This window comes from Oryctolagus cuniculus, chromosome 13 (genome assembly GCF_964237555.1).
Source record: "Oryctolagus cuniculus chromosome 13, mOryCun1.1, whole genome shotgun sequence".
NCBI lineage: Eukaryota > Metazoa > Chordata > Mammalia > Lagomorpha > Leporidae > Oryctolagus > Oryctolagus cuniculus.
In genome coordinates, this window is record NC_091444.1 from 20035609 (window position 1) to 20176146 (window position 140538).

General features: G+C 57.5%; 1 protein-coding gene across 1 annotated transcript; it reads right to left on the reverse strand.

The window, feature by feature from the left end:
- Nucleotides 1-11860: 11860 nt before the first annotated feature.
- On the reverse strand, nucleotides 11861-68622 carry LRRN2 (leucine rich repeat neuronal 2). The gene is made up of 2 exons (XM_051821199.2): nucleotides 68262-68622; nucleotides 11861-14832 (listed from the first exon to the last, which is right to left on the reverse strand). Exon 2 carries the CDS (start codon nucleotides 14674-14676, stop codon nucleotides 12457-12459), a length of 2220 nt encoding a protein of 739 aa, XP_051677159.2. The 5' UTR covers nucleotides 14677-14832; nucleotides 68262-68622; the 3' UTR covers nucleotides 11861-12456.
- Nucleotides 68623-140538: the final 71916 nt, after the last annotated feature.

The window sequence follows — 140538 nt, forward strand, 5'->3', positions numbered from 1 at the left end:
AGCTGCCAGGGAGGGTGGTGGGTGGGGCTGGCGAGTGGGCCGAGTCCCAGAGCCCAAACTCCCGAGCACAGGGCTGAGGGTTGCGCGTACCCGCCTCCCCAGGCCCTTGGGTTGGTGATGAATGAGTGACGGCGGCTCTGAGTGAGGGGCGAAGCTACTGAGCCAGATAACCCGCTCTCATCTTCCATGTGGGGCTCAGCACCCACTCCGGCAAGCAAAGCCACGGTTAGGCTTTGCCAGGTCCTTCCCGAGTGGGAGCCGGGCCCCTGGGGGCAGCCGGGGAGGGGCAGCTAAGTGGCCCGGAGGGTGTTCAGGTTTACCGGGTTCCTCTTAACCTTGGCTGCGCAGCTAAGACATCCCCGGGCTTTTAAAAAGCAGCCCCGTGCGCGCCCCGCCTCCAGGGACTTGGATCTCATTGGCCCGTGGGGCTGGGCACGGGGAGCTTGCCGGAGCTCCCCAGGTGATCCCAGTGCACAGCTGCTCCCTCCGGTGTGCCGGGCGCTTCGCTCCCATTTTTCTCATTTAGGCCCCACAACAAGCTCACATGCCTGGTCCCCAGCCTCGGCCCAGCAGCGCCGCGGGAACTTGCGGTAGAGACGGCGACTTCCAAGCCACGCTCCAGACGCAGAGCCATGGGGTTCAGGCCCAGCGACCTGCATCTTAAGCCCTGCCCAGGGGACTCTGATGCTGGCATCAGTGGGTGCACCACCGGGTCAGGTGCTGTTAGCCCCACGGGCTGGTGGTGGAGGAGGAGGAGCGGGCAGCCCAGGTAGGCAAGGGGTCGAGCAGGGACCTGAACCCAGGCCGCGCGGCCTCGCTCTGAGCTCTGCTTCCCCGCGGTGAAAGCTGAGGCCCCGGCACTGCTTGCGGGGTGCTCCTGGGGTCCCTTGCTAGACCTCAGAGGACCGTGTCACCTTCTCTTTGCCCGGCGGCTACATTTAGCTCCATCTGGTGTCCCTGTCTCCTGCCCTGGAGAGGCAAAGGGCAGAACACACCAGGATTTGTTCTAAAACTGCCTTATTAGGTGCCGAAAACAGCCCCCGGCAGATGGTGAGTGGAACGAGGACAGGAGCTGCATCACTCCTTCCCTGAGGGGTAGGGGGGTGGTGTGTGTGTGTATTGGGGAGTTGGGGAGGGGCTTAAAGACAAGGAACAGGTGGGCGATTCTAATCTATCCGCGATAAGAGAGGCTTGAATTAGCTTTCCGTGGCACTGGGCTGCTGGTTGTCAGGCAGGTGGTGATCAGCTGTGTGAGCTCTAATGGGGGTCCCAGCAGTTGGGGAGCCAAGGAGCAGATGTGGGGGAGGGCAGTGGAGTTCCAGGAAGCATTATTTTAAAAAAAAAAAACAATTATTTGAAAGGCAGAGTGATAGCTGGAGGGAGAGAAAGAGTGAGCTAGGGAGCCCCTCCATCCGCTGGTTCACTCTAGAAATGGCTGCACCCGTTGTGGCTGGGCCAGCCCAAAGCCAGGAGCCCAGAACTCCATCTGACTCTCCCCTGTGGGTGGCAGGCACCCAAGCACAGGGGTCGTCCTCTGCTGCCTTCCCAGGTACATTACTATGGAGCTGGACCGGAGGCAGAGCGGCTGGGACCCAAACCAGTGCTCTGATAGGTGATGCCGGTGTTGCAGGTGGCAGCTTAGCCCACTGCTGTGCCACAAGACTGGCCACGCGGGTGGGTCTTGATGGCTGGAAGCCTGCAGCTGTGAGTCAAGGTTAGGACCCTTGCTTTGCAAATGAAAACCCTGGGGAATAACTTGCCTCCCTCACTTTTTTTTTTTTTTTTTTTAAGATTTATTTGTTTATTTGAAAGGCAGATTTTAGGAGAGACAGTGATCTTCCATCCACTGGTTCACTCTCCACATGTCCTCGAGGGTCCGGGGCTGGGCCTGGGAAGAACTTCTGCCCACCGTCCAGTGCCTCTCGGTCTGCCCTGCCCTGAGTTGGGGGAGCCGGGTCCTACATGCCCCTCCACTGCTCACCATTAAGATGGATGCAGGGGATGGTACCTGGGCTGCTGGCGCGCAGGGGCCTGAACCGGAGGGCTCCTGGGCTGGACTCCACTGTGACAGTGGGGTTTTGCCTTTGAGCTCTGAAACAGGTGAGGGTGAAGTCCACGCTCCTCTGCCTTGTGGCTCCTGTGCCTCTGCTCCACGTCACACGTCCCGTCCTGGGGATTAGCCCACCTCCTCGCATCCTATGTGGGATGCCCCGTGGTTAGTACCTAATTGTTTCTGTCTAGGGGGACTCCACCCACTTCTGAGGTCCACGTGTAGAAGGTTGTACATGAAAGAGCTTGGGAATGCGGAGTTAGAACACCTGGCTCCCAGCTGCAGCTCCAGGAGATCGATGGTTGTGTGACCTTCGGTCAGGTGGTTACAGTTTCCAAGTGTAAGTGGGAAATGATAGTGACCCCTGTTCTGCGTAACTCCCTGAGACAAAGGGGGCAGCCGACGTGTGTAGACCATGCGGCATCCTTACCCCCTGGGCCGAGCCTGGGCTCAGCTCCCCTCCTCTGGGGCTGAGCCTGGTCCTCTGATGGCCAAGGGCAACGGGAAGGAGACCAGGGAGCGCTCCTCGGCACCGCCCCACCTCCCGGTGCTCTGTAGCCAAGGAAGCTGCTATTTTCAAACAGTGACTCTGCGAGAGCTCCAAGACGTGGGAGCCAGGACTCGTGGGGCCTCCTGGTGGGCGGCACTGCTGCAGGCGGGGATGAGGGACCAGGGCCATTGAAATTTCTGCAAACGAGCAGAGGATACATTGGGTTCTTTGGCCGTGGATGGTGGAAAATGGAACCCACGGGAGTCGAGGAGTCGAGATGTGGAGTAGGAGGCGTTGGTCCACGCTCTCGGGGTGATGGAAGGTCAGCAAGAGCAGGGCGGGTGGGGTGGGGGCTCAAGAACGCTCAGGAGGGCACCATGTTTTCTACCTGCTGCTGTCAGAGAGGCCTGGGCAGCGGACACAGGAGACGTCCATCACCTGTGGATACCTCTTGGTGCGTGGCCTGGCCCAACGTGGAGCCTTTGCCGGGCTTCCGACCGGCCCAGCTGCCATCTGAGCTCAGAAGCTAAGGAACCCTGGGCCAGCTTGACCAACACGGCGGAGCTGGCTGGTGGGAGAGCGACCAGAACTCCAGAGAAGGATGCCACCGCGTTCTAGAGCTGCTCGGACGGCCCAAAGGCGCAAAGTCAGGCTTCTGAGAGGCGAGCTTCCAAACGCCAGGGAAAAGGCACATGGGTTGAGGCTCTCAAGATAACACAGTTTGTTTTTTGTTTTTTTGACAGGCAGAGTGGATAGTGAGAGAGACAGAGAGAAAGGTCTTCCTTTGCCGTTGGTTCACCCTCCAATGGCCGCCACGGCTGGCGCGCTGCAGCCTGCACACTGCACTGATCCGAAGGCAGGAGCCAGGTGTTTCTCCTGGTCTCCCATGGGGTGCAGGGCCCAAGCACTTGGGCCATCCTCCACTGCACTCCCTGGCCACAGCAGAGAGCTGGCCTGGAAGAGGGGCAACTGGGACAGAATCCGGCGCCCCGACCGGGACTAGAACCCGGTGTGCCGACGCCGTTAGGTAGAGGATTAGCCTAGTGAGCCACAGCGCCAGCCCAGTTTTGGTTTTTTAAAAATAATTTTCTTCTTATCCTTTTATTTTTCTAGTTTTAAAAATTATTTATTTATTTGAAAGGCAGAGTTAGAGAGGCAGAGAGAGAGAGAGAGAGAGAGAGAGAGGGAGGGAGGGAGGGAGGGAGGGAGGGAGAGGGAGAGGGAGGTGTGCCTTCCATCTGCTGGTTCACTCCCCGAATGGCTACAACAGCCAGAACTGCTCTGATCCGAAGTCAGGAGCCAAGAGCTTCATCCGGGTCTCCCACATGGGTGCAGGGGCCCAAGCACTTGGGCCATCTTCTACTGCTTTCCCAGGCCACAACAGAGAGCTGGATTGGAAGTGGAGCAGCTGCGACTTGAACCAGCATCCAGTTGGGATGCTGGCACTGTAGGTGCTGACTTTACCCACTACACCACAGCACCGGCCCCTGTAGCATAAGTTTAAAAGTGAAGTCTTGGCTGGTGCCGCGGCTCAATAGGCTAATCCTCTGCCTGTGGCGCCAGCACACCGGGTTCTAGTCCCGGTCAGGGTGCCGGATTCTGTCCCGGTTGCCCCTCTTCCAGTCCAGCTCTCTGCTGTGGCCCGGGAGTGCAATGGAGGATGGCCCAAGTGCTTGGGCCCTGTACCCCATGGGAGACCAGGAGAAGCACCTGGCTCCTGGCTTCGGATCAGCGCAGAGCACCAGCTGCAGCAGCTATTGGGGGGTGAACCAACAGCAAAGGAAGACCTTTCTCTCTGTCTCTCTCTCTCACTGTCCACTCTGCCTGTCAAAAAAAAAAAAAAAAAAAAAGTGAAGTCTTGACAATAAAGTAACAAATTATCCTGTTTTAAAATAGAAGAAGAAAAAAGGAGGGCGGCATCTAAAAGTAACAGTGACCGCGAGGGAGCTCTGCAGTGCACGCGGACTGGAAGTTCTCGCGATCTCACAGAGCTCCTGACAGACCTTCAAAGCCGGGGAGTTTGAATACAGAGGTGGGGGTACTGGCTAGGAGGGAGCATCCGAGTCCAGACACACCTGCTAGTGTAGGAGCTGGAGTCTTCTGTACTCTGGCTGCTTGCTCTCCTGCTATGCTCCCCTGGAGTTTATGACCTCCTGCCCCCCACCAGCTCCCCTGGGATTTATGGCCCGATGCTTCCCGCCAGTTCTTCCCGGTGCCATCTCCTTTGTGTGGCCTTCCCGCCACATAACGTATATCGTCTTTACGTTTGAATGAACCAGAGAACATACCTTGCCATATAGAGAGTAAGAAGGTAACCTACGTAGGAGATGACCTGCACCCTTGCAAGCGTGAGGCTATAAAAAACTCTTATGCAAACGAGAGGGCCTTTTGCCTGTGCACTGCTAAAGGGCTGTGTGCGGGTAGGGGGTCCCAGCCTGCTGGGTAACAAACCTCTGCTTTTGTATCCGCGACTGTGCCTTGTGCATTGATTGGGAAATTCGGACACAACATATGCGGGCCGTCCTGGGATTGCCCCAGTCGATGCACAATTCATAGAGCGGGAGGTTTACCTGACTTTCTACGGAGCTCCATCAGAGGTCAGAGGCGCCAGGTAGGCTGGCAGAGAACAAGGGAGTAGGGGTGAGGTAACAGGCAGACGTGCTGGAGAGCCCATCCCGATCCAGGGGGAGACGTCTCCGTCGAGCTGGTCCTCGCTGTAGATGGAAAGGTGACCGAGGAAAATCTGTACTGGAAAGGAATTTTGTGTTCTCTAGGGTGAATCTTTTGGTACCAGTTTACGGGGGTCGCTCCCCCAAATCCGCGGCTTTTGCGTGGCAGGCGAGTCGCTCCTCCTAGACCCGGTGCAGACCATCCGGGCATTTGTTATTTTTGCGGCTGCAATGTTTGTGTCTGTGTCTTCCGTGTTGTGTGTTAATACTAACCTTTCTTAAAATGGGACAACAAGCACCCCCTCTCCCTTGTTACTGACCGTTTTTCTGAATTCCGATCTAGGGGGAATGACCTGTCTGTAGTGGTGAAGAAAGGTGAGTTAATAACTTCCTGTGGTGCGGAGTGGCCCGCCCTTGGAGTCGGATGGTCAGTTGAAGGCAGTTTTGATTTGATCTTGGTGACCAAAGTAAAGAAAAGCTGCTGTCGGATGAGGGGAGGGGGAGCACGGACCAGCCTACCTATGTTCTGGTGTGGCAAGATCTAGCGCAGAAAACCACCAGTGTGGTTGAAGCACTTTGGGCTGTCCGGAGGAGAAACAAAAGTTTTGGTGGCACAGGAAGAGAGAAAATCACAAGGGAATAAGAAACCTGAACGGGAAACAAGGGAAGCAGAGGTCTTACTAAACTCAAACTTGTATCCAAGTCTGATAGACTTGGACCTTGATGAAGGGCGGAATCCACCCTCCTGGTAAGGTACCTGTCTGGTGTCTGTAATGGAAGAGAGTACGTATGTGGTGTGAATGTCTCTGTGGCTCCACGGCCCCCTGCGGCTATGGAGCTTGACTTGAGCCCTAACCTGCAGCTCCGTGTTCTCCGCCAGGAGAGCGGCCAGGCGGGCGAAGCGGTCGGTCGCAGTCCGGATCAGTGCCTGTTCCGGAGGTCTTTGTCTCATGTTTTGCGTGACTGAGGGGGACCGATTATGGAAAAATTCCATTCAGAACCAACTGTTCTAAACTGTGTGAGAAAAGCTTTAAAAGGGTTGCAAGCATAAAACTATGTTCTAAGTAAAAGAGGGACATTTTAGACTTTTAATTTTCTTTGGTTTGTGGTATGCTAACTCCACCCCTTTGCTGGGGGGTGGGGGTGGGGTGAAAGGTGACACTTGAAAGTCTCCTAAATCAAGTTAACAGTCTCCAGTGAGCTTTTAACCCTTGACACCCCAGGCCCCTGGCCCACCAGTTTGCTGCTGTCTGAACAACTTTCAGAGAAGGTACCAAGTACCTGACTGCTGACTGGGTACAGCTTGGGACACTTGGTTGGTGAAATTCTAGGCTTGAATTCAACTTATAGTCTAGGGAGACATATTTGATAAATAACAATCTCATATATAAAATTGCTATAGTTATGGCTGTTATGAGAATTTGGTAAAATGTAACTAAATATCAAATGGTAAATGTAAAATGGTAAAATGTAACTAAATATTTAAATTTAAAGAAAGTTAAATTCAAAACCAAGAGGGAGGGCCACTATTTAAAAAATTGTTTTTGCTGTGTAATCTGCCAGGCTTGTTTTGTTACTGGGTTTAGCAGGTCCAACAAGGTAACAATCGGTAATCAGAGCTTTATTATGGCCTCTCAGGTGGACAGTACAAAGTTAAACAGGAAAAATTTTTGGTTTAATTTAAAAGGAGTCCATAAAGTAAAGGGCCAACTTTTAATGTAAAATAACTGTCAGAGGCCACTCCGCATCTAAGATAAGGGCAGAGTCCTCATTGTCATCGTCACTGCTGCCGGCTGTGGCTCTTCAGGGAAACCTGTACAAGGCTCAGAGAGAGTGGCCATGGGCCACTGGGCCCAGCCAATCACATGGCCTGGGGGCCCAATGCGCTCAGTGCCAGGCATTGTGGAGGGCGGCAGGGTGCCTGTGATGTTCACTGCCCCTCCCACTCACCGGGGAGCCTGAGCCACCTGCTGGCCCAGCAGAGGGGAAATGCTCAGGTCCTGAAGGTTGCAGCTCTGCTGGGCGGAGGGTGCTGGAGCCCAGCACAGCAGCTCCCTGTCGCTCCCCCTCTTCGTGGAGGAACGACACTAAGCCCTGCCTAGGCTTCATATCCGAGTCACGGCACCACTATGTCGCTCCCCCTCTTCGTGGAGGAACGACACAGGACCCTGCGCTGTTCTTTCGTCTGCTCGGCCCTCCCCGGGTTTGCTGCTGGTTCTTCCCGGGTTGGCTACCGACACTTCCACCTCCGTGGAAGGGCGGTTCCCCCTGCCACATTCCCCACTTCCGCAGGGGAGCGGCACACCACCGGCCGGCTCTCTCGGGGGCTGCACAGGTGTTCCTTCAGATAGATGTTCCCCTTAGATGTTCCTGGTGCATGCTGTCTCTCTCCTCCTTTATAGTCCTCTTCCACCAATCCCAACTCTGCTACCCACACGCCGAGTACGCTGCTCTCCTCCAATCAGGAGCAGGTCCTACAGTTTATTGGTTGAACTGGAGGCAGCTGTGTAGAAGCTGTTACTCCCTTCTCAGCGCCATATTGTGGGAGAGCAGATGCATAGAATAAGTCTTAATTCCAGTAACTTAGTCTAGTCCGAGTTGCTCCCAGTTGCTCCCCACACTCCCGAGGTCACTGAAGGTGTTCCTGGTGATAACCAGATAGGCAGAGCACCCAGATGAGTTCCTATATAAATTCTTGGTCACAGATTGCGTTAACTCAGCCTCCTTGGATATGGTCCTGCGCTAACAGAGCAAAATTCTTGTGACTGGGACTCTGCCCTGAGTCTAAAGATCAAGGGCCCACCAGGACTTCCGCAGCCTCTCCACCCCTTCTCCAGGGAGAGCCAGAAGAGGCCCCACGACTTTTTTTTTTTAAAGGGCCCCTGTGACTATCCTGTTTAAGCACCCATTCCTTATCCGCGTTCCTGACTTTTTTTCTCCATAGTACTCATTGCCACCCAACATGCTATGCGAGGGGCCTTCAAACATTTTACGGAGAGTGGAATTAAAAGATCAGCTGATTCTGGTACAAACATTTTGAAATCCATGTGCACACCTGCTCTTCGATGAGTTCATGGGAAGTGCCCATCGTGAAAGAACGATGCCTGGACTTCAAGTCCCCTGCACCCAATCAGTGCACCTTTTGGAAGCACCTGGAATAGCTCCCTTTATTCTCCTGCTCATGCGCTTCCTCCCTGCCCTACCTGCAAGGTGCTTGGCCTCAGGGACTGTTTTCCTGTTTCCCTTGAGCAGCGCCCTCCACACAGTCCTGTTGGTTAAAGACTTGTTGAAGGGGAGGGAGGGAGGGCGGAAGATGGCTTGGACTGACTCAGAGTTCAGCAGGCTGGAGTTCTCCCGGGACGGAGAGAGTTCTTGAACAGGGACCTTCAGGGCTAACACCAGGAAAGGCCCCGTTGGTCCTCCTGGGCTGGACCAGCCAGTGTCACCTGCCTCTGAGACCCAGGAGCCGCTCACACCTGGTGTCCTCGCTTCAGCGCAGCCGCCGCCAGCGTCCACTGTGACAGCGGCTCGCAGCCAGCTGAGCGGCCGCACCAGGCGTGATGGACGGGCTGGCGCCAGGCTGGTGGGCAGGCTGCAGTGGCGAGCCACGGCGCTGTCTCCTGGCCCAGATCTGCCCCACAAGCTGTCGGAGCTGTTGATGGGGACGCAGCAGGCAGGAGGAGTCCGCCAGTGGCAGGCTCTAGGGAGGGAAAATTAATACGCTCAACAATTGGGCTGGGTTTTGCAATCCTCCCCATAGACGGAAATGATAGGCCCCCAAGTAACAGCTGAAAACGGAAACAAGAATAGACAGCGCTTTCTATTTAGAATTCAGAAAGAACAATCTTTGGGGTGGGCACTTGGCCCAGCGGTTACGATGCTGGCTGAGATGCCCGCGTTCTGTATCGGAGTCCATGGCTCCGGCGCCTCAGCGCAGATTCCCGCTGGTGCAGACGCTGGGACACCGCAGTGCTGGCTCACCCGGCTGGGCCCCTGACACCCGAGTGGGCCACTCGGATGGAGTTCCTGGCTCCGGGCTTTGGCCTGGGCTAGCCTGAGCCTTTGTGGGCATGAACCAGTGGATGGAAACTCTCGGTCTACAACTCAAAATAAGCAAAAAAAGCCCCACTGATATTAAATGTACAGAAGACGGCAGCACTGATGGCTGTCTGTTTCCAGCCCAGCGTGCTTAGATCCTGGGCTCACGTGACAGCTAAGACCACAGCAGCCCCTCAGCAGGTGTTCGCGGACCCTTGACAGCAGGGCGGGCCCCACTGTCCTCGCTCCTGGTGGAGACACACCTGTGGCCTGTGGCCAGCACTTCAGTTGGGAGCGCGCGCGCGTGTGTGTGTGTGGGGGGGGGGGGGCTGTCTTTCTCATCGGTCCAGCTTCTGGCTGGCCCAGGACACAGCCCCCCACCGAGTGCCTTTTCCTCCCTGTCCCCGGCTGTGTTCCTGCAGCGTCACCTGTTTTCCAGGAGAAAGGCCACTCCCCCCTCGCCCCCTCGCCTTACTTCCCTGGGGTAGCCCAGCGTGCAGGGCCTGAGGGCTCAGTAGCAGACAGAGTAAGTCACAGGGTCTCATGCCAAGAAGGGATGCTCTTTTAAGGACGTGAGCAGTCGTGCACGTGGGCCTGGGGACGGATGGGAGATGTCTCCCTACCCCCAGGGGAGACTCACAGCCTCCCATCCCCCTCTGTTTCCTGCCTGTGGCTGAGGAGTCTGAGGGAAGTGGAGGGTGGAGGTAGGAAGCATCAGATGGCGAGCACACGCCCCCTCCCCCTTCCAGCTGCAGGGTCTACAGCCCTGGCTTGACATCTGCCGCGGCCACTTTGCTGGTCGCTGCTGAGCAAGCTCAGGGCCGCAGGGGCAGTGTGGGGACGCTGTGGGTGGCAATGGGAGCCGCTAACTGGCTCGGGTGCTTCCTGAAAGGGACCAGCGCCTGCCTTCTCCACGTCCCGGGGCAGCCAGGAAAGGAGGGCACTGCTTGCTCACTCGGCGCTCCCTGACCAGCCCGGGCTCTGCGCCGCCTCCTAGGGGATCACAGGGAATCCAGCTCCAACCGACTGCGGCCCCCACCCCTGAGCCGGTGGGAAGGGGGCAGGCCTGCCTGCTGTGGGTGCAGGTGTAGGAAGCTCCTCTGCTTCTCCTGGAAGGCGCTCACCGACCTCAGGCTGGGACCATCCTGAAGCAGGGGTGAGTGGGGAGGAGCAGGGGCCACCCTCCAGCCCCGGCCCCAGCTCTCTTCCAGAGCCTTAACCTGCGTGGTCTGTGAAAGTGTGGCTGCCCGGGGCTTCTTCAGGTGTTTCCGTAGCCCCCAGCATTGGTGGGGGCACCTGGACTTTGTGATGAGACTCTCAGGCCCTGCCTGGCTTCGACAGATCAGAAACTCTGGGGGTGGGCCCATCTCACAAGCCCTCCGGTGGTTCTGATGGGAATCAAGTGGGTGAACTACCAGGGGGCTGGGCAGGTGCTCGGCTGCCTTTTGGCTGCTGGCCTGCGGAGAGCACTGCCCTCCGTGCCTGCCGAGATGGACACCAGCCCAGGGCTCTGTCACCAGCGTGGCAGCTGTGTGTGCACTGGCAGCCTCGATGGACCCTCTCCCAACAAGCCTGCCGAATGTGTTCCGTGACACAGGCCCCTCTGGCTCATGTGTGGCCTTTCAAAAACCCATTTGATTTCAGAGGCAGAGAAAGGTCTTTCATCCCCTAGTTCACTCCTCAAATGCCTGCAATGGCCAGGGCTGGGCCAGGTCAAAGCCAGGAGCTGGGATGCACTCCGGGCCTCCCACGTGCACAGCAGGGACCTCAGTACTTGAGCCATCGCCGGCCACCTCCTGAGTGCACATCAGCGGGAAGCTGAAATTGCGAGCGGAGCTTGGACTTGAACCCAAGCACTCTGATGGGGAGGCAGGCATCCCACCGACAGCCGAACCACGTGGGCTGTGGCTCCGTGTCAGGCCCAGGGGTCGCACTCCCTCTTGCCAGCCCCAGACACGGCCCCTGTGCGGTGGCCTCTGCTGGCCCAGCACTGCCCACTCTCCCGACGTCCTCGACTGCTGAGTTTCCGACAGAGGCTCCTTTTCGCGCCTGGCTGTCAGAAGGCAGTCGGTCTTGTGATTTTTTAAGGCCACAGAAACAACCGCAAAAGCGGACCTGGCTCGTTGCAGATCACCCTGCAATGGAAAGAAACAGGCGGCTTCCCGCCCCTCCTCGGCCCTCCCTCACCCCAGGCCCCTGCTGCCCTAGCCCAGAGTTCTTGCTGTCTTCCTGATTTGCAATTCTCTGCGTGCGCCTGCCCCTTGGGTTTGTTTAATGAGAAACAGGCCGGGACTTCTCCCATGCACCAGCATGTTAATTGCTTATCAGAGAAGAAGCAGGGGTGGCACTGTCTGGGGATGGAAATTTCCGCTCTCTCCATCTCCAGCTCTGTCTCCTGCTTCCTCTCCCACCCTCTCCTTGCTGTCTCTGGCCACCGCCCGCCTCTCCTGCTCACAGGAGACCCCTAGGGCCACTTCCAGAGGCACCTGGAAGGCCAGAATTCCAGCCGCAGAGGGAACCCGCCACCCGCCACCTCCTCGCTCCCTTTTTCCTCCTGCAGAGCCCGGAGCGGAGAGCTCTGAGCCACACGCGCCATCCAAAGGGTTCTTCGCCTTTCCTTTCCCGGATTATTGTTGTTATTGTTTATTTTTATTTTTTACAAAATAGAAGAGAGCGAATGGGGTTGGGGTTGGGGACACATTTCTCCACAAAGGTACAAAATTGCCGAGAGAAAGTCCGCTCCAGGGAGCCCGGGCTGTCCCCAGGGGTCCTTCGGGTCTGTCTGGGGGTCGTGCTTGCTTTGAGGGTGGGCCCCGAGGTGGGAAGGAGAGGCCCCCTTCAGCCCTTGCCCAGGAGGGGGAAGAGCAAGCAACCAAGACTGCACGATAGCGAGAAAGGAAGGGAGGCCGCCTGTGGGCCAGCGGCCCCGGGGACAGGCAGGGGACGGCCAAGCGAGGGGCCAGGAACCCTGAGCCCCCAGAGAAATGGGCAGGTGGGAGGCCCTGGCCAGGGTCCTTCCTGTCCTGGGCGAGGTTCCTGGGGCTGGCAGCAGGCCCTGGGGATGCCCCCCTGGGGCCACAGAGCTCCATCTGTCTCCGTCCAGCTGCCAGGCCCCAAGCCCACAGGTCCGAGTCGCTTTCCTCGGGGTGCGTCCCTTTTCGGTACAGAGCGGTCCTAGTTCCTCCCCTGCTGCCGAGAACAGCCAGGCTTCAGGAGTTCTGAGACAACGGTGGCGAAAGCGTGCCCCGCTCTGAGCATCCAGCCGGCTTCCTCCCGGGATTCCAGGGCAGGACAAGGGGCGCGGACACCACCCGGATGGACGGGGCACCCCGGCCCCAGAAAGCCCAGGCTGGGAGGAGAGGCCGCGCGGCCACCCCCGGCCTGGGCTGGCCTGCACTGACGACACGGGCGGCGAGCCCTGCTGCCAGCAGGAGGATGGCCAGGGCCAGGACAGCGATGAGCCCCGGCCGGTCCCCCAGGGCCCCGTGGCAAGGAGCGGCCTCTGTAGTCCTGGCCCACACACAAGCCGACTGGGTGTGGGCATCGGCGAAGGCCACGTGCAGGCAGGCCCAGTACTCGCTGGCCTGCAGGAGGCGGGTGATATTGTAACTGTGGGTGCCCCGGGGCAGGCGGGCCAGGGCGCGGGGCCCCCGGCCTCGGAAGGAGGCGGCGCTGGACCAGGTGAGGTTGGTGGAGACTGTGTTGGGCAGGGGGACCCAGGAGAGCAGGACGCGGTAGGGGTGTGTCTCCTGCACCCGGAGCTCCAGGCCCCGGCTGCCGCTGCCCCTGTCCGGCTGGAAGGGCGCACGGCCAACCACCACGCGGACTGTCTTGGTGTCGGCCCCCACCAGGTTCTGGGCCACGCAGGTGTACAGCCCGGCCTCGTCCGCCGTCACCCTCCGCAGCTCCAGGGTTCCCTCCGGGTACACCCGGTACCTCCTGCCCGCATGGGCAGGCGTCAGTCGCACCCCGGCTGGAGTGACCCAGTAGATCTCGGGTTCTGGTTCCGCCATCGCCCGGCAGTGCAGCACCTTGCTCTCGCCGCTGGCCACCTGGAGGCTCGGGGGGAAGCTGTGGGGCGAGATGAGGGGCAGGCAGCGGTCCGTCATCTCCCGGAAGGGCACCTCGCGGACCGGGCGGCGCTGCAGGTCGGGCGGCTCCGCACACAGGGTGGACTGCGGCTCGATGAAGCGCACGCGGGTGCCCGTGGCGTTGGCCCAGCGGATCACGCAGTCGCAGCGGAGGGGGTTGCCGTGGAGCCCCACCTCCTGCAGGCTGGGCAGGGACTCCACCGTCTGCTGGTGCAAGGCACTGAGGGCGTTGTTGTTCAGCATGAGTGTCTCCATGCGGGGCAGGTGGTGGAAGGCGCGGGGGTGGATGAAGGACAGGCGCGGGTTGTTGGTGATGTCCAGCTTGGTCAGCTCGGGGAGGTTGACCAGGGCGAACTTGTCGATGGAGACCAGCTCCTCCATGTTGTTCAGCCCCAGCTCCTTGAGGTGCAGCATGTTGGCGAAGTCCCCCGGCCCCACGCGCTGCAGCGGGTTCTTGTTCAGGTCCAGGAACTTGAGCCCCGGCACCTGCTGCAACGCCCGCCTGGGCACGCGGGCCAGCAGGTTGTCGTAGAAGGAGAGGCTCTCCAGGCTCTGCAGCCCCTCCAGGGCGTAGTCGGAGATCTCCCGCAGGTTCATGCCCGCCAGCACCAGGCTGCGCAGGTTGGCCAGCGGCCGGAAGTTCATGTCCAGGATGGCGTCCACCGCGTTGCCGCCGATCATGAGGATCTCCAAGCTGGGCAGCATCTCGAACCAGCGGCTGTCAACGGCCCTGAGCAGGTTGGAGTTGAGGTGCAGCCGCAGCAGGCTGCCGAGGCCCGCGAAGGCCCGGGGGGCGATGCGGTACAGCTGGTTGTGGTTGAGATAGAGCTCCTGCAGGCCGGCCAGCCCCGCGAAGCTGTGGTCCTCCAGCCGCGCCAGCTGGTTCTCCTCCAGGTGCAGGCTCAGCAGCTGGGGCAGGGCCCGGAAGTCGCAGTCCCGGGCGTCCGAGAAGCTGTTCTGGGACAGGTCCAGCTCCGTGAGGTTGGCCAGGTAGGCGAGCTCGCTCTGGTCCACACGCACGATGCTGTTACTCTGCAGCAGCAGGGTCTGCGTCCCCGCAGGCAGCGCCGGGGGCACCGCCGTCAGGAACAGGTCGTTGCAGTCCACCGTGGCGGCCTCGCGGTAGGACGAGCGCGGCGTGTACCAGGGCCGGATCTGGCAGGCACACTGCGGGGGACAGGGCACACGCCAGGGCACCACGGGCACGGCGGCAGTGGCACCGGCCACCCAGGCTAGCAGGAGGGGTGCCACCAGGAGCCCCATGGTGGAGCTGCAGGGCAGGGGACCATCCACGGGACGAGCGCAGAGTCCTGCTCTTTGCCGTGCGCAGGTGAGCATCAGCAGCCCGGCCAGGGCCCGGGGAAGCACCTGCCCAGGGCAGCCATTCTCTGAGGGGACGGGGGCATCACTGCTGGCCCGCCTGGGTGCGGATCCTCATCCTTGTCCACCGGCGCTGGGCCTTCCCGCTCATCGCCACGCCACGTCGGGGCGGCCCTGGAAGGAGAGGACCGGAGTTAAGGAGCTACCAGCGAAGCCTAAGAAGCGGCAGGGAGCAGGCCAAGGCCAGGGCCGGGTCCTGCCCTGCAGTCCCTAAGGCTGCTGTGTCCTTTCCCATGACCTCAGGAGGGAGCCACTGGCAGTCGTCGGGGAAAGACCTGGGAGAACTCGGAGGAAGGTGTGTGTGTGCGGGAAGGAGAGCCAAGGGTCTGGGGCCCTTGTCACCTGCAGTTCTCCAGAGCCCGGAGAGATGAGGGTAGGCGCCCCCTAACCTTTCTGACCCCAGCCCTCCCCCCACCTTGGCTTGCTGGGTAAGATGATGGCTGAGACCTCCCCTGGCAGGGTAGGTGGGGGTGGGCAGCAGCTGGTGGGAGCAAGGGCAGCTTCCAGCACCTGAGATGGGCCCCAGAACTCCGGAGTTGACATCCAAGGAGGCTGGGGAGGCGGCAGGTCCTGCCTGCCACCTGTTAGGAAAATGGCGCAGTCTTATCTATGGCGCGATCTATACACCCTGACACCATCCTAGGCTCCAGCCCCCGCCGCCATGGCTGGAAGCCAGGTGGCCACATGGCCCAACCACCGGTGTCAAGCTCCACCCTCATCCTAACAGGATTCGCTGCTCCTACTTCCCTGCCCACCCCCAGCAAAGTTTTAAAAGGACCTGCTCCTAAACACGTGGCTCCCTCTCCTCTCTCTTGGCTCCTCTCTCCTCTTGCTCTCTCTCTTCTCTCCTCGCTATCTCTTCTCTCCTCTCTCTCAGTCACTCACTTTTTCCTTCTCGCCCCTTCCCTCCAGCCTGCTGGGTTTTCCCCAATAAACCCTTTCCCTTACTCTGGTGTTTGGTGTGTTTTTGTGGCGACCTTACACCACCCACTTAGACTTTCCCAAGTCGGGGGTCCTGCAGGCAGAGCGCTCTCTCTCCCAGCAGCCTGGCAGAGCTGCCTGGAGCCTGTGGGGTCCAGACACCCACATCTGCACTCCTCAGCCCTGTGGCTAAGACCCGTGTGACAAGGCCTGGCCACTCCTGGCTTGTCTTGTGCACAGGCCGCTGGGGCTGATGTCACCCTGACTCCTCCCTGGACAGTTCCAACGTGTCCTTCAAGACTCAAGTTCAGCCACCTCCTGGGACAGCGTCTCCAAATATCCGGCCTGTCTGGCCCACGCTTCCTGCTGTCACGGCCCTGGCCAGGCCACACGGGGAGACCGCTTCAACCACAGACCTGTCTCACTGCTGCACCAGAGCCCAGGACACGTGCCAAGTGTATTGTAGGAACCAACCTCTGTGGTCCCAGGGACCTTTCCCCCTGGAGACTAGACCCCCCAACACACTAGATCCCCCCCAACACCCCCCCCCCAATCTGGAATCAAGCCACTGCTCTTTCCTCCCTCCCCGGTGGGCGTCACCTATCCAGGCACACTGACACGCCGGGGTCCCACGGGCGCAGGTTCTCTCAGGTCCCAGGGCCAGGCTTGCTGCCCTGGAGGATGGTCCCATGTCGGCCTTGACCCCAAGAGGGAAGGAAAGGAGCCAGAGTCTATGTTCCCCGCTGGGGCCTGTCCTGCGTCCCGAGTAGAGGCCCGAGGCCGCGCAGTTCTCAGGGAAGCAGACGCCTGCTGAGGGCCCACCCCCACCCAGGACCTCCGGAGACTGAACGTCTGACGTCATCTTAGCTGTTGCCTAGGGGATAAGCGTTCGTGTGCCCAGTTTGCAGATGCGGAAGCTGAGGTCCAGAAGACCTTGAACAGCTCGGCTCACAGAGCTGGAAAGCAGCCAAGAGGCAGGAGTGGCCCCCAGCCTGCCGGTTGTCGCTTTCCACCCCTCCCTGCTGAGGCCTGGGGCGCACTGGCTCCTGCGGTCCCCAGGGGAGGACCCCTTTCCAGGGGCTGCAGAGTGGGAGCCGTGTCTCGCAGCGCCACGCAGGCGGGTGCCTCTCGGCCAGCCCAGGGGCTCCGCGCCCAGCTCATCCCACGTCCAGGACACTGGCGTGCGGGGCGGGGGCAGCTGGGGGCAGGGCGCCCTCCCCTGAGCAGGAGAGTGCCCGTTTGCATCTGACTACTCCCCACTTTCCTCTGCAGCTATTTCTGAAGGTGGGAAAAACAACCGTGGCTTAAAAGGCCGAGGTTTTGCGTAGGTGCATGCATGCGTGTGTGTGTGTGTGCACTGACACGCACAACTCAGGGCAAACAAACACGTGCACACAGGCATGCAGGCCTGCACACGTGGCCCAGGGCAGGCTCAGGGAATGTGGCCATCCAACCCAGGGATGGGGGCGAGGGGAGGGACTGTGGTACGGCCTGCGGGTGGGAGGAAGCAATGGATGAGTTCAGGCCCCGAGGGGTCCCCGTCAGGGAACTGGATCCAAGGCTGGGGGTCCCACCACACTTACACCCCAGAGGCCACTGATTCCCGCCCACCCCTGGCTCGAGCCAGCAGGGCCGCCTGCAACAGGCCTGGGCCCACCTCTTGGCTCTGCCTCTCCCTGCCAGAGCCCCCTGCAGACAGTCACTTGCCTCTTCTGAGCGTCTGTTACCCTGTGTAAAATGAGGAGTGTGTCACACACACACACAGCTCCACCAGCAGTGGCTGCCTTCCAGCTCTGGGCAGCTCCCGGGGAGGGGGTCGGCAGGTGGGTGGCGGCTCACCAGCTCCGGGGCTTGTTGGGGGACAGTAGGACTTGGGCCTGGGGCTCCACAGAGCTCTCCCCCTGCCTTCAGAAACAAGGGACATGGCCATGCCTTCAGAGCACCACCGTGGGGCTGGGTGTTTGGCACACGCCTGCCTCGGGGGTTTGATCTCCTGGCTTCAAGTCCTGGCTCTGCTCCTGACCCCAGCTCCCCGCTAATGCCCACCCTGGGAGGCAGCAGGGGGTGACTCAAATAGCTAGGCCCCTGCCACGCACACGTGTGGGAGACCCGGGTGCGGTTCTCGGCTCCTGGCTTTGGCCTGGCCTAGCTCTGGGTGTTGTGGGCTTGGGGGAGTGAACCAGGAAGTAAGAGATCTCTGTCTGTCTCTCTTAATAATAGTAAGTACGTAGCCGGCGCCGCGGCTCACTAGGCTAATCCTCCGCCTTGTGGCACCGGCACACCGGGTTCTAGTCCCGGTCGGGCGCCGGATTCTGTCCCGGATGCCCCTCTTCCAGGCCAGCTCTCTGCTGTGGCCCGGGAGTGCAGTGGAGGATGGCTCAAGTGCTTGGGCCCTGCACCCCATGGGAGACCAGGAGAAGCACCTGGCTCCTGCCATCGGATCAGCGCGGTGCGCCGGCCGCAGCGGCCATTGGAGAGTGAACCAACGGCAAAGGAAGACCTTTCTCTCTGTCTCTCTCTCTCTCACTGTCCACTCTGCCTGTCAAAAAACAAACAAACAAAAATAATAGTAAGTGCGTTCTGGCTGGGGAGGTAGGACCAAAAATGCAAAACCGATTTGGAGAGCCCAGGCAGTGAGCACAGTGCGGGGGGTGAGGGTGCACTGGGCTCTCCAGCCGGCCCCTCCCCGAGCCCCTGCATCCCCCTCTTCCCCTACAATTTGTTCTAAGGGCTGGATCAGTGCTCCACAGCACAGAATGGATCAAGAAACCTTTTAAAAACGAATTGAGGGCTGGCGCTGTGGCTCAATAGGCTAATCCTCCGCCTGCGGCGCCGGCACACCAGGTTCTAGTCCCGGTCGGGGCACCAGATTCTGTCCCGGTTGCCCCTCTTCCAGTCCAGCTCTCTGCTGTGGCCCGGGAAGGCAGTGGAGGATGGCTCAAGTGCTTGGGCCCCTGCACCTGCACGGCAGACCGGGAGGAAGTACCCGGATCCTGGCTTCGGATCAGCGCAGTGCGCTGGCTGTAGCAGCCATTAGGGGAGTGAACCAATGGAAGGAAGACCACTTTCTCTCTGTCTCTCTCTCACTGTCTATAACTCTCTCTCTGTACCTCTCTCTCACTGTCTAACTCTGCCTGGCAAAACAAACAAACAAAAAACCCGAATTGAGGGGCTGGCGTCGTGGCGTAGTGGGTAAAGCCACTGCCTGTGACACCAGCATCCCATATAGGCACCGGTTCAAGTCCTGGCTGCTCCACTTCTGATCCAGCTCCTTGCTAATGCACCTGGGGAAGCAGCAGGGGATGGCCCAAGTGCTTGGCCCCCTGCACCCAGGTGCAAGACCTGGAAGAAGCTCCTGGCTCTGGTCTGGCCCAGCCCTGGCCGTTGTGGCTATCTAGGGAGTGAATCAGCAGGTGGAAGAGTTCACTGTCTCTCCCTCTCTCCCTCTCTGTACTCTGCCTCTCAAATAAATCTTAAAAAAAAAGAAAAGAAAAGAAAAACTGAATTGAGAGGCTGACGTTGTGGTGCAGCAGGTTAAGATGCCTTGCAATGCTGGCATCCCAAACAGGCACCAGTTTGAGTCCAGGCTGCTCCACTTCCGGTCCTGCTTCCTGCTAATGCACCTGGGAACCAGGAGGATGGTGGGAGGCCTGGATGAAGCTCCTGGCTCCTGGCTTTGGCCTGGCCCAGTCCCAGCCATTGCAGCCATCTGGGGAGTAAACCAGCAGATGGAAGATTGGTCTCCCTCTCTCTCTGAAAGCCCTCCAGGGGCTCGCCTTCCCCGCCAGCTCCAGCCAGCCCCAGCCAGCTCCAGCCAGCCCCAGCCAGCTCCGTCCCCTTCACCTACCTGGGCTGGGCAGGGGGAGTGAGGCAGAGCCCAGCATTAGGCTTCGGGCTCCAGAGGGAGGGCACAGCTGATGGCACGAGTTCACCTCTGACCCCGAGGCCCAGGCGAGTCCTCCTCACTCTGCTCACACACAGCCCCTTGCCGGGGGGAGCCTGGAGCCGCCCACTCACCTGGCACGCGACGCCCTCATGCAGGCTGGTGGACAGTTGCTAGCAGGCGGTGGGGAGCTGTCTGTCTCTCATCTGCAGCCTGCCACGGGCACGTTTCCCCCGCGGCGTCTCTGGCTCTCTGTGACAGGGACCATGTCTAACAGGCTTCCTGAGTCCCCAGAGCTCTGGGGTGGCACTGAGCACGGAGAGGGTCCCTGGGAGTGAGTGCTCCCCACGGAATCCTCCCGTCCACCCCGCCTGCAGGCATCAGGGCTTGCTGGCTCTCAGCAGGGTGAAGGCACCCACTCACCAGGCTGCACGGCTTCTACGGGGCAGGGCCGGGATGCAAATCCGGGGTCTCTGGCTCAGCCCAGCCGCTGCCGCTCAACACCTGCCACCCAGGAGCTGGCTCCCAGTACCCTGCAGCGATGGACGAGGGTCCACCCGCTAGGCCCTTCAGACCCTGTTCCTCTCTGGGTGTGGCTGGGCACACCTGACCGTCTTCTGACCGGGGGCCGGGGACAGGAGACAGAAAGCCCTGGAACCACAGTTTGGGAGAATAGGTTTGGATGTCCCCTCCAAGAACAAGGTTGTTTTTTGTAAGGGCTGGCTCCGTGAAACCCACCGGACCTGCCTCCTCCAGACAGTCTCTCTGGATTTGGCAGAAAGCCTGGGATTTATCCCCTAGAACCCCTGTTAAGCTGTGGGCTTTGGCAAGGCTCCCGGGAAGTGTTTGCGGGCTCCATGGTTAGTAGCTGGAGCTGCTGCCCTCCGCAGCCGGGTACTGAGACGGCGCGGATGCTGCTATGCTGCTGGAGGACCCAGCACTGCCCCCCTCCCCCACAGCTGGCCCTGGCGATTCAGTGCCCGGTCACCCCGGAGCTGCGAAGACGACTCCGCCTACGCCCCACAGCCCGGTGCGCAAGGGGAGGGGCCCGACGCATGGTGCACGACACACGAGGCGGCCGGCAGCCCTCCTCTCCCTCAGCCACACACCAGGCTCCACCTTCCAGAGTCTGATCGGAAACCCCTCGGCCCAGGGGGAGTGGCGGGAAGGCCCTGGGCTGGCCCTGCTGAGCGCTGGGCTCCTCCGCGGCTGCTGTGCCGAAGTGTGGCCGCTCCTCCCGCTGACTCCCTATCTGTCCATGGCGGCGCACACAGGGTGCACTCCCCCAACCCCGCAGCCGCAGCCGGGGGGCACAGGCACTCCAGGCCCCCTGCCGGGCAGCGTCCAGCCGCACGCCCCTCCCCCACTGAGCTGACCACATGTGGCGTGGGAACCCGAAATCCTCCTCTTGCAGCCTCTGACTTCAGAGTGGCCTCTCGGGACCACGCGTAACCCGGGACCCCCAGGCCGAGACGCGGAGCGTGGGCGGTGGCACTGACCCGGGCAGGAGGACGGCTAGGTGACCGGCTTAGTCCCATAGGCCCGCACAGGGGGGCCTTCTCATCACACAGTCTGGGCCAGAGGATGCAGGGGGGGCCCGCACCGCTGACCCCCTCACTCGCCAGCTCAAGGACTCCCTTGAGAGCGCAGCTTGTCCCCGCGCCACCTCTTCCTGCTCCCAAGTCTGCTGGTCAGCCCCGCCCTCCAGCGCCCAGCACACAGTGGTGATCTGCCCCTCACACACACACACACACACACACACACACACACACACACACAGCGGGGTCCCTCCCGGGCCCTGCACCCTAGGGGGCCCTCTCACTGCCCCTGTACTACCTTTTTCTATCACACACCCACACTCCACTAAGCCAGGCTTCCTGTTTCCCCACACACCCTCCCTCACTGCAGCCATGCAACTCTTCTTCAGCCACAAAACCCCATCCCAAATGCCCTCCCTTCCCTGAGAAGCCTGGTTATAGCCCCGCTGGTCTCTGAATCGCCACATAGCACCTTCCTCCCCGATGGGCTCCGAGACTCCCTGCCCGGCCAGCGTGTGCCCCTCTGCTGACCTGGGGCCTCCTTCCACATGGGCAAGGCGCCCTGACCTGAACTGGGAACATGGGCCACGACTAGGTCACGGCCTGCGCGGCTTCAAAGACAGAAGGCACCGGGAGGTACCAGCATGCACTGGGGGTGGCCGGGCTAAGCGCTGTTTAGGGAAGGCTGGCCCCTGTTTCACACACGCACAACAGCACACAGACATCTGCCCTCGTGTAAGCGGACATGATGCAGGAATGCACTTCAGTGTGTGTTTGTTTGCCTTGGACTGCAGCTAAAAAAGCCCCAGGAGCAGCATTTAACGGAGTTCATCTCATTCGGAAGCTGAGTCCCTGCCTGCCAGCTGACCCCCGAGACGATGACGTGTGGCAGCGGCAGTGTCCCAGGGGACAGGCTGAGCAGACAGAGGCCCCCCGACAGACCTGAGCAGCCCCAAACACCCCCGCCTGGGGGGTCTCTCCTCTCCTTGAGAGGCAGAGCGAGAGCGAGAGTGCGAGCGTCTATCAACTAGTTCACTCCCCAAATGCCCACACAGTCAGGGCTGGGCCAGGCAGAAGCCCAGGAGCCAGGACCTCCATCCGGGCCTCCCGGGTGAGTGGCAGGGACCAGAGCACCTGCTGTCTTCCCAGGCACATTAGCAGGGAGCTGGATGGGAAGTGGAGCAGCCGGGACTCCACGCAGACACTCCAACATGGGAGACGGGATAAGAGGCAGCTTAACCTGTGTGCCACAACGCCCGCCCCACGGTGTGTGCTCTGTAGACAGAGACCTGGGCTTAGGGAAGCTAAGGGTCCAGGGCCGGGGCCCCCGCCAGCCGGGGCAGGACTCCAGCTGCGAACATGGTGGGCATCCCGTGCCAGCCCGGCTCAGTCCGTGACGGTGCAGAGCGCCTGTGGTCAGGTGGCCGGGTGGGCATGGGCTGGCGGGCACATCTTGGGCAGAGTGAGGGGTCCTTTGTCTACCCTTGCTCTCCCTCCCCTCTGGAACCAGGGGCAGGGTTCCAGTGAGCGCCACTGCCTGGGCCTGGGCGGGCAGGGCTGGCCTGTGAGCAGTGCTCTGTTCTCCAGCCGGCCCCACGGAGGGTGGGAGAGGCGGGGGGGGGGGGGCCTAGGAGAGAGCCTGCCTGGGCCTCTCTTCGTAAGAGGGGAGGGCGCCAGTGGGGAGTGGCCCGGAGAGGGGCCCAGGCCCGGCAGCTGTTTACTCTCTGCCCGTGCCTCTGCCGGCCCTCAGGGATGCGCCTCTGGCCGCCGCAGCCCCTGCCCCGGGCTCCTCAGAGACTGGCTCACCTGTCTCCCTGGGGACCCCCTTGCTGGCCGAGTGAGCTGCAGTGCCCTCCCTCCAACGCGTCTTCCACGGGAGGGGGGACCTGCTGCGCGGGGAACGTGTGCTGTGCCCAGGCTCGGGAGCACCTCTTTCCCGTTCTGTCTCCCTCAAGTTGTCGGAGCCACATTCCCCGCCGGGCCACTCCTCGGCTTCCAGCACCCAGACGGCCCCATCGGGGCACAAGGACTCCGGGTAGGGCACCTCCTCCCAGTGTGGGCGGGGCTCCAGTGCCCACCACGAGCACTCGGCGAGGGTCCTCTTCCAGCCTCGGGACAGTGTCAGGACTGAGGTCATTTGTGCGTCCCCAGCACCGGACACAACTGTGACCCAGAAGGAGCCAGCTCCAGCATCTCCTGGCTCGGGGGCAGCGGCTTCGCCCCTTTCCCAGACACTGTCTGGAAGGGGTGGGAGAGCCCCTCCCAGAAGGGTCCTCCCTCTGCAGCCCGGCGGGCAGCCCAGCGTGGGTGCTGAGCAGGCTCTGAGACACAGGGGCCCCTGGGAGCTGGGGCCGGGGTGCAGGGGGAAGAGGGGACCCCAGAGAGACCCAGGCACCACTCTTCCTGCCCCCAGGCCTTTGCACATCCCGGGTCCCAGCGCGCAAGTCCCTTTCCCCACGTGCACGTCTGGCGATTCCTCTCCGTCCCAAGTCTCAGTTTATGCCCTTTCTCTGCGGTGTCTTTCCTGACCACCAGCACCCCTACACCTCCCAAATCATGAACCTTCCTCCTCCCTGGAAGAATCTGTGCACGTACCCTCTCAGCCCGGGCGCTGCTCCAGGCAGGGCGGAGAGGGGCAGCGGGAAGGGAATTCAGGACTGCCTGCGTGGGGACGGGGACTTGGAGCCCGGGGCTGAGGCTCCCCCCCACCCCCTCCAGTGAGCATGGGGCCGTGGTGGGAAGGGAGGCGGAGCCACAAGGGAGCAGAGCCCTTAAACCTGGGGGAGAAGGCTGAGCCCCTGCGGATGGAAAGGAAGATGAGATCAGAATGAGAGCTGATGAGGCGGAGAGGGAAGGTTCGCCGGATGAGGCTCGGACAGAAATCACGCGATGGTGCTGGCGGTGGAGCTGGGGCCTGGGCGCAGTACCTCGGGGCAGGCCCAGACACCTGGCTGTCCCTTTGCTTTCTTCCCCTAACTGCAGTGAGGATGCCCTGACCATCCCGGCCACCTCCTCCAGGCTGTCCAGCAGAATGGCCTGACCGTCCGGCCACCTCCTCCAGGCTGTCCGGCTCTTCTCCTGCATCCTCCCCACCCCACAGGGCTCTCTCCAGGCCCAGGGCGTGGAAGGCTTGGGTCTGGGGTGTGGTCCTGGCTCAGGGAAGACCTGGCTGGGGCCGCTTGAACCCCTTGGGTTCCTCGTCTGCGAGTGGGGGCAGGTCGGCCCAGGACAGCGGCTCCCACACTGTGGTGCCCGGAACAGCAGCGCAAGCGCAGTCTGGGAACCTGTCAGAAATGCAGGTTCCCAGGCACCCCCCCACCCCCACCTCCCGAATCAGACACTGAGGGAGAGGCCTCGCACGCTGCATCTGAACACACGCCTCAGACAGAGCTCAAACCTGAGATCACCCCGGAGCCCAGGTTAGAATCCTACAGACCCGGAGCAGCGGCACCTAGAGCGCTCGGCGAGCTGCCGACCGTGACCCTGGCAGACTGGACTCAAGTACTCCAGACCCCACCACCTCCTCTGTCCCGGCCACAGGGAAGCTGCACCGGTGAGCATTAATAGAGCCCGCCTGTATGCGCTGAGTGAGGACCTAGGGGAGCGCAGGCAACCCTCGCGAGAGGAGGGCGAGGGCGGCCGCCCAGCCTCGGGGAGACAGCACCCCTGGGAAGCTGGGGCTGGGTCCCGGCCAGCAGCGGCTGCCATGAGGCTCACAAGAGCGCAGGCTGTGGAGGCAGCAGCCCCCTTCCGTGGATGGGAGAGGTGAGGAGCCCACCCAGGAACGCAGAGCCAGACCAGCTGGGAGGCAGTGAGCTGATGCCTTAAAGCCCCTTCTCTGTGCCCCAGCCCAGCCCCACCCGCCGCGCTCAATGTCTGGCTCCTGCTCTTCCCTCCAGCCCAACAAGGGGCATCTCCCCATGGGAGTCCAGTCGACTCCTCCTTAATCACGCTCCCCCGTGCCTGGGCCAACCCAGGAGGAAGAAACTGGCGGTGGGCTGGCTCAGCAGCCCTGGAGGCAGGCCCTCTGCCGCCCAGCTCCTCCCCCACGCCTGCTGCGGCCCGGGTGGGGGTGGGGGGTGGGGGGACCGTGGCTCCCAGGGCCCTGAGCTCAGTGGAAGGAAAAGCTTCATCTGTGATCAATAAGAGGCATAATTCAGTGACTGCAGCAAGTACAAAGGAGGGTAGGTTAAATCAATATTTAGAGGCTGCAAAATTAAACTAATTAAGTGCTGGCTTTAATGATTTTTACTGTCTGGGAATAAAAAAGATAAAAAGCCCACCCATATTTCATGCTTCTGCTTTAGTAGCCTGTAATACTTTGGGAAGAGCAGAGCGTGCAAAGTGCTCCCAGCCTTGCTCCCAGCCGGCCCCACGCTCTGAAGGGCAGGAGACGCGGGGTGGGGGATGGGCGGCTCCTTGCTAACAGAGACGGGAGGAGAAAGCAGGTGCGATGCCGCACAGGACACGTCCCTGAAGGCCGTCAGCCTGGGAGTCAGGACTGTGATGGCTGAACCGTGTCCCCTCCCACAGCTACATCCGACTCCTAACCCCGGGACCTGTGAACTTGACCTTACTTGGAAGTAGGGTCCTTGCACAGGTCATCAAGTGACAACAGGGAGGCAGCATGGCTGGCTGGTGTCCCTGTACGAGGGAAATGCCCCATGAAGACAGGGACACAGGGGGAGAGGGCGTGGGAGCTGTGAGCCCAGAACTCAGAAGCCAGGAGAGGCAGGGGAGGGCGCCCTCTGCAGGTCTCAGAGGGAGGATGGCTCTGTAGATGCGGGGCTGTGCACCTGGCCTGCTAACCCCAGACAGGAAGCACCTGTTGTTTGAGTCACCCAGGGTGGGGGACTTCCGGCTGGCAGCCCTGGGAAGCAGCCACAGGGACCCTGGGTTCTGGGCTCCCTCTGCCATTCACTCTGCCCTCTGAGCCCCAAGGTGGGGATAAGACCGGCGCCTTCTACGCTCCTTGCCGAGACGCTCGGGTCAAGCCAGCGCTGAGTGAGACAGCACGGCGCACTGCTGCGCTGTGGAGGTGTGCCGGGGCCAGCAGGTCCCGGGGAGGCTCACTTGGCCGGGGGTTGTCAGCTGCCAGGAAGCTGTGATGTCGTCCTCCGCAGGGGTTCATCTGCAGCCCGCGCCACCCCAGTTCTCTCCTCCGTGAGATGAAAGCGTTGGGCGACGTTACTGTGAAGGCATCTTTTACATACAGGTATTTTAAAAAATGTAGCGTCTCAGCAGCTCCAACCTCGTCCTCATCCTTAAACCCCTCCCACAGAGGGAGTGGCCCTGGGGCCAGGGGCTTTGCTCCCCTCTGCCCCCGGCTGCCCGGCTTGTAGCAGTGTCCCTGCCAAGCACGAAGGGGACAGGCAGCTGTGCAGGCTGCGAACAGTCTCCTCCTCCTCCTTTTCTTTTCTTTATCTTTTTAAAGATTTACTTATTCATTTGAAAGGCAGAGTTACAGAGAGGTCTTCCATCCATTGGTTCACTCCCCAGATGCTGCAACAGCCGGAGCGGAGCTGATCTGAAGCCAGGAGCCAGGAGCTTCTTCCGGGTCTCCCACATGGGTGCAGGGGCCCAAGCACTCGGGCCATCTTCCACTGCTTTCCCAGGCCACAGTAGAGAGCTGAATCAGAAGTGGCGCAGCCAGGACTCAAACCAGTGCCCATATGGGATGGTGGCACTGCACGCTACAGTCTTACCCACTATGCCACAGTGCTGGCCCCAGCGAACAGTCTCTTTTGATCCCAGGAGGGCTGGCATCCCTTGCCCAGCTGGCTCCCAGAATGTTCATCTTCAATAATTGTTCTGATTCTAACATTCATATCGAGCACTGGGGCCCAGCCTTAAAGGGCTGTGGGACAGAGCACGGGGCTGCCGGGCTCTGCCCCCTCCAGGGCTCCAGGGCTCCAGGGCTCCAGGGCTCCGGGGCAGTTCTTAGGTGGTCTCACACAATTTCCACCAGAGCTGCACCTTGCAGCAGTGGGTGGTGCTGGGGGGCATCTTCCGGGACAGGTATCACTGTGGCCAGTGAGCTACTGAGGGCACACCACCCACACCACCAGGACAGCCACCGTCATCCACCCACCTACAGCTCCACGGCCGCCACGTGTGTCGTCCTCGGCCCTTGGTGCTCCTACCAGGAGCTTCACCACCTCCCCCATCCACCACCTCCATCCGGGTGGCCAGAAGTTCCCCAGACACCGGGAGAAAGAACAGGCATGGCTGTGGCATGTGCGGGGTCAGCATGGCTGTGTCTTGTGCGGGGTCGGGATGGCCGTGTCTTGTGCGGGGTCGGGATGGCTGTGGCACGTGTGGGGTCGGCATGCCTGTGGCATGTGCGGGGTCGGGATGGCTGTGGCATGTGTGGGGTCGGCATGGCTGTGGCAGGTGCGGGGTCTGCAACAGACAGGGATCTGCCACTGGGAAATATGCACTGGACCACGAGAGACCCAGTGGCGCTACGGAGAGAACAAGTGGAAAGGAAGGGGCCTGGGGATGGGAGGGGCAGGCTTGGACGTGGCCAGGACAGCTCTGCATTCTGCCCGGAGCCCAGGAAACTGATACTCATTTGCCTCCTCTTATCTCAGTGTTTTTCAACCTTGGCTGTACCACAGACTCATCTGGGAATTTTTTTTTTTTTTGACAGATAGAGTTAGACAGTAAGAGAGAGAGAGACAGAGAGAAAGGTCTTCCTTCTGTTGGCTCACCCCCCAAATGGTTGCCACAGCCGGAGCTATGCTGATCCGAAGCCAGGGGCCAGGTGCTTCTCCTGGTCTCCCATGGGGTGCAGGGCCCAAGCACCTGGGCCATCCTCCACTGCACTCCCTGGCCACAGCAGAGAGCTGGCCTGGAAGAGGGGCAACCAGGACAGAATCCAGCACCCCAACCGGGACTAGAACCCAGTGCCCATATGGGATGCTGGCGCCGCAGGCGGAGGATTAACCAAGTAAGCCATGGCCCCCGGGAATCTTTTAAAATATACTGAAGCCCACCGTCTGCTGCAGGGCCATCACACTGTCTCTGAGGCTGGAACCGAGGCACGGTACAATAAAGGGCCCAGGGCTTCCTCTGTCATGAATTTTATAGCAAAAGACAAAAAAGCTGCAAAACATTGAACCCAGAGTTGTCGATACTCAAGTATTTAGCAAGAAGTCTACTGATATTTGTCTGCAATTGACTCTGAACCGAAGTAATGATCACGTGGATGATGGCAGACGGAGGAAGACGCGACCTCGCCTGCCTGGCGGAGGTTCGGGGGGTCCAGGTGGGGCGCGGCTGCTTGCTCACCGTCAGATTCCACCCACTGTGCTGGGTGCTTGAAATGCATAAAATCATCATGAAATAGTACGAGGAAAATCCCCAGCTGGTTTTGATGCGAAGCCAGGGCTAAGAGGCAGGGCCCCTGCAGGAAACACCCACCAGCAGTGAGTTTGCCTCCCTTGCACCCTGAAGCTGAGAAGGTACTCGCCACCCCCACCCACCCCACGTGACTGGCCCGCGGCTTCCCCAACCTGCTCAAGCCACAGCACACGCAGACAAGGGCGCCAGGGGACATAGAAGGAGCAGCCGACGGGGATGCCTGGACCCCACAGGGCTGCCCTGGAACCTGCTGCAGTCAGACCCTCAGCCAGCCCTGCTGTGCGCCAACACCTCCAAGTCTCTTATGCCTAAGGCCGCGGCTCAGCATTTGTAGCAAGGATTAGATGCTGGCACCAGAGCCCAGTGACTGCAGGATGCGAGCCTGCGTGTGTCCGTGTGTGTGTGTGCATGTGTGTGCTGTGTGTGTACAGCCCAGTGATTGCAGGATGTGAGCCTGCATGCATGTCCATGTGTGTGTGCATGTGTGTGCTGTGTGTGTAGAGCCCAGTGATTGCAGGATGCGAGCCTGCATGTGTGTCTGTGTGTACATGTGTGTGTGCTGTGTGCATGTGCTGTGTGTGCATGTGTGTGTGTAGAGCCCAGTGATTGCAGGATGCGAGCCTGCATGCGTGTCCATGTGTGTGTGCTGTGTGTGCATGTGTGTGCTGTGTGTGTAGAGCCCAGTGATTGCAGGATGCGAGCCTGCATGTGTGTCCATGCGTGTGTGCTGTGTGTGCATGTGTGTGCTGTGTGTGTGTGTAGAGCCCAGTGATTGCAGGATGCGAGCCTGCGTGCGTGTGTGCGTGTGCATGTGTGTGCACGCGTGTGTGCTGGTGCAGGGAGGGCGGGCTGGCCCTGGTGGTCTCATCGGTATGCTCCTCCACGCCCGCGCGCCCTGCCGGGGAAGTGCCATGGCAACAGTGTGCTCTTTAAGCGCCCGAGCTTGTGCTGCCACCGCAAAGCAGCATCAGGCAATTTAATTAAGGAGCTGGCAGCAGACAAACTTTGTGAGTTAAAGGCATTTTATTAAATCCCATTGTATTATGCAGCTCAGCTCCCCCAGGAGCCGCGGGGCTGGCAGAGCACAGGGGAGAACTTGCAGGGGGTTTCTTTGCCTTTCCTTGTGTTTTCCGCTCTCCCTCCTGCTTCGTGAAGGCCACGGAGCACAGGGGCCCCTGGCGCTGACTTCTGGCTCCCCGTGGCCTGAGGCTCCCGGCACAGGACCCAGTCACACGCAGGCTCAGGGCCAGCATCGGCCTGGCCTCAGCGTTTGCAACAGCGCCTTTCCTGTGGCCACACCGCGCCCGCGCTTCCCTGCTTTGTCTCATCACGCGCCGCCACACCCCGGGAGTGGGCACTGCTGACATCCCCATTTCACAGATGAGGAGGCTGAGGCACACAGAGGTTCAGTAACATGCCCAGGTCTCGCACATGGCAGAGAAGCCAGGCCCAACTTGCTAGGAGGCCACGGGAGCATTTCAGGCCCACGTGACACCGAATCTTGTCGAGGGTAGCAGCGTCTGGAAGTCCTTGCTGTGTGTGCATGCAAGGGGTACCGCCCCGCTCCCGGGGCAGTTCTGGGGAGGCCCTCCCGGGCCTCAGGGTCCTGCTGAGATGCCCTTCATCCTACAAACGCCCCCCAGCCCTCTGCACGGCTCGCAGAGAGGAGTCCCACCAGGCGCCTGCCTCCAGCCCAGTACCTGCAGCGGCGACCTGCACGGAGTCTCCTCCACTCTAACTCGGGGTCGTGATGCAGGCCTACGCTATGGCTGCCAGGCACACAGGAGAAGGGGCCAGTGTCACTCAGGACCTGTGTCACGCAGTCCATGATCTTTCCAACCCTCTGACAACTCTATTATATCATCTCCACGGCACAGACGAGGAAACGGGAGTTAGGAAACACTGAGCCGCTCGCCCAAGCTCACACAGCCAGTAAGAGGCAAAGCCGGTGCTCTTCACAGCCCCATAAATATGACACGTACACATACACACGGTGTCCCCATGCACACACACACACACACACACGCACATGCAGGCACTTCAAGAAGTTCAAAGAAATGAGTATTATAAAAATTATTCATGGGTTTCAAACTTTTTAAAAAAGATTTATTTATTTATTTTAAAGTCAGAGTTACACAGAGAGAAGGAGAGGGGGAGAGACAGAGAGAGGTCTTCCATCCACTGGTTCACTCTCCAATTCGCTGCAATGGCCAGAGCTGCACCAATCCGAAACCAAGAGCCAGGAGTTTCTTCCGGTCTCCCACCCAGGAGCAGGGGCCCAAGGATGTGGGCCATCTTTCACTGCTTTCCCAGGCCACAGCAGAGAGCTGGATCGGAAGTGGAGCAGCCAGGACTCGAACCTGGGCCCCTATGGAATGCTGGGACAGCAGGTGGTGGCTTTACCTGCTGAGCCACAGCACTGGACCCTCAATTTTTCTACCAAAATAATCTTCTTTTAATTCCGTTTTCCCATAGGCTTTTGGGATTACACACCCACATGTGTGTGTGTAGGTATACACGTGTAGATGCACATATACATGTATGTATATATGACTAGGTAATTACATAGTAATGACAACTTTGAGATGCAATTCACATACCATAAATTCATGATCACATTATACTTTAAAAGTGAGCCTTGGGGCCGGCGCCACGGCTCACTAGGCTAATCCTCTGCCTTGCGGCGCCAGCATACCGGGTTCTAGTCCCAGTCGGGGCGCCGGATTCTGTCCCGGTTGTCCCTCTTCCAGGCCAGCTCTCTGCTGTGGCCCCGGAGTGCAGTGGAGGATGGCCCAAGTGCTTGGGCCCTGCACCCCATGGGAGACCAGGAGAAGCACCTGGCTCCTGCCATCGGATCAGCGCGGTATGCTGGCCGTAGCGCACCGGCCGCGGTGGCCATTGGAGGGTGAACCAACGGCAAAAGGAAGACCTTTCTCTCTCTCTCTCTCTCTCTCTCACTGTCCACTCTGCCTGTCAAAAAAAAAAAAAAAAAAAAAAAAAAAGAAAAGAAAAAAAAGTGAGCCTTGGGGCCAGTGCTGTGGCGTAGTGGGTAAAGCCACCGCCTGCAGCGCCGGCATCCCATATGGGCATCGGTTTGAGTCCCGGCTGCTCCACTTCCAATCCAGCTCTCTGCTATGACTTGGGAAGGCAGTGGAAGATGGCCCAAGTGCCTGGGCCCCTGAACCCATGTGGGAGACTCAGAAGAAGCTCCTGGCTCCTGGCTTCAGATTGGTGCAACTCCAGCCATTGCAGCCATTTGGGGAATGAACCAGTGGGTGAGAGATTCTCTCTCCCTCCCTCCCTCCCTCCCTCCCTCTCTGCCTCTGCCTCTCTGTAACTCTGCCTTTCAAGTAAATGAATAAATCTTAAAAAAAAAAAAAACAAAAACAAAAAAAAAACAAAGTGAGCCTCAGAGTGCATTTGCCGCCGTCTCCACAACCCTAACCTTGACCCTGCACAAGCCCCTGCCTCCCAACACCCTCGCCTGGAGATCAGGTTCGGGTAATTAATTCTGGTGGGGGAGGGGCACAAACACTCAGGCCACAGCAGCCACCAGACTGCCGGCTGCGCCACCTTCACCTGACAGGAAGGGGCAGAACCGGCCAGGCTGTGTCTGGGGAGGTGGCCGTGAGGCCTGGGTCCCCGCCCCTCCCTAGCTCTGTTCCAGACGCTCCTGGATCTTCCCTGCCTCTCCCCTCTCCCTGCTCTGCACCCACGGGAAGTCCTGAGGCTTCCAGCCGGGGCCGGGGGCTCCTCCACCCCCCTCACTTCCTCACCCTGAGACTGAGCCATAGGGAAGACCCAGATGGGCGGTCACATGTGCAGGGCAGGCCGGGTCCCCCAGGGAACGGCAGCTGGTCTGGGGCCAGCGCTGTGGCGCAGCAGGTTAAGCCACAGTCTGTGATGCTGGCATTCCCTAGCACAGCCCTGGTTTGAGTCCTGGCTGCTCCACTTCCTATCCAGTACACTTTTTTTTTTTTTTAAAGATTGATTTATTTATTTGAAAGGCAGAAACACACAGAGAGAAGGAAACACACACACAGAGAGAGAGAGAGAGAGAGAGAGAGGTCTTCCATAAGCTGGTTCACTCCCCAAATGGCTGCAATGGCCAGGGGTGGGCCAGGCTGAAGCCAGAAGCCAGGATCTTCTTCTGGGTCTCCCATGTGGGTGCAGGGGCCCAAGGACTTGAACGATCTTTTCTACTGCTGTTCAGGCGCATTAGCAGGGAGCTGGATCGCAAGTGGAGGCGCCGGGACTCGAACCGCCAGCTCACTTCTAATGCACCTGGGAAAGCAGTGGAGGATGAGTATGTGGCCTCTGCCACCATGTGGGAGACCTGGATGGGGTTCCAGGCTCCCGGCCCAGCCCTGGCTGTTGCGGGCATTTGGGGAGTGAACCAGAGGATGGAAGATCTGTCTCTGTCTCTCTCTGTCGCTCTTCCTTTCAAGCAAATAAAACAAATAAGCTTAAAAACAGAGAAAATCTACCTTGACCTTTAATGGGTACTATCTATTGAAGGCTGACTCCTGAGGGCCTTTCATGAAATTTAGGAAAAAAGAAGACAACTGGAGTCTGCACAGCCGCCCTTTCACTGGAGGGGACCTGGGGGCTCAGAGAAGTTAAGCAACTTCCCCAGGTCCACACAGCTTCCACGAGGGAGCCGCGCTCCAAGCCCAGCACCATGCAATGCCGAAACCCTCGCTTTTCGCCACCCCAACGACGCCTGGCTGTGAAGAAGCCAGGAATGAGATGCATGCAAGTGCTTCCAAACAGAAGGTTCCAGAACCACTAAAGCGGGGTCTCCCCGCCCCCACCCCTCCCTGGACTCTGCCACAGCTCCGCCAGGTTTTTTTTTTCCCAGTGAGACAGGAATGACAGGCATGCTCCCTCCTCCTTGTGGGTGAACGCACAGGTGTGTGGTTGTGCACACGCGTGCACACGTATGTGGAGGGGCACCAGCTCCAGGGGCGGGGCTGCAGACCACACCCGCGCTGCTGGCTCTCCCGGCCTGGATGCTGCCTGCTTGTTTTCAGGGTCTGAACAACGGGACCATTCTCCTCTGGAATAATGATTCGAAGGATGATAACTAACACAGCTACGGCTTATACTTCCCCAGACCTCAAAACTCTGGGCCGACAGCAAACCTGCCGGCTTTAGAGCTGCTCACGAGGGCTGGGAGTCCTTGGGTGCTGCTGCTTCGTCTCCTCCAGCTGGCAGACAGGGGCAGGTGCACGAGGGGCCGGCCCGTCCACCTGCTGCCCTTTGGATACCACTCGCATAGCTGGGGATGGACTGCAGGCGCTTCCGGCTCCGCACCACATTCCAGGAGCAGCAGGGCAGGTGAGGGAGGCGGGGGTCGGCTCTCCTTGCCCAGCTTACAAAGAGCCTGCCTCCCCACCTCCCACTCCCACCGCACACGGCCAGCCCTGCCCCTGCTCCTGCGCCACTGGGCCCCATCTGGGGAGGACTGGGCGCCCGCAAGGGACAGCTGCTGGCTTCCTGTGGTCCCGGCCAGGAGTCATTACCCACCAAATGTCGACTTTAAACAAGTGATTAGGCAGCTCTATTAGGAGCACACGTGCTCCTGCCAGGGAGGGCTGGGGACACCCAGAGGCTGCTGAGGGGGAGGGGAGAAGCACGCAGCGCCTGCAGCGGCCAGTTCTCCTACACGGGTCCCAAGGGACTCGGAAGCGGACAGACTCGCAGACACAGAGCCAGCTCCCACTGTCAGGGCAGCCCGTCCAGACCATGCCGGATGGGAAGCACCTGGGACTGTCTAAGCCCACAGTGTGGCTTCAACCTCCCAGCTGGGTGCTGCCCACGCGCCCTGTAAACAGCAACCCGCTCTGAGCACCGCTGTTCCCTTGCTTTTCCTAGCACTGCTGGCAAGGAAGGGCCCGGAGCAGAGACCACAGGAGCCACGCGTATTCTAACTGCTTCCCGGCAACTTGGGAGGTTGGGAAAACCAATCTCTGGAGGCCTCACTTGAATTACCCAACATTGTATGTGAACACATGTGTGCACGCATGCCTCTGTGTGTGTGTGTGTGTGTGTGTGTGTGTGTGTGCAGGCGCATCTTCCTGGAGAGAGGGCCACGGCTTCGAGCGGATCCTCCATGGGGCCGCCCAGCCTTGCCTGGTTCTAAAGACGACTGCTGGCCCTTTTCTGGAAAGACGTTCCACCGCCAGAGCTGAAGCACCACAGGGAGTCTCGCTCCAAGCAGGGCGGTGGGGCCTCCTCACCACCTCATTCCTCTCCCATGACGGTTCTGTATCTACTGCTCACTGTCACTCAGGGACAGCCCGTGAGTGACGAAGGCAGCATCCATGTCGTAACTTCTCCCAGAGCCCCGGGAACTAGGAGGTGAGGGCCAGGGAGCTGAGAACCCAGGGCTCTGCACGGCACAGGGGAGATAGCAAACCTGCAGACCATGGGACCCGAGTTCAAATCCTGCCTCGGCCCCTTCCCTCCTGGGTGACCGTGAACAAGTTATTTAACACTCTTGACTGTCGGCTTCTATAAGGGTTCTCCTGGGGACTCAGCGTGGTAACGTGGATGGAGAATCTGGCATCGAGTCTGGCATACAGCGGGTGCTCAATAAACAGCCCCCTTTCCCGGCAGGCGTGCGTGGGGACGTGCACCCCCTGCACATCTGCTGCACACTGGGGGCACGGCTGCGTGGCGAGACGCAGGCAGCAGTCAGAGGCTGCTCCACTGCGATCCGACTGCGCGAGGCTCCGCACACTGAAGCTGCCGCCTGGGTGCCCGGTCTCTTTCCTGCTCTCAGGTCACTGAACCCATGGCTCTGCAATGTCCTTCCATTCCCTGGGTGGGGAGCCCGTGATGCTCCTCCAACTGCCGGCTGGACAGTCACCTCCTCTGCGACCCCTGCCCGCCCTCCTCCTGCTCCCGGGCACCCACCTTGGGTTAGCAGGAGCCAGGCCTCTCCAGAGCGGGGGCGGAGGCCTGTGCACAGTGCCCAGGGAACGTGGGTGAGGCAGGAGAACACTGGGGGTGCTCCCTACTGCTGCCGGGGTCCTGTGATGGCGGCAGTCCCTCCTCAAGGCGCCCAGCCGTGCGTGCAGACGAGGTGTGCAGGGGCTGACGCGCTCATCCCGCCGGGCTTCCGCGCTCGTCTACCCGAGCCTTGGGGCAGGCGCCTTCCTCCGGTCAGAGGAGGAGAGGAGGAGGGCGGAGGGCGGAGGGCGGAGGGCGGAGGGCGGAGGGCGGAGGGCGGAGGGCGGAGGGGGATCAGGAACGGTGTTCGCGAGTGTGAGCACACGCGCTGTCAAACTCCGAGACCTGGACCCTGAAACCACGCTGCAGACTGGGAAACCAGGCGACGGACTTGCCAGCGCCACAGGAGAAGACGCACCGAGCCGACACTGGAGCCGGCTGGGCCCGGCCCGAGAGCCAGGTCCTTGTCTTCATAAGCTGCTGCCATCTGCAGGGGCACCCAGGGCACCCAGGCTGAGGAACTGGGTGTGTGGGGACGTGTGTCACACTTATCCTTCACAGACACACACAGTGGGCGCAGGATGGGTGCCACACTGGCACCAGGCACCTTCTTCCTAACGTGTGTGGGTGGGCCACTCTGCGGGTTAGGTGTGCAAGGTACTGCCCCCGAGTGCACACCTGTGTACCCACCGTGGCATCCTCCTGCTGGAGCAACTGCCGTAGCGACTGCCAGCCCAGCACAAGGATCCTTTAAAAAAAAATCTATGGGGGCCGCCGCCTGCAGTGCTGGCATCCCATATGGGCACCGGTTCAAGTTCTGGCTGCTCCACTTCTGATCCAGCCCTCTGCTATGGCCTGGGAAAGCAGTGGAAGATGGCCCAAGTCCTTGGGCCCCTGCACCTGCCAGGGAGACCTGGAAGAAGCTCCTGGCTCCCGGCTTTGGATCAGCACAGTTCCAACTATTTCAGTCATCTGAGGAGTGAACCAGTGGATGAAGACTCTCTCTCTCCACCTCTGCCTCTAACTCTGCCTTTCAAGTAATAAATAAATAAAATTTTAAAAAAATCTATGGGGGCTGGTGCAGTGGTACAGCAGGTTAAGCTGCCGTCTGCAGTGTCAGCATCTCATATGGGTGCCAGTTTGAGTCCCAGCTGCTCTACTTCCCATCCAGCTCCCTGCTAATGCACCTGGGAAAGCAGCAGAGGATGGCTCAAGTATTTGGAAACCTGTCACCCCTGTGGGAGACCCAGATGAAGCTCCTGGCTCCTGGCTTTGGGTCGGCTCAGTTCCAGCCGTTGCAGCCTTCTGGGGAGTGAACCAGCGGATGGAAGACCTCTTTCTCTCTCTGTGTGTGTAACTCTCTGACTTTCAAATACATAAATAAACCTTAAAAAAGATTCTCATTATTTGGAAGACACAGTGGGCAGGAGAGAGAGACAAAGGTCTCCCATCTACCGGTCTACTCTCCAAATGCCTACAAAGGCTGGGACCAGACTGGGTGGAAGCTGGCAACTGGGCACCCAATCCAGATCTCTCGGTGGGTGGCAACACCGCTGACTCCCAGGTTGCCTTAGCAGGAAGGTGGAGTCGGGAGCTGGGCTTCCAGCCCAGGCACCCCGATGTGGGGTACTAAACACTTGCACAGTGAATTCTTCCTCTGACTCAGTAGCAATCCAAGGCTTTCAGAGGTCTGCTGTATACCCAGCCAAAGTCCCAACCCCAAGAGAGCCGCGGAGGAGGCGCAGAGGGAGAGGTGAGGGCACGGGGTCCTGCCTGGAGGGCTTCCGGGAGGCAGAGCTCCAGCCTGCAGTGAGGTGGGGGTGTGGCCTGGGCTGCTCAGCCGGCACCAGCCCATCTCATCACGGACTTAACCGGCCTTTTTCCAAAGATTGGAAATGGGTGACCTGAAAAAACCTGGCACCAGTTTCTATGCTTCCTGGTGAGTTTTTTTTTTTCCTTTTTTTTTTCTGACAGGCAGAGTGGACAGTGAGAGAGAGAGAGACAGAGAGAAAGGTCTTCCTTTCTGCCATTGGTTCACCCTACAATGGCAGCCGTGGCCGGCGCGCTGCAGCCGGTGCACCACGCTGATCCGATGGCAGGAGCCAGGTGCTTCTCCTGGTCTCCCATGGGGTGCGGGGTCCAAGCACTTGGGCCATCCTCCACTGCACTCCTGGGCCACAGCAGACAGCTGGCCTGGAAGAGGGGCAACTGGGACAGAATCCAGCACCCCGACCAGGACTAGAACCAGGTGTGCCTGCACTGCAAGGCGGAGAATTAGCCTATTGAGCCGCGGCGCCGGCCCCTGGTGAGTTTTTAAACTATGTTCTTATTTTTCTTTTGTTTTTAAGGAACATTTCTTTAAAAGAAAGTGATTCTTGTCTCAGCTGAAATGGAGAGGAAACAGGGGCCCCAGGCACCTGGGTCAGCCCAGTGTGGGCGCAGGGGGAGCTGGGAGGAGCTGGGGGAGCAGGTGCATCTGGGGACGACGGCCTTGTAGAAGGCTGGCTTTCCTCCCGGCGTGGGTGGGCCGCCGAAGGACCAGGAGCCAGGCCCGGGCCCGGGCTGCCGACCTCCAGCGCCCTGACTCAGAGGCAGGGTCACCAGGTGCACACTTGCTGGGGTGGCCGGCTCGCCTGCGGCTACAGCGGAAGAGGAGGCGCCAGAGCTGCCCGACGTGCCTGCGGCTCTGACTCCAGGGAGGGAAGAGGAGGGAGACCAAGGGAAAAAAAAGAAAAAGGCTAGAAAGTGAAGGGAGGCGAAGGCACTAAGAGCTTGGTCTGGCAGGGTTAATAGCTTCTTTCCTTCAAGAGAGATTTCGTGCCACGCTGAACAAACAGAAGACTAGGCAACCGCAAAGGTGCCTCCACAGTGTATTAGATCCCCGCACCGCCGCGGTCTGCCAGCCCGCATCACTGTGACTGACGACGCACCAGAAGCCACCCTGACATTTCCAAATGAGATGTTTGGATGGAGGTGCCATTCAGCAGGGGCCGGCGCCGCATGTAAATCAGCAACATCTGTCACCTTTGTCTCACTCACTTAAAGGTTCCTTGTCCAACAAGGCCTTCTCCCAGCCTGGCTAAGGAGGGCCTGGGTAGGTGTAGCACTAACCCTCCCCAGGGCCCAGAGGGGAAGGACTGGTTCCTGAGAGCTGCAGGAAGTCAGAGGCAGGCAGAGTCCACTGAGAGCAGGCTCTGGTTTTTATGCTGAGTCACTCTATGACTCAGCTGAAAGGACCAGCAACCGGCTGAGCGCTGAGCGGCCCCGTGTGGAAGCCCCTGTGTGGCCACTGAGCGCTGAAATGGGCCTGAGATGGCACATGGATTTTAAGACTTTGTATGAAAAAAAGTAAAATATCTCATTAATAAATTTGGTACCAGTTACATTTGGAAATATTTTTGATATATTAGGTTAATGTTAATTTCACAAGTTTTTCCCCTTTTTTAAGGCTTGCTTATTCTGATTAACTCGAAAGGCAGAGTGATAGAGCTAGAGAGAGGCAGAGAGAGATCTTCCATCTGCTGGTTCACTCACCAAATGCCTGCAACAGCTGGGGCCGGGCCAGGCCAAAGCCAGGGGCCAGGAACTCCATCCAGGTCTCCCACGTGGGTGGCAGGGCCCCGGTACTTATGCCACATCCACTGCCTCCCAGGCGCATTAGCAGGAAGCTGGACCGGCAGCAGAGCTGGGAGTCTAGGCAGGCACTACGATCCCAGGGGAGGCTTCATCCGCCGTGCCACAGCGTGTCCCTCTTCCTACTTTTTAATGCGGCTGCTCCAGTATTAAAATCACACACGCGGCTTGCACTGTATTTCTAATTGGGCAGTGCTAGCACAGACCGTAGGTTAGAAAGACTCAGGTTCAAATCCCACCTGCACCACTTACACAGGGGCTCTTAGCCAGGCCAGCCCAGCTACAGCCACCGAAGGCAAGGCGAGCCGTAGGGCGGTACGCGGCAGAGTGGGGGGCTGGCAGTGAGTGTGGGGCAGACAGCGGGGAGAAGAGAAGGCTGGGGAGGAGCAGGCTCCCGTGCCCTTCCTCAGGCCACAGCGAGGAGGGGCTGGGCCAGGACCCAGACCAAGCTGTGGCCTCCCGCGAGGCTGCCCTCGCCACTGGGAAATCTCAATGCCGAATCTTGGCACGGAGTCAGAGCTGGGAGAAGCCCGAGAGAGGGCTCCAGGAAACCAGGCCCCGAGCAGGGCAGTATCTTCCTCTCCTGTTTGCTAGCGCAGGGGCTCCCAGCCCTAGAGCCACCAGCGCGACCCCTGAAGGGTCCAAGATGGCAGAGCCAGCCCCTGGGGGCAAGGCCCTCTGTGCAGCACCGCGGATCCTGTCCAGGGAGCCCTGACCTGCAGGGACTTGGCCACCACGCCGCTGTCACTGCCTTCCCCACTGCCGACGAGGAACCCGACGCTGGCCCTGAGCAGCCCGCCGGCCTCCCTCGAGCAGGGGCCTGCTCCTGCCAGCACCATGGTCCAGGCTCCAGGAAGGTTGAAACCCAGTGCAGGGCTGGGGCGGGGCGGGGCGGGGGGCACAGAGCACGGCGAGGTCAAAGCCAGGCCCCAGATGCCAGAGTCCTCATTCCAAACTGACTCCTCTGATGGCGGCGACTCCAGGGGTGCGTTTAGGAGCCCCTGCTGCACCGAACGGCTCTCCATCTGGAAGCCACATCCCGTGAGGCTCTTGGGGGCAGGGAGGGTCTTATTTAAAGCCTACCCCCAGCCCCCGGTGTGCTCAGCACAGAGCTACAGTGCATGAATGAATGAACGAACCAAACCACCCTTACCGGAAATGAGGCGGAGGGTGGGTGGGTGTTACAACAAGGAGGGGGCTCCTCCCTTCTTTCCTGCCAGGCATTGTGCTGGGACTCAGCGTGCAGGGGAGAGGGTGGACGACTCACTACCAAAGAAACAGGAAGGCAGGTGCCCCTGCGTGCTCCACCCAGTCCCCTCCCTCTCAGGGCCTCACTTGGGTGCAAGGCGGTTCCCCACACTGACCCCTGGCGGCTGGCGGACACGGCCCCCTGAACCTGCTCCCTGCACAGCCTCCCACCAGAAGGCAGTGGGCGGGGGGAGGCGCAGACACTCCAGGAAGCTGGGTCCCCGGGGCCTGTGCAGCCAGAGGTAACTGGCTGTGACAAGAAGTGAGCCAGTAGTCAATTCCATTCAATAAAACTCTGATTGCCTAGGAGTCTGGTAAACAGGCAGCTCCCCTGGGGGCTGGAGGTGCTAGCTTCCTCCCTCCCTCCTCCTGCAGGAGTCTGCCCTCCAGCGCCCCTGCCCTGGGACCGCGCCAGCCGGAAAGCCAGTCCCAGGCCTCTGCTGCAAGGTGGGTAGCCAAGGGTTAACTGCCCAGTGGCAGGTGAGGGCCCAGGGCCTGGGGCCCTGGGAGGAGGTGGGAGCCAGGCATCACTTAGCCCTCATTAGTTCAAATTAAAGTCAGGAGTGAGATGACAATTACAATTTGCAGTGGGCTAATTGTTTCCCCTCCGAAGCTGATCGTTTTGCAGATTGGGGAAATTAATTGTTTGAAGTCCCAGGTGGATTGGCTTTGAACCCAGAAAGGCAAGGCAGGCCCGGCCCCCCACCTCTTCCCCACCCTCGGGGCAGCCACCAGCAATGGGGGGGGGGTTCGGTGGCCTCAGCCTGAGTGGGAGGAGGGGACAACACTGGCAGAGGCTGGGCTGGAGGAGGCCCGCCAGCATCCAAGAGGGGGCCCTGGCCTGGCCAGCGCCCCCAGCCCAGATGAAGGTGGGCTCTGGGAAACCGCTGGGTTTGTGAGCTCCCATTGTCAGGAGAGCATTCAACACCATTCACTCACTCATTCAACAAACGCCGGCAGCCTCCTGTGTGCCGAGGGCTGCATAAGGCAGGCTGGGACACTGCGGTGGAGCGTACATGGGGCCTCCTCTGGTGGGGCTGCTGCGGAGCAGGTGCACCACAAGCATCGAGTGCTCAAGAGTGACAAGGCCCTGAAAGAGCTGCACTAGCCAGGAAGGCCCTCCAGGGACCTGCACACCCCAGCCCCTGGAGCCTGCCAGGGTCTGTCACCGCCCGTGGCAGGAAGGTTGTGGACCTGGTGGGACGAGTCCACTGGGAGTCCCTACCTGCCCCGAACGCCCTTCAGGGATCCCAGGCACATAAGCAGTCAACGCCCCTTTGCTGGTTCTCAGCCAGAGCCCACGGTGCACCGGGACGAGAGAAAGGCCTTTAGGGTCTGAGGACAGCCCGCTCGGGAGCAGGCAGGGATCTCCGTCCTACAGCCACAAGGAGAGGACTGGATCCCACCCCCGACCTGGACGAGCGCACAAGCACATCCGCCCCCACCCCCACCCCGTGCCAAGCCCGGCCAACAGTCTGATTCTGCCCTTGTGGTGCCTGGAGCCGAGGAACCAGCCGGGCACAGCCAGCTGGGGTCCCGACCAACAGGGCCACCACGCAGGAACAAGTGCCAGTCACACAGAGCCGCTCTGTGTGGTCATGGGAGCAACAGGAAACGAATTCGGGACCAGATGGGGACTTGGTGCTGTGTGCACCTGGTGGCCTGCCTGGGAACTGACACTTGGCTGATGGGGAAGTGGAGTGAGGAGACCAACCCTCGACCGTCTCCCAGACGTGGGGCTCAAGTCCTGCACCCCAGGCAGCAAAGGCTCTCCAGGGGGGCTCCCGGGTGAGTTACCCAGAAAAGCATCTGAGGGCTCACCCACCGGGCAGTGGCACAAAGATATGGGGAGGAGGGGCTTAACAGCTCTCGCTCAGGACAGGTGAGAACCCCATCGCCCCCGGGAGGGCTTAGAATCCCACAGCCTGGCCCTGCATCCCTCATCTGCCTCCCTCCCCGGCTGGCCCCTGCCCGCGCCCAGGTGTCTCCCTGTAGCAAGATAACAGGTGCCCGCCGCTGCTGCTCCCCAGCGGGATGCCTGCGTGCAGTGCAGCAGGGGGCATTTCTCAAGATGTCTTTAATTAGTGAGACAATAGGAGGCTGGGAGAAGAGAGGTTGTGGATGGCTCACACTCCGTCAAAGCAGCGCTGAGCCCAGCAGAGAGGGAGAAACACAGGAGAGGGGAGGGACCCTGGAGGGACCCTCCCACGCCCAGGCTGCGGCCGGCCGCCTTCACATCACCCACCCTTCCCAGGCCAGCCGGTCTCCTCCCAGAGCCGTGTGGAGCCAGGTAAGTGGCAGCTGCTTAGGTCTAGCTAAAGAGGCAGGGCTGCGTGGCGGGAAGAGCCGAGAGGTGGGATTTTGGCTCCTGGTCTTGTTATCCGAGTGAAGTTAATTGCTCTGAGTCTCAGCTTCTCTTCTGTACAATTACAGTCATAATACCTACTTTGCAGGGCGGTTGTTGTAAAGATTAGAGATGTCAAAAAAACTGCCCCTGCGGAGCCCGTGCTGGATACGTGGTGGCGATTTCTATTATGAGGGCGCGCCGCCCACCCTGGATCCCAGCCCCCAGTGCAAATCACCTGGAGCACTTGGTAAGGTGCAAGTACCCATCCCACTCCTCGCTCCTGACCCCTCCCTGTGGGGGCGGAGCCCAGGAAGTGGCAGAAGAGACCAGCTCTCCAAGGCCAGTGTCTGCACCCCCCCACCCCAGGGGAGAAGGGGCTGGCCCAAAGCAAGCCTGCACCTGCGTGCCTCTCAGGAGGCGCCCCCACAGATGGGGAGAGCTAGCGAGACTTCCCTCTGCTGGGGGCTGTGTCTCAGGCAACCTCTACACCTGAGCCAGGTGAGGTGGCTCTCACTAGGCACAGCCTCCGAGGAAGGGGCCGGAGCCTCCATCTCATTTTGCTTCCCTTGTCAAATGCAGACAGGCTGACCCCTACTGAACACCTAATATATACACCAGGAACTGTTCCACTCACTTCACATGTAGGAGGGTTATTTCAAAACAGTCCTTGGAAAATGGAAGGAAAGATAAATTTATTTTGTTGCAAAACATTATTGAAAATCATGCATACAAGGGATCTTTAAAAAATTCATGGAGGGGGCTGGCATTGTGGTGTGGCAGGTAAAGCCACTAGATTAAACTCCGGCATCCCCTGTGGAAGCTGGTTCAAATCCTGACTGCTCTACTTCAGATCCAGCTCCCGCTAATGGCCTGGGAAAGGCAGTGGAAGATGGCCCAAGTGTTGGGTCACTGCCACCCTCATGGGAGACCCGGATGAAGCTCCTGGCTTTGGCCTGGCCAGGCCTGGCTATTGCAGCCATCTGGGGAGTGAACCAGTGGATCAAAGATCTCTCCCCTCCACCAACTCTAACTTCCTAATAAATAAATAAATCTTTAGAAAATTAGTTCATGGAAACTTGAGTCTTCATAGAAAATGCATATTATGTAGAAAGTATGTAAGGATTTAAACATTTTAACTTTAGTTGAGAGGGAGAGAAAGAAAGCAAGCTCCCATTTGCTGATTCACTCCACAGATGCCTGAAGTGCCTGGGGCTGGGCTGATGGGGAGCCAGGACGTCTCCCATGTGGACTGCAGGGCCCCACCACTGGAGCCAGCACTGCTGCCTCCCAGGGTCTGCAGCAGCAGGAAGCTGGGGCCAGGAACTGGAGTGGGATCTGAATGGCAGCAGCCGGCCCCAGCGCCCTGTGCTTAACCCCGAGTGGCCCCGATGCCTCACTCATAGCCCAACGAGTGTCAGCAGGGACCTGTGGAGAAGGAGCGAGACGAACAACCCGGGGAGCAGCATGAGGAGGCTTTGGGGTGCTAGAATGTACTTTGGGGGCTGGTGTCATGGCACAACAGGTTAAGCCCCGGCTTGCGACACCAGCATCCCATATTGGGGCACCAGTTCAAGTCCTGGCTGTCCTGCTTCTGACCCAGCTCCCTGCTAATGCACTTGGGGAGGCAGGTGAAGAGGGGTCAAGCACTTGGGAGGCCCAGATGGAGTTCCTGGCTGCAGCCTGGCCCACACTCGGCTGCTGCAGCCATCTGGGGAGTGAACTAGCAGATGGAAGATCGATCTCTCTTTTCTTTCAAATAAATAAATCTTAAACAAACGAGAGCCTGCTTCCTCAGTTGATAATCAATGAGCAGGATCCACCCAGCTGCCTGCGTTCCTTCTGCAGCCCCACATCTAAAACCCCCCACAGATCACAAACGCACCGCCTCTGGTTGCACTGGCCACGCTGATGGTACCGGATGCTGCCTGCAGCTGGGAGCTCTTTGATTACCCGCAACCATCCAGCTGACCCAACCTGTGCTCCTGGGGGGTGGCCCTGGGCAGTCACACCCATCACTGCTGTTCACCCCAGCACAGGCTGACTGCACTCGCTGCTGTCCAAGTCCACACTCAACAACACATTATACAGTAGCTTGACATTGGCCGTGTTGACTGTGCTCAAACCATGGAAATCAGCCCCCTGCCCCAAGCTCCCCACTGCTGTTACCCAAGGCCGGGCTCTCTGGCCAGCCCTGGAGATTCACCCAGGAGCTGGGGAGCCGAGGCCTGGGCGCCACAATCTCCGTTCTCTCACCCCCACGGCCAGTCCCAGCTCCCCCAGCCCTTGGCTAAAGAAGCGGCCAGGTAGAGGTGTGACACCGGTTTTGTGGCTGGCCTGCTGGAGCCAGCTCCCACGTTCAGCTGTAAGACCTACATCACGCCCCTACTCCGGGTCTCCTTCAGTTCATGGTCTACACTGGTGTGGGTGGGTGGGTTCAGTTCATGGTCTACACTGGTGTGGGTGGGTGGGTGGGTTCCACTCTTTCCTCCTTCTCTACGCCCCACCCCTCCATCCTCTCCCAATCATGCAAGCACCGACTCTGTGCCCACATGGGACGCAGACAGATACAAACAACAAGGAAGACCCAGGAAGCACGCGCTGTCCATCGGCTGCCAAGCAAACGAAACACACACAGCATCTCCGTACAGTGCGCTATGATTCAGCCACAAAAGAACAGCGCTCCCGTGTGGGGGAGGCTCAAAGCCAGCATATGAGCGAAAGAAGCCGTACACAAAAGGCCACCCATCAGATGATTCCACGGAGAGGAGACGCGCGGAGCCACCACTTACAGGAGTGGGTTATCACCAGCTCGCATCCGATGGCCGGATGGCGGCAGTGCCCGGTGACTACTAAAGACACCAAGTCACACACTCGGAGAGGGCGAGTTTCACCGCGTGTGAATTATGCCTCCATTTTCACAAAATCTCTCTGAGGACATCCGTTGTGGTGGCGGTGGGGCTGTTTTTATGGAAAGTTGTTTTGTTTTTGTTTTGTTTTTTGCTCTCCCTTTCAGGCTGTTGTTATTTTGGCTTGTGCTTTTTTTCTAAGCTGATGCATAATTTTGCATGCTGATGGCGTGCAGCGTATTCCAGCCCACGTACACAACGCGTAGTGACTCTATCAGGATAACCGGCACAGCCATCGCCTCCAGGATTTATCCTTTCCTTGTGCTGGGAACGTCGCAGTCCTCTCTACTGGATGTCTTGAAACACGCGCCTCGTTGCTGTCCACCGTGCTACAGAAGCTGGAGTTCTGCTCCTCCACCACGCCCCGTCCATCCTCCCTTCCCAGACCTGGAGACCACCACCCTACGCGACTGCTACGAGACCCACTTCTCACGCAGCCACGGAGAAGTGAGAACAGGAAGTTCTCTTTCCTAGCAGATCCTTTCCTTAAAAGTCTGGTAATTCGGGGCCGGCACCATGGCTCACTTGGTTAATCCTCTACCTGCGGCGCCGGCATCCCATATGGGCACCGGGTTCTAGTCCCGGTTGCTCCTCTTCTAGTCCAGCTCTCTGCTGTGGCCCGGGAAGGCAGTGGAGGATGGCCCAAGTGCTTGGGCCCTGCACCCCATGGGAGACCAGGAGGAAGCACCTGGTTCCTGGCTTTGGATCGGTGCAGCACCCGCCATCGCGGCCATTTGTGGGGTGAACCAGCAGAAGGAAGACCTTTCTCTCTGTCTATAACTCTACCTATCAAAAAAAAAAAAAAAAAAAAAGTCTGGTAATCCTTGGCCAATGGCTCACGTTTTGGCATGAGGCATTAGAAGCTGATTGGAGGTTGTGTGGGAGGGGCGGAGCTTGTTAACAGGTAGGTGGCACCGGGGAGGCCTCACCGGAGCTGTCACAGCTGATCCACTCACTTCGCATTCTCAGGGTCCCCTGGAAGCAGCTGCCACACTCGGCTTGCAAACCCCGTTTCTCAACACACAGCCTTGCCTTCCTGCCCCGGCTCAGCACATCTGGGGTTCTGACTCTGCCAGGTCCAGTTCTCTCCAGGGTAAGGCAGGGTCAGTGGTGGGGTGACACCGTGGCCTGGGGAGCACTGTCCTGTTTGGGGCCCTGCCCCAGTCTCTGCATCTCTCTGTGGTTCTCCAGCAGGAATCCGCCCGCCTCTCCTTGGCTTCTCCTTCACTTCTCAATGTCCCAGACGGGACCCGCACTGCTTACTGCCCCCTTGGGAGCAGACACACACAGATGTGCTCCGCCCACCATCATGTGGAGGCGCTGATTGACCACGGCCGTGACCAGCCCCACCCGACACGGAGCTGCACATAACGCTGACTTGTGAGAGCTGGGAGACGGATGCGGGAACCCTCGGGTTCCTTGGAGACTCCCCAGAACGAGTTCTCTGGTGGCAATCGGCCTGCGTGACATCCACACGGGCCTGCCACACTGGCCTTCTGGGCAGGGGGCCGTCCCCGGAGAGAGGGCCACACTCACCCTCACCACCAGCCTAGGTCTCCAGCACCCGGCCTGGGCACCTTACATGGAGGCTGGCCTGGAGTGGTTTGGCTCAGAGAGGGAGGGAGAGGATCAGCCTCTTTGACCCCCTACGATCTGGACTCCATGTGCTCCGAGAACTGCTCCAAACCCAGCCGCTGTCTCCCACCCCTCCCCCAGCCTTCTGAGAGCCGGGATGTCGGCTCAGAGCTCGGCAGTGGTCGGCAGAGTACAACCAACTCGCAGGGTACACGGCACAGTTCAGAAGTTACTTGTGTGGGCTCTGAAATGCACAGTAGGATTTTGCCCCCAGCCTACTTACTATGCAAATGAGTTGATATGTGTGAAATGCTAGGAACAGCCTGGCTCATGCTAAGTGCATGATAAGCGTTTGCTATTATTATTACTAAAATTGTGTTTAGCTTGGGTGTGATGGAAAAACAAATTTGCATTCCCTGCCCCTCTGCAACTCCCTGAACGAGGAAAAGTCAAGAACTCCTGGGTCTCTGGCCCCTGTTTCCATAACCAGGAATAAGACGCCACCTACGCACGCTGCTCGTGGGCTTGCCCTGTTCACCAAGTTGCTGACCTCGCTTCCTGCCAGCCCTGCCCCTGGACACTTCACCAGGAACTGGTGAGCTGAGGCCTATAAAGGTGTGTGAGGTCCTCCAGGGCCCAAGGCTGCCCCTGTCGGGTCCAGAGCGGGACGGGCAGGTGCAGCTTCCTGGCCTCGTGGCTTTGCCTCCTGGGCGGGTCTCAGGTGCAGGTGCTGCTCCCGCCAGCCCTGCCCGCCCTCGCTGCTCCTCCCAGAGCTCCCTCTCCTTTTCATGGCTGATTCTCCATGCTCCTTGCCGTCTCTGTCAACGCCACGGTCCCTCTTTTCCTCCCCTGGGCTGGGACCTCCTGTAAGGGGTTTTGCTCATGTTGGGGCTGGCGTGCAGTGACTGCTCATCAGAGTTTGCCTTCTTTTTGGAATGATGGACTTCCCTTTCAGTACTGCCCTGTTTCTCTGCTCTGTTCCCTCAGTGTCCAGGGGAGCCGGCAGAGCCCTCTGACGTCACTCAGGGCAGGGTCGCTCCAGCGCGGGGTCAGGACTGACACTTGCTGAGGGGAGCGGGCTTGTTCTCGGCGAGTCTCGTCTCTGAGTGTTTGCATTTAGAGCTGCAGCTGGTCCCTTTCATCAGGTCCCCGATGGTCCACACACAGGGGTCCCCAGCAGTGCCTGTGCAGGGACGGCCCGGGGCCGCCACGGCAGCACCGGCCACGGCTCGTGGGCCTCTCATTGCAGGCCAGTGCCCGAGCATGGCCTCCTTGGGGCCAGAGGAGGGGAGACTGGAGGGCCCTGGAAAACCCGATCTAGTCTCGCCTTCCTACCCCTCTCTCTGTTTCTCTAACAGAGAACAAAGTCCATGAAAAAAGGAAAGTTGTTTGCACTTAAAAATCTTAATTTTCGGGGCTGGCGCTGGGGCACAGCAGGTTAAACTGCGACCTGCAGTGCTGGCATCACATACAGGTGCCAGTTCGAGTCCCAGCTGCTCCACTTTCAATCCAGCAGAAGACGGCCCAGGTGCCTGAGCCCCTGCAACCACATGAGAGACCCAGAAGAAGCTCCTGCCTCCAGGGAGACTCAGATGGAGTTCTGGGGTCCTGGCCTTCGGCCTGGCCCAGCCCTGGCTTTTGTGGCCATATGGGGAGTGAACCATCGGATGGAAAACCTCTCCCTCTGTTTCTCCCTCTCTGTAACTCTTTCAAATAAATAAATCTTAAAATATTTTTTCATTTTTATTTTCTTTGAAAAGTAGAGAGAGATCAAGAGACACACAGAAAGGAGCTGGTTCACTCCTCAAATATTTACAACAGCCAGAGTGGGCCAAGCCGAGGCCAGGAGCCCATACCTCCATCTGTCTCCCATGTGGGTGAAGGGACACATGTGCTTGGGCCAGGGACTTGCCCACGAGTCAGCTGGCTCCAAATCCGCACAACTCCTCGCCTGGCACTGAGAATCCTGCTCCAGGCTTGTCGTGAGCCCCGAGAACCAGGGCTGCCCACCCCCCCACCCCGAGACCCAGCTGGGGACAACGGCCTCCCCAGGGCGGTGAAGGGCCCGCAGAGCCTCGGTGCACACGAGGCCGAGACCAGAACCGCATCTCCTCGCATGCTTCAGTTTCCCGGGCCCGGTAGGATACTGCCCAGCGGCCAGTCCCATGCCTCGGCGCCCGCCTCCACCCTCCCTTGCAGCACAGAGGGTGCCAAAGGTGCAAAGAAGGTAGCCGCCAGAGCTGGGGGTGCAGAACGGGGCGTGGCGCCCCCGGGGGCCTCCACAGTTTCTCTGGCAAACAGCACTTGGGGGCATCGGCTCACGATCCCGGCTCAGGGGGTCGTGTCACATCGGATCGCAGCCCTGAAAGCAGACCCAAGGAGCTCTGCCAGGCACTTCCCCGCGGTTAACCTGGCCCTCAGGGGTCCGCCCACACAGCACACGGGAGGAAGCCGACCTCAGGGTGTCCTGCTGGGATCTGCACCCAGTCCTCCCACAGGGCAGCCTGCTTGTGCAGGGCAGGTGGGGATGGCTTACCTGGGGGCCACCCCGGTTTCTCCTCGCTGCCTGCTCCATGTCCTCCAAGCGTGACCCCATTAGCCTGGCAAATGGTGGCACTCGAGTCGCCACGGCACACTCCACGCACGCGTGTGTGCTTGGATGGCCACTCTCGCCCTGCCTTCTGTCACCTCCCTAACGGAGAGGCAGGGCACGGTGCCCCACCGGCTGGCATTTGTCTTCCCCGCCGGGCCCCCAGAGGCTATTAAGCTGCTGTTGCAAGACTCAGGAGGGAGAAAAATGACAGCCATGCACCAGGAGCAGCAAGGGCGAATGGGACGCTTGTAGAATGGGATCCAGGGACAAGGCAGGCTTGAGAAATGGCCTCGAGCTTGGGGGACGGACAGGTCCCCCGACAGCAGGGCAGGAGGACGGCGCCTGGGCCTGGCTGAGAGGGTCACTCCCAAATGCCGGGCAGCCTGGGCTCCAGGAAACACAGCAAAGCTTACTGGGGTCGCTGCTACCTCTGATGGTACTGAAACACGAGACCCGCTGTCCACCTGGCCCCGTCTCACTCCTCCCGAAGCACTGCACAGAAACCACAGAGGCCGCAGGGCGGCCCCAGCATAGACGCAAAGCTGCACCCTGGCCCCGTCCTCCGGGCCACTCCGTTCTCCGGCCGCTGCCCTAGGCACGCTCCGCAGGGCCTTTTCCAGATCTGCCCCTCACTGTGTCCCACCTGCACCTGTGCCCTGAACACACCCCCTGCCCGACGTGCGGCAGCCTCCTCCACTCCTGGGCCCAGCCGGCCGCTCTCCCCCACTCCCCGCTGACTTCAGGGACAAGGCCTCCTCCTAGTGCAAACCTTCCTCATCCCTTCCCAGCCCTGGACGCTCAGCTGTTTATTTACTCTCCCTCTGCTTTTAAAAGCAGCGATACAGGGGCCCTGGGGCCAGCGCTGCAGCACACTGGGTTAAACTGCCTGCAGCGCCGGCATCCCATATGGGTGCCGGTTCAAGTCCCGGCTGCTCCACTTCCAATCCAGCTCCCTGCTGATGCACCTGGGAAAGCAGTGCTTGGGCCCCTGCACCCACATGGGAGACCTCGATGAAGCTCTGGGCTTTGGCCTGGCCCAACCCTGGCCGATGCAGCCATGTGGGGAGTGAACCAGCGGATGGAAGATCTCTGTCTCTCGGTCTCTTCCTCTCTCTCTCTGTAACTCTGCTTTTCAGATAAAATAAATCTCAACACACACACACACACAGACCCCAGTGATGGAGACACCCTTTCGGTGCACTTGTCTTGCTTAGGCCCCTGTGAGTCGGGTTTCAGTCCCGCAGCTCCCCTCAACCCAGTAGTGCTCCCCAGAGCTCGCCCTGCACGGCACAAGCCCTTCACTGGAGCGCTTGCCCTGTGCCCGGTGCCTGGCCCTTCCACCCCCAGCTCAGCCCTCTGCTCCCACAGGTCCTCTCCCCATTCCTTTCCAGTTTCTCTGTGCCCCTCTCCCCTGTGCCACCCCTCACAGCGTCAGCGTCAGCCCAGGGCTGTTGCACACCCGGACCTCGTCTACACCACACGCGTCACACCCTCTAGCGCACTGTCGTCATTGAGCAGAGGCCACACCCTGTCTGCCTCTCCTACCCTGGGCTCCTGGTTTGGCCTCTTCTGACCAAAGCAACACGTTCCTTTGGGACCACAGGACCCATTTCCAAGCACCCTCCGAGAAAGCCCCGGGCTGGAGACTCCACGCAGCTCCAGGTGTCCCAGCAGGCTGTACTCGGCTCTCCTGTCACCTCACCTCTGCAAAGGCAGCGACAGGGAGGGGCGCTGGAGCGAGCCCATCTCCTGGGCGCTGTGCCCAGGTGCAGACCGCTCCAACCTGGGGCTGCTCTCCACACAGCACTGCCAGCAGCTCCACAAATCCTCCGTCATTAACCCGCCAAGGCCCTGCCGGGTGGCAATAGTGTATCAGCTCCTCTCTGAGCCAAGACACCCAGCGCACGGGGCAGCTGAGGGTGGGCTCTCCGGGACTCTGCCAGCACAGCCTGACCCGCGCCTGCTGGGACAGCAGTGGCAGCAAGAAGCCACGACGGAAGGGCTGCTTTGCCTTCTGAGAAAATAAGCAACCTAGAAACTGGATGCATAACGCCATGCAGAAAAAAAAAAAAAAGACACATATTGGAACCAATAGCTGTGGGCATTTTAGGCAATAAAATGCCAGCCCCCAGGGTGACCTATTTACTGCTAATTTTCCGTTTCTGATATTGTTGTGATTGAAAATGCAGGGGCCAGCCCTGTGGCACAGCAGGGATGCCCCACATCTGTACGAGAGCGCTGGTTCCAGTTCTGGCTGCTCCTCTTCCAGCTCCCTGCTGATGCATCCTGGGAGGCAGCAGAAAACAGACCAAGCACTTGAGCCCCTGCCACCCACACGGGGGACCGGGACGGGGTTCTGGGTCCCTGCTTCAGCCCGGCGTAGCCCCAGCTGTTTGGGAGCATTTGGGGAGTGAATCAGTGAAAGGAAGATCGTTCTCAACTCCTCTGCCTTCCAGGTAGAAGAAAATCAATAAGTAAACATTTTTTAAAATGCAGCTACCATGTAAAGTGAAGAGGGACATATTCCTCTCTTGCAAACGTCTGGGCACAGGGCTAAGTTGGACAAGACTGGTACCCACGTGAATACAGATGCCGTTCTGTCCACAGCCTCATAGGCTAACATTCATTGAGTACCTACTATGCGTAAAGCACCAGGCTGGGTGCTCAGAGAATTTGGGCAGTAGGTGCCCTCATCCCAATCAACATCCATTGGGTGCTATTCCTAAACGTTGATTCGGTGGCACCTACTAGTCGTGTGACCCTGGGCAAGTTTCCGCACGTGTAAAATGGGGTGATGCAGAGGTCCCCGAGGGAGCGAATGGTTAAGCCACACGCTATCACGACACGAAGGGGCAAACTACTGAAGCAGGAAACAACTGGGAGGGGCCTCCAGGAGATGACGCTGAGTGAGAAACACCCGCGGCAGGAGACGACACTTGCAGAAGATGGTCCACACTAGCAAATCACGAACTATCAGGATTACAGAGACGGAGAGATTCGTGGTTCCGGGGGCAGCACAGGGGGTCCTGTGAAGGCGCAGGTGTCTTGACCACACGTGCAACCACTCAAAACCACGCACGCACAGCAAGTGCAGCCGTCGCTGGTGAACCCTGGATACGCCCCGTGCGCTACAGCAGCGTCGCTTTCACAGTGAAGGGGCTCCACTGAAACAAAGGGTGATGTGCACTGGGGAGGGGACTTCTCAAAGCTCCCTCATGTTAGGCGAGACGGCCACATCAGGGGAGGCTGGACAGAGGGCCTCAGACTTCCTGGTGCACTGCTTTGCTCATCAGTGAACTTGAACTCATACCCTGCACCATCGGGTGGTTTGAGGATTCACTGAGTCAGCATGAACATGTTGACAGCAGCCAGCATGAAGCAAACCTTCACATATGTTGTCATTTAAAATATATTTTAAGGGGCCGGCACCATGGTGTAGCAGGTAAAGCCATCGCCTGCAGCGCCAGCATCCCATATGAGTGCTGGTTCGAGTCTCAGCTGTTCCACTTCTGATCCAGCTCTCTGCTATGGCCTGGGAAAGCGGTAGACGATGGCCAAGTGCTTGGGATCCTGCACCTGCGTGGGAGACCTGGAAGAAGCTCCAGGCTCCTGGCTTCGAATCAGCGCAGCTCTGGCTGTTGTAGCCAATTGGGGAGTGAACCAGCAGATGGAAGACCCCTCTCTTTTTTCTCTCTCTCTACCTCTCCTTCTCTCTGTGTAACTCTTTCAAATAAATAGTCTTAAAAAAACCATAAAATATATTTTAAGTTTTTTGAGAGGCAGAGAAGCAGGTGGGGGGATTCCATCTGCTTGTTCACTGCTCAAAATGCCCACAACAGCCAGGGCTACACTGGGCCAAAGCTGGGAGCCAGGACCTCAATCCAGGCTTCCCAACAGGGGGGCAGAAACCCGATTACTGAAACATCGCCTCTGCCTCCCAGAGGCTGCGTTAGCAGGAAGCCAGAGTCAGGAGCTGGAGCAGGGACTAGAACCCACTGTAGGAGGCAGGCATCCTACCAGCATCCTAACCGCCAGGCCAAATGTCTACTCCCGAGCCAGGCACCGCCAGTGGACTATGAAGGACCCCAGGTGCAGGGAATGGGGCAGGCAAAGCTCGGAGACGAGAGGCAGCACGGGACAGTGGAAGAACCAGGGCACCTGGGAGACGACGAGGGCTGGGGAAGGCTGGCAAAGCAGGCGGGGCACGGACATGTCAAGAGCTCGGGTGTGGCCCTGCGGGAGGCAAGGGCAAGTCCTCCCAGCAGCCTCAGCCAAGAATAAGCAAGAGGCCCAGCTGGACGCACAGGTGTGGACTGGCCTTAACCACACGCTGCACCCAGACCCCCCACCCTCTGCCACCCGCGGCGGCTTTCCGTTTGGTTTTGGTGTCACTCCTCCTCCCACGGCTGCGGGTGGCCTGGAATCTGCAGCAGCAGACAACACAGGAGCCGCGAGCACCAGGCCCTGTCTACCTCTTGGTCGTCGGCCGTGTGCCTGCGGGTAAGCCACCAAGCCTCTCTGGGCCAGCGTGGAGCCGCAGATCCCAACACACAGCCCTACTTCCCTGGCTGCCTCGCAGGGCTGGCTGTGAGGACAGAAGATACCAAGCCCACGGCGCACGGAAAGGCTGAAGGGGCCTGTGTGGGGAACTACACCACATCTGGGAGCCCCGCAACTGTGCTGGGTAGAGTGGACGGGAAGGGAAGGGACAGGGAGGGCAGGAGGAGCCCTTCAACCCTCCTGCCTTTCCTCTAAGATTTGTTTTATCTGAAAGGCAGAATGAGAGAGAGAGAGAGAGAGAGAGAGAGAGAGAGAGAGAGAAAGAGAACCTTCCACGTGCTGGTTCATTAACCAAATGGCTGCAACACCTGGGGCTGGGCGATGCTGAAGCCAGAAGCCTAGAACTTCATCCAAGTCTCCCATGTGGGTACGGGGGAATAACCATTTGAGCCATCCTCTTCTGCTTTACCAGGCCATTAGCAGGGAGCTGGACCGGAAGTGGAGCAGCTGGGACTTGAACCAGTACTCTGATATGGGCTGCTGGTGTCATAAGTGTCTGCTTACCTCACTGAGCCACGGTGCCAGTCCCAGTCCTCCTCATTTCTATAGCAGCCCACTGGCAAGGCATGGTCATCTGGTCTACCAACACCACACTCAGGGAGTGGTTTTCCCTACCCTCATGGGCTCACAGCCTAGTGGGTGGCAGAGACAGACATTTCTCTAACGAGCACACAATTATACCACGATGTGCTATGCAACTGGAGGAGGTGGGGGAAGCCCCTCTAAGGAAAGGCTGTTTGAGCTGAGATCTGAAGAATTCAGTTAGGGAGAGGCGTACAAGGGAAAGAGTGAGGATCGCATGGCCTAAGGAGCTCAGGAGCTGAGGAATGGGCGGAAGCCCAAGTGCAGCGTGTAGGGTGAGGGGACGCCGCGGGACAGGCTTGAGCCAGATCCTACAGCAGCCATCCCACTGCCCACCCACAGGGCACTGTGGTCACCGGCGAGGTCAGAGCGTGGGAGAGCATGGAACGAGGGCGGAGCTGCGTCCTCCCAGGTCACTCTGGCAGCCTGCAGGTACAAGAGTGGACACTGACTTTGCAACCCCAGGGGTCCAGGACAGGGGCGAGGGCAGCCTGAGCCCAAGCACAGCTGTCACCAGGGAGCGGGAGGGGTCTCGGTGCCATCTGGGAGGTGGCCAGGAGCTGGTGACGGACTGGAGGAAGAGCCGAGAGACTCCCAGTGTACAGCACACAGGACTGTTCACAGCCATGGGCCGTAGCAGAGGGGGATTGGGCAGCTAGCAGAACTGCCACCGCGGATGGAGACACGCCAGGGTTCCGGGACGTCCGTGCCAGCCGGCACCTGGGCAGGTGGCTGTGAGCAAGAAGACGCAGACGGGATCTGGGTGTCATCCATGTGACATCGGGAGCTGCTCGCCGGCTGGGGTGGCCCTGGGACACAGCACCCAGTGGGATGACCTTGACCCAGAGCCCGAGCTACGGCACCACCTGAAGGCTGGCAGGGGAAGGATGAGTGGGCAGAGGAACTGCAGTAGAGGCCAAGGGACAGAAAATGTTGAAAAGCAGCGGGAAATGCTTGTCAGAGCTCAAAACCGTGCCTGCCTTTAACCTCGGGCAGCTTCTCAGCAGGGAGGCGGGGCTGAGGATGCAGTGGGCAGCGGGCACTGAGCGTGGGGCAGCGGCTCTCCCAGACGCCTGGCTTGTCAGGACAGGCACGGGGCGGCGTGCGGGGAAGACCCTTGCTGCCGTTCTCTTTGGAGATGGGAAGGCCAAGGGCAAGGTCTTGGAGGGAGGGAGATAGTGGGAGACCCGGCCTGTGACACAACAGGTGCGGGGGCAGGCGTGGCTGAGGGCTTGTGGGGCGACGCCGCCGAGTCTGCTGATGACTTCTCTCCCTGGGACGGAGGCGGCGACGGCCTTGGCTGACAGCAAGGGCGGAGGCAGCGGTGTGGGGAGGAAGGTGTGACGCTCAGGAACGTGGCAGGAACGCCAGGCGCTTTTGAAGAACGAGGAGTCGGGCAGTGGCAGGGAGTCTGCCTTGCGGTGCGTCCTTCCCCCAACCAGCTCGCTGCCTCCGTGCGGGCCGAAAGCATCAGACAGAGCCGCCGGTCCAGAACGGGGACTCTGCCAGACGGGGCCACACAAAGACAGGGCCAAGAGGGCAGGAGACTGGCAGGAAGACCCGGGCTCTGTCTGACTCAGAGAGGCGCTGATCGGCCACAAAGCAGAGGTTAGAGAACGGTGACGTGGGCGTCCGTGGACAGGCAGGCGAGGAGTTTGGGAGGTGACGGAGAGCAGGGTGCTCCACTGGGTGATATCCAAGTGATGCCCAGGACCTCGGGAGTGAGAGGCAGAGGCAGGGGAGCCAGAAAAAGGGCTGCTGGTGTGGAGGTAGCTGGGTTGTCCGTGTAGTCACCAATCCCCCTGGGACGATGGACGAACCTGGAGCCCGGAGGCTGTCCGGGGCGGCTGCCCAAGGCTTTGTGGAAGGAAGAGGGTGGCTGGTGACGATGGGGGCTGGGGCGTGGGAAACACGGCCGGACTTCCTGGCATTAGACAACAATGGTCTCTTAGAGAAATCACATTCTTATGCACCTGCAGTAGGCTTTCCTGGAAAGACAGTGGGAGGACGCGTCTTGAGGGGGCACCAGACAGGAGCTTCATATCCAGTCCCCACGCGTGACCTCGGGCCAGCCCTTTCCCCTTCCCCGAGGTTAAGTTTCTCACAGGCAAAAACCAGGCTGGCGGCCGAGGCCAAGGGAGAGGGTCGCCGCCATGCCAGGTGTGCCGACGGTGGCCCCTGCGCCGTCATCACGGTGCACGCATGCTCACGTGTGAACCAGGAAGGCGGAGAGCGAGGGGCCCCAGGGCCCAGCCCTCTGAGACTCTGCCGTCCCCAGAGAGGCATCTCAGGGGAGGCTGCGGGGGGGGGGGGCTGAGGAAGACCCGCCTACTGCTGGCAGACGGAAGGCGACTTTCCCACTCCCCTCCCTCCCTGCTCTTCCTCCATTCCCTTCCCACATGAGCCGCGGGTGCTGGGGTCTGCTCAGCTGCCCAGGTGAGAGCAGGTGCCAGCTTGCTCCTCTTACAGCTGGCGGCTCGATAGCCCCTGGTGGCTCCCCCAGACTCGGCAGCAGGCTGTGCACGTGGAGGAACAACCGCCCACCGGCTCCTTCATCCACTTCAATCAGCTCTCAAGTCAGACTTGCCATTTTGGCCAGGCGGGCCGCGTGTCTCGCTACTCCCACCCCAAAGCAGCCCCCTCCAAGCACCAGCCAGCCTCAGACATCCATGGAAGATCCAGTCACAGGCTCGACCTGGGCCACGCTTTCTGCTGCAAGCCCTCCTGTGCCTACAGGGCACACAGGCAACCTAATTTCACTCCAAGCACGAAACGCCAGGAAAGACCCAGCCCCTGGCCCCATCCTTGGCACACAACAGATACTCAACAAACACCTGCTGGGGGCCAGTGCTGGTTAAAGCCCCGGCATCCCATGTGCGCACTGGTTGGAGTCCTGGCTGCTCCACTTCCAATCCCGCTTCCTGCTAATGGCCTGGGAAGGCGGTGGAAGATGACCCAAGTGCTTGGGCCCCTACACCCATGTGGGAGACCCAGAAGAAACTCCTGGCTTCTAATCAGTCCAGCTCCAGTCATTGAGGCAATTTGGAGGAGTGAACCAGCAGACAGAATCTCTCTAACTCAGCCTTTCAAACAAATAAAATAAAGTCTTTTAAAAACATCTGTTGAATGGGTGCCGGATTCTGTCCCGGTTGCTCCTCTTCCACTCCAGCTCTCTGATGTGGCCCGGGAGTGCAGTGGAGGATGGCCCAAGTGCTTGGGTCCCTGCACCCAAATGAGAGACTGGGAGGAAGCACCCGCTCCTGGCTTCGGATCGGCATAGCTCTGCCGTTGCGGCCATTTGGGGGGGTGAACCAATGGAGGGAAGACCTTTCTCTCTGTCTCTCTCTCTCACTGTCTGTAACTCTACCTGTCAAATAAATAAATAAAAACCTTTTAAAAATCTGCTGAATAATTGAAGCTGATTCTCAAATGTTTAAAAAGGCAGAGACCACTAGAATTAGAGTATCAGTGTCAGTCCCATTGCTCGTATTTATTTGGGTAGATAATTAAAGTTACTTTAAACACTCTTAACAAGTGGCTCAGGCATGCTGTGGGGAGAGCTGGGTAGACCAGAACACCTGGGGGTGGGGAGTAAATGCACTATCAGGGTGCTGACCTCAGGCAGGGCACTGGGCTCCACAGCCCCCTCCTCCCCTCTTCCCAAGGCCCAACAAATAAAAATATTTATTGGTGCCTAGTACATGCTGAGCATTTTACAGCTGTGAGCTGGGTGTGTTAGCTCCACTTTACAGATAAGCAAACTGAGGCGCCAACAGCGGGTCAGAGACAGGTGCAGGTCACCGAGCTGGTAAACAGTGGCCGCAGGAAGCTAACTCACACAGATCTAACTTTAAACAAGGGGCCCCCCACAGCCTCCAAACAGCGTGCGTGGAGAACCAGACCCAGGAGGGGCAGAGGTTGTGTGGGGTCGGCAGCAGCACACGGCTCTTGTCCTGAGGAAGCAGCTCTGAGGTTAGGCGAGCTCTAGAGAAGCCGAGGGCTCGGCTCCGAGGGCGCGGCCGGGTCGCCCCCTGCTCGCTGCCCTCCCCACCCACACAAGCGGGCTTCCCTCGGCTGCCCGCTCTCTGGAAGCTGCGGAAGCTGCGGGAGCGGTCCCGGCCTCTCCTCCCACAGGGCTGAGCGCCTCCCAGGCCAGGGCAGGAGGGAGGGGCACAAGAGGCAGAGGGCCCCCACGCCTGCCGCGTCTGCCTGGCAGGTGAGCAGCTGTGCGCCACATCTGTCTGTCCATCTGTCTCCCTCTCAGGGGCCTGGAGACAGCTGGCGTTCTGCAGAGTGGAAGCCCTGGACCGGCTCCTTTACCTGGGTTATGGATTCGCCAAGCGGGGTTGGGGCAGGGAGGCAGGTGTCTCTGTCTCCATCTAAAACCCCAGCCCCTCAGCACCAGCTCCCCTTGGCTCTCTCTGCCAGGCGCTGCAAATTACCACACATGCCAATAAGTCATTAGGAACCAGGATGGCAAATATGGAGTTGCCATGGAGACCATGGGAGCTGGGCAGCCCTGGGGGCTGGCCAGTGGCTCAGGTGTGCTGTGGGGAGAGCTGGGGAGAGCTGGGTAGACCGGAACGCCTCAGGGCAGGGAGAAAAAAAACACTATTGGGGTGCAGATTTTGGGCAGCTCCCTCCTCCCGTCTCCCCAAGGCTGGATAAGTGCCCCCCCACCCCGCAGCTCATCAGGGCAGGGGCAGCCGACACCAGGGCCGAGACCCCTCCCTTCCTAGAGAGCTGTCTCCACCTAGGGAGGAGGCTGAGATGACCCCCCCCCGGGGACCAGCCCAGGTCAAGGAGCGCTGTTGCCCTGAGCAACCTGGGACCCGAGGCCTAGGAGAGAGGGGCTGAGGGTAGGATGGAGCTCCAGCAGTCCTGCCCCCACCTTCCCCAGGCTTCCTGCTAAAACTATGCTTGCTGCCGGCGCCGCGGCTCACTAGGCTAATCCTCCGACTAGCAGCGCCGGCACACCGGGTTCTAGTCCCGGTTGGGGCGCCGGATTCTGTCCCGGTTGCCCCTCTTCCAGGCCAGCCCTCTGCTGTGGCCAGGGAGTGCAGTGGAGGATGGCCCAGGTGCTTGGGCCCTGCACCCCACGGGAGACCAGGAGAAGCACCTGGCTCCTGGCTCCTGCCATTGGATCAGCGCGGTGCGCCGGCCGCAGCGCGCTGGCCGCGGCGGCCATTGGAGGGTGAACCAACGGCAAAGGAAGACCTTTCTCTCTGTCTCTTTCTCTCACTGTCCACTCTGCCTGTCAAAAAATAAAAAAAAAAAAAAAAAAAAAACTGTGCTTGCTGAGAAGCCGATGGGAGAACCTGAGGGAGACTGGAGCCCAAGCTCACCCACTCTGTGGCCTCCGACAAAGCCACACCTTGCCAGGTGCAGCTTCCACGGCCTGGAAAACAGAGGCTGTCTTTGCTTCCCATCCGGCTCCCTGCTAGTGGACCTGGGAAGGCAGCAGATGATGGCCCAAGTCCCTGGGTCCCTGCCATCCTTGTGGAAAACCTTAACAGAGTTCCTGGCTCCTGGCTTCGGCCTGGCCCAGCCCTGGCTGTTGTGGCCATCTGGGGAGTGAACCAGCAGAAGGAAGATCCCTCTGCCTCTCTCCCTCTTTCTCTGTCACTCTGCCTTGCAAATAAGCCAGTCTTTTAAATGCACACAGGGGAGCCCGGGGAGCTGTTCTCGGAGCTGCTGACCTGGGGAGACCGAGAAGGGGACTGAGGGTTTACTGAGCTGCTACTTTGTAGCAGGCACCCATTAGCGCGCTGAGCACTCAGTGTGTGGCGGAGAGCTGGGCTCTGGCTGCAGCAAGATCTGCCTGTGGCCTGTCTACCTCACAGCAGTCACAGCCCCGTGAGTGGGGGCTGACGAGCAAATGAGCCTCCGAGAGGTGAAGGGGCCGGAGGGGACTTGGTCAGGGGCCGTGGTCACGTGCCCTAACCCAGCTACAAGGGATCCTAACCCCCGAGTGTGAGCCATGAAGGTGACAGCCCGAGACGCAGCCCCTGCTTCTCCAGGGTTGGAAGGGAGCACAAGCTGGGGTGGAGCCGGCTCCCGAGGGCCCTGGGCAGCAGACCACCTGCCCGCGCCTCTGGGCTCCTGCTGCTTGGCTAGGAGACAGAGCGGGGGAGGGGCCGTGTCTGTCTGAGCCTCAGCATGGAATGGGAGGGACAAGGATGGCACCAGTGCAGTGACACCTCTGCACACAGCAGGTGCACTGTCTTCCCCCCACCCCCCCGAGACCTGGGGAGAGGACACTGACCCCGCACGGGGGGCAGAAGTCTGCCCAGGTTGGTGCAGTTTTGTAGAAATGATGCTAACCAGAATGTTGTAGGGGCCACCTAGCAAACAGGAGCCCAGGCCTCTGAGAGGAAGGAGAGGAGAAGCAGGAGAAAAACTGGGCCCCAGAGAACTCCAGGGAACTGGACCCCAGACTCGGGCAGGCACAGGTAGTGGTAGAAGACAAGAGAGGATGACAGTGGATCTGTGAGAACAAGAGAACGGTCATGGAACCTCCTGGAAGCAAGAGGGTCGCCCAGGACAGGTCAGCGGGGCAGGACACCGGCTCTGTGGAGGTGGCTGCCCCAGGGGATCCAGGCGCTGTGGCCTTACCGCCACCACACCCCGCCCCGTGGGCTGGGAGATTCTGCTAGCCAGCACCCTGCCCTCTGCACAGCGGAACTCCATGGTGTTCCCGGCCCAAATGAGCGGCACCTGCTGGCGGAAGTGCACCCCCCCCCCCAACTCCCACGCGGCGCTCACAGTTCTGGAAACATTTCGAGTCCAAACCACACAGTTTAGCACTGGGTTTTAAATACTGTCTGGTATTTATTCCGTCATCATTTCTCGGACAAGTTCCCCCTCCCCTGCCGAAGTGTAGGTTTCCTTGCCTGGAAGGACCCCGGCTTCCGCCTCTTGCCCTCCTCCCCAGCCCCATACTCCACTCCGCCCAGGACCGAGAGCAATTCCTGCCCAGCCACTAGGCACAGCCCTGGGGAATGGCCGACCCCCCAGGGGCTTAAAAACGCAATCAAGTTGCACCTGGTGGGGCCTCTCCATCTTGTCCAGGAAAACCCAAACTCCGGCCTCATCTGCCATGCCTCTCCTCGCCCACAACAGCCATCCTGGCCTCCTACACACTCCTCCACCCCACCAGGCAGGTGGGCAGGCAGGCAGGCATTTGGGTAGTGGACGCGATGCTGCGCAGGCTGCCTGCATCCCACTTCAGAGCGCCTGGGTTCCAGTCCTGGCTCTGCTCCCGACTCCAGCTTCCTGCTGATGCACACTCTGGGAGGCAGCAAGGGACAGCCCAAGCACTCGGGTCCCTGCCATCCCAGCTCCTGGCTTTGGCCTGACCTGGTGCCAGGCTATCATGGACATGTAGGGTGTGGATGGGAGCTGTCCCTCAAATAAATAAGAAAATTAAGTTTTTTAAAATACCCCCCAGGTGTGGCCCTGTCTCCCAGCCCTTGCACCTGCTAGTGTGCCCTTGCGCCCCCTCACCTCTTAAATGTCACCCCAGCCACCTGGACGAAACCACCCCCTCCCCTGCTCCCTGCCACACTCTGCTTTATCCCCTCGCAAGCTCTGACCACATGCTGGCGTGCCCTTCCTTCTCCAAGTTTACTGCGCCCCCGATGAGAAAGGCCAAGCTCTGTCAGGGCAGAGGGGTCTGGCAGCTCCCTGCCGGGCACACCCCAGGCCTGGCATGGATGCTTCATAAACACGGTTGAATGAAGGGGCTGGGGGCCCACACTGTGTCAGGGATGGCTGAGCCCAGAGACGGGCAGAGCGCAGGATGGTGGGCGCATACCCTCCAGAGCGGGGAGGCCACCACGCTGCCCCCGGCGCAGCTCGGGGAAGCCTGGCTGCTGCCCGAGCCCCAGGACCTCCTCTCCCCGGGAGGGCTGTCTGGAAGGAGAAGTGGGGAGGAAAGCCAGGCAGGGTTAAGGGCCAAATTCTCCTCTGCAGCCCCCTCGCTGCCCCTGCACTGCCCCTGCGGTCACCCCCCCTTCTGGGCATCACCACCTCTGCACCGCCAGGCCAGAGACGCGCACCTGCACCGCCCAGCCGCAGAGCTTATTCTGAGAACTTCCTACGGGGAGCATAGCCTCTCCTCTCTCTCTCCTTCTGTCTTCTTCCCCCTGCAAGGGACTGGATGAGACAGATCCACTTTCCTGCAAGGGACTGGACGAGACAGACCCACTTTCCTGGGGGCCCCCAGCCGGCTGCTAAACATTTCCTCCCCCAAGGATCTGCCCTGCCAGACGCCTGTGAAGAGGAACCACAGGACCTGTTCTTCCCGAGACAAGTGGGAGAGCCCAGGTCCTGCCTTCACCCTTGGCCTTGGCTGGGGCCAGAGCCCACTTCTCAAGGCTCCCGCGAGGCGCCCTAGCACCCTAGGGTCCAGCCCCATGAGGCCCTACGGCAGCGAGCTGAGGCCGAAGGAAATGTCAGATCTCAAACAGCACATTCCAGGGGTGTGGTGGATGTGTGTGTGTGTGTGTCAGGGAGACCCCAAAAGGGGAAAGGCGGCTGCAGGGGGAAGCTCTTCCTGCAGGGAGAGGAGAAAGGCCCGGGGCACCCCCAAGTACCCGCCAGGCCCCAGCAGCCCTGGATTCCAGCAGCACCACAGCCAGCGTGAGGTCCACGCTCTATCTCAGCCTTTTCTCTCTCCTTTTCAGCTACAGGTCTTGCTGCGGTGGGAGTCTCGGTTTCCCCGTGTTTAAATTAGGAACAATAAGAGTACTTACCGACCTCATCGGGGGTTTCTCAGGGTCCGAGGGGGAAATGCAGGTAAAGCACCTGGTACGACGCCCGGCACATAGTAAGCGCTCAGCGAACACTTGCTGCACTAATGAGGTCATCACAAGGGGGAGAAGTGGCAGCCGAGGGACGGCCACGGCCCCAGGAAGCCTCTGCCTGCCCCGGCCCCAGGAAGCCTCTGCCTGCCCTTCATCTCGGAACTCACTCCAAACGCATCAGTGCTGAGCAGCAGGGAAGGTGTGGGCGGAAGAAAGGTACAGAGGAAATGGGAATTCTAAACCAAACTTGGTCCCACTCAGCTCCTGAAAGGTAACTCCTCAGGCCCGAGGCATGTGCTGGAGCCCCGGGCAGAGCCAAAGGCCAGGGGACGAGCCAAGTGGCCAGGCCAGGGTCCAGGCTGCCTCTGGGGCCAAACCCAGCAGGGTGCACCAGGTCCAAGACTGTTCCAGGCAGCGGGCCAGCCCCACTGGCTGCCCTGGCCCCAGAGAGGCAGAGGGCATGGGTCAGCAGGGCTACCGATGTCCATGCAGGACGGCCCGTGCTAGCCACAGTGCCTCTCCCTGCCCAGCCCCTGTGGCCCAAATACTCTCACAGCACCAGTGTGCCCCGGCTGGCGCCTGTCTGGTTACTCCTGCCGAAGTGGCTCAAGTACCTCATCCTTTGGCAACCCTTCCCCAGGAGGGGCGACACAGGGCGGCACCTCTGCACCTGCTCAGCCCTCACGGCGGCACCTGTTTCTCACGTTCTCAGGACTAACCCTAAGACCGAGACTTCTACAGCCCTGACCACACCCGGAAACTGCTCCAGCTTGCTGCAGGGATGGTCCCACTGAATGCTCACCACAGTCTGTCAGGGTGCTGCTGTCATCACCCCCCTGCAGACGAGGAAACTGAGGCACAGGGCGCTTAGGCGACTTGGCCGAAGTCACCCAGCTAGATGCGGAGCCAGGCGGAGCCAGGCGGCTCTCAAATCTATATTCTCACCGTGCGCTCCTTGAAGGCAGGGACAGCATCTGATTATTCCCAGCTCCCGGGACAGGGCCAAGGACACAGCAGGTGCTTAGAAAAAATGGGCTGGTGAAATAAGCTCACTTGGGGGAAGTTCAGCTCTGAGCCACAGCCCTGCCCAGCAGGAAGGATCAGCTAAAGACTTCCTACTAATTAGCCCTCTCTCAAATACACTGCTGTCTGTCCTGTCCCAGTGTCTGTTTTGTTTTGTTCTGTTTTTTTTTTTTTGTTTTGTTTTGTTTTGTTTTGTTTTTGAGAGGTAAAGCAGGAGAGAGAGACAGACAGACAGACAAGACAGAGCGCCTACTCACTGATTCACTCTCCAAATGCATGCAATGGGCTGGTGCTGTGGCGTACAGGGTAAAGCCACCACCTGCGATGCCACCATCCCGTATGGGTGCCAGTTTGAGTCCCGGCTGCTCCTCTTCCAGTCCAGCTCTCTGCTATGGCCTGGGAAAGCAGTGGAGGATGGCCAAGTGTTCGGGTCCCCGAACCCATGTGGGAGACCCAGTCCCAGCCCTTGAGGTCATTTGGGGAGTAAACCAGTGGATGGAAGATCTCTCTTTCTCTCTCTTTGTGCCTTTCAAATACATAAATCTCTAAAAAAATGCATGCAACAGCTGGAGCTGAGCTAGCAGGGAGCCGGAATGGAGGGCAGAGCTGATCTGGGCCCTAGGCACTCTGATACAGGCTGCACCTCCAGGGACGCCTTAGCTGCCAGGCCAAATGCCCAACCCCACTGCTCCTGCCTGCTCTCAGCCTCCTGCCCCTCTTCCCACTTCCTGCATTGTCCTTGTCCTGCCCTGCGGTTCTCACTGTGACACCTCCACCTGTCCTTGCCTGGGGGTTTTAACAGAGGCAGTGACACTGACTCATCAGACTGGATACAGACCAAGCTCCTGCACCCTGACCCCAACCAAAACAGCCACTGCCCATCAACCGGACCTGATGCAGATAGGGGGAGGCTGGGAAGAGGAGCTGCCTGCCTACAGCTTGTCACCCATCTGGGTAGGGCCAGGAAGATTCTCTGCCTCCTCTCCCAAGGACCCACCTCCTCCAGGAAGCCCTCCCTAATCAGTTGAGAAAGCTTAGTCATGCAGTCATCCAGCAAGTGCTTACATATTCTAATAGTGTGACCAGGGAGAAAAGTTATGCTACAAACACAAGCTCCAGTCCCACCGTACAAGTCACCCCGGGTCACAGACAACTGCAAAGAGCCAGTGATTTCCAAGTGGAGAGCTCCGTGACACCTGGGACAGGTGGTTCCTCATCCCGGGTCTCCAGTGCCTGAGTTAGAACATAGGTGACGCTAACACAGACCTGCGAAGGCTGTCGGGAGAGCCGAACAGAATTTTTGCAAAGTTCCTGATGCAGACTGGCGCATAGCAGGTGCTCAACAAAACGGGTTTCTTTCTCCCTTCCAGGTCGGAAGCCTGGCCTTTCAGATAAACAGGGAAATGTATACTGGTGCATCCTTTGAGACCAGAAATGTCATACAGACAGGATGACTTAGGTGGTGCCCGGCACATCACCAGGAGGTGGCCCTGGGAGGTCAGAGGTCAGTGTGCTACAGACATAAGTGCTGACCCTCTCCCCTCCTCCCCCAACCCAAGCTGTGGGTCTTGAAGGAGCCTGGCGGGCGCAGAACTCAGCGGTCTAATCCAGATTGCAAAGGTTTACATACTGCCGCATCCGCACCTCCTTGCACAGTGCCGGCACACGGCAGGTGCTCAGTAAGTAGGTACTGGGTGAATGATATATTAAAAACTTGGTTTTCTTTTTCCACTCAAATAAAGGAAAGGAGTGGGGAGGAGGAGGGACAAGGGGGTGAACGGCTGGGTGCACAGGTTTGGGGGGGGTGCAGTGGGTGGGGGGTGCAGTACCCGGGGAGATTCAGCTGCCAGGCCCCAGGGCCCCGGGCTCCTCCACAAAGGAGCTGCTGCGAAGAGACCATGTGTGCGTGGCCCCCACCTTCAGGACATGCGGGAGCCCCCTGAGCTTGACTAGTGATTTAGGCTGCAGTTTAGAGAGAGGGGCGAAGGCAGGGAGATGGGGGGAGGGGTTGGGGGGGGAGTAGCAGGGAGTCAGCTGGAGGACCTGCCGTGCAGCCGGGTGACTGGCTCAGCAGACAGCCGAGTTCCCACCGCCACTCTGCATCTCCCTCGGGCGGCTGTGATGGGAGGAGGTGTGGACTTGGTGCCAGGCTATGGATAGGTGCCAGTCCACGAAGCACCGAGTCCTTTAATCCCACCCTTTCCAAATAATGAGACCCCATCCCAGGTCCCGGGGGCCCCCGTGGCTGGAAGGTCAGTGAGCCTGTGTCCACCCAGGGGAAGGAGAGAGGCAGAGGCCGTGGCTCTGAGCCCTGGCCATGCCCTTGTCTTTCCAGCCTGTCCCCCACAGCAGCACCTGGCCGGGAAAGTGGGTCAGGGCAGCCACATCGGGGCTGCAGGCCAGGGTCCCTCAGTGCCTGGCGCACAGCCGGCCAGCCCAGAGCCCCATGCTCTTCCTCAGAGGCATCTCTGAGAAGCAGGGGGCAGAGCCCAGGCTGCCCAGGAAGACAAACCTGGGTACCAGGCCTCCCCCAGGGACGGTGGCCAAGCTGGCCAGGGGCCAAGTCTGCTGCCCCTGCGGAGGGAGGCCGTTCCCTTGCCGCCCCACCCTGGGGGCTCCAGGCCGAGGGCTTGCCAGTCCATCTCTGCCAACTGAGCGCTGTGCCCAGCCCGCCCCCTCCAACCCTGCCTATCGCCCAATTAGAGGCTGCGTTGGCTCCAACAGATGGGAGCTGCGGCAGCCTGAGAACAGAGCACAAAGCCCCGCTGACATTTTCCTCCGTTCTTTGGTGGGGGAGGAAGGGCAGGGACGCAGGGGGAGCCCAGGTCTACGGCGTTGCTTCCTTCGGCGACTCAGCCCAGCCCAGAAGGCTCAGCCCCTCCCGGCCCAGCGGCTCCACCTGCGCAGCCGGAGCCCGCACCGCTGGTTGCCAGCAGGACGCACGGCCCACCTGTGGCTGGCCAGGCCGCCGGTCTCCGGGGTGCTGGGTGGGCTCAGGGCTACTCTTCCGTTTCCGGGGCTCCCCCTCTGCAGCCCCCAGGCTGAGCCCAAAGCCGGCCCATCCCCCACCCCAAATGTCCCATCTTGCGCTTCAGTCTGACCTCAGGCGAGGAGGAGACCCCCAGCCTCTGGTCCCCGACACTCGGAACAGACCCAAGGCCACCACGTCCCCCTGCACCGACAGTCGAGCTCCAAAAAAGCGGACGTCCCGCGGCTCCGGGGCGCCTCACCCTGGCGCTGGGCAGCCCCGTCACACCCTCCCTGACCTCTCTGCCCCTCTCGGCTCCCGCACAACTCCAGGCCCGCAAGGCCAGCAACAGTTCGGGGAGGCTCAAAGGCCCTCCGGGGTGGAGGCCCGCACGCCCCCGCCCGCCGCCAGCTCCTTCGCGCCGCTCGGCCGCCGCCTCCTCCCGAGCCGCCGCCAACCCTGCGGGCACCGCGGGCGACGCCAGCGGCCGCCCCTCCCCCGGCCCCCAACCCGGCCAGGCCGAGCGCCCCGCGGCGGCTGCTCCGGCCGCGTCCCCGCAGCCTCTCCGGCGGCCTCGAGTCCACTACGCTCCCGCCACCGCGGCGCACGCCGGGCAGCCCCGGGGCCGCACACTCACCCTTGGGCGCCGTCCGGGCCGCTGCGCACCGCTCTCTCGCCGTCCGCCCAGGGCCGGGCTGGGGGCCGCCGGGGAGCGCGCGCCACCTGCGCAGGCCGGGGGAGACACGCTGGGCGCCTTCCCCAACGTGGAGTTATCCTGGGAGTGGTTCTGGAGCCGAGCCCGCGAGGGCGCCGGCAGAATCGCCGCCGGTCTCCACCCGCTTCGCGCGCCCTCGGCGCGGCTTGGCCGGAGGCTGGCGAGCGGGCGCCGGGCGCTCCCCGTGCGCGCCGCGCGGCAAATGCACAGAGCAGGCCCCGGGCGCCCGCGCCCCTCCGCGCGCTCCCCGCTCGCCCGCTCCGCCGCCGCCCTCCCCAGCCCACTCCGGTCGCCTCCTCCCAGTCTGCGCGCCGCGCCAACCCCCTCCAGAACCGCTGCCTGTTTAACTCCTGCGTAGCCGGAGGCCCCTCTGCCTGACACCCGCACACCGGGAGGAAGGGGGTGGGGTGGGGTTGATGCTACAGATGAGCTGTCCTGGTGCCCGGCCCTCGGACGCCGGGCTGGGCTGGATGCTGGGGGAGGGGGGGAAGGGATGAATTTTCTAAGACTGCCTGTGACCCTCCCACAAGAAGGCCGGGACACGCGGGAGATGCGGCCGCCGTTAGAGGACAGGTGCGGCTCATAGGCCAGGAAGGCGTGCAGCTGAGACCACAGCTCTTCCTCTCCAAGTGAGGGAGGGGCTGAGAATAGTGGTGCTGTGAGCACTGGCGTCCCCTCACCCTGAAGGGGGGGACTACGGGTCCCCCTTCCCGGGATCTCAGCCTTCCTGACGCTGCCTGCTGAGCTGGGCAGCCCTGGCTTTGGGGGGCATCGGTCCTGGCTCTCCATGACCAAGGTCAACCTCAGTAGGACGGAGCCCGGGGCAGTGGCAGACCCACCCTCAGGCTAGGCAGGGTGAAGACAGGGGAGCGAGAGCAGGAGCCAGCCAGAGAGAAGGTGGGTGCTGGGTCGCTGCCACCAGGAGAGGCTTGGGAGGGTGGGGCTCCTGCTGGGGTCAGGCTTCGGCCCCCACCTTGAGGGGCCTTGGAGCCTGGGCCACTCAGAGTGGCCTGGGCAAGTGCGGCTCATGACAGACCACGCTAGGTGATGGGCCCAGTTCAGAGCCTGTAGACACAACAAGAGGGGGTGGGCGCGAGGGGTCCAGAAAGGTGCCAGGGCTGGATCTCCGTACCCCTGGGAGCTGAGCTCCAGACAGAGCCTGGGCAGAGCTTTCGTGCCCAGCCTTCCGGACGGTGCGCCCAGCGCTGACTGCCACGCCCGCAGGCGTCTGTGGCGTGGGCCTGCCAGGCTCACCTCCATATACCCAGTAAGCGCACGCTACATTCCCCGCGCACCCACACCGTGCACACCTGCTGTGGAGCAGCTCCGACGGACACGCTGGAGCTGTGGGAGCAGATCTGAGCCTTGCAGGGCAGTGTACGGAAGGAGAATGCCGGGATGAGCTTGGGTTATTCATGGGAGAATTTAGAGGAGTCGCGCTTCCAGCTGAGCCCAGCTGGAGAGAGAGGATATGAACTGGCGGCGAAAACGGGGACCAGCAGAGGCCGATACACATAGAGAGCAAGCAGAGAGCGGTGTCTGGAAGGGAGGCTGTCCATGGAGCTGCTGCGAGATGCCAGGCCTCTCATCTCATCCTCTGAGGTGACCAGCACCCCCATTTAACAGACAGAAGCATGGAGGCTGAGAGAGGTTCAGGACGCGGCCTGGGGGCTACAAGCCGTCTTTGAGAGCCTGTCTTCCCCGGGCTCCGGCTGGAGCGCCACGCTGGCTGTGCAGAGGGCAATGGCTGGATTGGCAGGCCCTGCCAGTGCACAAGTGGGCGGGGGTGAGAGAGGCAGGAAGCAGGGGGAGGCAGCAGTGACAGGAGGGCAAGCCCGTTGGCTGCCACAAGGAAGCTTGGCAGAGCCTGGACACTGAGTAGTGAGAGTAAAGGGTCCAGGCTTCCCTTCGGAGCTGAGCCTGAGTGTTGGGGTCCTGTGTTGTGTCACCACAGCCATCTCTCCATTCAACGTCAAGGTGTACAGACTGCTTGGGAAAGGGAGGGAAGTTACCCAGGCCTTTAGCAGCTCCACGACCCGGAGAGCACACAAGCCAGCGCCGGCCCCCAGTACTTGTGCCTTTGTCCCCAAAAAGAAGCTTCCGGAAATGACGACTGTCCCACATGGCATCAGGAAGGGACTAGCACCTTCCAGTCGCTACTCACTGACTGTTCTTGGAGAGAGAAAACAGCCAAGGAAAGTAGCATTCACCCAGGACGCTGCCCCCGCGGCTGGCGCTGCAGGTCAGGGCTGGGTTTGAAACTCAGCTTATCCACCTTCTCCGTGATGCTTCAAGAAAAGTGCTGAATGTCTGCGCTCTGATTCTCCGTTGTGAGAAAATATGGATTCAAGTCTCAGCAGCCAACACTCACCGAGCACCCGCCACACGCCCCGCAGGGCACTAAGTACACTTGCGAATCGTCTCGTCAAAAACTCTACCAAGCTTGGTGTTGGAGGGATAAGAAAAGCAAGGCCAATGTTGGCATTGCCGGGAGGCCATAGGGCTCCGGTCTGAACTCAGAGCCCTCGGCTAGCAGAGCCAGGCACAAAGCCAATTCCCTGCTGCATTTCTTCAGCATGAAGGCAACTGAAGACTGGGTAAAGAAATTATGGGATATGTACACCATGGAATACTACACAGTGGTAAAAAAAAAGTAAATCCTGTCATTTGCAACAAAATGCGTGCAACTGGAAACCATTATACTTAGTGAAATAAGCCAGTCCCAAAGGACAAATACCATAGGTTCTCCCTGATCCGTGGTAACTAATAGAGCACTTAGAAGGTAATCTATAGAAGTGAAATTGGCACTTTGGGATGTGATGGCTTTGAACAGCCCTTGGGTCGACTGTTGAGGACCAGTGTTTTTTTCTTCATACTATTTGTTGAACTCTTTACTTAGCGTAGGGATAATTTTATGAGTATAAAGTTAATTGAAAATAGACCTTAGTAAAAAATAATAATTGGAATAGGAGAGGGAGGTAGAAGAAGAGGGAGTATGAGGGTGGAAGGGAGGGTAGGGTGGGAAGAATCACTGTGTTCCCAAATTTGTATCTATGAAATGCTTGAGGGCCAGCACTGTGGCATAGTGGATAAAGCCGTCGCCTGCCATGCCGGCATCCCATGTGGGCACTGGTTTGAGTCCCAGCTGCTCCACTTCTGATCCAGCTCTCTGCTATGGCCTGGGAAGGCAGTAGAGGATGGCCCAAGTGCTTGGGACCCTGCGCCTGCATGGGAAACCTGGAGGAAGCTCCTGGCTCCTGGCTTTGGATCGGCACAGCTCTGGCCATTGCAGACATTTGGGGAGTGAACCAGCGGATGGAAGACCTTTCTCTCTCTGCCTCTGCATCTCTGTAACCTTGCTTTTCAAATAAAATATTTTTAACAAAAAGAAAGGAAGGAAGGAAGGAAGGAAGGAAGGAAGGAAGGAAGGAAGGAAGGAAGGAAGAAAGAAAGAAAGAAAAAGAAAGAAAGAAAAAGAAAGACAGACATGAATTTGTGTACCTTAAATAAAAGGTTTCTAGGTAATAAATAGATAAGGGGAAAAAGACCGTCCTGGGGTATTCCTCCGCACTCACAGGACTGTTGCGAGGGGTGACAGGCTGCACGCTGGGCACACACTAAGTCTCAGCACACAAGGGTGCCGGCTCCCATGACTGCGATTCCGAGCCAGGCACTGCCCTGGGAATGGCTGGGACTCAATCCACAGTCTTGGAAGCTCGTAGGTGATTACCCAGAGGATTTAATGGCCCTGTTATTGACCTTTCGCCCTCCAAGTTTAATCTCTGGGCTTAACCAATCATAATTTCCCGCCTGGGAGCCCAGGCCTCTGTGACATCAGGGGCGTCAGGAGGGGGAGGATGGGGTTACACACTCTGAGAAGGGATCCTTGGCCCCACCGCCCTCGGCTCTTCCACATGGGGGCCAGGAAACTGCCTTGGGAGCAGGCTGCTCCTGGAGCATGAGCCAGTCAGAGGAGGGAGGCTGGGGACACGCTGCCCGATCAGTGGACACAGCCCCCACTGGCCCCCACCCCAGGGAGTCTCTGAATACTGCTGTCCCACCCGGGTGTCAGCTGGGTGGGGAGTGTGGCTCTAGATTCAAGGACCATCTGGAGGGTGCGTGCAAATGCATCCTCACCCACCTTGGCCTTGGTCCAGTCCTGTAGTCCTGGGAATCTGCTTGCTGGGTCAGCTCTGGGTGGTTCGGATCCTGGTGATTGACTGGACCTTGCTTTGAGACACCCTGGCCTGAGGGCTCCCGGGGTCCCTGATCTCCGTCTGCCTGAGCTCACCATGCAAAGAGCTGGTACTCTGGGCACTAGGGATTAGCAGGGAAAGGTGAACCCAGGGCCTCTGGCGAGGTGCACGCATGATGAAGCGAATGGAGCTCACATCTTGGGGTTCCTCACGTGTGGGGTGGCAGGGAGAAGGTTGGCTGTAAGAGCCGGGAATCCCAGGGTGTTCTAGGGGGACAGGGAAGGCCCGTTTACAAACAGAAAGTGCTATGGTTTGATAACGGCTGTCTCAGAAACTCACGTTGCAATGCAATGGCTGTGGCAGCGGAGTTGGGAGGTGTTTGGGTGATGGGGGAGGAGCCATCTGACCAGTGCCTCTCCCTGGGGAATGGGTTTGCTGGTGTGGGAGCTCAGCCCCCCTCTGTCTTCTACCTGGGGCTGCTTGCCTTCTGCTTCCTGCTAGGAGAGGAAGCGGCCTGGAGCCCTCACCAGGAGCCACGCAGATGCTGGCCCCACGCCCTTGGCCGGCCCAACTTCCAGAACTCTGAGCCTACAGCAGGAAGCATTTTTCTTTGTTTCTGGTAAACTGAACGAAGAGAAGTCAGGAGCAGGGAACCTAAATTTCTGAGGCTCAAGTAAATTGTTAGGATTTCTTCCTGAGTCTAAATCAATACCACCTTAGGAACGAACCTTTTCTAATTTTTTAGTTTTGTGGTTTTTTTCCCCCTAATTTTGTGTTCTTTTCCTTAAGGGGCCTCCCAAGCCCTGAAGATCCCCTGGCGCGGGATCTCAGGGAGCTCCGAGGACCCAGAGACTCCCTCGGGACAGAGAACAAGGCAGGCAAGAGGCTCGCACAGCAGACGGTGGAACTGCGTGGCGCCGCGGGGAGCCCTGAAATTTACCCTGGGTTATGTTCCTGGAAGAGGCACTGCAGGTAGAAAGGATGTGGGATGAATCTGGGTGTTTTGCCCAGAAACAATGTAATCATAGAAATTGCATTCCTCACCCAGGTCCCAGTGCCTGGAGTTGTACAGGCATAAGCGTAAATGCCATGTTTCCCCGCAGCAAATGGGGCACCGGTACTTTCTGTTCCCGGGATTGAATCTGAGTGTCGGGCAGGAGGGTAGCGGGAGCCCACTGTGCTCAGTTCCACACACTCACAAGCTCCCTGGGGAGATGCAGTTTGGGAGGAGAAAGCCCTCCCCCACCCGCACAGAGAACCTGTGCAGGCAAAGAGGGAGCCCGCAGAGGCCTGAAGCTGGGGACAAGGGTTTTGTGTGACACAGTAATCTGAAAACACACCCAACCAGGCAGCACCTTGTGGGAACACCTGGTCAACACCTGGCCAATGCCAAAGGGCTGCCAGGACCGCGGAGGGAAGTGGGGTATTGGAGAGGTTTGCAGTGCCTGAAGTTGGGGTGCCGCTTAGCGTGCCAATCTAGAAAGGGTTTCTGGGGGAGAGAATGAATGGACTTTGAGAGCTCAGTCCCAGGACCCTCAAGGACCCTCTGACCCCCCCCCCCCCCCGTCACCCACAGGCTGTCACAGAGGCCTCGTCCTTGCCCGCTCAGCCCTGCCTCCTGCTGCCTCCGTGGTTCATAAACTGCAGGTGGACACCCCCAGGGGCTGCGGCAAGCACTGGAGAACCCATCAAAACCCGGGGAGGCTCTCTCACGCACACCTCCTGGCCACGTGGCAGCGCACGCGGGTGTACTGAGTCCCGCCGCCCAGGCCTTTCTCTCCCATCTTTGCTATTTTATTGCCAAAGCCTGCAAATAGGACACACACCGGGTGTCCCCCCGTGAGGGGTAAAATATTTACCCAGATCCGGCCTTTTTGCTTTGTGCTACGCCTGCTGATTGTCTCCCGTTCCAATCAGATGCTATTCATCTGGGAGCGCTTCATTTCCGACATGGCTCACAGGGCACAGAAACTGGGACTCCGTGTCCGCTAATCCTGACCGCTTCTCTTTGTACAGCCTCTGACCCCTGCATGTTCCTTCTCACTTCCTCTCGGACACAGAAGTCTTTATGGTCTTCCTTCCAATATTTGCATTAATTCCAACACAGATCTTAGGGCTCCGAGGGATCTCGGATGATCATTCTAAGGTCCACCCTGGCAGCCACGGGCTGCCTCCGCTTGTGCTGTCTACATTAGTGCTTCCGGAACTCTGTGCAGGACAACCCCTTTGGGAACTGGCTAAGAGGCAGATTCCTGGGGCCCGCCCAGGGGGGCCGAGGTGGGGCTCACACATGGCATTCCAAAAAAATTGATTTTATTTATTTGAAAGGCAGAGTGACAAGGGAAGAGAGAGACAGAGACAGAGAGGGAGACTGTCCATCAGCCAGTTCACCGGCCACAGTGGCTGAGGCTAGGCCAGGCAGAAGCTAGAAGACAGGAACTCCATCGTGGTCTCCCGTATGGGTGCAGGGGCTCGAGCACTGGGACCGTCTTCTGCTGCTTTCCCAGGCGCATGAGCAGGGCACTGGATCAGAAGCCGAGCTGCAGGATTTGAACTGAGGCTGTGATATGGGATGCCGGCATCGCAGGTGACAGTTTAACCTGCTGGGCCACCATGCTGGCCCCATGTAAAGCACTTTAGTGCAGCTCCCCAGTGACCTTAAGGCCAAGGGCCCTCCTTGGAGGAGCACTTTCTATAAACCGCAGGGAGGGTTCCGCTCCTTCCAGAACGCTCTGCTCCATTGCCTCCCGAGGCCGCTCCCTTCCGCAGGAACAGGCTCGGTTGGCGCCTTTGCGCTTCGTGGAACTGATTTCCTGTCTCTGGGTGTCCCCTCGCAGACCGGCTGCCCGGGAGACTCCCCGAGGGGACTCCATCCATCACTGCCACTTCCCCAGAGCACACGACACCCCGGGGTGCCCAGGCTTTTCCCTGTGAAGCAGCATTGCCGGCCAGGCCCCTTTGGCTTCTGTGCCACTTTGTCCCCTCATTGCACCTCCACTAGCTTAGGAGGATGAATGAGTAAAGAACAGATGATCTCTGGGACCCGGGCTTCCTGAAGGCTGCTCCTTCCTTGCCGTCCACAAGGCGGCCCCAGCAGGGGGTGGAGCAGCAGCGCCACGGGAGGTGCTTGCTCCCCGGGGTGAGGGCCTCCTTAGCTCTCGGCACCTTCCTGGCCTTGCTCCGGGGCAGCCAGGGGCCTTGCAGGGGACAGAGGGGCAGCGGAGGAACAGGTGCCTGGGCACGGTGCCCATCCGGGATGGAACTGCTCTTTAGGCAGCAGTCAGCGTGTCTCCCGCCTGTCCCAGGAGCTGGCCTGCACGGCGGGCGACTTGGGTACCGGGACCAAGTTCCTGGTTCTGTGCCCAGAGCGTTCAGTGTGTTGCCCCGCTCCGTCCACCCTGGGAGGCTCGCGGTGGCCTGATCCCTGTGACCAGGGTGTCAAACCGGACCCCCACTCTCGTGTTTTCTGACCCGAGTCCGCTGGTTTGGGAATTGCCTTTATCCCTCCCACAACTCTCCTGTCGCTCATGGAAAGGAGACTACGATCCCCAGGAGCCACTTGTCGGAGGATTAAAATCTTGACTGTTAGAAAGCTCATTCTTTAACACTACCCTCATGGCTCCTCCTGCTGCGAACCACAGTGCTTCTCTCTCAGCTGCAGGGGAGATGGCGGCTAGCCACCGCACCCAGGGACCCTGGGTTCAGGGAGCCTTTTCCGTCATCTTCAGAAGCCTTTAACCTAAATCCCTTGCTGGAAATGGCTCTCTTCTAGTAAAGGAAAAATTAAAAGGGAAGAGGAAAAAGGACAGTAGGAGGAGAGAGAGGAGGAACTCCCGTCTCCCGGAGCTGAGGGAGACTCACAACCCCAAAGCCAAAAGCAGGGGCTGAGGGGTGACCCCGCCCCCAGATGCTGAGCTGCCCTGTGGCCGTGCCCCTCTGCTCGAGTGACCAATGCCAAAAGTCCCATCCTGGACCCTGCAGGTCCCCCCCCCCCCTTGGAAGGCAAGACGGATGCAATGACCTCTGGACAGACCCCTCTTCCCACTGGGCTCACCTGGGCGCCCCATGCCTCTTCCACTGCAGAGCCATGGGTGGGGGGAGCAGGGAGCTGAGGGCCAGGAGCCCCGCCCCATGCCATTTCAGAGCTGGTGCCCCCCACGAGGAGCCCGGAGGCTCGGGTGAATGACTAATGCGTGTCATTTGCAAGCTGCTCTCTCCGCACAGGGAAGTACATTCTGACCCAGGTTTTAATTGTGTGTGATTTTAGCTGAGATGGCGTTAATTTATTTCCTTTGCTACTTCAGCACTTCCTCCTCTTTCATCACCGTGAAATTATCTGGAATGTATCTTTTTTTTCCTTAAGGACAAAGAGAAGCAGCTGATCTTGCTCCTTTTCCGCAGATTGAAGCTTAAGAACATTTTAGGGGTTGCCAGATGCTATTCAGTGGGTGCCTCCCTGCCCCCCAGCCTCCCTGCTCTCCTGCCTACCACATGGGGACGCATCACGCCGCAGAACCACCGACCACTTCCCCGGCAGAGGGGATGGCCCCTGTGAGTTTCCAAAACGATGGGTGCAGCCTGACATCCACTGGGAGCACAGCGTTGAAGAGAGACGGGGCGGGAGGCACCCGAGGTCCCTGACCGCGTGCACAAGGCAGTCTTTCCGGCCGTGACGAGGTGGGGAGGGTCAGCGGACGCACTGTAACCCCTCCGAGGGTGGTTTTACAGGGTTTTCTTTTCATTCAAGCTGACTCTGGGATAAGCATAAACACACCCCACATAGGAAGCGGTCTTCAAAAAAATTCACGGAAAATGTGTATTATGGGAAAACACATGGATTTCAAAAATGCTTACACCAAATTGAGCTTACTTGTCAATCCCATTTTCCATGAACTTGTTGAAGTGCCCTTGCACTTTTGGGGTTCCGCTGCTGGGAGTCAGGGCTGTTCTGTGTATCGGCGCCAGCTCAGTCCATTCACTCAAGCCCAACTTGTTCTAATGCTCATTATCAAAATCGAACACACACACACAATGGTCTTCACTTTCCAGATAGAGAGGTAAAGGATCATTTTTTTGAAGATTTATGTTATTTATTTGAAAGACAGAGTTACAGAGAGACAGAGTCAGAGAGAGAGAGAGAGAGGTCTTCCATCCGCCGGTTCACTCCTCAAATGGCCCCAAGAGCCGGAGCTGAGCTGATTTGAAGCCAGGAGCCAGGAGCTTCTTCTGGGTCTCCCACGCAGGCGCAGGGGCCCAAGCATTTGGGCCATCTTCTACTGCTTTCCTAGGCCATAGCAGAGAGCTGGATCGGAAGTGGAGCAGCTGGGACTCGAACCGGTGCCCATGTGAGATGCTGGCACTGCAGGTGGTGGCTTTATCCGCTACACCACAGCACCAGCCCCTCAAACATTTTTCAAACATTTCCCACATTGGGGAGTAAGCTTCCTTCGCTGTCCTCGTCACTGCCCTCACGTCCAGCACAGGAAATCAGAAAAGCTTTGACTGTGCTAGGCTGGGGCCTTTGATCTCCTGTCCAATCGCTCTGCCTTCTGGGAAATCAATGCCTTCTCTGCTCATCGTGGTGCACAGTAGGAAATGTGGCAGACAGATGTCGCATGAATCTCACGGGAGTATGACAGACGCTCCACACCGCGCTGGCACCTGACCCCTGCCCGGGTCCCTCACCACACCTCGCCCTGTAGTCTGCCTTCTGTTAAGGAGTTCTAGGGGGCAGGTGTTTTGGTACAGTGGGCTAAGCCACCACTCGAGACGTTTGCACCCCATATCTGAGCACCTGGGGTGGAGTCCTGCCTCCACTTCCTACCCAGCTTCCTGCTAATGCGCACCTGAGAGGCTGCAGGTGGTGGCCCAGGTGTTAGAGGCCCTGCTGTCCATGAGGGAGACCGGAATTGAGTTCCTGGTTCCAGCCTGACCCAGTCTTGGCTGTTGTAGGCATTTGTAGCGTGAACCAGTGGATGGAAGGAGGATCTCTCTCTCTCTCTTTTTCCTCCTGCTCTGCCTTTCAAATAGATAAAAATAAACTTAAAAATAATTTCTGTTAATTTTCCTAAGGTATAGGATTTGGCAAGGTCTGGGCCTTGGCACGCTCTTGTTGGGCAGAGCTTAGGTTCCCCTCCCAGTGTGACCAGCCGTCAGGTCAGAAGCCTAGCGCGGTGCCGTGTGCATAGTAGGGCTCAACAACTGTAAACCGAGGAAGGGAGTGAACCGTCTGAGTCCTTGAGGCTGAGCTGGGGAAGGCTGGGCGGACCCCACAACCCCTTGGTGAGCTGTTGCGCGTCTTCGCGCTTCCTCTGCGCGTTCCCGCGTCCCACACGTTATCAGGGCCGGGCATCAGTCCGGGCAGCCCATGCCCCCAGCGCGGCTGTGTGTACGCTGTGTCTGAGCTCGCCCTGGGCTGCTCTGAATGGCTCCGGGGCTCTGGTCACTCTTCCTTCCAGTTGCGTCCGGTTGCCTCCCAACTGTGTCGGCTGCAGTCCCAGGCTCTGCAGGGCAATGAGCACCTGTTCCTTTAGCACAAGGCCCCTGCCTGGACACAGGGGACGTCTCGGGCCATGCAGAGGAGACCCCTGTGGTTCCCGACTCTGCCTCTATTTTCTTCCAGCTGCACTTTCTTAAAAGCTAAGTATAGATTTACCATACGAGCCGGCAGTCACCTTCCCAGACACCAAATCCTGGATGGAGTGTGGATGGTAGTTTTGTTTGTAAAGCCCCCAGCTGGAGACAGTGCAAATGTCATCCATTCACCAGCTGAACGCCAGACCGCACGGTGCATCCACCACCAAATGCTACACGCGGCATCCCGGACGCATCTCAGGGGCGTTATGTTGAGCGGAAAAAGCTGACTCCCAAGGTCACGAATGCGTGATTCCATTCGGACGACATTCTCACAATGACAGCGTTCTACAGGTGAGAGCAGATTAGCGGGTGTCCCGGCTTGAGGAGGAGGGGCACGGTGTGACTACACAGGGATGGCGACAGGGACCCTGGTGGGTGGCACACGTCTGTGTCTTGTGTATCATGGCGGTCACGTGGCTCCACAGCCGGTGACACGGCACAGCACTGAACACTCACACCACCGTGAGTGCATAGGACGCTGGCGGCATCTGAACAGGGTCTCTGGACTGTCCCAGTGCCAAGAGCCAGGAGCTTCTTCTGGGTCTCCAACACAGGTGCAGGGGCCCAAGCACTTGGACCATCTTCTGCTGCTTTTCCAGGCCATAGCAGTGAGCTGGATCGGAAGTGGAGTAGTTGGTATCAAACCCGCACCCATATGGAATGCCAGTGCTGCAGGCAGAGGTCTAACCCACTACACCACAACGTAGGCCCCGAACTGTATTTTTTTTTATCTTATTTTTAATTGGAGAGTGAGGGAAAGAGAGAGAGCATGTGTGCTAGCTCCCATCCAATGGTTCACACTCCAATGCCCTCGGGTCAGGCCCAGCCCAATCTGGGAGCCAGGAACTCAACCCGCTGCCCCGTGTCGGTAGCCGGAACCCAGTTACTTGGGCTATTGCTGCTCTTTCCCAGGGTCCACATTAGCAGGAAGCTGGAGTCAGGAACCAGAGCTGGGAATCAAATCCCGGCACTCTTAGCTGGCATCTACACTGCTGGGCCAAGCCTCCTCCCCCCAACCCTCCACCCCGTCTTCTGACCTTGTAATATGGTTTACCACTGATGGGCAAAGCAGTGCACCAGGAAGTCTCTCTGTCCCCAGGGAGGTGAGGCAGGAGCTGCTGAGACAGCCTCGTGCAGGGGCTGGAGGTGGTTTTGGGAGCAGGGTCTGTCCTTCCTGTGCTCCCCAGGGGGTCAGTGCTGCTGGGAGCTTCCCCTCTTGTCCCAGGCAGACAGTAGCTTTGATTCCCCTCACCGCCCCCCACGAGCTCCCACTGTGTGTCTCCCACGCCCTCAGTCCCCAAGGGACTCACTTGGGAGGATCTGTCCCTGGGGAATCTCAGCCCCTCGGGCGGGGGGAGGCCGGGCTCCGCAGACAGGCTGGGAGGGCAGTGCTGGCTGGGAGACGGTGCGCCTCCGGCTACTTTATTTCCTTGGTTTGTGGCTGTTTGACAACAGCAGTAAAAACAGCTTATAAATTAGGTGCCCGCTGCCAGCGGCAGGGGCAGCGGCAGTGCAGGGGTGAAGAGGGGCTGCCCCGCGCCCCGGCCTCCATCCCCACCATGTACAGCCACTGCGGGGCTGGGGACCCTCTCCCGACCCACCCTCCGAGGGCCCTCCTCAAGCCCCCGAGTGCAGCAGGGGCCAGCAGCGGGAGGCTGCTCACGGACTCCGCAGAGGCTGAGCTGTTTACAGCTTCAGTGTGGCTGAGATGACACGCAGGGACTGAGCCCAGGGAACAGAAACCAAGGGACACAGGTGGAGATGGGCTGGTTTATTTTATTCTATTTTAAAGCTTGATTGAAATCAACCTCCAAAGGCCTCCAGTGGGGTCGGTGTGGGGGGAGAGCTGCAGGAAGGGCAGGCAGGCAGGCCCAGCTGTCAGGGGTCCACTGTGACCGCATGCCCGGCTCCTTTGTCCTCTGGCCTCAGTTTGCCCCTGGAGACGGTGGCCTTTCTCTCCCAGCTCTCTCAGGCGGCCAGTTGGGCTGATGGGGTGGGGGACAGGGCCAAGGTTCAGGGCCCTACAAGGTGGCGGGGACAATCTCTGGGGTCTCCTCCCACTTCACCTTCCTGCTGCAGGCCCCCCGGGAGCCTCAGGATCCCCCTTAGTGCTCGAAGCCTCGGGTCTTGTGCACAGCAAGCGCGTGCCCCCGGAGCCCGCTTCCGGAACACGGAGCACAGCTGCTTCGACTCGGCAGTCCCGCTTGTCTCCCCGCTCTCCCTCCGCCCGGCTCGGCTGCGGGGAGCTCCTACAGCTGGCTGTGACTATGCGTTTGTTTGCGTGTGTTTTCCTTCACTGTGTGAAGTCATTGTGTGCGCATCCTGCCCACATGAGGGGAGCGGGGAGAGCAATGCTGGGCGACTCCCTCTTCCAGGTGTGAGATCCTGCTGCGGTGCAGGCCTGGTCCACCGGCGTGCCGACAGGGAGGGAGGGGACGCCCGGGGCCGTGTGTGTGTATGTGTGTGTGTGTGTGAGAGAGAGAGAGAGAGAGACAGACAGACAGACAGACAGAGATGCAAAGAAACTGATGTGCAGGTGCAGGACACAAATCTTGGCCTGGCTTTTCCCAAACAATTAAGCCTCTCACTCATTCCCTTCTCCCACGAGGGGCTGCACGCACATCGCCCTGGCCCAAGCTCAGGAGGTCTCAGAGGGCAGGACCCAGCTATCACAGGTCCACGTCACACCTGTTGTGTACCGGAGCCATGAACTGTGAAGCAGTGCGCCATCTCTCCCAGGTACACACCGGCAATGTCTGGGATTTTCTGGACCCCCCGCAGAGACCACTTTCTGCAGACGCCCAAGTCCCTTGTGTAAAATAGCATGGAGTTTGCATGTGACCGACACGCACCCTCCCGTGACATCGCGGGGTTGTTTGTAACACCTCAGATGGTGCAAATGTCGCATCAGTAGTTACTATCCTAGGAGGTAGCTTCCAAAGGCCATGGGGTGCTGGACTGGCACTGTGGCACAGCGGGTTAAGTCTCTCCCCACGAGACCTGCATCCTGTCTGAGCACTGGTTTCAGTCCTGGCTGCTCTGCTTCCAATCCAGCTCCCTGCTAATGCAACTAGGAAAGCAGCAGAAGATGGCTCAAGTGCTTGGGCCCCTGCACCCACATGGAAGACCTGGATGGCGCTCTTGGCTCCTGGCTTTGGCCTGGTCCAGCTCCAGCCATTGAGGCTATCTGGGGAGTGAATCAGCAGGTGGAAGATCTGTTTCTCTCTGTGTCAGCTTTTCAAACAAATAAAATGAATCTTTTTTAAAAAACAAGTTTGTGGGAAAATTGAATGAAAATGTTTTGTTGCAAAAGATTTGAAATCCATGCATAGTTTATTTTTTTTTTTTTAAGATTTATTTATTTGAAAGGCAGAGTTACACAGAGAGAGAAGGAGAGGCAGCGAGAAAGAGGTCTTCCATCCTCTGGTTCACTCCCCAATTGGCTGCAATGGCCAGAGCTGCTCCAATCCGAAGCCAGGAGCCAGGAGCTTCTTCCGGTCTCCCACACAGGCGCAAGGACTTGGGCCATCCTCCACTGCCTTCCCTGGGCCACAGCAGAGAGCTGGATAGGAAGTGGAGCAGCCAGGACTTGAACTGGCACCCATATGGGATGCTGGCACTGCAGGCTTTACCTACTACACCATAGCAATGGCCCTCAGGTATAATTTTTTGATAATATGCATTTTCCATGAACTTTTTGAAAACTACTTATATATTGTTTAAGGACTGATGAGGAGACAAAAAGTGCAGACTTCAAAGCCACCTGTGGAGGGGGCTCCTGGGTGCCAGCAGGTCCCTTTGAGGGGTGGCACACCGGTTCAGGAGGTACATGTGGCCGTTAGGGACAGCCCCCACCCCATGGTGCCCCCCTGGCAGAGGGTTTGTCCTCATCACAGCCTGTGTCTCTCCCTGGCCACCTGGCCAGCCCCAGACCCTCAGGCTGACCTGTGTGCTCCCTCCCAGTCCTGCTCCAGGGTCACCCAGCACTCAGGCCTGGGCTCAATATTCCAAGATGGGTGCTGCCCACCCCCATCTTAGCCAGCGGGGCTGGTGACTCAACTTTGGCTTTGGCCAAATTGCCAAGGGCCCAGCAAACTCAGGGAGGCTCCTGTTCCCCCGCAGGCCTGGAATCAGAAGCGGCTGTCAGTGGCATGCGGGGGCGCAGGGCCGGCCCCTCTTCCCCCTAACTTCTCCTGCAGCCAGGCAGGGTGGTGTTGGGTGGGGGGTGGGGCCCTCTCTCTGACACCGCCCTGCCGCGGCAGGAGGCAGAGCGCAGGCCGGTGCGTTTCTCCCGCTGTCCCCAGCGTGGTATTTTTCCACCAACTCCTCTGGCTTTGGTATCGATTGCAATACAGAGAAGGGAGGTGGGGGAGGGAAGAGAGCCATGAGGGAAGCAGGGAGGAGGAGGAGGACAGGGGAGCGGCGGGTGGGGCGGAAGAGGGAGTTGGAGAGACCGGATCCCCGAGAAAGGGGGGGGGGATGGAAGAGGAGGAGAGCGGAGACGCGGCGGGGAGTCAGCTCTCCGGTCTGGACCCTGCCTCCCTGGGGTGGTCCGAGCCCAGCACACCCACCCCGGGGAGAACGAGCAGCGGTGTCCCTCGCCACCCTCCGTGCCCACCCCTCCCCCTGCCACGTGCGCACCCCGTAGAGGAGGCGGCTTCCTGCCCGGCCAGGACAGGCGCAGGCTCTCTGGGGTGATGCGCGCGCCCGGTTCCCGCCGTCCTGGGCTTTGGTGTAGGTGGAAGCTCACCAACCGCGGAGCTTATGGCGGAGGTGGATGTGTGTGTGCGTTGCCATGGCAACAGTGAGGGCTGCCCCGAGCTCTTCTCCCTTCACACCCTCTGTCCGTCTGTCCGTCTGCCCCTCACCCTCCCCTCCCCTCTCATCCTTGTTCCTAATCCCAGTGGGATGTGAGCACCCCCCACCAGGTCTCTCTCTGCTCCCGGCTGCTGTGGGCAGGGAGTGTCCTGGGAACACAGGGCTGGGTTTGGGGGAAGGCAGGGCCCTGCGCTCACTCTCTCTGGGAAATGGCCTTCTCTTTCCTCCGGGGAACCCCATACCACCCAGCTTGTCTGTCCCCAGCTACCTGTAAGGACCCTTTGCCTCCTCTCCCCAGATCTGCCGCTCTCTTCCTTCCAGCTCCCGGTCAAGACCCGTCCTAGCCCAGCCCGGTCCAGCCCCATTTAACTCCCTCTGACCTCAGGGGCTAGGGCCCCTCCCAGTGCTCGCGTGCCCTCCGGAGTAGGGCTCCGCACTTGTTTCTGTGGTGCCCTCCCATCGCTGGCCATCGGTGCTGGACGTCTGTGTCCAGCCTTCCCAGCAGCCAGGGGGCACGACTTGCTATCCCCGCTGCCCACACTGGAGCTCCCGTTCCGCGGCAGACCCTCCCCTCCCCCACCGGCCCCACTGAGCTTGCACAAGGCCGGGAGGTGCCGGTGCCTTCTCAGATTTGGGGCTAGGATGTGAGAGTCGCCTTCCTGATGCGAGCTGTAGGGCGATGCAGACTTGGGCACACGAAAAGAAACCCCCGAACAGCAGGAGGCAGTGACTAGTATCTCGTATTCTCAGGACTCCCGGGGTGGGGTGGGGAGGTGCTATCAGGTGCTGTCTTGGGCAGATGAAGTCCTAGAGGGTGGTCGTGACCTCCCAGGTGTTTGAAACTTACCGCCCAGGGCTACACCCCTACGTGGTTATTGTTATCAACCTGAGCCTCCCGGGATTCACAGGCAGAAACAGCATGAAGCACCCGGGGAGGCGGGACTGACAGGACCAGCCCCCAGCGTGTGCAGAGCACAGATCCCAGGCTGAGTCCTGGAAGGTATCGCGTCTGTCTGTCGTCTGGACAGGGTGGAGGGGCAGCAAGGGCAGCGGGGAGCTGTGGGTGGGCACATGGGGCAGCCGGGCTGTTTCCTTTCCCGGCCCCTCCCCCAGGCCTTCCCCAGCCCTCACCTGAGCGCTCCTGTTACTCAGTGTTCCCGCCTGCGGGTGCACCATCCCTTAGTAAGGGGTGTCCATGGGGATTAATCCCAGGATCCCCAGATCCACGGATGCCCTTAGACCAAAAGGTGTGGCGTTCGTATTCGACTTACATCGGCCCATAAACTAAACCTCTAAATGACTTACGATATCTAATACCGCATAAGGGTACGCAGTTGTATTTTATTGTTCAGGGAGTATTGACAAGGGAAAAGGGTCTGTATATGTTCAGTGCAGGTGCAATTGTTTTTCCCAAATATTTTTGATCTGCAGTGAAGACAGAGCCCACAGACATGGTGGGGGCGGGGGGGCAGTTGCACCAACAACCAACTCTCTGTGAGGGGCACCAGTGGAGGATGAAAAGTGTGGAAAGAGATCCAGTGTGATGTGTTTCATCGGCTGGGATGCAAAGGGTGCACATCTTTAAACACCTGAGTGAATGCTTGTGAGCAGCCTCTGCCCCGTTGGACAGGAAGACCAGCATCTATCCGCCTTTGTCAACTTAATTATTTGAAAGACAGAAAAAAAAATAAAAATAAAAAAAAAAAAAGAAAGTGACAGAGACTGAGGAAAGACTCCTTCCACCTGCTGGATCACTCCTCAGATGGCTGCAATGGTCAGAGCTGGGCCAGGCTGAAGCCAGGAGCCAGGAACTCCATCCAGGTCTCCCACGTGGGTGGCCGAAACCCAAGTCCTGGGGCCATCATCCGCTGCTTTTCCAGGCTCATTAGCAGGGAGCTGGATTGGAAGTGGGAGCTCTTGGGACCTGAAATGGCGCTGTGGTACGGGATGCCGGCATCACGAGTGGCAGCCTAACCCGCTGCACCAAACGCCGGCCCCCAGCATCTCTTTCATGGCGCCCTCTCTCCTCCCCCACTGCCTGCGCCATGCATGGTGAGAAAAGCCCGAGTTCGGGCTTGTGTGGTGTGCAGGGCCAGTGCCCATCTCTGCCTCCTGAGAGGATGGTTCCATGGAGCTGTCACCCCGTCCAGTGGGTCTTGCCCACTGCTGCTCCATGTCCTTACCCAGTGATGCCCCCCCTGCTACGGTCCCCACAGGTCTCTGTGCCAGGACCAACCACCGCACCAAGACCAAGGGCTCCAGCCTGAGGACAGGGGCACGGTGGACCTCCTGGAGGGCCACACTCTGAGACTTTGACTCCGTGGGGCCTGATCTGCCGTGCCAGGCCCACCGTGCCTGTGTGTGTGTCTCCCCCCAGGACCAGTCTCCTGCGGGGCCTCACCACAGTCGTCACCATCTCAGCCCAACAGGACTCCTGGATTGAAGGAGACCAGCGTCTTGATCCCCTGCTTCCCCAGCCACTCCCGAACCTCTTCCAACAGTTCTCAAAGTGCGGTCCCAGAGCAGCCACCGCAGCAGCGTGGCCGTCACCCGCCGGCTGCTCTGTTACGTGCAGGTCGGACAGGTGCAGCCACAGGAGAAGCTCAGGAGAGCACAGGGTATTCTGCCCATGGGGCCCAGGGAGGCAGGAGGCCTGGTGTGCCATGCGGGGCCCCACAAAGAAGCATCAGGGTGGCCAGCAGGCAGAGGGGCCAGGACCATGGGACACCCTCGGTCAGGGCCTCTAGGGGGGTTTCCATGGGATGGGTCAGTGGGGTGGTTTCAATAGGCTCCAAGCTACAGGGTTGGACCCTAGTGCCCGGGGCTTGGCCCTGGATGATCCAGGCAGAGGAATATCACTTTCTGGGCACGAGGGCCAGAGACTGTGGCTCCAGATCGGCTTCTTCGCCTGTTAAAGGCTCGCTCCCAGCACAGCCCTTTCCTCTTCTGAGAACTTGGCTAGCCCGGGGAATTCTGTCTTAGCCGTAGAGGTTCTTAAACATCAAAACACCATAGCATACTGAACTTACAAACAGTAGGAGCTAGTGTTGTGGTGCAGTGGGTTAAGCTGCCGCCTGCCGTGCTGGCATCCCCGACAGGAGTGCCAGTTCATGTCCCAGCTGCTCTGCTTTGGATCCAGCTTCCTGCCAGTGCACCTGGGAGGGCAGCAGAAGGTGACCTCAATGCTTGGGCCCCTGCCACCCACGAGGGAGACCTGGATGGAGTTCCTGGCTCCTGGCTTCAGCCTGGCCCAGATCTGGCTGGTGTGGCCTTTTGGGGAGTGAACCAGCAGATGGAAGACCTCTTTCCATCTGTCTCTCCCTCTCTGATGTTCTGCCTTTCAAATAAATAAATGAATGAATCTAAAATATATGTAAACAATATGCCTTTAGATTCAAGAACTCTGGGGTAGGGCTCAGCTCTGCTTTTAACAATCTTCCAGGTGATTCTGATGCACATTCCAGCGTGTGTGGGTACTTTAGTTATCTTTAATGTATCTATCTGTGAGGCTGACACAGCAAGAGAGAGTGTGCTCCACCCCCTGGTTCTCTCTCCAAATGCCCTCAACAGCCAGGGCTGGACCAGGCCAAAGCCAAGAGCCCTGAACTCCATCTGAGCCTCCCACGTGGGTGGTGGGTGGCAGGAACCATCATCTACTTGGGGCATCTCTGCTGCCTCCCGGAGTCTGTGTTGACAGGGAGCTGGAACCAGAAGCAGGCCTTGGCCACAGGTACTCTGATGCAAAATGTACGCATCCTACCCACCAGGGCAAGTGCCTGCGCCGAGAATAATCTCTGTCAACCCAGAGAGAGTAAGTAGAAGGCAGCTTTTGCCAGCCATACATCCGGTCCTGATCAGTGCTGCTACGGGGGGATCCCCTTCCCTGAGGCGACCTGAGGGGTCGGCCTGCACCTGCAGAGCGCAGAGCCCGGGAGGGCCAGGCTGCCGCCCCGCCACCTCGCCAGCCCAGCCGGCCGTGTACCTCTGGGGCACGTCCCTCACTTCTGTGTGTCTCAGCAGAAAGTGGGGACTGAACCGGTAATCTCCAACAGCTCCTTCCAGCCCTGCCTTTTCTTGCCTCTCCTTATCACTGCTCAGCGCCCTTATCTGTGAGAGGGAGATAACGCCCAGCCCCGGGATTAGAGAGGCAGGAAATGAGGTGATGTGTGTGGAAGCCCAGCATCTGGGAGAGGCTTGATAAATGTTCGCTGAGTTTAAATTACTCTCTGCCCTTCCAGTTCTGCCCAAACTTTCCCTTCCCTTCCTTCTTTTTGATGTTTAATTATTTATTTACATTTACTTGAAAGAGCAACAGAAAGATAGAAAGAGAACTTGCGTCTGCTGGTTCGCTCCCCAAACAGCCGCAACAGGCAGGGCTGGGCCAGGCTGAAGCCAGGAGCCAGGGACTCCATCCGGGTCTCCCACGTGGGTGGCGCTTGAGCCATCGCTGGCTGTTGCCTCCCAGGGTTCATGCCCGGCAGCTGGATCAGAAGTGGAAGTAAAGGGACTCAAAGCAGCCCTCTGGGGCGGGCTGCAGGCGTCCTGGCAACAGCCTAGCCTGCCGTGCCACCACCTCCCCTTCTGCTTCTTGGCCCTGTCCTCTTCCGGGTGGGCCTCCTTGCACCCCACAGACTCCGTGGGGAGAGGTGCCCCTCAGATACCTCCCCAGGCATCAGGTGACGGAGGGAGGGTTGGAGGGGACGGTTGGCGTGGTTGCGCCGACACATCCTGGCACCGTGGCTCCGGTGCTCCCTCGCTCTCCCAGCGGCTTCCTTTCTCAGCCGCAGTTCCTCCTCCCTGTCCAGGGCCCCGCCAGCCCCTCTGAGGTGCAGCGTGGACAGCCTACCCGGAGGAGGACCCTGGGGTCTCTTCCCCGCCTGTCACACCCCTCTTCCTGTCCTCCGCCCCCACCCCTTTCTGCCAGGGTGCTCCTGCCAATGGCTGCCTATTTATATCCCGGCAGCTGCTGACAGACAGCTGGGAGCTGGGAGGCGGCTGACAGGATGAGCAGGCAGAGATGACAGGGGGTGGGCGGCGCTGTCACTCTGGCGGGCCTGCTGGGCGCAAACTCTGTCCTTCACCCAGGGGGGTGAGACCTGGGCTGCTGCGGGGAGCGCCTGGCAGGGGCTGGGGTTGGAGGCGAGCCCTTGGCCCTGGTAGACCTTTCTCGAAGGGGTGGATTAATTCCGCGGGCATCCGCTGCGCTGCAGCTGTGTGACCTTGGGTGCATCGTGGGTGCTGGTGTGGCTCCTGGGGGTGCAGGTCAGACACGTGTTCTCTAAGATCTCCTGTGGTGACCAGCACAGACCCTGCAGTCTGGGAAGCCTGGCTCTGCCACTTGTTGGCTGTGTGACCTTGAGCAATTTGCTGAACCTTTCTATACTTCCATTCCCATCTCTGCAAGATGACGGCTCTCAGTAGCACCTGGTCAAAGGGGGTTTGCAGGGATGCCACAAGGGTTGCAGCAGCGCCCAGCACGTGGTTGTCCAGGTCCAACAGAACCCAGGTCTGTGATCCTGTCCGCGCGCCTGCAGCAGGTGCCTGGCTGTATTGGAAGGGTCAGAGGGCGGGGCCTGTTTAACACGTGTCGCAGGGGGAGGGAGAGAGAGACGTCCTGGGCTTGCACACCTGTGCTGTCAAATGTGCAACCTGCAAACTGGAGAACACTTACACTAAGCCAGAATGTCCTAAGCTCAGGCCCAGCTCTGCCGACCCCTGCCGCCTCCTCCGGCAGTCTCTGGGGACTGCCTGCTCCAAAAGGCAAAAGGTCGAAAGGTCATCATATTCTTTTCCTGTGTCCGCCACCCGCCTCCACTCTGTCCAGCTCCCTTCTGACCCCCTGTTGTCTTTCTGTTCTCCAAGCTAGGACCTGGTCTTGGAGAGCTCGGAATCCCAAGCTCGTGATTAAGTCCCTGGGCGCAGCTGTACCTCGGCACCAGGCTGGCTGGCAGGGTGAGGTGGGGGTTGAGCAGCAGTCTGGGGAGGGGGTGACCTTGGAGCAGGGGCTCTGAGCCTGGCCGCACACAGACCCGTTGTGTTAACAGCCACACATCCTGAGCTGCGGGGGCTGGAGTGGATGAGGTCCCTGTCTCTCTTTTACTAAGCTGGGCCCTCCTGTTCAGAAAGGCACTGTCCCCGTAAGGGAGGGGGTGCGGGGAGAGCTGGGAGCACAGGAAGCTGATGGGTTACCATGGAAACCAGCTGAACACAAACCCGGCTTCAGCTGATACTTGCCTTGCAGAAATACTCCCATAACCAGGCCTCTCTCTGTTTCTCTCTCTCTCATATACGCACACACACACACCTTAGAAAGAAGAATAAATGTTGACTCATTCTCCTCTAATCATAGCAATTACAGGCTAATGTTGGAGTCCAGATGAGAGGCAAGGAGGAGGAGATGCATCAGTGTTGTTCCAAAGAAGCCCTCGCGATCGGCTGTCTCCGTGGACGCCCAGGGCGCTGGGTCCAACACCATGACGGTGCCGCTGCCAGAACTCGTGGAGGGAGGATGCCCTCCCGACCCCCCCCTCCTCCACTGAGTCACCGCGGCCATGTCCTCAGAAGTCTGACTTGAAAGAGTCCCTGCCACAGCCAGTCCCACCGCCCTGGAGAAGGAGGGAGTGTCAGAAGTGGTTCGCCACTCATTAAGCAGAGCATCCACCCTGTGCCAAGGGCCAGGACTTAGAAATGATAACAAAATGATCAAGGATCTGGTCCCGCCGTCCAGGAGCTCATCACCCAGGCAGCGGGAGGCGTGAGGCCAGCGCTGTGTAGCTAATAATAAGGGCTCCACGTTTGCAAATGGGGTTTGGATGTGAGACCACAGGGACCCTGGGACCGCATGCCCCCTTGAGGGGAAGAAGGCAGAACTGGGGCTCTGGGTGAGCTGAAACCTTGTCTCCCAAAGTCTCTGTCCTGCGCCCCAGCCTCTTCCCTCCCCGGGGATTAATTGCCTGCTCAAGGCCAAAGCTGCCCCCAGGTGGAGGGGGCAAGCCTTACACTACAGAGCCCCACTGGCAGCAAAATGGTGGTCTTGAGAGCTACCCCGGGGGGTGGTCCCCATGAGCAGCCCCCTCCCCTGCTCCAGCCGTGTTTAACCTCCACACCCTCTCCCGGTGGTGACTCATCCATCGTCAAGGTGCGCTCACACCCCACCCAGCAGAAGGTGGCCGAGCAGAGCCCGGGCTCTTCCTAGGCTGGTTGGTGAAGCTTCTCCACTTTGTCTCACCGGGTTCCCAGCCTGCAGATCAGGGTCAGGACAAAAGTCAATTTGCTCTGAGTCTGGGACCCTGCCCTGCCTGCCTGAAGCCCAGTGTCTTACCCTTAATGCCTTTGGTATTTATTTTACTCAGTCAGATCCCAGTGTCTCTGCCTTAGCTTGCAGTTCCTCCAGAAAGAGAAAGTCAGTAAGTTAAGGGAGTGCCACAGAGGCAAGGGGCCCTGAATAATCCACCTCTCCATGTGAGCCCCAGTCTGAGAGATTTGCAGGGACTCACAGACCCTGATTAAACTAAATAATCTCCAGTCTGCTCTCAGATCCACACAGACTGCCCAAAAGAAACACATGTCACTGACCAATCAAAGGAAGGCACCTGCACTGTGGACCAACCAGAGCCACGCAAGGAGCTGGTCACGCCCTGCTCACCCCCGACTTTGATGCACCGCCTTTTCTTCCCGGGGAGCAGGGAAGGGGGCGGTAGCTGCCGACGGACCTCTTGCTCTGGGCTTTGCAATAACTTGTTGTGTGTCAGGGGAGAGGACCCAGTTTTTGGCTTCTAGAGTAATGCCTCCAACTAGTCTTGGGGTGTTCAATACCTCCCCTCCCCAGGGGTCCTCAATCCCACAGTCTTTTTCCACTCTGAAGCTGCATTTTCGGCTCCTCTGATCGCCAGGGAATCTAATTGCCAGGGCTAAGTGTGCTCCGTCTCTGTTATGCAAATGGGGCTGCCATTGTGTGAGGTGGGTTTTGTTGTCTTTGTGTCTGCAATGCACCCTCTCCTGCACCGCCTTTCAAGTGGGGCTGAGCGCACCCCCCCCCTTTTCTTGTGCTGGCCTGGGGTGGGGTCTGGGCTCCCCAGACCCAGATGTGCCACGCCTGGACTGGCCCCTCCAGATCCCAGGAGCCACAACAGGCCTGCCAGGAAAAACAAACAGCGCTTAGTGGGATTTGTTTTATTTCTTTGGAGATGCAAACCAGAGGAATCCAGATTGGGGCTGAGAACTTCTGTGTGGGGCGGGAGAGCAGAGATTTCTGGAAAAGAGGCCACGCTGCAGTGGGTCAATGGGGGTGGGAGGAGCGCGGGATCCAGTGCCAAGCTGCAAACGGCTGCTTTTGTTATTTTGCCTTGTGAAAAGGTGCCGGGCCCTTTCTGAGCAGAGGCCGTTGGGAAACATTGGCCAGTTTCATTCATAGCCTTGACAGTGTAGTGTGTGCTTCCAGGGTCGCTAGGAGGTGGCCTGGGGGCACAAAGGGGAGGGGCAGGGACTAAGAGGTGCCCTCCCTCCCCTTACTGCTCCTTGGGAAAATCCAGGACCCACCTCCTCAGCTGCCATCTCCTTGTGACCCTTACTGGAGAGAGCAGTAAGGTTCTCTGGTTCTCTGGTTCTAAATGCAGGTCTTTCCACATGTTATATATTCGCTCATATAACCAAAAACATAGAAATCCAGTATGTGGGGGCCTGGCATTGGGCACAGTGGTTGATTGGCCACTGGGGTACCCATATCCCACATCCGAGTGCCTGGGTGTGAGTTCCAGCTACTCCACTTCTGACCCCGCTTCCTGCTGATACACACCCTGGGAGGCAGCAGTACTTGGGGCCCCTGCTACTCATATGGGAGACTCAGATAGAATTCCAGGCTCCTGGCTTCGGCCTGGCCCAGTCCTGGCTGTTAAGAGTGTTTGGGGAGTGAGCCAGTAGATAGATGGAAGTTCTCTGTCTTTCAAATAAAATGAATTTTTGTTTAAAAAATAAAAAATCCAGTGCCTACTACATGCCAGGTAATATTCTAGGTCCAGGGGATATAGCAGTGAACAAATTAGACACACGTGTGCTATCCAGTGGAAGAGACAGGCAATTCATAAACACAATATCAGACAGAGCAGGTGGCAACCAATGTTAAGAATAAAAACCAGCATGAAGAGGCTTGAGACGGATGGGGAAGGCGCAGGTGGGCATGGGGGTCAGGGAAGCACTCTGAGCAAGGGATGTTTGAGCAGAGCTCTGTAAGGAGCGAGGCTGGGGGCCCAGGCCCGACTCCCCCTCGCAAGACGCTGTGGTTTCCAGCTGGGCCTTCTTCTGCTTGTCCAAGCCCAGAGGGGAATGTGTTGAAGAGCGACCACCCTGCTCTCTGGGGAAAGAGCTTCCCCTATAGCAGTGGGAGCAGCAAGGGTGCAAGTCCAGCCAAAAAGCATGCCGTGGGTGTTTGGGGGTGGCTGGAACAGGTGTGGGTGGTGGGTGGGAGGAGAGACCAGGGTTCACTGAGACTTCAGGGGTTGCCTTTGGGTCTTGGATTTTACTCCGAGTGAGAAAGAAGCCGTGGGAGGAGCAGAGGCGGGACATGACAGGATAATTTATAAGGACAATTCCAACAGCTGTTGGGCAGGCTGAATGCAGCAAGGCTGGAAATGTGCAGTAGTCAGAGGGCCTTGGGGGCGTTGGTGGAGATGGTTATCACTCCGCGGGGCAACAGGATTGGCTGCGGGATTGTATGCAGAATATGTGAGAAGGGACTGGCGGATGCTGCCCCGGATTTAGCCGGAGCGGTGGGAGCTGCCTTTGGCTGGGATGGGAGAGATGGGGGATGAGCAGCTGTGGGGAGGGAATCCCAGTCCTGTGTGGGCGATGTCAGGTGTGAGACGCCCCTTGGATAAGCAGGTGGTGATGACTGGAAGGCAGTGGGAAATTGCAGTCTGGAGTTCAGCAGAAGAGGTCCAGGCTGGAGTCACACATTTGCATATAGATGGTACTTAAAGTAATGAGAATGGATGAGCTCACCTGGGGAGTGAGCGCAGCTGGGAAGAGAGGCCGTATGAGCCTGTGCCCGGAAGTTCCTGGCAGATCCGTGGTTATGAGAGCCTCAGTCTGGGTAAACTGAGATCTGGATTTCAAACAACCTAACCTCCCCAGCCCCACCCCTACAAAACTCTCAGTCCCTGCCATCACTTCCCCCCACCAAATAGACAGAGGAGCGAGCCAGTGCGTACCTGGCGAAGCCACTTCCCTTCCCAGGCCTGCATTCTCCTGTGCAGAGAGGTGGTGGAGGCAGGCTCTCTAAGCACCCCTCTAGCCCGAATTCTGTGAGTTTAACTCCAGAAAGTTGAGTGCATGCAGCCAATGCAAATACTATGGAAGCTTGGTCCCTGTCCCTGGTGCTGAATCAGAACAGTGACGATAAGGTTTGAGGGTAAATAGGAAAGACAAACTTTAATCTGTCAGCCGATGAGGGGGTAACAGACCTCATCTCCAGAACTACCGCTCCCCTGAGTGATGATGCTTTGGGGTTTTTAAAGAGGCTACAAGGAGAAGGGAGCTGGTCTGGTGAAATCCCACAGGAGCTGCAAGACTCTGGTGTCAGGTGCTGAGGCTTATACTAGATGCGTGGCCATACTCGCCTTCTCTTCGAGTCATGGTGGGTCCCTGAGGTCCACAGATGGTGAGATTGGACCCAGCCTGGCCAGGTTGTCTCGCTCCGGCTGTTCTTCAGAAGACACTGCTGAGACGGGATGAAGGCAGTGTGCACGTGAGGACCTGGGCGAGCTGGAAGCCAGCAGTCCAGCCCTGAAGCACCACCACGATGCTGTGTGTGAGCTGCCTGCTCAACGCCAGCTGGCTGGTGTCATGGCCAAGTGGGCTTCGGCAGGCAGCCTGGGGGTTGCATGCAGGTGGCACTTACTTTCTGCCTAGGACCTGGGATTCCCCAAGTGTTACCTGTTGGAGAAGCAAATGACCTCCTGGGTCTGGTCCATGTGTGCTACTTCCTGACTCCGTGAGTGAAGCTAAGGAAGGGTGACTAGGAGACGGGGGCCTGGCAGGATCTGGTGTCTGGGGGCTCGGTTTCATGACCTCAAGGACACAGTGGTGTTGATCCCTCACTCCCCTTGTTTGGCTCTCGTTCTCTACAGCACACAACAGCTCCTTGCATCCATGGATTCTTACTGTATTTGCAATGTCTCCTACTCACTGCAACTTACTTGTAACCCCAGGTCAATACTCATGGTGCTTTGGTGGTCATTCACTGACATGTCCAGAGCTTCCAGAAACTTGACTTGCCCAGTGCACCTGTTCCAAGATGAGCTCAGGGGAGACTCCCTTCCGCCTTCTTGCTACAGCTCCCATACTGTAAACAAGTGTCCTTCTCATGGGCCGTTTAGTGTCATGTTTATCGTATTTTTGTGCTTTTTATGGGGAATTTTGCTGCTTAAAATGCTCCCCAAGTGTAGTCCTAGAATGCTGTCTGGCACTGTGCTTTATAGAGAAAATACATGAGTTAGCTCTTCTTCATTCAGGTGTGGATTATAGCGAAGCTGGCCATAAGTTCAATGTTAATGAAGCAGCCTTTAAAGACACATACGGGAGGTTATGTTCTGACCAGTTATTGAACACGTGGTGACCGGGGCTCACAGGAACATTTCCTGGTACTTCCTGTGGGAGCAGTGCAGTGTTTGCAGTAACAGAACATTCCTGCTGCAATTAGTGGGACTCACCTGTGTGTCCTGTCCCTTCAACCACGTATGCACACACAAAGGAGTTGCAGGATTGCTGACTCATACCCCCATGGCGAGCGCATTTACCAATCAGAGTACAATGCTTGTATATAGTTCTTTTTATCTTGAGTCTTGGGTATGCTTTCCAAAGTTAATTAGGTTGCTTGTTTTCTCTCCCTTTTAAAGATTTTTATTTATGTATTTGAGAGATAGGGTTACAGACAGTGAGAGGGAGAGACAGAGAGGGCTTTCTTCCATTGGTTCACTCCCCAGATGGCTGCAATGGCCAGAGCTGGGCCAATCTGAAGCCAGGAGCCAGGTGCTTCTTCCTGGTCTCCCATGTGGGTGCAGGGGCCCAAGGACTTGGGCCATCTTCCACTGTTTTCCCAGGCCACAGCAGAGAGCTGGATCAGAAGAGGAGCAGTCAGGACTAGAACCGGCGCCCATATGGGATGCCAGTGCCGCAGGCGGAGGATTAACCTACGGCGCTATGGAGCAAGTCCCTTCTCCTTTCTCTTTCAGGATAGTTGTATGGCTCATTTGTAACACCATTTGCTGCCTTTGTAACATCTTCTGCTGCCTTCTGAGGCCATTAGCAGAGAGCGGGATTGGAAATGGAACCTGGGATTGAACCAGAGCCCATGTGGGATGCCAGCATCACAGGTGGCGGCTTACCCCACTGTGCCAGTGCTGGCCCCAGCTATGTTAATTACAGGGACAATCCAGGTCTCTGTAACTAAGGGTCTCTTAGCCCTGTGCAACTCGTTTACCTCAGTGATTTAATCTCTGCAAAGGAACTGCAGGCAAAGGACGAGATCCTAGGACCCATTAAAGTCTAGGAATTGGTTACGTTTGTTGTGAAGTTTAGGTTGAGACTCATTTTTTGCATAAGTTTGTCTAACTGTTCCAGCACCATTATTGAAAAGACTCCCTTTTGAGTGATTTTTTTGAGTCAGTTGAAGAAAATACAGGAACCTCAATGGGTTGACACGGTGGGAACAAGCTTACGGAGGGTAGGAGTGTCAGAGGTGGCCCTGGACCAAGTCATTCACCAGTGGCCAAGAGGATGTGAGTCACCCTGGAAATTATCGAAATCTGGAGGAGGCTTCGAGGGGCCAGGGTTAATCAGGCAGAGCTTCCAGGGAAGGGCGAGCCTAGCTAACCTCCACGTCCGCCCAGCGGTCAGGTGCATCCCTAACCCAGGGCTGTACCTCCTCGGAGTGCTGGGAGAGGTGGATGCTGCAGCCTGGGCTGGAGGCCAGGTTGACTCATCAGCCCGGGGTGAGCGTCCAGGGGGAAGGTTGTCTTGTTTGCTTGCACAGTGAACCCTGTTGCAATAACAGCACCAAGGTGTCCTGGTGCTTCGACTATTGCCCCCCTGGGTTCCTGATGGAGACTGACAGAATCCAGCATCCCAGATAATTCTATTGTCAGTTTCGGCAGCCTCTCGCTCCTCATTAGATGCAAGCAAAGGACTGTCAGTCCCAGAGCAGGGGGATCTGCTAGAGTCAGCAGCTTCCAGGAGATGACAAGGTGGTGAGGACACGAGCTGGGCTTCTGAGCAGCCCTGTCGGCCCGCAGTGGGAAACCAGGACGTCGACATCACGGCTCTGCAGAGGGGACTCAGCACGACCCTTTCAGCTCCCGCCGCGGGTCTTTGCTCTGAAGGGCAGAATGGGAGGAGGCTATGACAGTCTTTGGGATGTGTCCAGGCCTTGGATCCGAGGCTCCTCCTGGTGGTGGGGCCCAGCTGGGGAGGTGGCTTGTGTTGGAGCAGCAGGTGCATATGGTATTGGTGGGTGCTATGGTTTGGATGTGGTTTGTTCTAAGCTTGATCCCCTATGTAACGGTATTAAAAGATGCTGGGGCCCTCTGAGAAGTGAGCCCTGGCGGGGGTGATGGGGTTGTGAAGGTGTTGATCCTAGTGTTCAGAGTGAGTTAGGTCTCACAGGGGTGGATTAGTTCCTCTGAGAGTGGGTGGCTTAATGAAGCAAGCCTCGGGGACAGGTGTCATGGCACAGTAGGTGAAGCCACCTCGGGGTACCCACATTCTGTATCAGAGTGCCTGGCTCAGGTCCCAGGAATTCAGCTGCAGATCCCGCTTCCTGTGAGTGTGCCTCCTGGGAGGCCACACATGATGGCCCAAGTGCTTGCATTCCTGTCACCCGGCGGGGGGACCAGGATGGAACACATGGCTCCTGGCTTCAGGCTGGACTAGCCCTAGAGGTCGTAGGCATTTGGGAAGTGAACAAGTAGATGAAAGATCTCTATATCTTTCTCTTTCTCCCTCCTTCCCTCCTTCCCTCCTTCCTTCCTCTCTCCAACCCCAGTTGCTCTGCTTTTTAAACAAATAAGTCTTTGAAAAGCACACACATATGAAAACACACACAAGCACAAACCCCACACATCTACCCATAGACTTGTTTAAATACACAGAACCCTAGACCAGAGCTGAAGGCCGAGTACCGCAGAGGCGCCGGGTACCGGTTCACGAACGTGCTCATCTCGTATACAGCTCACACCCACATTCACACCCACCCACCATCCTCCCAGCGCACAGCGCACACCCCGTTCACACGTGGTTCATGCACAGGCACATTTGCCTCTCCCATTCCCACTGTGCACGCAGGAGCAGAGGTGGACACCCAGGTGCTGCCCAGCCCAGGTGTCCACTCCTGCGTTCTCACACACTCTCTGCAGCAGGCTCCCAACAGGCCCATGCCAGCGTCCACAAGGCCGAGCCGAGCGAGCGCCGTCTCCACCTCCCTCCTATCATTGGCATGCGGCACCTGGCCTGTCTTGAGTTCTTTGCACTCCGGCTCTGACTGAGTTGAACGCCGGAGTCTGCCTGGCGCAGAGCCCAGAGCAGCAGCCCAGAAGCAATTGTCCGGGGCCGGGTGCAGGGAACGAGCCTCCATCAGCCCGGAATGGGTTCCTGCCAACTCTGGAAGGGCCATCAGGGAAACAGGCCTCGGCCAGCAGCCCCGCCCCTCACCAGGGCGCTGGAGAGCGGAGGGGTGAGTCAGCACGAGGCAGCCTCTCTTCATCCCTGTCTGTCTTTTCCTCGGGATTCTGGACCTTTGGGGGTGCTGCAGGCCCTTCCCACACTGGAAGAGTGAGCGAGGCTGGAAGAGAGGGGGTCCGGGGTCAGATGTGGGCTACTGCATGCTGCACCTGCTTTCGCTTCCGCATCGCCACAGCCTCATCATGTTGAACATGATCGGGGAAAAAATCAATTGCCGCGGAGTGAACACCAGTGTGCGCAGCCTGGAGAATAGCCCGGGCGCTGCTTTGGCCGTCACAGCCGCCTGCAATCTCTGGGACAAGTGCACACCTGGGGAGGTGGTGCTGTTACTGCCACCCACACCGTGGGTCAGCCGTTCCCCTGTGATTCCCGTGTTTCTGGCTCTGTCCACGGCCTGTACCTTGCACTGCCTGTCACTGGGTGTAACACGAGCTGCCGATATTCAAGCCTCTGTGGTGTCTGAGGCCCTACTCTAAGTGCTTTGCAAACACCTCGTCCTAGCCTCGCACGTCCCTCCCTGCACTTCATGCTCAGGCCATTGGCAGTTTGGGGAGGCTGCGTGGCTTGCCCAAGGTCACGCAGCTGATCTACAGCAGAGGTAGGGTTTGAACTCAGGCCTTTCTTTCTCAAGCCCATGCCTTCCTCACCACACCAAGCTTGCACTGGTTGTCACTCACGGGGATTGCACATTCTCTGGGAAGAGCCAGGGTCCTGGCCTGGCCTTCTTTTCTGTCTATACCCATCTCTCCATTGCAAGCTGTCAGCCAGACCACAGAGGCAGCCACTCTGCTTACTGAACTCATTTCGTAGTGTTCCCATGCTTCTAGGAATATATAGAATAGGTTCCTTAAAAAAAAAAAAAAAAGTAATGGTTCTGTGCATCTCCAATTGTGTCTGGACTCAAGAGACCTAGTTCCAGTTCTGTTCTTGGGAATGAACAAACTTCAACAAGACCTGGTCTGAAGGCGAAACAAACCACTTTTCACATGTACGTCTCTGTCTCTGGATGGGGTTGGGGGTTCCCACACACAGGTGATCCTCCAGGGGCCAGCAGCTGCATGCCCTGTAATCTGGTTCCATCCCGACACCTGCCTGGAGACAGCATCAGATCCCACAGGCCCCCGAGACTGCCTGCCCACAGCAGCTTCCGATTGCAAGCCGCCGGCTGTGACCCGTGCTTCCCACGGCCCCCTCCCTGGGTTGAGCCATTTGCTAGGAGAGCTCACAGAACCCGGGGACACTGACATTGGATAGTTCGTTATACAGGATACTGTCAAGGGTAGTCAGACGGGAGAGGTGCAGAGGGCGAGACGTGCAGGAAGGGCACACTGCCCTCCACACACCTGTGTGTGCTCAGCTCTCTGGAAGCTCCAAAACCTCTTCGTTGGGTTTATAGAGGCTTCGTTACCTAGGACTGATTGATTATTTCTGTGGCCATTGGTGATCAGCTCAAGCCTCGGTCCAGCTCCCCTACTCAGGGGTTGAGAGGCTGCGGCGGCATCCCAACCCTCCTTCGCGCCCTGGTCTTTCTGGTGAAGGCTCCCATCCTGAAGCCATCTACCCCACCCTCCACTCATTTCATCTGCAAAAGACACGCCCATCACTCTGGACATCCCAAAGACTCTAGGAGCTGAATGCCAGGAAGCAGGGGCAGAGACCAAATGCCTTTGAGTGTTTATTATAGTGCAATGTTGTCCCTGTGTCGCTCAATAGCAACGTAGCTCTGCTCCCATCAGTCCTCTCGCTGGCCTGTGTCTTCATCTGTAGACAGAAGTCCTGGACATGGTGGTTTCTCTCTGACGTGCCAAGTCTACTGTTTTACCTGATCCTGATTGAAAAGGGCCGACCTAAAATCGCTCCGTGTGCTCCCAGTGTGGCTGTCCCGAGGATACCGTCTCCTGTCTCCTGGGCTTGTTTCCCCTGTTGGCTGGCCATGGAGGAGAACAAGAAATCAAGACTCACCACCCTCCCCTGGAGACATGCTTTGGCAACTGTGTACCACACAGCACCGGAGCCTCCCCAAGCTGTAGTCCGTCACCCGCCCATACGCCACACTCAGACTGCACGTCCAGTGTATACCCGCCCACACGCCACACTCGTCATGAGCTGAGCACTTCCCACGCCCTTACTGAGCCTGTGTTAGGGAAGAAACATCAGGGTGGGCACGGAAGGGCAATGGGAGGAAAGGCTACTGGGGAGCAGCATGGGCTCAGAGCACCGGGGATTAAACTCTCCCGGCCTGACAAAGCCTCCAGACACCTGTCGGCAGAGGGGAGGGAGGCAGGTCCTCTCTGTTGGGAAGAGCGTGCAATGCATGTCCCCCAGAAGCCACTGACTCCTGTCATCAGCAGTCGCTTGGTAAAACTACACCGCTCACCGCTGTCCTGGAAGGAGTGGTCAGGCACCAGGCCTGGCTCTGCGTGTCCGGGGGGAGGCCCCTGGCCAGGCTTCTTCCAGGTTTTTTCTACACACAAGGAGGAATTCATGGAAGAGACACAGATAAAAGTGAGCAGGAAGGCAAGATTTATTTACAGTGAAAGTGTGCACTCAAGGGAACTGGGAAGAGAATGAGCTGCAATTTACAAAACTGGGGTTGTCCTTTTACAGGGCGGGGTGGCATCTGGGGTGGGGTTTGGGCAGGGGCTTGAGCAACCCCATTTTATGCTCTTTGGAGAGGTCTCAGAAGCATCATGGGGGCAGGTTCATGGTGGGCGTGGCTGTGTCAATCACAGCGATTGCATTTTCATCATGGACGGTCTCAGCCCTGTTGGCCATTTCTAGCCAGCACAGGCCCAGGGTTTGGGCAGTGCACGCTGAGCCACAGCACAGGGGCTGGCCCTGACCTGTTCTCTGGCTCCCTCCCTGTTACAGCCTGAGGCGCTGCCTGAACTTGCCTGAGATGCAGGGAACTCAGCTTTGTGTAACGGGGTTCTTCCAGCCCTCACATTCTGGAGGTGCATCCAAAATGTGGATCACGGGAATGCTTGTGATGAGGCACAAATAGGCACGAAGTCAAGGTTAGGTGAGCTGGAATTCTTGTACCCCTGCCATGAACACTACCTCTTTAACTGTCGATTTGATATGCCCACCCTCCCAGGATGCACCTGTCATGTCCAGGTCCAGGCTGTATGTCAAGAGCCTACTCCATTTGCATATCCAATCGGGGTGCCACCCTATCCTTATAAAAAGAGGTGCAAGGGGGAAGAACCTTTCCACCATGACCTTGCTTAGAGCTACTGCTCCTGCATGCCCTGTTTCCACGAGGCAAGCGCTGGGACCTACAGCTCTCCTGTGCTCAGACAGACCTCCCAATTATGGGTACCACTGTCGGCTTTTCTCTCTCTTTTGCCCGCTCATGTTCATTTGGGTATTTCTCTGTGCGGAGTGGCCCACATTCACGCCTGTGTGAATGTACGTTTATTCCCTCACTGTCCAATAAACCCTGCTCCTATTTGCACATGATACCAGTTTCTGCTTAGTGTTTCTATCTCTGTGGGAGGAAAGAACCTGGATTAGAAGAGTCACGCAGTCATTGACCACATCACTTGCAGGCACAAAGCCTCTGGGTTTTCCCTGGGAAAATTACTGGAGCTTTGGTCCCCAAAACTCCTCCCTGGCTCAAAGGCTTCTTGGGAAAAAAATGGCCCTGACCCTCCGGCTCTTCCATCCCCCTGTCCCCTGCCCTCTGTCCTCTGTCGTTCTCCCCTGGGACTCTCCTGCACGTGGGAGCCCCAGTGCCAGCACTGTGCTGGGAAGTGGCAAACAACCAGGAGCAATGCCTGAGTCGTAGGGTTTGTCATTTGCCAAGGTGGAAACGCTTCATCTACGGGGAGTTTTGAGATTGCCAAATAGGACATCTCAGAACACAGAGACAGAAGAGGGTTGTGGAGGCACAGCCTTCGGTGCCGCTTTCTCCATCTAAACACAGCAGATGCAAACCACCTCGGGAGCATAGGTCATCGGAACATACGGTCAAAGGGGGTGTGATGAAAGCTGATATTTATCCCCTTTGCCTTCAGTGCGATTGGTTGAATTGTAAGTCTATGTAATGTAGTTTTTAATAATGGGATGTTTAATCACTGGCTCATTCAGTCCCTGACAAATACCTGGTCCCCCGCTTCGGCAGGACTGTCCACGCCCAACTTTGCAGGAGTGCACCTCCCCCCACCCTCGCCAGGGTCCTGGCTGCGGGAAGCCTCGTGGGCAGAATCGGGGCATTGGTTTCTGCACGCCCGCCTTGTCTGCCTTCACTCATGTAATAGCCCTTCCTGATGCGCCCTCCGTGTGAGGACGGCTTTGGCACCGAGAGAGACGGGGCCAGGGTGGCAGTGGCACCTGCCTCTTAGGGAGTCTTGCGCAGTTCCATAAGCTCCCATCTCACATTCATTCTCATCACGACCTTGTTAAGCGAGTTAGGTGGAGCAGTGGAGTGGGGGGTGCCCCATTTCTCACTGGGTGGGCAGAGGCTTCCCTGAAGGTCAGAGAGTGCCACTTTCAGGGTTTGCAGGCCATGCTACGGCCACTGCCGCCCGGGTTCTGCAGGCGCAGGTTGGAAGCCACGGTACACAACACATGAGTGTGGCTCCACCCCACCAGACCCACTCAAGGACACTGGCATTGAAACTGTAAGCAATTTTCAAACCTCGCAACATGTTTTTCTTCTTTTGTGCTTTCCCCAACCATTTAGAAATATAAAAGCCATTCTTTACTCCCGGGCCATATACAAGCAAGCCTCAGGCAGAGTGTGGCCTGCAGGCAACCGTTCATGAACCTTAAAGGGGAAATAAAGCTTCAGAAGGAACAGCGACTTGTTTAAGTTGATGCAAAGTGGCAGAGTTGGGACTGGCTTGGTTGCTAGTCTCCAGAGCTTTCCACTAAACCACGCTTCCGCCAAAGGGGCCAGTGCGGCTCCTGAACGCCCCATCAGGGACCTGCTGGCGGGTTCTCCACTGCGCCAGGTGCTCCTGGGTCACCTGCTCTTGCTGTTCCTTCCTGTCTCTTAAGTAGCTGTCATGGGCCTTCCCTGCATCCAAGTCACACAGACAGTGCACAGGCACTCACACCTCTGCTCCCACCCGAACAGCAGAAGAGGGAGCTCACAGCCTTTTTTTTTTTTTATTTGACAGGTAGAGTTACAGACAGTAAGAGAGACAGAGAGAAAGGGCTTCCCTCTGTTGGTTCACTCCCCAAATGGCCGCTATAGCTGGTGCTGTGCTGATCCGAAGCCAGGAGCCAGGTGCTTCTTCCTGGTCTCCCATGTGGGTGCAGGGGCCCAAGCACTCGGGCCATCTTCCACTGCCCTCCCGGGCCACAGCAGAGAGCTGGACTGGAAGAGAAGCAGCTGGGACTAGAACCGGCACCCATATGGGATGCCAGTGCCGCAGGCGGAGGATTAACCAAGTGAGCCACGGCGCCGGCCCCGAGAGCTCACAGTCGTAACAGTGGTTGCTTTTATGATTCTGTCCTATCTGCTCCCAGATAGCCTAGATTTGCACAAGGCAGGGCCTGTGTCTTTGTGTCTGCACCAAAGCTCTTCCGGTAAGAGAAAGGGAAAAAACTCAGTGCCTACTGCCTGAGCTCCCCCAAGTGACAGTGACATGCAACCAGAGGTGGGTGTGGCCCAGTCATGTGACACGTGTCCTCCCAGTCCATGATCATGAGACCCGGAGACATCCAGGAAAGTTTAAAGAATTGCACAGTGACACTCAGACGCCCACAACCCATTTTATTTTATTTCTTTGAAACAGAGAAAGACAGAGATCTTCCATCCTCTGGTTCATCCCCAAATGGCCACAACAGCCAGGGCTGAGCCAGGCGGAAACCAGGAGGTCAGAACTCCATCGGGTCTCCCACTAGGTGGCAGGGGCCTAGCACTCGGGCCGTCTTCTGCTGCCTTCCCAGGTGCATTAGCAGGGAGCTCGACGGGGAGCGGAGCAGCCAGGGTGGAACGGGCTGCATCCAATGTGGGATGCTAGCGCTGCAGGTGGAGCTTAACCTGCTGTGTCACAGAGCTGGCCCCAACCCAGATGCTGCACCTCACGTGTTGCTGTCTAGGCTTTAGCATGTACCTGTCCGTCCAGCCATCCGCCAGTCTCTCCTTAGGCTTCAACACAAGGCAAGGTAAGTTGCAGACAACAGTATGCTCCTAGGTATTTCAGCACCGTAACGCTAGCTACAGTTCAGTGTTTGTTTATGCTGCTTGTTTATTTGTTTTTGTTTTGTTTTGACAGGCAGAGTGGACAGTGAGAGAGAGAGACAGAGAGAAAGGTCTTCCTTTGCCGTTGGTTCACCCTCCAATGGCCGCCGCGGCCAGCGCACCACACTGATCCGAAGGCAGGAGCCAGGTGCTTCTCCTGGTCTCCCATGGGGTGCAGGGCTCAAGCACTTGGGCCATCCTCCACTGCACTCCCTGGCCACAGCAGAGAGCTGGCCTGGAAGAGGGGCAACTGGGACAGAATCCGGTGCCCTGACCGGGACTAGAACCCAGTGTGCCGGCGCCGCAAGGCGGAGGATTAGCCTAGTGAGCCGCGGCGCCGGCCTTATTTTTTTATTTTTTTTTTTACAGGCAGAGTGGACAGTGAGAGAGACAGAGAGAAAGGTCTTCCTTTTCCGTTGGTTCACCCCCCCCAATGGCCACTGCAGCCAGCACACCCCACTGATCCGAAGCCAGGAGCCAGGTGCTTCTCCTGGTCTCCCATGTGGGTGCAGGGCCCAAGCACGTGGGCCATCCTCCACTGCACTCCCAGGCCACAGCAGAGAGCTGGACAAGAAGAGGGGCAACCAGGACAGAATCCGGAGCCCTGACCGGGACTAGAACCCGGTGTGCCAGCGCCGCTAGGCAGAGGATTAGCCTAGTGAGCTGTGGCGCCGGCCGTTGCTTGTTTATTTGTTGACCTGGTGTAAGTTTGAAGGCCTCTGGAGGCTGTCTCCAGAACACAGCTCTCCACTCCACTGACTCCCAAGGACTCTCCTCTAGCATTTCTTTCTTCTCTTTTTTTTTTTTTTTTTTAAAAATTCACTTCTATTTATTTAAAGGGCAGAGATAGAGAGAGAGGATGGGGAGAGGTCTTCCATTGCTGGTTCACTCCCCAGATGGCTGCCACAGCCAGAGCTGTCCCAGGCCAACGCAGTCAGGAGCTTCCTCCAGGTCTCCCTTGTGGGTGCAGGAGCCCAAGCACTCAGGCCGGCTTCTGCTGCTTTCCCAGGCCATTAGCAGGGAGCAGGATCAGAAGTGGCGCAGCCAGGTCTCAAATTGGTGTCCATATCAGATGCAGGCAGCGGCTTAGGCCATCAGGCCACAGCACTGGCCCCCCTGCATTTCTTTCCTCAGCCTTTCCAAGGCTTTGGTAATGTGATACCTTTGAGGGAGATCTTTCATTAACTTCACCCAGGCGTGGCTGGGACAGTGCAAACGGGTTTTGGTCAGGCCTGGGTTTGAAGCCCCTACTCCATCACAAACAGCTGTGTGCACATAGGCACCTTGTTCTGTCTTGATTTTTAATCTCCCCAAGCCTCTTAAACGTAAAAAAAGGTTAAAAGCGACCTTGAGATAATAACAGGGAGAGGACTGGAAGTAGTGAGGCTGACGAGCTGCGAGTTCGTGGAAAAGGGCAGCGTGGTGGGAGAACGAGTCTTTGAAGTGAACGGTGCCCATATCCCACTGTAGGCTCGTCGTAGAGACAGAGGGAGAACCGTGCCAACTCACCGCAGCTCCACTCCAGGGAGACCACCGGAGCTGAGCACAGGGAAGCATCAGTCAATGCAGATCACACGTCACCACGGTCCCATAAGATTGTACAGCCTCGGGGGAGGCGTCGTGATGGAGCAGTGGGTTAAGCCAACATCCCCTATGTGCACTGTTCCAGCCGCCCCACTTCTGACCCAGCTCCCTGCTAATGCACCTGGGAAGGCATCAGAAGACGGCCCGAGTGCTTGGGCTCCTGTCACCGACTTGGGAGTCCTGAGTGGAGTTCCTGCCTCCTGGCTTTGGCCTGGCCCAGCTCCAGCTATGTGGCTACTTGGGCAGTAAACCAATGGATGGAAGAGCTCTCTCATGCACTCTCTCTCTCTTTCAAATAAATCTTAAACAACAACAAAAGCCGGGCCAGCACCGTGACTCACTTGGTTAATCCTCCACCTGTGGCGCCAGCATTCCATGTGGGCACCAGGTTCCAGTCCCGGTTGCCCCTCTTCCAGTCCAGCTCTGTGCTGTGGCCTGGGAGGGCAGTGGAGGATGGCCCAGGTACTTGGGCCCCTGCACCCACATGGGGGACCAGGAGGAAGCATCTGGCTCCTGGCTCCTGGCTTCGGATTGTCGTAGTTCCGGCTGTGGCGGCCATTTGAGGGGTGAACCAATGCAGGGAAGACCTTTCTCTCTCTCTCTCTTGCTCACTGTCTAACTCTGTCACATAAATTAAAAAAAAAAAAAGATTATATAGCCTTGCGGCATCTTAGCCATGCTTTGAAATCACCCAGTGACTCGCTGCTGGAAGTTTAGGGTCTTCCCACAGGGCTGGACTGAACCACAGCTGTGCACTTCTACTGTCATTTAAAGACAAAACCAGGGGTCGGTGTGGCCTAGTGCCGGCCACCTGCAACCCCGGCAGCCCAGATGAGCTTCCGCCTGGCTCGGCCCAGGCCACTGCAGCCATCTTGGGGGTGAATCAGCAGATAGAATATGGCTCTCTGTCTCTCCCTCTCTGTAACTCTGACTTTCAAATAAATAAACACATCTTAAAAAAAGAAAAAGACAAAACCAATCCAAGCCCACGTTCCCAAGGCTTGCTGGGAAGGAGTTGGACCCCTAAGGGAGGAAGGGAGGGAGGCTGCTGCCTGGGCTGGAGCTGGGCAGTGGTTTGCACCCTGGGGAGGCTGCGCTGTGGCAAGCAGGTGCAGCCACCTGGGACGCAACAGAACCTCTTGGGACTCTGGGGAGTGACCGCTGTGTCAGCAAAGGGGAATGGGCGTTATGAGCGGCTCCGACTGCCCCCCTCACCGAGGGAGCCTGTCGGGGGTCAGGCAACCCTATATGTATATATCTCCCCAATGCTTGTTAAAGATGAGGGCAGACTTCATCTACGTGGGCGGATGGCAATGTGTGTAGGGACCTCTGCAACAGGATCTGGCACTGGGGAGAGAGATTGAATTTATAACCGACGAGCAGGATGCGGATCAGTGGGTGGAAAATTACTACGAAGAAACATCAAGGATAAAGGTTTTCTGGCTACGCTGACTTGCTAGGGTCAATGCTGAAGACAGGCCAGGGCGATGAGGTAATGGGTGGTCAGGTCTCGGAGGGAGGGCATTTTTGCTAAGCTGATGTAGCAGGATTCATGCTTAAATCAGATTTTGTTAAGGACTTATTTATTCCATTGAACGTCAGAGTTACAGAGAGAGGGAGACATGAGAGAGGGAGAGAGAGAGATCTACTACCCACTGATTCACTGCCCAAGCAGCTGCAACGGCCAGGACTGGGCCAGGCCGAACCCAGGAGCTTCTTCCAGGTCTCCCATGTGGGTGCAGGGACCCAAGCCCTTGGGCCATCTTCACTGCTTGCGCAGGCCTTTAGCAGAAAGCTGGATTGGAAGTGGAGCAGCCGGGACCCGAAACAGTGCCCATATGGGATGCCATCGTTGTGGGCAGCAGCTTTAGCAATGCCACAGCGCCAGCCCCTCGAACCAGGTTCCGTAAGAGGGGAAGCTAGACCTAGGCTAGCGGAGGACTCCGAGGAACCTCTGTGTTGCTCAAAGGAGAGTCTCTGTGATTCTAAGCAGTCAAGCTGCCTCTGAGAACACGGTGGAAGGTTCCACCAGTCGGGTCCAGGATCTCAGCATCTCACAAGGGTCTCCAAAACATTCATGGAAAAGGCATGTCATGGAAAAAAGCACGCATGGATTTAAAAACATGCTTGCACCACAAAACCAAACCAAACCAAACCAAACCACACCCATCCTTTCTGTCTCCCACAAGCTTGCTGAAGTCCCCTCTTGTTTCCCGGAGGAAATAACCATCAAGGTTGCGTGTCACTCGTTTCCTCCCTAGGTCAGCATCAGGGCAGGTGTGTCGGGGAAACGGGGCTGTGGCAGCAAGGAGCTGGGGGCTCTCGGGGTTCCCGCCCTCTGTGGGGTGGTGTTTGGTCATGGGCAGATCCGAGAGCTCCGAGAGACCTGGCCCTGGGAGGGGAGGGAGCCGGGGAGGGGCCAGAGGTGGGGCAGGAAAGGCAGCACTGGCTCCCCTCCCCTCCTGTCCCAGAACCCCAGGCGGCTTCGCCAGCTCCCCTCATCTGGCTGCTTTTTCCTATAGCCTGTCTGCTGGAGAGTGAAGCACAAATGGAGCGTGAAAAAAAATTCAGCAAAAATAATTACAGGTTACAACAAATCAATTGGAGCTGTGTAAATAGCCTGAGGCAGGTAGCCGAGCCCAGGCTCTCCAGCTTAACACCCAGCCCTCCTGGGGCAGCTCTGGCACGCGTCCGGTGCCATGCGGCCAGAAAGAGTCCCTGCCGCGACGTCCAAGGATCCGGACGTGAGTCCCAGCCTGTTCTAACCGGCTGTGTGGACTGGGGCAGCCGACTCCCCTGCTCCTAGTTCCGGCTCCTCACCTGGAACTCTTGAGATACTACTCACACCTGCTGCTTAGCACAACTCGTGGGGGCTGAGGGTAGAAGGAGAAAATAAATGCAAAATGCTTTGCAAACTGAACAGGACTGGACAAGTGGAAACTTCTCTTACCTTCCGGTTTTCTCTGGAACCCCTGGGCTTCTCTGCATTTCCGTCTGGGGCCAGCTCCTGCCGCCTCTCACCTGGCTCGCTGCAGCAGACCTGCCCCGACCTGGCTTGCCGTCTCGCTAATCTCTTTCGTAGGCCTGCAGCCAGTATAATCTACAATTGGAAGTCCGATCACGTACCATGGCTCATCTAATCCCTGAGCACTGGAGGGAAAAGTAGGGTGAAAGGTAGTTTGGATTAAGAGAAAGGGATGGGGCTGGAGACACAGGGCCGCAAGGTCACGCCCACTCGGTAAGTGTCCACGCCCTTCACCGAGTCCCAGGAGAACGGAATCCAAAGATGAGTTGATTTTGGAGCAAAAACATTTTTGGAATCTATGCATGCTTTTTCATAACACATATTTTTCATGAACCTTTTAAAAAATGTGTTTTCATCTAGTCAGAAGGCAGGGTGACAGAGGGAGAGACGCAGAGACACCTTTCATCTGCTGGTTCACTTCCCAAGTGCCTGCAGCAGCCAGGGCTGGGCCAGGCTAATCCAGGAGCCCAAAAGCTCCATCCAGGCCTCCCACCTGGGTGTCAGGGCCCCAAGCACATGGGCCATCATCCACTGCCCCCCGGGACGCATTAGCAGCAAGCTGGATTGGAGGTGTTGCAAGCCGTGGCTCAACCCACCGGGACACAACACCTGCCCTATCTATGTCCTTTTAGATTTCAAAGTTATGGGGAGGGAGAGAGAGATTCCATCTGCTAGTTCACTCCCCAAGGGCCCCAGAACCAGGAACTCCATGCAGGTCTAGGGACCCAGTTACTTGAGCCATCGCCTGCTGCCTCCCCAGGTGCAGCTGAGCCGGAAGCTAGACTCAGAAACAGAGCCGGGACTCAAATCCAGCTCTTTTGATAGAGGGGATTGATATCACAGGTTAAGTTGAGGCCAGGGCACCAGATGCCGCGTCAGCATCACTGGGTGCCCTGCGCTGGGTGTCCTGAGGGGGTCTGAGGCACCTGTTACGGTGCCCTGCCCTGGCCTGGTTGTACAACTCCGGGAAGACAGAGCCTACAAATAGTGGAAACAAACACAGGGTTGCCAAGCACTCCTGTCTGCAGCCCATGCCCCGGGAGGCTCACCGTGAAGGCTGGGATTGAAAGTGACCTTGGAGAGAGAGCAGGTGGGCTTCTGGGCAGGGGGTCAGCGTGGGCCAAGCCACAGGGGGCGGGGCCGGCAGCAGCGCTTGGGGAGGGGCCGGCCAGCAGGGCCATACCAGGCTGCACTGGGCAGTCAGCCGGGCACGACTTCAAAGTCCAGCCGGCGGCAGGAAGATCTCATTTAGACTAAATGCGGATCATCTGATGAATTATTGATTGGCTCAGTGGCTAATTCTGTGTTTCAGACTTGGAGGAAGCGAGGAAGACATGCACCAGTCTGGACTTAACTCTGGCCAGCCCCAGGGAACCCTTGATGGCGCCAGAGTGACCACGGCCCTGCCACCATGTGGCCTAGTGGGCCCCGCGTGGGTCACAGCCGGCCTTCGGGCCCAGCGTGGGGGAAGGGCATGGGACAAGCCCTGCGCGGGTCCAACTCTTGGCCAGGGCCTGCGTGGGGGTGGGGCAGAGCGGGAGGCGTGGGGGTGGCCTCTGCAGGGTGGAGCTCACATACATGCCCCGCCCATGCCCGCGCACGCTGTCACCCTCTGCTCCCTGTGGCGTGTGCGGGCACTGAATTCTCGCAGGTGCGGGAGGTCAGGCCGGGGGCGCCCCTCCCTCGGCCCAGTGGGCGGCTCCGTGGCCCTCGCCCGAGTGGTTGCAGCCCCTTGCTGACTCGCCCCTGGGGCTGTGGCCGTGCCTACCCTCTCTGGGGGCGACTAAAGGCCCTGAACCCTGCGGGTGTGCTGCGCCTCCGCCAGTGTCTTCCTCGACCTGGGGAGACACCCCTTGCCCCACCCACCCCCACCCCTGCACTGTGCAGGGTTGGGGTCGAGAGACGGGAGTTGACAGTGCCTGCTGGGCATCTCGCCCGTGCCAGGCAGGCCATGGGAGCCACGCTGGACTTATTGAGGGGCCAGGGACAGTCCACAAACGTGACAGGTGAGTGCTGTGTGCAGTAGGAAAAGGCGTGCGGTGCTCCTGGGGAGGGAACCAGGGCCACTGTTTCAGGTTACAGTGGGTCTCTTTCAGACCCACTCCCCAGGTACGGACTTGGAGAGGTGAGGGAGCAGACAGAACCTGTGCAAAGGCCCTGGGGTGGAGCAGGCGGGCAGGTGGCGCGGGTTTCCTTGGAGGCCCTCTCCGTGTGGCTGTGTCAGCAGCACCTCTGCGCCTGGGGCCCGTCTCCTTCTCATGACCTTGGCCTGTTACCTGCTGCTTGCATTGCCTGCTGCCCTGAAGGAGGGGGCGAGCTTCGTGAAGGCAGGAACTCTGTCTGGTTGTTCTCCACTCCATCCCGGGGCCCAGGGCCTCGAGGGGCCTCCACCGCGCTATGCCAGATGTCAGAACCGCTGGTGTGGAGGGGGCAGTGGGGAGGCTGGGGGAGGGGGGAGCTGCGCCCTTCCTGGACGGAGGCAAGCGTCTTCTGGTCCGTGCTGAGTATTGGCGTCCCCAGGGCAGGGCCCTAGTGCTATGCCACAGGGCGCTTTCCTCGGCCTTGATTGGCTGAGGACAAGGCTGAGCAGCGCGGGCAGATCCTGCGTATGGGACCTTTCTCTCAGGCAAGCATTTTGCTTTTCTGCGTTTAACTAATATTTGCTGGGCCACGCAGTGAGCTTACTGACTTGGGTTGGGTGGGGAGGGGTGTACCGCCCCAGCCCCACCCAGGACCCCCAGGTTCTGGGCTTCCTTGTGCAAATGGGCTGCACCCTCCAGGCACGAGCCAGGCCCTGGGAACAGGAAGATAAACAGCACAGCACCTGCACTCTGTCAAACTGCTGACAACGTAGCAGATGTGAGCGACATGGAAATAAATGTGTGCAGATCCCGGTGACAAGGACAATGACAGCGGATGCAGGGGACACTGCGGAGGGGGCAGGACAGGTCGCAGGGAGAGTGACGGCGGAGCTGATCTGCAGGTGGGTGATGGCTCACCCTGGGCTTGGACGCACCCCAGACCCTTTCCTCGTTGAGCCTGGAATGAGGCATGGGCGGCCCCTTCCCTGTGGCTCAAAAACGGGTGACGTCATCAAGAAAGGAACTCACAAGCCACAGGGTTCTGAGATCCTGACCTCACGTGTGGGAGACGGGGAGGGGGGCGTGATAGAAAGGTAGGAGTGGGTGAGGGGCCCTCATGGCCTGGGTCTCTGTCCCATCTCTATTTTAAAAAATTGACATTTATATGAAAGAGACAGAGATCTTCTAGTCCCTGGCTCACTTCCCAGATGTCTGCAGCAGGTGGGGCTGGGTCGACCACGTGAGCCGTCACCTGCTGCCTCCCAGGGTGCACATGAGCAGGAAGCTGGATTCAGAAGCAGGGGCTGGGACTTGAACCCAGGGACTCCCGTATGGAATGGGGGCATCCCGGGAGGTAATCCTCACCCCAGAGCCAAACACCCCCCCACGCCCCCCACTTCAGTGGTCTCCATTTCCAGGTGCCAGAGTGGCCTGGGGGCTTGATGTAATCCTGGGGAAAGATTTGATAAGTGCATTAATCAGCGTATTTAGTATTTATCTCCGAGGCTCCTGAGCTGGGCCCTCCCCACAGCTACGCCTCTCCCCCGGGATGCATTCCCAGGGATCTCTGCAAGTTTCGTCTCCACACAGCCTGCCGTGGCTTCCTGAGCCCCCTCCTCCATTCCAGCCCCCACCTGCTGGGTCCCGCACTTGCAGATAGGACCTGATGAATATGGAGTTTGTGGACGTCCGCAGGAACCGGACAAAGGCTTCATAACCGTCTTGCAGACAAAGGAGCCACAGGCAGACGACAGCAAATTAGATACAGACCTTGTTGGTTTAATAGACAGAGGGGCACTGATTATTCTCACCCTGACTGGAAGACCATGGATGCATACTACAGAGCCTTTGCATTGGCCTTGACTTTTTCCATATTTTTATCAGTAACTTAAAGACCAAATGGCACGAAGCTTAGAGGAAGAGATAATGCAAAGATCAACCAAGTGATGTCTGAGGGCTGGGGGAGGAGAGGCAGCCGGGCTGTCCGCCGGATGACCCTGCAGTGCTCGCTGGGGCCACCCAGGAAAACGCTGGCTCTGAGGGCTTGGAGAACTCAGGTGGCTCTCTGAGGGCTTGGAGAACTCAGGTGGCTCTCTGAGGGCTTGGAGAACTCAGGTTGGAGCCCGTGCTGCTCCACGATGCCCCCACGGAACTTGTACTGGGGAGCGGTGATCTTCCCCCAGCAAGGCTGTAGTCGGGACTCATCCCTTCTCCTGTGAATCACAAAGGTATGGGACAGCAGGGCCCTGGTCACAGAGCACACACGTGGCGCTTCCAGCCACGCTCAGCCCAGAACACCCCTCCCTGGGCTGGCAAGGGTCTGGGCAGACCTTCCTGCCATGCACCTGGGAACTGCTGCATTGAGTCTGCATCGTGTATCATTTGGAGTGTTTATCTGTGGTCCTTGCTCCACAGATGAGTTAAAACAACAATATTATTTTTAAAAATACTTTTATTTTATTTGAGAGGCAGATTGGGGAGCTACATCTTCCTTGTGCAGGTTCACCCCACAAATGCCCACAACAGCCAGGGCCAGGCCAAGCTGAAGCCAGAAGCCTGGAACTCTATTTGTGTCTGGCATGTGGGTGGGAGGGGCTTAAGTACTTGAACCCTCACCTGCTGCCTCCCAGGGTGCACGTCAGCAGGAAGCTGGATTGGAAACAGAGTAGCCGGACTTGAATTAGGCCCTCCCATATGGAATGTGAGTGTCCTAAGCATGGCTTTGTCACTGCACCAGATGCCCAGGAGTGGGGAGATTTGGCTCATTGGTTTGAGAGAGACCCATAAGTTTAATAGACTTGGAATGAGCCAGATGTACTTGGGTCTTCTGTGGTTTCACTGGCAAGTGCAGCATCTGGATCCCAGGAGAGGACCTTGTACCCATGTGGCCAGCCTGCCCCGGGGGGGTCGTGCTTAGTCTGCCCACTGTAGGCTCAGGGAGGGGCAGGACTGCCAGCTGCCACTGGTGTACATGAAGCTTAGTTAAGAGACCTAGCTGGGAGCAGACTCATTGTCTGGGGCTGACAAATTCAGAGTCAAACTGGCCCACTCCTGCTGGATCCTAAAGCAGGAGGAAAGGCCAGGAGAGGCCGAGAATGGACCAGGTGCGGAAGCCAGCGCAAGCCACACGGAGGTGCGCAGCCGCAGGTGGCAGGGGCTGTCAGTTACCAGGGAGGGAGGCCCATGAAGGCTGAGGCAGGCAAGCAGATTGGGGAGCTACAGTTGAGGGCCCCCTGGAAAGGCTGCCTCCAGGTCCATCATCCACTTTACTTTAAAAATGATCCCTGCGGGGCTGGTGCTCTGGCACAGCAGCTTAGACTGCTGCCTGCCTCTGGGTACTGGTTCAAGTCCCAGCTGCTCCACTTCCGATCCAGCTCCTTGCTAATAGCCTGGAAAAGCAGCAGAAGATGGCCCGAGTGGTTGGGCCCCTGTACCCATGTGGGAGACATGAATGAAGCTCCTGGCTCCTGGCTTGCCTGGCCCAGCCCTGGTGGATGTGGGTATTTGAGAAGTGAACCAGCAGATGGAAGATTTCTCTGTCACTCTTGCTTTCTCTGTGTGTAACTCTGCCTTTCAAATAAATAAATTTTGTTAAAAATTAAAACATCCCTTTAAAAAATCAAACTAATGCATGAGAATTTATTCATTCGAGAGTCAAAGTTACACAGAGAGAGAGGTCTTCCATCCGATGGTTCACTCCCCAATTGGCTGCAACAGCCAGAGCTGTGCCGATCTGAAGCCAGGAGCCAGGAGCTTCTTCCCAGTCTCCCATGTGGGTGCTGGGGCCCAAGGACTTGGGCCATCACCCACTGCTTTCCCAGGCCATAGCAGAGAGCTGGATCAGAAGTGGAGCAGCTGGGTCTCGAACCAGCGCCCAAATGGGATGCTGGTGCTTCAGGCCAGGGCGTTAACCCACTTCACCACAGCACCGGCCCCTCTTTGCTTTTTAAATTTTGCAACTGTATCTCTAATGAAAAAAAAAATTGTAATTCCCTGTCTTTTTGGAATTCTTGCTTCCTAGAACCAGCTACTTTTTGCTCTTTGCTGCTGCTTCTCTTTTGTTTCTAAATAGCAGGTTGTACTGCTGCTTCTTCATGTTAGAGTTTGAGTTTGTTGGTTCCTAGGTGGAAGATGAGGGTTGTGTTCTGTCATACCACCTTTTGCTGTTCTCCTGACACTCAGTGTACTCACAGCATGGCTTCTCTTCATTCTCTCAATACAGTATTGTGTACTGTCGCTCCGTGGGTGAGGTCAGTGTTTAGTGTTTGTGGGTATGGTCCTGGAAATGTAATTCGCTGCTGATTGAAGAAGGTACAATCAACTTTATGTTTTACCTGGAGTTAGTAATTGCCTTACTGTTTGTTTGCTTAGTTATTCTTGTACCGTGTACCCACAAATTCACTCTCAAAATCCCTGGAAGAACAAAAAAAGTGAGCATGAAATGTACAAATATTAGATAGTCCTGTGTGTTTCTTTTTTTTCTCATCTGGATATTTTCTCCTGGTTCCCTTTGGCCTGTTGCGTAGAACTTAGAGCTCTCTCAGCGTGTTTAAAAAAACGGCTATTGGGAGCATCACTTTATCATTCATCTGGAAATTCACTTTGCCTCTCTCCTGTGTTAAATCTTTTATTTTATGGATTATATGTTTCCCCTCTTTTTTGATTTATTTACTGCTTTTGCAAATAGCTTCTCATGATAAGTTGGAGGTTAATTTTTTGAAACTGTATATTAGAAAATGTCTGTTTTTATAGCTCTGTTGAAATTATTTTTCATGTCATAAATTAACCCATTTAAAGTGTACAGTTCAGTGGGCTTTAGTATATTCACAGAGTTATACAATTATCACAATTTAATTTTAGAACATTCTCAACACCCCGGTAATAAGTCCTATACACATCGGCAATCCTACACCGCTCATGTTCGTCCCACCTCCCCTACCCCACTGCTTCAATTCCAGCAAATCCCTAGGGTTTGCTTGTTCTGGACACTTCGTGTAAGTGGAGGCGTACGTGACATGATCACTCGTCACTGACTTCTTCCACTTCATGAGGTTTTTCCAAGACTCATCTCTGTTGGGATATGATGTCAGTGCTCAGACTTTCATTACTGAACACAGCTTCAGCATGGGCATGCACGGACTTCGTCCATCATCAGTTGGTGGACAGCTTGGGTTGTTTCCAATTTGGGGCTATTTTGAATAATGTTGCATTATTCTGTGAACATTCATGTGGAAGTTTTTGTGTGGACATATTTTTTTTCTCTTTCTTTTTAAAAGATTTATTTATTTGAAAGATAGAGTTACAGAGAGAGGAGTGACAGAGAGAGGCCTTCCATCTGCTGGTTCACTTCCCAACTAGCCACAACGGCTGGAGCTGAGCCCATCCGAAGCCGGGAGCCAGGAGCTTCTTCCAGGTCTCCCAGGTGGGCACAGGGGCCCAAGCACGTGGGCCATCCTCCACTGCTTTCCCAGGTGTGTTAGTGAGGAGCTGGATGGAAAGTGGAGCAGCCAGGACTCAAACCAGCGCCCATATGGGATGCCAGTGCTGCAGTCTAGGGCTTTAACCCACTGCGCCACGGTGCCAGCCCCACGTGTATTTTCATTCCTCTTGAGTATACACCTAAGAGTAGAATTGTTAGGTCACATGATGATTCTATCTTTAGGATTTTGAGGAACTGCCAGACTATTCTCCAGGGTACCTGCATCACTTTGCATTCACACCAGCGATGTCTGAGGGTCTCAGTTTCTCTACATCCTTACCAACACTTGTTGTCTTTTTTTTTTTTTAATTGTCATCCTAGCGCGCTTGAAGTAGTATCTTATTGTGGTTTGGATTAGCATTTCCCTAATGACTAATGAAGCCCAGTATCTTTTCACGGGTTCACTAGTCATTTGTGTATCTTTTTCAAAATAATGTCCATTCAAATTCTTTACCAGCTTTTAAATCACGTTATTTGTGTTTTTATTGTGGCATTAGAAGAGCTATTTGTATATTCTGGGTATGTATGATTTGCAAATAGTTTCTCATTCTATGAACTGTCTTCATTTTCTTGTTAGTGTCCTTTGATGCACAAATGTGATAATGTCAAATATCTTTTTCTGTCACTTATTTTTGGAGTTACAGCTAAGAAACCATTGCATAACCAAAGATCACAAAGATTTACTATGTTTTCATATACGAGACTTACAATTTTAATTTATACTTAGGTGTTTGGTCATTTTGAGTTGATTTTTGCGGATAGTGTAAGACAGGGGTCCAACTTCACTCTGGCGTTTGATATCTAGTCTGCTCTATTTGGTAAAAACAAACAAACAAGCAAACAAACAAAACCTCATGCTCTTTCCACCATTGATTATCTTGGCACCCGAGTTGAAAATTAAACAAGATGTTACCTCTGGAGTCTCAATTCTATTCCATTGATTTATATGCCAGTCCTTATGCCAGTACTATGTTGTTTGATTACCGTGGCTCCACAGTAGGTTTTTTAAAATTAATTTTATTTATTTGAAAGAGTTACAGAGAGAGGTAGAGGCATAGAGAGAGGTCTTCCATCCGCGGGTTCACTCCCAAGATGGCCGCAACGGCTGGAGCTGTGCCGATCTGAAGCCAGGAGCCAGGGGCTTCTTCCAGGTCTCCCATGTGGGTGCAGGGGCCCAAGGACTTGGGCCATCTTCCACTGGTTTCCCAGGCCACAACAGAGAGCTGGATGGGAAATGGAGCAGCTGGGACTAGAACCAGCGCCCATATGGGATGCTGGCGCTTCAGGCCAGGGCTTTAACCTGCTGAGCCACAGTGCCGGCCCCACACAGTAGGTTTTAAATTGTGAAGTGTGATTCCTCCAACTTTGTTCTATTTTAAAAAAATATGATTTTAGCTGTTCTAGGCCACTTGTATTTCCATATGAATTTTATGATCAACTTGTCATTATAAGCAAAAACAATCTGGAGTTTTGTTTTTTTGTTTTGTTTTGTTTTGTTTTGACAGGCAGAGTGGACTGTGAGAAAGAGAGACAGAAAGAAAGGTCTTCCTTTTGCCGTTGGTTCACCCTCCAATGGCCGCCGCAGCCGGTGCTCTGCGGCCGGCGCACTGCGCTGATCCGAAGGCAGGAGCCAGGTGCTTCTCCTGGTCTCCCACACGGGTGCAGAGCTTAAGCACTTGGGCCATCCTCCACTGCACTCCCTGGCCACAGCAGAGAGCTGGCCTGGAAGAGGGGCAACCGGGACAGAATCTGGCGCCCTGATCAGGACTAGAACCCGGGGTGCCGGCGCCGCTAGGTGGAGGATTAGCCTATTGAGCCGCGGCGCTGGCCAACAATCTGGAGTTTTAATAGTGAATGCATTGATTTTGTAGTGTATTTGGAGGGTATTGCCATACTGACAGCATTAAGTCTTCCAGTCCATGACTATAGGATGACTTTTTCCCATGTGTTTAGATCTTTAGTTTGGGATCAGGCATTTGGCATAACAGATTAAGCCTTCACTTGGATGCCCACATTCAAGTCCTGGCTGCTCCACTTCCAGTCCAGCTTCCTGTTAATGTACCTGGGAAGGCCACAGAAGTAGCTGGGTCCCTGCCACTCATGTGGATGACCTGGATGGAGTTCTTGGCCCCTGGCTTTGGCGTGGCCCAGCCCTGGCTGTTGCAGCCATTGGGGAATGAGCCAGTGGGTGGACAATTTCCCTCTCTCTCCCTCCCTCTCTCTCTCTCTCCCTCACTCTCTTTGTCACTCTGCCTTTCAAGTAAATAAATCTTTAAAAAATAAATCTTTAATTTCTTTCAAAATGTTTTATAGTTTCAGTGAGAAGTCTTGCACTTACATTTATTCCTAAGCACTTTGATTGCTTTGATTAAAATGAAGTATCTTAATGTCTTACTCAGTGTTAGTCTATAGAAATATAGTTTATTTTTATATATTTTTAAAATATTTATTTATCTGAGAGGCTGAGTTATAAACAGAGAGAAAGGTCTTCCATCTGCTGGTTCACTCCCCAAATGGCTACAACAGATAGAGCCGGGTGCTTCTTCCTGGTCTCCCAGGCGGGTGCAGGGGCCCAAGTACTTGGGTCATCCTCTGCTGCTTTCCCAGGCCATAGCAGAGAGCCGGATCGGAAGTGGAACAGCCGGGATACGAACCGGCACTCATGTGGGAGGCCGGCGCTGCAGGCAGAGGCTTAGCCTACTGCGCCACAGGGCCAGCCCTGTATTTTTGTATTTTTATTTTGTATCTTTCCACATAGATGCACTCACTTATTAGTTCTAATAGTGTGTTTCTCAGGATTTCTATAGACATGATGAGGTCCTCTGCAAACATGGTTTTACTTCTGCCTTTCAACCTTGATTAGTTCAGTTTCTCTTAACTAATTGATCACAAAAACCACCAGCCCAGTGTTGAATAGAAGGACAAGAATGGACAGCCTTGTTTTGTTTCTGAAATTACAGCGAAAGTGTACGATCTTTCATCACCACTAAGTATGATGTCAGCTGAAGGTTCCTTTTTTTTTAAAGGGCTGGTGGTAGTGGGATTTTTTTTTTAATTAGTATTTCTTTATTTGAAAGGCAGAGTTGCAGAGAGAGAGACAGAGAGGCAGAGAGAGAGAGAGAGAGGTCTTCCATCCGATGGTTCACTCCCCAATTGGCTGCTACAGCTGGAGCTGTGCTATCTGAAGCCAGGAGCTTTTTCGGGTCTCCCACGGGAATGCAGGGGCCCAAGGACTTGGGCCATCTTCTACTGCTTTCCCAGGCCAATGCAGAGGGCTGGATCTGAAGTGGAGCAGCCAGGACTCAAACCAGCGCCCATAAGGGATGCCTGCACTGCAGGCGGCGGCTTTACCCACTATGCCCCAGCGCCGCCTCAACTGTGGGTTCTGATGGATGTTCTGTGTCAGGTAGCGTGCGGGGTCTTAGTCCACCCTCAGGAGGATGGACTGGGTCCGAGGAGAGGTAAGTGCGCCGCTCGGCCGTTCCCCAGCCTCCCGATCCTGGAGACAATCAGACGCAGCAGGCAGCCAAGTCTAGCAAGAACTCGTTTATTTTGCACTTAACGGAGCCTTTTATAGCACAAAACTGCAGAGTCATTGGGGCAGGGCAAAGGACCAACCAATCACTAAACGGTCATTTTACAGGACGATTTTCACAGGACTAGCCATATAGACATATAGACACTCCTCATCAGTTGTTGCCACTTCCCCTGATGTTGCGTAGCCAATTAGTTTTAGTGGTAAACAACTTTGGACTCCGCCCACCTTACTTCCTTTGGGCGCCATCTGTGAATGACCTCAAGTACCTAATTTCCCCACAGTGGAGGAACTTCCCTTCTCTCCCTGCACTGTTGAATGTCTTTATAATGAGAGAGTATTGATTTGTCGAATGTTTTTCTGTTAATATAATCATGCTTTTTGTCCTTTTTTCTGTTAACATGATGTCTTACATTGACTCTACTATGCTAAGTTGGTCTTGCATTCCTGGGATGAGTTTGCTCATGGTGTATAATCATTCACATACATGTTGCTGAATTCGCTTTACCAGTATTCTGTTGAGTGCTTAATCAGAAGAGATGCTGACTGGCATTTTAGGTGTGATGTCTTTGGTTGAGCACTAGGATAATACTGGTCTCATAGAAAGAGTTGGGAAGTGTGTTTTATGTATTCATACTCTTACTTACTCATTTGATTGGTTTGAAAAGAATTTCTGTTTAGGAGCTAGAAACTATTTCTGTAAGGAAGTAAATAGCAACTAGTTTAGATTTTTGAGGACTGTATATGTCATATATTCTTTGTTTTTGTTCATGTTCTTTTTCTAAAATTTATTTATTTATTTGAAAGGACAGAGTTAGAGAGAGAGAGAGAAGGAGAAACTGAGACAGAGAGATCTTCCATCTGCTGCTTTACTTTCCAAATGGCCACAACAACCAGGGCTGACCCAGGCCAAAGCCAGGAGCTTCTTCAGAGTCTTCTATGTGGGTGCAAGGGCCCAGGAACTTGGGCCACCTGCTGCTGCTTTCCCAGGGTAGGTAGAGAGCTGGATTGGAAATGGAGCAGCTGGGACTTGAACCAGCACCTGTAAGGGATGCGGGCGCTGCAGGCTGTGGCTTAACCCACTACGCCTCGGTGCCCGCCCCTGTTTATGTCTTTTTATAACTCTTTAAAACAATTTATTTATTTGAAAGGCAGAATGTCAGGGAAAGAGAGAGGGAGTTTCCATTTGCTGGTTCACTCCCCAGATGACTGCAACACCTGGCCGGGATGAAGCCAGGAGTTCCATCCAGGTATCTCCCGTGGGTGGCAGGAACCTACGTACTTGGACCACCATCTGCAGCCACCCAGGTGCGTTAGCAAGAACCTGGATTAGAAGCAGAGGTGGGATCACTCCAGGCACTGATCGGGGTATGAATGTCCCAGGCTTAACCTGCTGTGCCACAAAGCCTGCCTTGTCATAATTCTTTTTTTTTAAAGAATTATATATATAAAAGAATATATAATATATATAAGAATATATAATTATATAATTTTATATATATATATATTTGAAAGAGTTACAGAAAGAGGGAGAGACAGAGAGATCTTTCCTCTGCTGGTTCATTTCCCAGATGTCCACAACAACTAGGGCTGGGACAGGCCAAAGCCAGGAGCTTCATCCGGGTCTCCCACATGGGTGGCAGAGGTCCAAACACTTACTTTCCCCTGGCCTTTAGCAGGAAACTGTATCAGAAGTGGAGCAGCAGGACATGAATGGGCACCAATATGGGATGCCAGCATTGCAGGTGGTGGCTTTACCACAGGTGGGCTATGCCACAGCACTGTCCCCCATAATGACTCTTTAACATGTGAAAACTGTTCTCAGCTCAGGAGCCATAGAAGAACTGGCTGTGGCCTGGGAAGGCTCAAGGCCACGGCTGGCCCACGGCTGCTTCAGGATTTTGAAGGCATCACTCCGTTCTCTCCTGGCTCTTCTAGGCAAGTTCTGTTTTATTATCTCTGGACCATCCAGATGCTTCTATTGATCAGGTTTCTGTGTGGAGTTTCTCAAAGACATAAACTGTTACAGGTCTTTTGTATTCATTATTCTAGGAAATTTGTCAATACGGAAACCGTGACTGTGGCAATTCATATTTCAGTTCTAGGAAATTTTTTGACTTCTTTCTCTGCAGATGGCCCCCGTTGTCCTCTTCCCTCCTTCTTGATCTCCTATTCGAGAATCAACTCCCTGGTTTCCTGTCTCCTGTAGCTCACCCTCCATCTGCTGTCTTTATTCTGACTTCTAGGATATTTTCTTTTCAACTTTATTCTTCAACGTGTTTTTGAATTTTGAAATTTTGGCCATCTGTATCTAGTTCCAGGTATTCGTTCTTATTTTCTGAATTTTTTCTTTTGTAGAATCCTATTTTGGGTTCACGCATGCAGCATATTCTTTATTGTTAAGACATTGAAAGTTGTTTGTTTTCCTTTTTATTATTTCCTTGTTTTTTTTTTTTTTAAGGTTTATTTATTTATTTGAAAGAGTGACACAGAGAGAAGAGAGGCAGAGAGAGAGAGAGAGAGAGAGAGAGAGAGAGAGAGGTAGGTCTTCCATCCCCTGGGTCACTCCCCAAATGGCTGCAAAGGTCGGTGCTGTGCCGATCTGAAGCCAGGAGCCAGGCGCTTCCTCTGGGTCTCCCACATGGGTGCAGAGGCCTTCTACTGCTTTCCCAGGCCATAGCAGAGAGCTAGTTTGGAAGTGGAGCAGCCAGGACTCCAACTGGTTGCCCATATGGGATGCTGGCCCTGCAGGCAGCAGCTTTACCTGATATACCACAATGCAGGCCCATATAACTTAATTTTACTCTTGCTTTAGTGAACTGTTGGAAGGAAGTTCAGATAAGTATGTGTGATCAATCTGTCATGTTTTAAAGCAAACTATGACCTCTTCTTCTTCTTCCTTTTTTTTTTTTTTCAATCATTTTATTTATTAGAGGCAGAGTTACAGAGGGAGAGACAGAGAGAAAGGTCTTCCATCTGCTGGTTCACTGCTCAAATGGCCACAACAGCCAGAGCTGGGCCAATCTGAAGCTAGGAGCCAGATGCTTCTTCTGGGTCTCCCACATGGATGCAGGGGCCCAAACACTTGGGCCATCTTCCACTGCTGTCCCAGGCCACAGCAGAGAGCTGGATCGGAAGAGGAGCAGCTGGGACTTGAACTGACGCCCATGTGGGATCCGGCACCACAGGCAGAGGCTTAACCTACACTGCCACTGGGCTGGCTTCTATGATTTCTTTTTTTTTCTTTTTAAAGATTTTTTAAATTTATTTGAGAGGTAGAGTTACAGACAGTGAGAGGGAGAGACAGAGAGAGGTTTTCCATCTTCTGGTTCAGTCCCCAAATTGCTGCAACAGCCACAGCTGTGCTGATCTGAAGCCAGGAGCCAGGAGCTTCTTCCAGTTCTCCCATGTGGGTGCAGGGGCCCAAGGACTTGGACCATCTTCTACTGCTTTCCCAGGCCCTAGCAGAGAGCTGGACTGGAAGAGGTACAGCCAGGATATGGGATACCGGCACCGAAGGTGGTAGATTAGCCTACTGTGCCACAGTGCCCTATGACCTCTTTTTAAAAGAAAATGATTCCACATTTTTGGACAGTATTCACATGGAAATGCAGTCAGTCTCTCTGGCTCACATCCTCTGGATAGCAGGGGCTCCACTCCTGGTTCCTGTAGGTTCTGGGCACCACCCAATAAATTGGCAGATGAATACGCTCCCAACTCAAAAGCCGAAAGGCTGGCTCTTTGAAAAGACCAATAAAATTGACAGATTCTGGCAAGACTGACAGTGAGTGAGGAGACAAGACATAAATTACCAATATCAGGGCTGAAATGAGGGATGCATTGCAAACCCTTTAGACACTGAAAAGATAATAAAAGGATGCTATAAAAAACTCTGCACACATAAACTTGACAACTGGTTTTTTTCCCTTGGCGGGGGGGAACTACACTCAATGTGAAATATGTAATTTGAATAACTCTGTAACTAGTGAGGAAATTAAATTCAAAATTAAACATTCCACAGAAAGACAATTTCAGGTCATCTATCCTTGGCGATTTTCCGTGTGATTGCTTTCTCCACCAGACAGATGTGCATGGCTTCAGCTATAATTGTGGTTGGTGTATTTCTCTTCTCCGTCTCTCAGGTTTAGCTTAGATATTTTTTTAAAAAGAACGTGGATTTATTAGAAAGGCAGAGCTTACAGAGAGACAGAGACCGAGAGAGAGAGTCCTGTCCGCTGGTTCACTCCCCAGATGATCACAACAGCTGGAGCTGCTCCACTTCCCACCCAGCTCCCAGCCGATGCGCCTGAGAAAAGCAGTGGAGGATGGCCCAGGTCCCTGGGCCCCTGCCCCCACGTGGGAGACCTGATGAAGCTCCTGGCTCTGGCGTGGCCCAGCTGTGGCTGTTGCAACCATTTGGGAAGTGAACCAGCGGATGAAAGATCTTTTTGTTTCTGCCTCTTTCTCTCTCTCTAACTCTGCCTTTCAAATAATAAATCTTCTAAAAAAAAAAAAAAAAAAAAAAAAAACCTTTCCTTAGCCATTCTTTTAGCGTGGGTCATGTAGTGACAAATTATCTTAGCTTCCCTTCATCTGAAAATGTCTTAAGTTCCCCTCCATTCCTCATGGGTGCTTTACTGGGTTAACAGCTCTTTTCTCTCAGTTCTTGACAAATGCCATACCCCTTCCTTTTGGCCTCTTTGGCTTCTGATGAAAACCAGCTGTCATTCAAGTGATTTTTCCCTCCCACCCCTACCCCGTCTTAGGTATACGTCATTGTCTCTGGGCAGTTCCAAGATTTTTGATGGTCTTTAGGTTTCAGAAGTGGAATTAGGATCTACTTTGTCCTGGATTTTAAAAACCGTATGCTGTCTGGGTTCCGCGCTGATGCTTGAATGCGTAGGTTTAGCTCTCATGTTCAGCTTGGAGTTTTCAGCCATTATTTTGTTCAGCTGCTTTTCCAGCCCCCCTGTCCTGTTTCTGGCGCTCTGGTGACGTGGGTGTGCGGACCCTGAGTGAGAGCCCACGGGCCTCGGGTTTTGTCCCTTTTCTCCCAGTCTAACTTCCCCTGCTCACTTACCGTGGGTCATTTCTGCTGCTCCATCCTCAAGTCCACAGACCGCTTTCTCCGGTCTCCTCCGTGCTGCCATTGGGCCCATTGTGTGTTTCTGTTCCCACTGAAGCATTTTGTCATGGCTGCTTCGAATCTTTGGAGATAATTGTAATGTCACTGCCATCTGAGCGTTGTTGACCAAAGACTGTCTCTCTCTCTTTCATTCCATTTGAGATCTTCCTGTCTTTTCAGATGACAAATCATTCATTGAAGCCTGGACATTTTCATGTTACGAGGCTCTTCATCATGGTTGAACCTTCCATTCGATTGTTCTCTGACAGCAGGGGAATGGTGGGTGGAGGGAGAGGGTGCCTCCTTGTACTGTCGGGTCTAGTGGAAGCCCGGTTCCCCACCCGGTCTCCACTGACATCTGAGAAGAGGTTGTGGTTTCCCCCTGACAGCTGGGCAGGACTACAAAGTCCGGCTCCCCCTGTGATTCCACCGGCACTATGGTGAGGGGTTCTGTTCCCACCCACCGATGGCAGAAGTCCTAACTCCACCAAGTCCACTCCTCCACCACCCAGCAGAGGGGGACTCGTAGTGGGAGCCCAGGCTTCCTACGTGGTCTCCACTCACGTGGCAGGGGACAGCCTGTGACGGAGTCCTGGCCTCCTCCGAGGCATTCCCTGACACTTCCTAGCAGGTGTGTCGGGACACTTCATTCCAGCCTGGTTCAATTGAGTTTTCAGTTCAGTGCTTGCTGGTACACGTTGGGGTGGGCCACAGATCGTTCCCATGATGTTGCCAAAGTAGAGAAATTACTGTCAAACAATTTTCTGTCTTCCTGGGCTATCTCTGTCCTGGTTCTTTGGCTCGGCCAGGATTTCTTTGGAGCCTCTGCTCTTCTCTGCACCTGTTGGTTTTTCCGGGTTCTTCGGCTCTGCGTCTGGTATGTATGAGGCAACAAGGAAAGCAGGACCCTCACAACCATGTCATTCCTCAGGTCCCAAGGTCTTTAGACAGTGTCACTCTTGTGCCTTACCTTTCTGCTGGGCTTGTGTTACACTTAAAGCCCAGGGTTCGTAGATGCACTTAGCGGAGGGGAAGGGAAAGGTATGTCTAGTCCATTGTCCCAGGAGAGTAATCGCCAATACATTATTTTATCCATTTATTTTTTAAAGATTTATTTATTTACTTGAAAGTCATAGTTACACAGAGATAGAAGGAGAGGGAGAGGGAGAGGGAGAAGGGGAGAGAGAGAGAGAGATCTTCATCTGCTGGTTCACTCTTCGTTGGCCACAATGGCCGGAGCCATCCAGGTCTCCCACATGGGTGCTTTGCTTTTCTCTGCACCTATTGGTTTTTTCTGGGTTCTTTGGCTCTGCGTCCATCAGCCCCTGCCCAAGGACTTGGGCCATCTTCTACTGCTTTCCCAGGCCATAGAAGAGAGCTGGATTGGAAGTGGAACAGCCGGGACTCAAACCAGTGCCCATATGGGATGCCGGCACTGCAGGCGGCAGCTTTACCCACTACGCCACAGCACCTGCCTCTATCTATTTCTTAAATGAAGAAGCAGACTTAACTGATGATTACCCCAAATCACAGAGTTTGGAGCTACCAAGATCCAGACGGATTGCCCTGGGGCGACTCCTCCTGCCACAGCCCAGGGGCCCTGACGACACCCAGCACGGAGTGTGCCCCAAATCACACGGCAGGTCAGCAGCATGGCTGGAATGTTCTCTCACACTTGTTGGTTCTGCAATGGCTACTCTCGGTCCTGTGCCACACACATCCATGGGCCTAGGTCCAAATACAAGAAGGGTGGTCCAAGGGCGCAGGGATTAGATCCACTCCTTGGGGATTTAGAGTGCAGGGTGGTCCAGTCAGAGAGCAGGAAGCGCCCATCAGTGAGTGGTGCCATCACACAGGTGGAAGCGGATAGCTCGGGGACAGTTATGTTAGAGTGTTAACCACGGCTGTTAGGAGTGCAGCTACCTCGGCCTTCCCGGGCGACTGTGGGAGTGTGCCCCAGCCCTTCCAAGGTGGTTAGCCACTGCCCAAGAGACAAAGCGGGAGAATCCCATGAGCATCTGGCGCTCTCAGACAGAGACTGATCCTCGTGCAGTAATCGCCGTGCGTGGCTGACTGCCTGTGTGTTGTTGGATTGCTGGTGCCAGCAGCCTGGTGAGCCAGGCCAGCCATCCTCGTGTGGGAGCCGTGTGGGGCAAGAAGGCAGACTGCAGGCAGAGGGAAAGAGGGAGAGACCCAGTGAGAAGCAGCAGACAGAAGACTAATGGGATTAATACTTGGGATTCATTAGCCAAAGATTCTGGAACTTGTCCAGTCCTCTCCAGCAAGTGGCCCAAACTGCCCCTTAATAGCATTGAGTGAGATTACAGGTCAGAGACACTGGCTGCTCCCTCTCCTTGGGGCTCTGTGCGAGGGTGGGGTCACACCTCTCAGCCAGCAGTGGCCGCACGTGCTGTGTTTGGTCAGTGTCCTCTCCCCTGCTCTGAAGGAAAGGAGCCAACACAAGCCAGTCCGGGTCATGGTCAAAGCTTGCTTCCTGCCTGTCCCATCCCAAGGCACAAAGGCCACCCTCTGAAGGGGAGCCAGGAGGAGGCAGAAGGCTCTTTCCCAGACATTTGGCCATGTGGAAGTGGCTTCCTGGGCAGAGGGGCCAGGTGGACTGGCGCCAGGATGCGTGCTCTTTTTGCAACGTAGCCGGAGCCTGAGCTCCTTGAGATCCCAGAGGCCTGGGAGAGAGGGAGGAGGGCCCCCATCCACTGGGTGCCCCTTCTCCTTCCAAGGTCAGGTGCCCACCCCGAGGCAGACCCCCTGGCAGAGGCCCGTTCCTGTCCTCCACAGCCTCAGCGTGGTGGTGGGGCCGGGTGCCGCCCCATGACCTCCCTCTCGTCCCCAGCACAGGCGTGCGTTTCCTTGCTGCCCACATCTCCCCTGTCTTCTAGGAAGAAGGATGGGCTATGAATTAGTCAAGGTTCTCCAGAGAACAATCAACAGGATACGTACAGGTGTAGACGAGGGCAGTTATTATAAGAATTAGCTCATGCGAGAAATCCCATGAAATGCGGTCTGCACGCGGAAAATCAGGAAAGCCGGTGACTTTGTTCCGCCGGAGTCTGAAGGCCTGGGACCCAGGAGTTGCGGTGAGGAAGGAGGGAGAGGACCGATGTCCCAGATGGAGCGAGAGCAGGGCCGCCTTTTCCCAACAGAATGAAGGGTGCCACCCACATCGGTGGGGCGGGCGCTTCTGTGCTCAGCCCACGGATTCGATCTCTTCCGGAAACACCCTCGCGGGTCTACCCCGGAACAAGGTTTTCCTGCAATCCTGTGTCCCTTCACCCGGTCAAGCTGGCGCCAATACTGAGGCATCACAGAAGGAAACCAAGCCCGGTCCGGCAGAGAGAGCAGGTGGTTAAGCCATGGGGGTCGCCCCGCCATGGCTGAGACCCCCAGAGTAACAGGGCTGCGGGGCCATAGGGAGAGCCCTCAGCTCCCAGGATGCTCAGCACTGGCAGTGACCATCAGGTCTGCCTGCCTGAATGCCCCTGGCCATGGCCACGTCCTGACTTCTACAGGTACAACGTCACTGTCACCACACCTCACCGAGGCCAATTAGCACAGCCCGCGGCAGGGGCGCCTAAAGCAGTTCCTTCACGAAGCCCACAAGGGGGAGGTGCGAGCCACCCCTCGTGCTTTTCTGAGTTCCGTGAGGATCCACGGCATCCGCACCCCACAGCCAGCCAGCACGCCAGGGCGGGGAGTGGGTGCTGGGCGCACCTGTGAGCCCCGCCCCCAGGCTGTCCACGAGCGATTTTGTGTGCCTGAGTAAGCGCAGGTGTCTCCGGCTGCCCGAGGAATGAACGCAGCTATGCTACATCAAAATGAGAACTCAATTCTGGTAATTACCCTCTTTCCTCAGTTCCAATATGCCATTGATTATAAGATGTGCCATTGATGTAATAGCTGCTTAAAAAAAAAAAAAACAACTTTACAACAAACCTGCACATCTATTTTAAGGCAAGTCCCTATGGCAGAAATGTTCAAATGAAGGTAGGGAAGAGGAGCGATGCTTGTTATAATTTAGAGGAAATGGTAATTGAGAGAGATTCGGGCCAATTGCTTGATTGAATTAATCAGTGAATGCAGTCGGCGTGATGCATTGGTCTGTACCATCAGAACTTTTTTTTTTTTTTCCCAGAAAAATGTATTTACTTGAAAGGCAGAGTTACAGCGACAGAAGGGGACAGGTAGAGAAGAGAGGTCTTCCATCTGCTGGTTCACTCCCCAAATGGCCACAACAGCCAGGGCTGGGCCACAGCAGGGAGCCAGGAGCTTCTTGCAGGTCTCTCACGTGGGTGTACTCGGGCCACCCTCCACTGCCTTCCCAGGTGCATTGGCAGGGAAGTGGAGCAGCCGGGACTCAAACTGGCATCCATATAGGAAGCAGGTGCTGCAGGGGGCGCCCCCTGAGACAGGACATTTGAAAGTGAGGAGGCCGGCACTCGGCTCACTAGGCTAATCCTCCACCTTGCGGCACCGGCACACCGGGTTCTAGTCCCAGTAGGGCGCCGGATTCTGTCCCGGTTGCCCCTCTTCCAGGCCAGCTCTCTGCTGTGGCCAGGGAGTGCAGTGGAGGATGGCCCAAGTGCTTGAGCTCTGCACCCCATGGGAGACCAGGAGAAGCACCTGGCTCCTGTCTTCGGATCAGCGCCGTGTGCCGGCCGCGGCGGCCATTGGAGGGTGAACCAATGGAAGGAAGCCCTTTCTCTCTGTGTCTCTCTCTCACTGTCCACTCTGCCTGTCAAAAAAAAAAAAAAAGTGAGGGATCTTTGTGTGTTGGTGGACACCTTGGCCCCCACTTGCGCCCCACTTTCCCCAGTTCTCCAGGGCCCCTTCCCATGGAGGAGCTCTTCGTGGTCTCCGTCATGTCAGGTGCCCGACTCAACTGGAGTCCCAGAAGGACTTCAGACAGGAAGGCACCCTCACCGCCGGCTCTCTCCTCGGGGCTCGGTGCCTCCCTCCTTCCCCAGGGGCTCAGACCCACTGGTGTCACCACCATGGGAGTCCTGTACCTCTGAATGCCCCAGAAAATGGCGCCCGTGGTCCCAGTGGGGAGTGAGCTGGGTCGCCATCGGCTGCTTCCAGCCTCTCCCAGCACCCTCCCGGGAAGCCTGCAGCCATCTGCCAGTCACTGCTGTTGCAGGCCTGGCTCCCTCCTGCCCTGGCCCTGGCTGGCAGCCTGGAGGCCCCTGGCGGTGCCCTGACCAGTGCTCCTTGAAGAGGAAATAAGGTGGGCTCCGAGCCCAGACGGGCTCACGGGACGGATCAAGCACTGGTGACGCGGGATAGCAGTAGCGCTGAAGTATGAGACGGGCAACGGATGGGGAGCATTTTTTTTTTTTTTTTTTTTTGAGAAAATGAAACTCAGAAAATGTCCATCATTCCGTGGAGGTGGAGAGCCGGAGGTCACGTGGACAGCGAGGCGGGTGGAGCGGCCCTGAGAGGGGGTGGAGCGGGAGCGCCTGGGCGAGGAGGCGGTGGCGCACGCGCCAGGGCCCCTGGGCGCTCGCCTGGGTTTGCGATGTGTCCTTTCCACCGGCTCTTCTGTCTTCCCGCAGCGGTTCTCAGCCTGGCGCAGGCTAGGAGGCCTGGGGAGTTGTGGTCTGTCACCGCTGACTGGGGCTCTCCTGCCCTGGGTGGGAAGAGCGCACGTGGGAGAATGGCCCAACCCAAACACCCCGACTTGCGGAGGGAGATCCGTCAGCCCTGCAGCCCCCAACGCACCCCTGTTCTTCCCTGCTCCGGGGGCCCCTATGCCACCGTCTTCCGTAGGACTGGGTCTGGCCGGTAATTTTCAAACGGAACAAGAAACTAAGAGGAGACAGATGGGAAATTATCAAAGCAAGCAACAAACAAGCAACAAAGCATAAAAGCAGAAGCCATCAACAAATTTTGGAGCCTGAGGAAGATCAAGTGTATCCTCGTAGTCACAGACCTTTTTTTTTTTTTTTTTTTTTTTTAAACTCACAGTTGTCCTAAGAAACCATTTACAAAGTGCAGTGCAGAGGCCTCGTTTCTCTCCTTCCTCCGAGGGCGCCACGGCCGACCGTGGTGCAGACGGGCCCTGGTGCTGTCCGGGTGGACAGCCGAGTTTCTCAAGGGGGCTTCCTGACCTTGCTCTGAGGGCTGAGACCCAGAGGGGTCGAGGGCTCAACTCGCACCAGTCGCAAGCTGCCCTCTCCCCAGTCTTTGACCCCTCCCGCTAGCCCCAAACTCCGGGTCTGTCTGAGCCAGCTGTGGTCTTCTCTTTTGCCTTTGAGGGTAAGGGCTAGGTGCTGTGATGGCTTTAACAAAGCCTGCTCAGACCCGCGTGATTTAGTACAAGAGGCATTTCTCTCTCACTCGGAGTCTGAACAAGGGGGGACCAGTGGGTAGCAAGTCTCCTCTAAGGAACCTTGCAAGCCTCCTGTTTGGCTGTGTGGTTCCTGGGGCCACCAAGTTTGTGTGCACCCAGCCTGCCGAAGAGGAACGCACAGAGGAATCGCCTGTGACTTCAGCTCATGTTTCATTGACAGGAATGCAGACACGTGGCTCCCCTAACCAAACAGGGGCTGAGAGATCTAGCTGTGCATGCAGGAATGGGAAAAATTGGGTCTGACGACCACCCAGCAGTGAATGTCCCCACCTCCCCATGTGCGGGCTTCTAAATGTCCTAGTGTTTTTTATCCACCATCTCTGGGTGAGCTAAAGCAATTTCTTTTTTTTTTTTTTTAAGATTTTTATTTGTTTATTTGAGAGGCAGAGCTACAGACACAGAGAGGGTAGATGGTAAGGTCTTCCATATACTGGTTCAATCCCCAATGGTTGTAACAGCCAGAGCTGTGCTGATCCAAGCCAGGAGCCAAGAGCTTCTTGTGGGTCTCCCACGTGGGTGCAGGGGTCCAAGCACATGGGCCATCTTCTTCTACTGCTTTCTCAGGCCATCAGCAGGGAGCTGGATTGGAAAAGGAGCAGCCAGGACAGGAACTGGCGCCCATATGGGATGCCAGCACTGTAGGCGGCGGCGGCTTTACCTGCTATGCCACAGCACCGCCCCCCCCCCCCCATTTCTTGATTAACGATTAGTGGCTGGGGTGGGCGTTTGGCCTGGTGGTTAAGCAGCCAGTTAAGCTGTCTGCATTCCATATCAAAGCACTGAGTCCAAATCCTAGCTCTGGCCCCCGACTCCAGCTTCCTGCACCCTGGAAGGCAGTGTTGACGGCTCAAGTACTTGGGTCCCTGCCACCTATGTGGGAGATCAGGTTGGAGTTCCTGGCTCCTGACTTCACCTGGCCCAGCCCTGGCTGCTTCAGGCATTTGGGGAGTGAACCAATGGATGAAAGATCTCTACCTCTGTCTATCTCTCTGCCTTTCAAATAACATGTAAATAAATTTGTAAAAGCAGTTAAATGGTGCGTATCACCTTGACCTGGTCTGGTGGTTAACTTCACCCTGATATCCCTACGAGACGCTGAGGAACTCCTTTTCCCTCAACTCCTTGGCTTCTCTCGTGGGGTTCGGTCTGCGGTACCAGAAGGTGCAGCTCTCGGTCACGGAGAAGGCAGCTGCTGCACGGAGCTGATGGACACACCCGGGCACGAGTGTTTTTATCAGCTCCTATTCCCACTCCCGTCCACTTCCGGGGCTTCTCAGCTTCCTTCCGCCCATACCTGCCCTCTGCCCCCCACCCAGCCCCGGGCTGCTATGTAGGAGGCCGGGACCTATGGCGCTGGAAGCCTTCCTACTACCTGGTTCCAGTGTTTTCTGGGTGCAAGACTTTGTCATTTCTCCGGTACAAGAGCACAAATAATGTTAAAAACTTAATCACACTTCAAATGAAATAGCACTTTCCATGTGTCCTGTACTTCTTTTCCTCTGGACTGCAAGCTCTCTGAGGGCGAGAGCCCACCTTAATCATGTCTGTGTTCTTGGCACTTAATGCAGGGCTGGACTGCGTGGAGCTGCTCAGTCCTGTAAGTTAAGCCAAGGAACAGGTCTGGTAACACACAGGCCGGAGAGAGGCTGCTCTCCCCTCGGACAGAGAGCCTCTTTACGCGAAGTCAGCCGATTGTGCGTTCCTGGAGACTGGTACAGAGGAACCACATGTGACAGACAGGCAGGCTCTGGGGAGAGACCGAGCCGTGTTATGGCTGGGGCGTCCAGAGCTCAGCCAGCAGGGGTGGGGGCACAGCAGGGGTGGTCAGATAGACAAGGGGTCCCCTGATGGGGAGAGCGGGTGGCCTGGTGCAGGCAGAGGGGCAAATTCCAGGCGGCATACGCTGGGTGCGTGTGTGTGGGCACGGGTGATGGGAAGGAAGAGAGCCACAGGGCAAGGCGGGTCGGGGGGGTGGGCAGCAGCACTGGATCATGGCAGGTGGAGGTGTGGGGGCAGGGCGGGAGCGTAGGTGCTACAGCAGGCACCAGGGCACCAGGGGAAGCTGCCAGCCGGCTGGGCTCTGGGCAGGACTTGTGGAAAGAATGATGGGTTAATGGTGGAGGATGAGTGAGGGGTAAGGCAAGGTCTCCACTTTGGGGGAACTGGGTCCTTGGCAAGTTTTCCAGGCAGATATTCGGGCCCAGCTGGGGGTGGCTGGTGGGAACCTGAGCAACCAAGGCCGCAGAACCAGGCCCTGTGGTCAGACCAGGGCTGGCAGACTTAGGACGGAGCTCCTGAACTCGGACTTGATGGAGGCCAGGTTGAGGCTGTGGGTCTGAGGCAGGACTGAGTGTGCAGTTGGGACTCCAGTGGCGCGGGGGCGGGGGCGGGGGCGTGGAGAAACCTGGCACCATTCACGGCAAGCTGATGGGGGAAGCCAGACCCCGAGCGGTTGCCAAGGCGGTTCAGTGTCAGGCTCTGTGCCTGCAAATGAGGCCCTGGATGTCGTGCGTACCCATCTTTCCCTGTAGCAAAGTGGACTTCAAGTCCGAGTGGCTGAACTTACTAATTGTAACAGAGGGGTACTAGAGGACAGGAGGTTGGAGCCTGTGTCCTGGGCTCCAAGAAAGAGCAGGAGCCCCCTGACCCCAGAGCTGCAGCAGCAAGAGTGGCCAGACGTGAGGGCGGACACCTTATGGTGGCCGTGATCTGGAGGGCGCCCCACGCCCCTGCTCCCTCCTGCCACTGGGCCCCTCCTTCCGGAAGCTCGGGACCGAGTGAGGAGCCCGCCTGCTCTTGGTGTGCCCCCACCCCCGCCGAGCCCTCAGCCCTGCAACCTGGGCCAGTAACGGGGAGACCCTGAGTGAATCTGGAGCAGAGGCCTGGCTGCCCTCTGTCCTGCCTGGGCCTCCCCTGTGGTTCTCCAGTCTGCCCAGTGGGCTCCCAGTCCACTCTCTCTTCAGATCATATCCGCCTAAGCCAGCCCTGATGTTTGCAAGCAGGACCCTTGCAGACATGGACATTGGTGTCAGACGGGGGCCGGGAGCAGAGCCCCAGAGAAGCGAGGGGGTGTTGGGACCTGTTGACAGCCTGGTTGGAGCTGGAGGCAGTGGACATCTTACAGAGCAGGCTCCATGGGCCAGACAGCTCCCAGCCATCCCCAGGGTCCCCAGGGCCGAAGAGCCTGCTGCAGGCGGGGGGGGGGGGGGGGCTGCAGCCATGCTCCTGGGCCAGGCCCCCTCCTCGGTCCTCGCTTCAGCACAGCCGGGGACTGTCACGCATCTCCCTGTGTTGCGACCTCCCAGCCCCTGAACCAGGGGGAGATGGCCCTCCCCAAGGGCGTGGGAGCCCACGGGAGATGACGCAATTCCTTTCCTTCTGACCCAAGACCCCCAGAGGGAGCAAGCCCCCTCCCCCCACATTGGGCTGCACCCTTTGCTGATTTTTTTCTCTTTTTTGTCTCACTGTCCTCACTCCCTCATCTCCCTGCTGGGCACCATGTGTGTACGACCTGCAGCCACATACGCTACCCACATATGCTACACGCAGCTGCCCATACTACCTGCATACATTGCACACGGCTGCACACACTACCTGCATATGTTACACACGGCTGCACATACTACCTGCATATGTTACACACGGCTGCACACACTACCTGCATACGTTACACATGGCTGCACACACTACCTGCATACGTTACACATGACTGCACACATTACCTGCATACATTACACATGGCTGCACACATTACCTGCATACGTTACACATGGCTACACACACTACCTGCATATATTACACATGACTGCACACATTACCTGCATACATTACACACAGCTGCACACACTACCTGCATACATTACACATGACTGCACACATTACCTGCATACGTTACACATGGCTGCACACACTACCTGCATATATTACCCATGACTGCACACATTACCTGCATACATTACACACGGCAGCACACACTACCTGCATACATTACACATGGCTGCACACACTACCTGCATACATTACACACGGCTGCACACACTACCTGCATGCCTGCATATGTTACACATGGCTGCGCGCGCTACCTGCATATCTGTGTACATTACACACGGCTGCACGTGCTACCTGTAACCTCATGAGAACCTCACTTCCAGGAGAGGCCCGGAGCAGAGTGGGGGAGGGGTGTGAAGCGCAGAGCCCTGAGAGGTGGGAGTTGGGGCTGCTTCTGGGGGAGGATTGTGACCTGGGAACTCGTGGATTCCAGCCCAAAGCCCAGGCCTTCCTTGGCCCCGCGGCGGCACTGCTGCAGGGCTGAGGGCCTCCCATCCGGGCACCCAGCTCCACGTGCAGGTGCCCCAGTTACCAGCCCAGTTAAATCCCAGCATCTGTAGGCTTCTGAGACAGGGCACTGCCCAGGGCAGAGTGGAGCCCACGGCTGGACAAGGACGCCCGGGAGGACTGGGGCCAGAGGCCCCCACCGCCTGGCCCCCACGTTCCCTTTGTAGCCAGAAGCAGCGGGTCTCCCTGCCTGTGTGACGAGGCAGCGCCTGCCTTGCCCGCGACCCCCTCATGAGCCCATCTATGGAGCTGCTTGCAAGGGGCCCTCACTTCCCTTTTTTTAATCTCCAGACTGAGAAAAAAAAAAAACAGCTAGAGGCTGATCCCAGCTTCTGGGCAGGAGGCATTGTGACTTCTTTAAAGAGGCCCGTGAGGGTAAGGACGCGTGGATTAGGGTGACCAGATCACCCAGGTCTTCCAAGGATTACTGGATAACCCTGGCTCTTGGGAACCCAGAACAGCACCTTAGCCACTGGTGAAGGTGAGGCCTGGGGGCCCGGTCGGTGATTGGTGGATTTTTTGAGTCTGCCTCATGGTAGACTCCCAGTGGCACCTACCCCACCCATGGGTTCTCTCGGTTCCTCACTAAACAGAACGCATCATCTTGGCACCTGGCAGAATCGTCAAGCTGGCTCCTGGTCCATGGCCCCAGGGCTGTTTCCCATAGGGAGGAGGGGGAGTCTCTGGAGGCCTCTCCCAGCCACGGGGGAACTGAAGAGATCAACACCACCACCGATGGCTTCCAGCTTTGAAGGGGGCCCAGCACGAGAGGAGACCCCGACGCAAGTCCAGGTAGCAACGCGAGCAGCGCTTCCCCTCGCCTCTCACAACCCAACAGAGGAGACTCAGGGACCAGCTTCCACCGCAGACCAGGGTTCCAGGTGGAGACGCCCCCCCCCCCCCAGGAGCATCCACAGGAGATCCCCGGGGAGCCCTGGGGTTTTGCAGCAAGGACAATGCCTCTTTGCCTGGTTTATTTGCGTGAGAAACAGCTCTTGACTTTCTCCTAGACTGAGCACAGCGCGCAGGGCTCCGGGTGACTGTCCAGCCCACGTGACCCATCAGGAACTTAATGTGATCTGGCCAACAAGTCAGGAAGGGTGTGCCCCACACCAACTACCATCAGGTGGGTCTGGGCCAAGCAGGTGTAGAAAGCACAAGCAAGTTCCACATGGTCCACGCTCCCAGTGCACCTGCTCCTGCCTTGCCTGGGATCCCCCAGGGCACCGCCCAGGACCTGCGTCAGCAGAGGGAGACCTGCTGGCGCCATGCAGCGGTGGGCAGCTGTGGTGTCAGGACTGCCCTCAGGGCCAGCTTCAGAGGACAGCAGAGGGGACAGTGTGCTGTGACCTCACCCTTCCAAGAGAAGGTGTCGCCTGAGCCAGTGCCGGCCATCTGCAGTGGCCAAGGGCGTGGCAGGAGCAAGGGAGGGGAGGAGGTTTGGGAGAGGGCTCTGTGGGTGGGCCCATGCCCCCATCACAGCAGCCTCTTATCTCCGCCCCCTCCAGCGATCTTGCAAGCCGACTAACTGAATCATGCCATTCCCTGATGAGAATGCTAATGACGCCCTGTTGCTTACAGAACAAGATACAGACCCTTTCTAGAGCCTGCCCTTGCCTGTCTGGCCCCCTCCCCCTCTGTACGCATTTTCTCTCTCCCTCCCCCAAGAAGGCCACCGCCCTCTTCACCCTCCAGGTCTCAGCTCAAAGGCCACCTCCTCCGAGAAGCCTGCCCTGTTGCCCCCAGGCTGGCTGCTGTCTTAGACACCAGAGCAAGACTGCTTGGGCTTCCGTCCTGGCTCTGTCACTTCCTGGTTGTGTGACCTTGGGCACACTACTTAGCCTTTCTGCATGTCAGTTTCTCCATCTGTTAAATAGGCAAGGTTGGTATGCAGATTAAGACAACCGTTAATAAGAAGATAATTAGGCTTATAAATAGTAAGGCATAAGTAAATAACGCATGAGCAGAAATCTAAACGCGATGTGCTAGTTACTGCCACAGGTGCTCTTTGCTCCCGCTGTCCTGGAGCTGAGTGCAGAGACCCAAGCACACAGGGCAGGTGCGCACGGCCCTCTCTGTGTGTGTAGTCCCCAGCAGGTGCCTGGCTTTCGCAGGCTCTCATCAACACTTCTGGGATGCACCCATGAGGTCTGGAACCAGAAGCAGAAATGTGGTCCCAGTTCTATTAGCTAAAAACCCGAGACAAATCACGCAACGACTAGAAGCCTTAGTTTTGGGAGTGGGCGTTTGGCAGTGGTCAAGCCACCACTTCGCACACTTGCATCCCGCACTGGAGCACCCAGTCCTCTGCCCCCCCCCCCAGTTTCCTGCTGTGCAGTCCCCGAGAGGCGGCAGGTGGCGGCTCAAGTACCTGGGTCCCTGCCCACTCATAAGGGAGACAGGGTTGGAGTTCCGACTCCTGGCTTTGGCCTGGCTCAGCCCTGGCTGCTGTGGGCATTTGGGGAGTGAATCAGCGGATGGAAATCTCTGTGTCTGTCTCTCTACCTTCCAAATATAAAAAGAAAGGAAGGGTTTTTTTTAAAGCTTTATTTATTTGCTAAATGAGGATGATAACACAAACTCTCAGTGAGCCCTGAGCCCGGGGAAATGCAGGTGTGGCAGGTCACAATTGACTTTCAGCAACTTCCCGGGATTCCACGGAATTCTTCCCTCCTGGGGCCGCAGGCAGGCCCTGATGAGGGCACAGATGGGAGAGTGATTTGTAGGCTGCCCGGGCTGTGCAGGGCCGGCACCGATGATTACCAGGCTGTGCTGCAGGCTGGAGCTGGTAGACAGGGATGGAAGAACCGCCCCGCTTAGCTCTGTTGGTACAATAGCAGCCGGGAGAAAACATCTATTCATGTGATGGGGGCAGAGCTGGATTTGAACTCAGGATGCCCGCAGTGGAAGGGCCGTGGGTCAGGGGGGCCCCCTTGCCAAGAGGGGAGCTCAAGTGGTACGCGGCAGAGCGCTGCGGGTCTCCAAGGGCCAGTGGCCACCGCCCACCCGCCTTCAGTGTTCTGGGGCTCTCGGAATTCCCTGGGGATTTCCCAGGGGGCGGCACCTCTCCCGCCCGCCAAGGTGCCGCAGGAGCTCGCTGGTGACCGTCATCGCACAGGGCCGCGGGCGGTCCGGACGCCTCTGCGCGCCCAGGGGCTCTGGTGACAGATCGTCACGGCTCAGGCTTCTCTCTGTGAATGTCCTTCTCACCGAGTTCTCCCCAGCTCGGAGAAGTGACCGCGCCGGCCCCGAGGCAAAGTGTGTGTGTGCGAGGGGGTGGGGGTTGCCGGCCTGGGACCCAGGCAGGGTGGGCGTGGAGCAGAATCGCACCAACCTGCCTGTCTGTTCCGTGCCCTGCGTCACTGCCTCGCACACCTGTTGCCCTCTTTGCTCTCCTGCGTGATGAAGACTGCCAGCCACTTGCTCAGGTCTGGGTTCCGGTTAGACTCCCGCGCCCGCCGTGTTGGAAGGGAGCTCAGTGCGGGGAATGGAGGTCAAAGTGCGTGAAGAGGCTTTGAGTCGTAACTGGGCCGTGAACTCCCGGGACGCCACACGATGGGACGAAGCAAGGGGCTGTTGTCTGGAAGGACATGGGTGCGTGCGTGCGACGGCCCGGGTGCTCCTAAGCCTGCCCCTGGAGCTGTGTGACCTGGGGAGCATCTCCGGCTCTCTCTGGGCCCCAGTTCCCTCACCTCTGCAAAACTCCCCATTGTAGAGCATTAAACGCCCCGGAAAATGCCCACCGTACACAGCGTGACGGCTCAGAGACGCAGCTTCACTGCAGAATGAGACAACCTAACCTGCTGGCCAACTGCCCAGCCCGGGAACAGGTGGGCAAACTCGCCGCTGTGATGTGTGGAAGGCGTGCAACAGAGCAGCGTGCGGGGCCGAGAACGCTGAACAAGCACCTGCGGGCGTGGAAATCAATTTGGGGAACGTCTCAGGTAGGCGTGCACTTGGCGGCTGACACAGAAAGCCCAGAATAGCAAGGGCTTAGGCAAGCTGGGGGCTCTGTCACACACACAGGAAGTGCAGGGCTCAGGGCTCGGCGGCCCGCGGCTGGCATGCTGGCGTCGTGGTCACCAGGAGCCC

Excerpts from the sequence above, each read along its gene's own strand:
- LRRN2 (XM_051821199.2), bottom strand. The coding sequence starts at position 14,676 with ATGCTCACCTGCGCACGGCAAAGAGCAGGACTCTGCGCTCGTCCCGTG.